At 34.1% G+C, this 101,268-nt stretch overlaps 3 protein-coding genes across 4 annotated transcripts; 1 reads left to right on the forward strand and 2 right to left on the reverse strand.

Moving 5' to 3' along the window:
- Positions 1-11,795: 11,795 nt before the first annotated feature.
- Positions 11,796-15,316, forward strand: LOC124365277. Its single transcript, XM_046821239.1, has 2 exons — positions 11,796-11,942; positions 14,897-15,316. The coding sequence occupies exons 1-2, from the start codon at positions 11,874-11,876 to the stop codon at positions 15,236-15,238; spliced, it is 411 nt and encodes a 136-aa protein (XP_046677195.1). The 5' UTR covers positions 11,796-11,873; the 3' UTR covers positions 15,239-15,316.
- Positions 15,317-32,690: 17,374 nt separating this feature from the next.
- Positions 32,691-46,389, reverse strand: LOC124364975. 2 transcript variants are annotated; one of them, XM_046820833.1, is made up of 4 exons: positions 46,181-46,389; positions 44,910-45,093; positions 43,886-44,063; positions 32,691-33,188 (listed from the first exon to the last, which is right to left on the reverse strand). In XM_046820833.1, the coding sequence occupies exons 3-4, from the start codon at positions 44,015-44,017 to the stop codon at positions 32,967-32,969; spliced, it is 354 nt and encodes a 117-aa protein (XP_046676789.1). In that variant the 5' UTR covers positions 44,018-44,063; positions 44,910-45,093; positions 46,181-46,389; the 3' UTR covers positions 32,691-32,966. The 2 variants fall into 2 exon arrangements, with proteins under 2 accessions (XP_046676789.1, XP_046676790.1); XM_046820834.1 differs by lacking the exons at positions 44,910-45,093; positions 46,181-46,389 and adding an exon at positions 36,583-36,775 and having other exon boundaries at positions 43,886-44,031.
- A 7,425-nt stretch (positions 46,390-53,814) lies between these two features.
- Positions 53,815-93,928, reverse strand: LOC124365585 (protein IWS1 homolog). The gene is made up of 12 exons (XM_046821577.1): positions 93,748-93,928; positions 71,540-72,841; positions 70,258-70,326; positions 69,356-69,588; positions 68,003-68,118; positions 65,284-65,499; positions 64,456-64,609; positions 60,617-60,829; positions 60,267-60,429; positions 57,486-57,615; positions 55,844-55,955; positions 53,815-54,179 (listed from the first exon to the last, which is right to left on the reverse strand). Exons 1-12 carry the CDS (start codon positions 93,761-93,763, stop codon positions 54,057-54,059), a joined length of 2,847 nt encoding a protein of 948 aa, XP_046677533.1. The 5' UTR covers positions 93,764-93,928; the 3' UTR covers positions 53,815-54,056.
- Between the last annotated feature and the right edge of the window lie 7,340 nt (positions 93,929-101,268).

The following is a 101,268-nucleotide window of genomic DNA, read 5'->3' on the forward strand; positions in this document are numbered from 1 at the left end:
CCTGCTTTTTTTTTCGTGTACAAAACTTCATTTTAGATATTGAGAATAAAAACATTCTTCCCCACTATGGTCGGAAAAATTGTTTTCTAGCTTAAGCAGATTTATAATTACAATGATATATGAAAAATATTGATTTGTATTTAGTTAACAATTAACCTGAAGTATCAATGTTTATAATTAGTTCACTTGTTTTTGTATATTTATATTAAATTTTAACTATTAATTATGTCCCTTGATGATAAAGATGTTAAATAAATGTGTCAGAAGAAAATTTTACATAATTGTTACATCAGGATTGTAAGTTTGTATTATAACAGTGTACATTACTCCCATGGAAAGATTGTTCTGTGTTTTGCATAATTCCACATAATTATAATACTTGGTTTGTAATGTGAGGAATTATAAGTAAACGGGATAATCCTTTTTAAAGAATGCTAAACATAATACCATTTTTGTTAAAAAAAATTCCTTTTGCGTTTTAGGGAACCATTACATTTATTATATTATTTTTACATTTTTATATTATTTATATAATATATATAAATATATATATATATATATATATATATATATATATATATATATATACAATTGTATTTTCATTATAAATCACAATTTTGTTATGTTTCACTTTGCTGGAGCTTCCAGTATTACCTCACAAAATAATAACATACATCGAGCGTGAAGCGAAAAAATGCATAATATGCTGATAAAAGTATATCTTTATGTACACAGTGTTTCAACCTGCATAATAAATTTGTAACTCAAGCTATTTTGAACATAAATTATTAATATGAATAACCTAACTCAATCTTGAATCCAAGTGAACACCTAGCAAATTTACTGATTCATTTTTAGATTGTACTGTATTATGTAGGGAGAAAATAATACTTTCTGTTTTGTTACTATTCACAACTAAAGGATTATGTGCAAACCATTTAGTAGATACTTCCATAGCTAAGGTTTGTTGACACTGCAAGGGAACCATATCAGTTTTTGAATTAGTAAGCATTGTGTCATTAGCATATAATACTGATTTACATGACATATTGGAAGTAAATTTGTTCATAGTAATTAAAAACAAAAAAGGTCCCAGCTCTGACTCCTGTGGGACACCTATTTTTGTAGTTTTTATTTTAGATTGGTCAGTCTTTTAACAATGATTTGCTTTCTATCTTTTAGATATGTTGCAATTTAACTAAAATCCTTCCCTTTCACACCAAAGAAAAAGTTTTCCAACAACAAACCATGCAAAATACAATCTGCATTGATAGCAAAGTAAAGTAAAGATGTCTTATTTTACCAGGCAAAGTTAGGGCTAAGAAGCCTTCTCTAACACTTAACCTGGGGACCAACGGCTTAAAAGTGACTTCCGAACCACCAACAATGGGCGGGGCAGGCGGGCTGCTTGCAAGGACAGGATCGCTCAGCGGTCACCCGTCCAAGCAGCAGCCATGCTCGACGTTGCTTGATCCGGTTATCTTGCGATAACCATTGTACCCGCTACACAGCGCCATTGGCAGCTCATAGCCTTTAGTAGCTCAATTAGCAAAGGAGATGTGAAGTTTTTGTCAAAATTTAAGAAGACATTTCAACCACACTTTCAACCGCCTTACTGTGTTAAGATTTGGTAGACAACCATACTGTTCATAACAAAAAAAGTGATTTTGTTGAAAGTATCCAAAAAGTTGTTCATTATACATGATCCAAAATTTTACTTAAAATAGAAACCAGTGCTATTGAACGGTAACTTGAAGGAAATTCTATGTTTCGTTTTCTTTAAATAGGTATTGTTTTTAGTTATTTTTAATGTTTGTGAAAAAATTCCAGTTTCAGTTGAAAAATTTATTATTGAGTTGAGAATTGGTATCGGTATTGAAATCAAATGTTTGTTGTATTGGCCCATCCCTAGATATTAGAATTGTAGCAAAATGCCATGGCTTTTACAGTATTGACATCCATATTTCCAAATTTCATGCCAAATTTCAACGCTTTTATATAAAATATAAAGTGATTTATCGTCTGGGAGCCGATAACCAATTTGCATTGTGTAAGCCTTTACTAGTTTTACATGAAATCAGTAAAATATCTTATAAAAAAAGGAATTGATTGTCAGCCAGGCTAATTCCAGTGTTGGGTGAAAGGAAATGCAGTAAAAATACCAAATGATAAATTTTTTCATTGGTAATATCTGGATATAAAACTGGATTGTGTAAAGTGCAAATTACCCCTTACATCCTGAATTATCAAAGAATTGAGCGTCTGAACCACATGGATGTCAGTGGTTTTAGTGAAAATCTTATATTCTTGTATAGTATGGAAATCGGTGGTAAAAATGATAATTTTTAATTAAGTTTTACTTTCAACTAATAAAAATTACTGTTATGGTATAATATTATTCTCTTTCAAAATCCAAATGGATGTGTAAAAATTGATTAAACTATTACATAATACTATTGATAGGATGTTTTGTTATGTTTTCCTTATCATTTCAGGTGTAATGTATTTTATAAAAGAATCCACAGTCCTGTTTACAACTCTCTTAATTTAAGGTGGTTTATTTGTTTCATTTTTCCACATTTTGTTTAGTACCAAACAACCGTAACGCCCAAACATCAATTTGAAAATTCAAGTACATGCAATTAATTGCATTAACCCCTTCATGGTTTTAGACTACCACAGCCGCCTTTCATGTTTAGAAACCCCTCTTGACTGAACATCTTAGATACATATGCAAAAAATGTTATATATTAGGTTAGGAAAATATTAATGTCTTAGAAAAGGAAGTTTTCAATTATTTTCTCTTATCTCTTATAAAAAGTTATGTAATAGTAAAATATTAAAAGTGTTATTTTAGGAAGTATGAAAGTACCTGTGATAAACTACGGTTAAAATAGTTAAGTAGTCATCTAAAGTTGTTTAAGTGGGTCGTTCCATAAAAAAATTCTTTTCTCGAATCATAAAGTTAACATTTTTAACTTGTTTAGGAGTACTGACGGTCAACCTATCTGAGGTCTGCTAGAGTAAGCAAAATTACTCTGTCACGAATGGACTTTAGGGAGTAAAGAACGCTTTTTAGTTGTATTTATTCAAAATGTTTTGAAACACCTCAGATCAAAATAATGCATTATTTGCACCTTCTAAGCGTTATAAAAAAACTAGGGGCCACGATTTTACCACGAATTTTGTAAGTGCCTTGCGTGCACTGCTTCCGAAGTGATAGGATATTATGGATGTGTAAAGTTGAAGATTGGGGTCACCTCCTAGTCAGATCCATGAGGAAGGATTTTGCCATTAATCTCAGCCATGTCTCCTTGGAAGGAGGGAAAGCCAGCTCTGTACTCTTTTGGACCCACTTTCAGCTACTCCTGAACAGACTAAAACGTTACCTCTATTACACCTATATGAAAAATGTGCAAAATAAAATGGAAATATTTAGTTTATAACAACTTATTAAAATGAGTAATTTACCAAAAAAGGTATTTGCTTGGTTAATATATAATAATACATAATTTAACAAAATATGTCCTCTTAGGAGAGTGGCATCACATCAAAAAAAGTAAGTTATATCAAGTTGTTAAATACGAACAAATAAATTTGTAGAATTTTTTATGTTGAAAACGGTTCTGGTAGACAAGGTAACCTTACCCTTTATCCAAGGTTGAGAGCAAATGTTTAAGCATTGAGAAACAGGCTTATTAGTACATTTAGTACTGAGAAATTACACTGTTTGACATTGCTTACTGCTTACAAGAGTTAAAGTTGGAATTTGAAAACTAAAAATACTCAAGTTTTAGCATTTTCTAGTTTTAGGTTTATATCAAATAAATATGTGTCTATAAAACATCAGTTTTTGTTATTATTTTATTGGCTTTCTGGTTCAGTTGGGGAAAGCACTGATATGTTGATTCCCTTCAAATGTTCCACACTCAAATACGAGATACATCACTGTGTTATATTTTGCAATATTTTTAACAGCTCTGATATTGATTTTGATTCATATAGCTATGAATATTCAAGAAACCTTGTTATGACTTCAAAAAAGTCAAGGTATACATCCTGATTTAATTAATAAAAACCATGAATCTTGGTACGTGTACAATTACACGTAACATCGCTATTGATTCAATGCGAATATTGAGTTAAGCTCCATTCATCTTCTGCTTTGTAGATGTACAATTGATAATACACAACGTGATGAGACAATGAGAATTTCTCTTCATCTAGACTACACCAGATAGCAACTGGGGAACCAGTCTGAGCTCCTTTGCTGTCCAGGTGTGTCTAATATCGAAACAATGCAAGGAGTTCATTTTGAACATCTTTGTCACCGACTTCTTATAGATCTCTTCAGACAGGCATGGAACAAAGATTCCAGGAGTCAATCTGTACCAGTATCAGATTTCAAACTCTGCTCTAAGCGGAAGTTGAAAGGTGCCTAACTCAATATTCTCTTTTAGTTTATTGATTTTTAGGTTTGGATTCTTATTCCTGTTTACTCTTAAAATCTTTAACATACCCTATTAAAACCATCTGATTCTTTCACTATAAATGTATAAAAAAAAAAAAAAAAACAACTGTCCATCATGAATGTAAAGGTGTTCTGGCTCTATGTAAGTAGTGTTTGATAAAAGAACAATATACTAACTCCTACGGTCTGAATGAACTTAAAATTAACTTCTGGCCCACCATTGTTTATATTTTAATCACATAATTTCTTGACTTTAAATTTTGCTTTTTATATTTATCATTAATAATTTCTACCAATTCAATCTATGCTTAAATAATGAATGTGATGGATGATTACAGGTAGTATAATACATAATATTTGTAAAAAAGAGCTTTTTTGGCAACACTTGTTTGAATTTTTGTACAAATTTCAAACATCACATAATAATTCCAAAATAAATTGAGTCATAGTATATCTTTTATTTAATTTAGTTTTGTTAAGGTCGCATTATTAAATGCATTGTGTACCATATTGAGGCACATTTCCTTTTAAAAAAGTAATACTTTTAAGAGTTTGCCATATGACTAATATTTAGTTTGAAATTCATGTAAATATATTTTTATAAGTTTTTTAATGTGTAATAAAGTAGTTAAATGTGTTTAATTGTATTTTTCGATTCCTAATCGACTCTTGAATATTTTTTTAGATCTTTCGCATAACTTTGCCATAAGTTAAAAGCAACTCCTTAATATGAATTTTTTTAAATATAGAGTGAGTTAAATATTTTACACTCAGCAAGCCATAAAATGTGGCCCATACTTTTCATTCGCTCAGCTCAAGTGGAATAACAGGTAGTTGGCCTCTCAGCTCGGCGGACCACAGCTTGTCACTTTGACTCGTATTTAAATGGCAGTATTTGACCTTCGGCTCTTTAAATGACTGATATTTAAATGCAACTTTCAAACAATTCACAAAGTTTAATACCTTTAAGCTTAAAACTTTTTTGATTTGTTATTTATTATTTGATCTTAAACGTTTCAGATAGCATACAATTTACATTATAGGTTGACATATTTTTAAAGTTTTTTATTTACAAAATAAAAATACATTTAGACTTAAGTAGGCCTGTAATATTAAAAGAATATAAATTCGTTTCCATATTTAGAGATTTGGCTCCCCCAAAAGCACTAGTATTGCAATAAATTACAATACAATACAGTACAATATAGCAGGTACCGTGTCACTTACACTAGGATAAAAAATGACTCTAAATGATGTTTACTATGGCATGTGCTGCAAATAGAGAAATATTAGTTTAGTTACTTATTTGGCCAAGAGATTGCATCACTTTTCAGCCACAACTGGATAAGAATTAAATTTTATAACTACGCAATGCAGTGGGCCACATTTAGTGGCCTGACAAGCTGAACGATAAAAACAGTGAGGGCCACTAGGTGTGGCCTGCCGAGCTGAGGGACGGGGGCTTGGTCATAAATTAATGACCTGACAGAAAACAGCAAGTGATACCCATAGTGTCACAACAACTGATAGGACAATCACCTAAGTTCAAAAAGTTAAACAAAACTCAATATTTTCAGAAGCACTGTGTAGTCCCGCTAATACGGATCAATTAAGACTTAATCCTGGATCAAGGTTTGTTTATTTGGGACAAGAAGATGAGGAAACCTGTCAATGAACTTAGTTCTAAAAGGACATTTACACTGCTTCTGGAGTGGTATTCAGGATAGGTGGTTGGAGATAGTGGGAGTTTGTTGAGATTCTATAAGGAGGGATAATGGGAAACTACCAGGGCTCAGCGACAATTATGACGGGCCCTCAACCGTTCTGCGGTGTTCCAAGGTGTGAATCCTTTAGGGTTGTCTCGAAATGGATTCGCGCGGAGCATGGGAGAAGGTGGAGGTTGCATCCATGTTTGAGAGTGAGTAGAATGGTATTACAGTCACCTTCCTCCAAGGTGGCTTCGGACCTTCTCTCATTAAACAGATCAATGTCTTCTAAGGTCATTGGTCTCATTACGGGGCATGGTCACCTGAGGAAGCATCTTCACAGAGTTGGCATCCTTCAGGAGGATCCGCTCTGTGGAAGGTGTAATGAGCAGGAGGAGACTGCTGAGCACCTGCTATTTGATTGCCCTGCAATAGCAAGAGAGCGGTATGCCATCTTTGGTAGTTTGGACAGGGGTGGTGAATTTTCCCAGGAGGACTTGATAGGTTGTTTTCAACGGTTTTTGAACTGCTGAAGTTGTAGACTGGTGGGCCTGATGGTGTGTTTCCGGGGTGCGCAAAAAGCCCTTGAGGCAAAAAAAAAAAAAAAAAAAAAAAAAAATGGGATCTATCTGTCATATACAATAAAATAGAATACAATTTGGGGATATATATATATATATATATATATATATATATATATATATATATATATAGAGTATATATAAACATGCAAAAATATTCCTACACACACACACACACACACGCACGGCTAGCTCTATTCCAGCCTCTTCCAGTCAAAACAGGCAGGCAAACATTCCTATATTTTATGTTTTAAAAAGTCTATAACGCTAAGAAAGCCACACCCACTCAAACAGTGACTGGACCTGTCAACCACCCCTTGTAAAATAATATTTCAGCATTTGTGATTAATAATATGTAACTACTAGACTTCAGATATGTTGCCCAGATTAAGTGAGAAGTCAGTTGTTGCTGTACCCAGTTATTATTTTAAGTAAGGACCATTGTGCATTGAAGAAGAAAGTCTAAAACCATGTAATCATTTACTATGATTAATCACCATAAATGATAGATGGATCATCAAGGAGAGTGGTACAGAACTGGAGGTCTGGCCTGGAAGGTTAAAAGTATTTTTATGTTTCTACAACTGTCATCCAAAGAGCAGAGAGAATATTTTGTCCAATTTTCAGTGTTACAAATGAAAAGATACCTACAATGCGTATCAGATATTGGTTTAAATTATTCCTTCTGGATTAGTCTATAAAAAAGTAACATAAAAAACAGTAGCAGTCGTGGGACTGCCGATAGAAGTGAAAACGGAACTATTAAGTTGAGAGTAATTAACAATACTTTATAGTAGCAGTACATCTGTAATTGTAAATGTGACGCGTTTTTAATTTTCCAATTTTAAAATCCACGAAGAAATATTATCAAATAACTAGAAATCTATTTTACCACGCTAGTAAGATAAATCTTATACCGTAATAATACTCATTTCATGATGAAGAGGTTAAATATTAAAAACATAATTAAAATGAATAATGCTAAATTTTAAATACAAATATTCGTACAAATATTAAAAATGTTTAAAAATATATTCGTTGTTTTCATTATTCATTTATCTGTATAAAAATATTAATATGTTTCATACTCACTTTTGAACTTCCCACGTGGTCAATTTAACTTTACTTACGGATAAAGTATATAATTGCAATAACAATTAAACCCACAATATTTTTAAAACTAATAAATTAGTTAAATTAACTTTGTTCTTTCGTAAAGGTATTTTTATTGCACAATAAACTAATTTATTGAGTTAATACGGTATCAGTGAGCCAATGCGCCAACTACAGTTCCGGCAGAAACGTTCACTCATCACTTCATACGCTACTACAGGCTAAACTAAACTTCCAATAAAAAAATGATAAATTACAAAAAAAATATTCATCTATTTTCACACAACTTTCTCGCTGACAAATTTTGTCTGACCAAAAAATAAAAAAAATCCTCGCTTACTACTTTTTTTCTTGTCATTGTAAACGCTATGTAAAATGTAAACAATAATCTAAATTATTTCGAAATTTTTTTAATATTTAAAAATGTAACCAATAGATTGCCAATATTAAGAGCTTTAATTTGACGCATCTTACAGAATTGTACGACATTGGCTTCACTTTTAAATCGCGAGAGGAAGCCGTAAAGGTCACTGATTTTCGCAGTCTGTTTTCATACTCCGCCGGGACAGTTTTAACACGGCGAGACTGACTTTTTCATGCAGGTTAGTAAGTCCGCGGCCAAGTCTACGGTTAAAAAACACAGAGAGACTGACTTTTTCATGCAGGTTAGTATCATTAGCATGTCGGTGACGCGAACCGAGGATTTTACCCTCTACCAAAACGCTCAACGCGCCTAAAGAAGTTTTCACTTCAAAAAATAAATAAAGAGAGTACTCCACAATTGGTGGGACTATCGATTAGCATGGCAACAAAGAAGTATACCAACACAATACAGGCAGACACATGAAATTTAAAAGTGGCATAGTAGGTACTGGACAGGAGTAGGCATTCAATCAGTTCTTACTTTAAAAATTACCTTGTATATGCTTTATGTTTAAAACATACTTAAACATTTTACGTCTGTTATTGTTCAGGTCAAAATATATCAGTTGAAAACCAATGTATGCTATGAGCTCATGAAGGAAATTCCATTTACAACAACTGGTAACAGCAGGTGTTGTCATCACTTTGAGGTACATGTTTAATTAAATGGTATGGCATGAAGGTGGTATTAGTGAGGTCAGAGAGCTAATGGACTATTAACTGATGAGTGCCTTAGTCACTAGTCAAGCTTGTAAGCAGACTAACCTACCAGCAATCCAGGTGTTTTTTCAATGCCCTTCATACTTGGCTTTAGTAGAACGACCTTGAGTTTTACCCTATAAGAAAATGTAAAACCTGTTTACACCCTTAGTTTTGGTTGGAGAGTTATGGAAGATAAATCATTTAAAAATTTAATTAACACACACCCAATCACTTTTGGATTTTTCTGGTAAAGCTTATACTTTTTAATTAACTATGAAATAAAAAGTATTTTAGTTTTTTCTGAACCATAAATAAAAAATATTAAAAAGTGTTTTGATGTGTGTTAATAATATGTTGAAAATGTGATATTTCCTGTGATTCTTCAATTACAAATAAGGGAATTTGTGTTATGGGGTTACAGTCAAGGAAGCCACCAAGTAATTTAAGACCTTTCAAAAGCATATTTCAATTCCGTAGCACAAGTCAATTTGTCAAAAGCTTCTCTGCCAGTTGTAATGAGCCATTCCTGATAAAGCGACTTTGACTTGAGAGAGCCCGCTGGGTATCCCCAGTCAACCGATGCAATAAAGCAAATCCAACAGATTATACTAAAGTATTCAAGTACAACAAGGCTGTAGAGAAACCAGCCTTAAATCCTTGAAGTTCTAACTCTTGGTGGTTACAAAGCTACCTAGCTCAGAGTTATACCAACAAAATTTATAATGGAAACAGATCTGTTAAAATTTAAAAAAGAAGTAAAGGATTATTTAACTAATTTGTTTATATTCTTTTAAAAACCGATTAGTTCATTTAAAGAAGAATTGTAGATAAATTGTTAAGATGTTACCATTTTTTTATTTATATTTTAAAATTAATATTAGTATTTAGTTTTATTGTATTGACGCTATTCTTTGTACCTTGTACATATTACAGAATAAAGTAGTTTGACTATTGATTATATTCGTTTTTATTATACACATTGAAAAACTAAACAGGATTCTACAGACAATTGTATTATTTTGAAACGGCACAATCAGTTCTATCACATTTTTCTTATTTATCACATCATTGTTTGTTTTTATTTGAGTTTAAAATACCAAAGTACATGAAAAATCAAATTGTATTTAATGTTAGTTACTTATAACAGCATGCTCTTGGTGATAGTATTTTATTTTCAATGTTTTTTACTTTAGAAACTTTAATGATGTTTTGGTTAATGTTTATATGGGTTTGTTTCATGATAAAGTAGAATGGGATCCATTTGACCTTAACTTTGAACGTCCTATATGTGAAACATTTTACTACAGGAGAATAATAATTAGGACAATTATTGTCCTAACAAAAATAGTCAACAGCAATATAAAATTGAAGATTTTGTTCTGGTTATGAGAAAAGATCCATAAGTATCTAGCTTAGGAAATAAGGAAACATGATAAAAATGTAATATATATTCACCTCTGAATTCTATATACTTCAGGTAATACTCAAGTAACATTTCCATATCTTAAAAAAATAGTTTTCCTCCTATCCTGCAAAATGTTCTACAGCTGCTTGGATCTCTTTATCTTTAAGAATCTCTACCCATGAAGTTCAGATTTATACTTGGAAAATAGGTAGAACTTGTTGCGGCAGCCTAGGTTGTAAGGGTGGATGAGTCATTTCTTGGAACCCACAGTCCCTCATAGTAACGTTGGTGATCAATGCTGTATAGGCTGGTGCATTGTTGTGTAGAATCTGGCTGCCTCACTCAACTTTCCTTCCCTTTGCTCTGTGACTACACTCAAATGGTGAAGTAAGGGTGCATAACGCTTTGATATCACTGTGGTTTTCCTTTTTTGAAATTAATCATCAGTACCCTCCACAATCCACACAAAATTATTTGCTGACTTCGTGAGTTTTGCCTTCTGCAGGGAGTTCTTCTCCTGGTCTTCATCCCATGGACTCCCTCTTACTGAGAGTGCTATAGGGGCATTCAAAAGTCAGTGGCCACCCCTGTCATTTCTGTACAGTTTGACCAAATGAAATAAAAATGTATGGACTTTGTTGGTTAATATGTACAATAAGAGGGAGAGGACTGCCCTTAGACACCATCAAAGTGCTCTCAATTTACAAAGGAGTAAGGATCTCTAATCTTGAACACCGGGAGACAGCAGTATTTATTGGATGTCAAAACAACAACTGATAGTACTAAAGGGATTCAGGCAAGTGATAATAAGTGTACAGGAATGAACATGCTTAGTGGAACCGGCCCTAACCAACTTGAATCAGAGGAAATAGGGCAGGTCGGAAACTTGCAGACCCGATCTCTTATGTATATATGTAAAATACATAATTATATTTCAAGTAATAAAGCTGAAGTGATATTTATTTGTATAGTGTAGTGTAATAGAAATAACTACATTTTACGAGTGGGCTTTCAAACTTTTTCAAAATAATTTGTTGTGCTTTTCTTTTTCTATGGATTTTAATCAATATTCCTACTTTTAGAATATAATTTGTAACAGTTGTTGAATTCATTGTGTTGATAAATAAAACAGTCTTTTCTTCTCTGACAATACAGATTTTGTCCAGGTACTAAATATTGTACTAATTTTAATTGTCATGACAAATTACATTATTGTGATGAACAATGTGCCTTAGAATATGATAACTAAATATACCTTTAGTTTTTGAATAGATAAGTGAGCACTTCAAATGATAAATAATATTGTATTATTGTATCTCAGCCACCATAAAAAATTGCAGACAACACTTAATGATAATTCATACAAATAATCCAATTATTCACAGGTTTCCGTGAAATCAACCTTGAATATAAGGTGTTTATAAAAACTGGTACACCAGTTTTAAATTTAGCAGGACTGGTTAAGAATCACAATGGAGGTTAACAGAATATTAGGTCTTTCATCAGCTTTAGTTGCACTTTTCGTGTTCCTACCTAATCATGTAAGTCAGATAATTTAGTTTACAGAATAGTTTACATCTTTTTTTAGGATTTTTCATAAACATTATAAATTTCCACATGCGTAGCTAACTATTATGTAGAAAATTAACATAAAACATTAACCCTGAAATGTGTAAGGACAATAAGATTGATTTATGAATTACAATACAAGTTATTATTAATACACATTTTATTAAGAATAAGTCATTGTGGCAATGTTAATTTAATATAAGTAGTTTATAGAATAATAAATATAACCAAACCAAAATAATAACAGCAATCCTAATTTAGAGATATAAAAATTTGATAATACCTAACTTTTGACTTGGTGGCTATTTTGAGGTGTGACATATAATTATTAATAACCAACAGTGAGTTGTGAATTTTGTTACGATTGATCTGTAGAATTAAGCTCGAGTCGAAAGGGAGCTGCACATTAACATTGATACAGATTTATTTGTGAGTGAATTTTCTGGCAGTTTATGTATTTATGATACTGACAATGCTCCTCTATATTGGTCCTTCAATATCTAAAAGAGGATCATAAGAAGACAACGTACCGCAATATAATTTACTACTCCAGGCAATGATCCCTTTGAAGGTGACAAAGCCAGGCCAGCTCTGAGCTCCAAGAGCTTATAAGCCCTAAAACACTGTTTTCATAAAAACTTGATAATACTTTGTATTTTTTCACCTGTAAATGGGATAAAATCGATTCCCACACATACACTAATTGGTATTTTTATCTCAAAAATGTTCAAAATAATAGATTTTTAAAGTAACTATAAATTCAAAAACTAATTTTAATACTCTATATTTTTTTATAAACTAAATTTATGTCTTCAGATTTTGTTTAAAAAAACTTAATATTATGACAAATAGTTCTAGAGTTATGAATATTTTCCTGAAAGACGAAAAAAACAGTATTTTTAAATATGCAGTCTTTATGACATACAATACAATACAATTTTTCTGTACTGTATAAAATAAAGTCGAAAGTTCTTGTCCTCAAGGTCCAGCTAATTAAAAACGAGGCAGGTCTACCTAGCATTTTTTCTGTACTAGTATCTGAAGAAAAGACCAAAACACTTTGGCTCAGTCACCTTATTTACCAAGCCTGCTGTTCATATGTTTTTTTTTTTAATTGAAAATTATAAAAATTTACTCATTATTCTAATAAGAAAAATGTGATGGATTCTGGTATTTACTTGTAAAGATCATGTTAACAGTTTTAGCTTTGGCAATGATATATCTCTTTCACTCTGGAAAGCAATGCAATTGAAGATGCATTTGATTCCTGGTAACGAGTAAATTATTCAATATACTGTGCATTTAATTAGCAATTATGGATTATTCAACAGAAACTTAAACTATTTATATATACTATACACTTAAATTAAAAATACAGGAAGTATCTGCTGTGTCAAAGATAGTTTATGAGTATAATTAGTGGCATAAGTATATATCCTAAAATACTGTATATAAAATTATTTAGTATCTTTTTATTTATTGACGGGTAGGTGAACTATTGTAACACATTCCTGCATATTGATAATGAAATGAAATAATGATTAATCCAGCATTGTTTTACAATAAAAAGAACAAAAACTGCTTCTATGGAATAAGAACTGGCCACATTTACAAGTATTGTGGCCAGATTGACAAAAAAATAACAACAAAGTGATAAATAATAAATAGACCAATAAAGTAGTAATCTGGTACAGTTACAAAATTTCTAATTTAATATTTTATAATGCGTCAATTCTGCAAAGAAATTTCATGGACTTTGAAAATTTGAAATTGACAAGTAATTAAATTAAATTTTAAATATGGAAGTATTTATACTCAGTCAAATTGTTTCTAAGAAATCCAAAATCTTGGGTTTTTTGTAAGTAAATGTAAGGTACAGGTCATTGACAATCTTCAAAATTATGTGATATCAACATAAGGAAACCATGATCAGACCTCTATTACTCAAAATTTCCAAAACCATTGTTGACAAAGCGCAGTTGTTCTATAATTGTGTCTGCTGGTTTACTCTTGTTACAAGATAACAGAAAACATATTACAGTTATTTATTCAGGTTTTGATAATATACTTATTCAATTCTCATGTATATGTATTCATTTTTGGCATTTAATAGAATGTATATTAATTGTTATGACTTGGATATTAAATTTATTTTCCATTTTAATGGTCTTCCCGCTTCACATCCTTATAAGTGCCATACCAAACATTCAGTGCGTCTATTCTGAGAATTTGTTAAAGTGCATTGCTGATGTATACTGTGTAGTTACATTCAGTGGCGTAGTTACCTTGGGTGGCACCCGGTGCAGAAGTTGGAGGTGTCACCCCATCGAAAGTAAAAAGCAATAAATTTTATATGATTATCATGGATAAATTATTATTTATAATATTGCAGAAATAGCAAAACAATAATAACTAACACAGAAAAGGGATTATTATACAATTAAAATTTCTTCTTTCTAGCTTTGACAGCTGCAAACTCAGCAATAACTTCATTGAAATTTATATTTTGTATTGCCTCGTGTTCGTTGGCTCATATAAAATAATAGACGTTTAAAAATTCATACCAACCAAACACAACATACTTCACGAAACAAATTAGAAATGTTGCAAGTGAAACGTCGCGAGTATGGGACGGGGAATCCCCCACAACAGCGTCAGGCTCTTTTGCGAGAATCCCCGAATTATAAATAGAGCTGAGCTAGTGCTACTGGAGGAATTCCCAAAAAAGAAATTTTTGTGCTAGAGATTTATTTTTTGTTTGTTTGTACATTGTTCTTAAAGTTGAGAGACCGGGTGGGTGTCACCCCAAAAAAAGATGAGTTCATTTTTGAGTTTAAAGAGTCTGTATTAATGTTTTATAATTGTTTTCGTTTAATACAAATTAGGTTTTGTAAAGCTTTAGAATGAATTAACTTTCTTGTCCCAGGTTATTAGTGGAGATCCTCCTCGCCGCTCCTCCGATGACAAATTTGATCATCATCAGTATCCACAGCAACCCATCTACCATGCTGATCTTGAAGATGGCTTAGAGGTCGGCCATCATTATAGTGCCTCGCACGATTCCACTTTTGGTCATGATAACGTCGATAGTACTGCCAGTTTATTTCATTCCGACCACTCCAAGTACCATTCACATGATCCAGAAGATGATTCAGATGATTCTGGTCATCACCATGGGTCCTTCAACAAATTTGTTCTTCGTCTCCCAAATAAGCCATCTCATATTTTAACCATTGGAAATATTGAAATCAAAGAAGTGGAGGATTAAAGTGAATTACAGATGAAGATTTGTATGTGAATAGAAATGGTGTCAGTAATTATTGTTAATAAATTGATTGAATGGATAGTCAGTCTTAAAATAAAATGAATTGCCTTTAATTTTATTATGCGTCACTTAGTTATGAAATAAAGCAATAAAAAAATTTTCTTCATTATAAATAACAACAAATACATGATGTGAATGTTGAATTTAGCTCCAGTTTACTTTCCTCTTAGTGGAGCTTCTTGAATCTGATGCTGTAACAGACTTGACTCCTGGAATCTGGAGTCATGTGCGACTGAAGTGATCCAAAAAAGGTCTAGAATGAAGAAGCTAACATGGACTCTATAGAGTTTCGACCTCAGAGAAACCTAGACTACAAAATATAGTGTAATCTGGGTGAAGATGTACTCTCATTGTCTCATCAGGGGCATAATTGGGTGCACTACGGTGTTTTAGACACAATCTCTAAGCATGAGTTTCCTACACAGACACAATCTCTAAGCATGAGTTTCCTACACGTAATGTAGTTACAGTGGGAGGGCTTGATTCCACACAATCTGTGACAGTCAGGACTTCCTATCATTGCTACATTATGTGTAGACATAACATGGTTTTTGTTGTTTGTCACTGTGTATTTGTGTATTTTGTCATATGCTTGGATTCTATTGACATTCAGTCAGCCGATTTTTTATTATTATATTATATTATTGTATTTATTATTATCTTTGTTACAAGATATTTAATATAAACATAAACTATACATACTTGGGAATTCATGATACAACAGTAGAAAGTTTTTTTTAATGAAATTCAATTAACTAGATAATTATTATATATTGAATGTACTATTCTCAGTTTAAAAGCATATATCTTTACCAGGAATCAGGGCCGGAGGACGGTTGATGGTGCTGACCAAAACGACCAAGAAGAAGCAATTAAAACTACTATCCATATCAGCGCAATTAAACTAAACAAATTTAATTTTATAGAAATTAGGTTTACAAGGAGTATTAAAGTTCATATTCTTTGATATCGTAACCAAAAAAAGTAATTTTTGAAAAATTGAGGTTGATTTAATGAAGTGGGTTAGACTGCCACTAATAGCTTATTCAGAGTTTAGATAGTTTGTAATAAAGTAAGTAATAACAGAATATTATTATTGAAAAGTTAATGCAACTTTGTATAATGAAAATGTATTCAACTCTTGATCAAAGCCGCTAATTAAGTTTAGATTAGATTCCACCAAAATGGATGTCTTCACTACAGGAATCAGCTAAGCCAGCAAAATAAAAGGAGTATTTATTCACATTCTGTGACAATGAAAAACAAGTTTTCGGCTCTTGTCCTGTCAAAATACTCATTTGTGTGGGATAAAAAAGTACAATTTAGTCTATAGCCAATTCTGCACTTTTAAATAGACCTACCAGTGGAGAAGCAGTAGAAAAAGCAAGAGCTGTGTCTAACAATGTAGTGTGGTATATAGTTCCAGCAGGGAGAGATATGATAAATAGGTGGATTTGATAATCTGCCGCCAGTGGGGTTGTTTCGATAGCATCTCCTCCTCCCCAACAACTGTTGACCTCCGTATCACTCTCCTAAAGCTACCACCTTTAATTATGTATTACTAAGATGCTATTTTCTTATTAATCATTTCATATTATGGCAAAAGCTAAATCTTAAACGTTTCAATTGCACGCTATAGCACAGTGACGTCATTTTGCCAGAAATAACTCAGGTCAAAAGTCAAAAAAGTTCACTATAATTTATGGCTTAATAATAGTAATTTATAGGTAAATATTTTCGGTATTGTCAAAAACAAAGTCGAATATTATGAATATTTCACTGAAAGCCTTCAACACAGCCTTTGTGAAAGGTGCTGTGTTTATCACATATATCTTTGTTTGTTGCAATACAAATTTTTGGTACTTTAAAAAATAAAGTTGAAAATTCTTCTCCTCAAGTGCCAGCTAATTTAAAAAGAGGTAGGCCTACTTAGCATCCTCTGTATGGTACTCAACTAGTGTCTGAAAAAAGAGGAAATTAGTTTGGCACAGTCACCTTATTGACCGGGCTTGCTGTGCATATCTGTGTGTCTTTTTCAAAGTGAAAATATAAAGATTCATTAATTTTTTAATAAGAAAATTGTGATGCATTGTGTCATTTACCTGTCAAGATCATGTTACAATGTTTAGCTTTAGCTATCTTATATATATATTTTATTCTTGTTATTTATAGGTAACAATTTCTTAAGTAAATAGTCATAACCTACTACCAAATGACCCTAAAAAAGTTGGGGCTAATCAATTAGAATTTTATTTATATTATCGTTGGTCCAATGCTATTATTATAAATTGCAATGCTACCACACAAACCCCTTTTGTATTGTGTTCGATAGTGCATTTGTGACTTACTATTGCCTTTTGTAATTCTAAGTACTGTAGTAAAATAAATGTTGCTACCCAAAACGTAAGATAGAAATAACATTTTTCGTATCCAACAAAATAAATAGTGGAAATTAAGAATAATTTCCACTATTTCGTAGGTTTTGGTTTTACAATTTGTCTTAACAAGCAATTGCTAATGACACCCCCGTTGCATGTTTTATCCTACTACTGTAGATAAGCTAATTCATGGTTGTATTTATGTCACCACGGTAAAAAATGCAGTAAATAATACTAAAGGAGGATAGCCCTTCTAGCATCGTTCAAACTGAACCTCTTCTTCTTGCATACAATGTGTTTTACTCCATTGATAAAAGAATTCGTGATGAGACGCTGCGATATATGAAAGTGCTGGATATGTGATTGTGCCATAATGAACATAATATATCAACTACTAACGAAAAAAAACAGGTTTATTTTTTGTATAATTGCTTAAAAGAATATAAATATTTCGAATTTTTAGTGTAGACTGAATGTGTCATAATGTAAGTTGCATGACAATACATATTTTTGCAATTTTACTTTTTAATGTTGGTGGTCGGGCAGGCCATGAATACAAGTCATGCAATGGGTGCTGGGACAGGAATTCAACAAACAGACGGAATAAAGTACATGTTTGCGAATAATCTCAAAGAAATTCACATACTGGCTTAGAACGATTACCACCTTCCAGAAACCACTGGAAAATTAGTTAATTGTTTTTAATAATTTAGTTCCTTTGAACAACATTTGCAGATAACAACTTGAATTTCATTTTGCACAAGAGGTCACAAATTGAGATTTTAACCCAAACTGTTATAACGCCCATGAGAATCAGAAATAGAGGAAAAATAAGAAATCAGAATTATGGACTAATTATTAATATGCCACTATTAAAATTAAACGACAATCTAAAACAATAATTTTTACGGTTCGAATTTGATAAAAAATATAAAACAAACAAAAATGCAATGGCTTTCCGCCACTTTTTGCTACAGAGATAGAGATAGTAAATGGATCTTATTAGTTCAAGTACAATTTCAAGAACAAGAACCTTAGAGTTCAAGTATAAGTTAATCGGTTCATTTTCTAAATAGCAAGTTACTGTCAAATGACCAGTTATATTTCATTAACAGATCAGCTGCAAATAGGACTACGGAATGGAGTTTTCTGTTTCCTCATGGAGAATCTTTGTAGAACCCAAAACGACTCACAATTATCAAAGAAGGCAAAGGAAAGGAGAATGGCTAACAACGTTATAATTTGCGTGCTATACATTATCGATGGTTAGTATTTCTAATGTATTCGTCACCCAAGAAACTATTTCAGCAGTTTATTGTAAACTTATACATTTGAATCGAAGGGAAGCATTTAAACAACATATAAACCAAGAGGGCATCAGTTAGTGCAAGAATTACAACGGACTACACGACTTTGTGTCGCAAAAGCTTAACTTATAACATTTCGGCAGGCAAAGTTGTCGTGTACCACCTTCAGGTAGCCTACGGAATTAAATTAAAAAAAAAAAAATCAAAGTCTCATGGCAATCGTCCCAAAAATGTATTTGCCAATAACATGTAACCTAAACTAACGAGAAATGCTTCGATTTCTTACTGGAAACGAAGTCCACGTCATTGTTTCTAGGGTGAGCAAAGGTAAACTTATTAAAGTAAAAATAGACACATTAAATGTATGTTTTGGTGTGGTTTAGCCTATATAATGTAACAGAATTTCAAAAAGTGTGGCCTACCACATTGTTGTATTATATTTATTATTGCTGAGGAGTCAATTTGGATTGGTTCATATTGATCAATTGCGTATGTTTATCGACGTTTTCCGTATTATGTGGTAACAGTACTGAATAAATTCGAATTATTCAATTCTAAAACGAATGGACAGGGTGTTATTGTAAACCCGATGTGGTGCGGCGCCCGCTAGTGGATGACCAACGGATGACTCGTATGTGGTTTGTCTGTTGATCGCACGTATAGGTGGTAATGTTGGATGATAGTGGCAAAACAAATCTACCTCTCATTAATCACGATTTTTGGTTTATTTGAGTTTTGAAGACTGGACAAGCGGGACGTGTAATTTAAAGCTAAAGTCACCAGTAATAGTACACAGTTGAGGATTCATTATTTTTCTCAAAAGATTGTGAAAGCGCCAGGCGTTGGGTACTAAGTTAAACATTAAAAAGGTAGTGCGGCGAATGCTTCCAATAAAATTTGAGTGTATTACATTTAAAATACGTCTCTCATTTGGGTATAGTGTTAGATGGTTCCTTAAGTTGTACGGCAGGCTAAGGAGAGTCTGAAAAATGTGATGACTTGCTTTTCAGGTACACATGGTTTCAGTTACAATGATGAATTGCATCATTAGGTAATGAAGAAGGCATAATATAGGAACATGTTTTTTCTGGCACCTCCAATGGACCGATATCGAAAAGTATTTGAGCTGATGAATTCAACAATTTTTTAAATATAAACGAAATTGTAAATTTATAACTGGGAAGCACTTAAAGTTGTTTGGAATAATTCGGATATTTTTATTTGTTCTGTGACTGTAAACCCACAATAATTACTGATATCTGCCTTGTAAAACAAATTTTTACAGATTTTCATTGTGCTAGCAGTAAACGTAATCTCTCTTTATAAACTGTTTTATTACCATATAATTGCCATTGTATTTCCCATGAGAAGGTCTCATTATTGGAATTGAATCACAATGCCGTGATAGACAAAGAGCCACAGAATATGATGAATACACTTTTAAATAATAACTGATAGCAAAGGACCTAAACAAATTTTCTATTCTTGTTACAAAGTTACCATACAAATTACTTGTAATACTTAAAGTATTTGTTCAAAGAATATAATTTACGTGTATCCGTGAAATCAAACTATCCATTATGTATTACAAGAAATTATGAACAATTTGAATATAGCATCTTGGGTGATGATAATTATTAAAAATAGCTCTACACACTAGGTTGTCTGCCGCAGTCGATGTGTCACTACTTACAATAATTGACTAGTACATATAGATAAGGATCAGGATGGGCCAGTCCTCTCTGATTGTAGGACTGTAGGTCCACGCCTAGTGTGACGAGGGTGGCTGACGTCACTTTTCTGCAGGGTAGGACAGTTAGTCCACGCCGACACCTGTGGACTAACTGTCCTACTTTTCAAAACTGACCTGGCCGTGCATTAGTTTTTCTACCTGCACTTATGCTTTATTTTGGTTAGTGATGCTTCCACTACATTCGCACAGCGTATTGCTAAAGCAGCAAATATTAACAACAGTTTACTCAAGCTATGAAGCATATGAAGTGGATTACTAATAGGGATTATATCTTAACGAATTCCATATAGCATTATATTACTATCTGATTAATTTGGTTGGCATTGTCCTAATGAATCATAAACATCTACAGTAAGTTTGTATTAGTTATTCCTTATATTGGACCATCGTCTGTATAATACTGTATATACCAGTAGACACTATAATCGTTACAGACATTCTTAAGTTAGAAATGGCGTAACTAACCTGACTTTATTTTATGTATATAATTTCGTTTCATTCTTTTTGCAGCTGTCTTATGTAGTGTACTGAAAATTATTTAGCAGATATAGAGTTTAGATCTCGAAACATCCATTCAAGTGCTGCAGTGTGAGTACGACGATCCCTTATCAACCCCTCGTCAAAAGAAACCCGTGAGTCGGACAGTGGGTCCCAGGCCGGGACCGTGGACCTACTGTCCACCCCTTAAGAAGTAGGTAAGAAATGCTTCCGGCAGTTTTATGACGTGGACCTACAGTTCGTTTACCGTCCTCTCTATTTGCCCTTTCTTTCACTTTATTTCTAATTCTCGTTTTGCTACCTAATTCTGTAAGTTTCAAAGTATTAAAATGGCCGAATAAAAACAGGAATAACGTTCATCCCAGCAATTGTTATGCGTAACATTTTTACAATGAAATGCTATGTCATGTAACAGACTTCGACTAGGTTCAAAGCAAAATTTCAAGTCTATAACTCCTTACATTATTCAAAGATAGAACAACAAACAACCAAATTACAAAGAAATGTTACATCCCTCGTCAAACAAAAGAAGAATTATGTCAGCCTATTGAGTGATAGGTTTGAATGACGCTAATCAAAATTCCATGGTTGAGCTTATTCCATTGGCTTGTAACTTTTTCTTCACTACGTTGAAATGAAGTTTCATGCATTTTCGAAATATCGTGCGGACAGCCAGACAGATAGACAGAAATTAAAATTTTCGAGCCTCTCGGATGATAGGCTTCGCTGACGCTCAGCCAACAACGGTAAGGAATAAAACTATAAATCGTAGCAATACTGGAGAGCCTAATGGGCAATCTTCCCGTGTGTAGGCATTTCTCAATATATCCGCAAAAGAAAATAATGGGCACATTAAAGATAAAATAGGAAAATATTTTACATAAAAAGAAATATGTTTTAATAATTACCTATGTATTCAATATAATTTTACCACGCAAGTGGTGGTTTTGTTCAAAGCACTGACATAAACGACTGAAATTGTACAAATATTACAATTGTTATTTGCAGTTATTGCAAAATACAAACTAAATGATAACATGCATTTTATGAGTAGTTACGATGTAGAGACATACATATGAGTGCAACTGTAAAAATCTGAAGACTGGTAAAACATTACTACTAATCAGCACGCCATCTGCTGCCATATCTGGTGAAATATAGTTTGGTCGCAATAATACAGTCAATTAATTAAGACATAGAGGATTCATGCAGTTCTGTTGCTAAAAGTAATAGAATTGTGGCAATGGCGGTTGAGGAATTTACTAGATGAACAGGCACAGAAATTATGCTATATGCACCCAATCTGGTTCTGGCACACTGATATACAAGAAACAATGGATACAATTTTTTGACGAATGCCTTGATCTCATATCGATTCCGATAAAACCACATTTTTCCCGGTTTGTCGCTGGCTCGTGGTCTAATGAACGGCCTTGGATGCAACAATATTAAAGCTTGATTATTCGTCCAAGACTATTATTGATTTTAGAAATGCTTGGACGTGTATACATAATCCCCAACACATGTTGGGAGTCCTTGATTACAATCTTGTTGGAGGCCTTAGGGTACTAGTTCGCTAGAAGCCAAACAGGATTAGGAGTGCAAGTTTCAATACTAATGTTTGACCACCAGCTCAAGAATGATTCATCCACCAGATTTATCTGGCGGATGAAACAACCTCGAGCTTATTCTTAAATAAGTGCCAAAGGAATCCTACATTAATCCTACAACTGGAACATTAGGCGAGGGTGTTCTGTTAGAGTAGCAAATGAAACACTCGGTCGGGTAATTCCGTAATGCCACAAATGGGACACTAGATTATGGAATTTCGTTAATTCCAAAACTGGAACACTTGGCGTAGGTGTTCTTTTGACCCCACAACTGGAAGACTTGTGAGGGAGTTCTGTTAAATTTAAAAATGGGGCACTTGGAAAGGAAATTTTGTTAATCCCACTACTGGCACCCTTGATGAGGGAGTTCTTTTGACTCTACTACTGAATCACTCGGTGAAGGTGAGTCATAAGTCCTACAACTGGAACACTTGGTAAGGGAGTTCTTTTAAGCCTAACATTGTAACACTAGGTGTGGGAGTTCCGTTAGACCCACAAATGGTACACTTGGTGGAAGAATTACATTAATGTCACAAATACAAAAATGGGACACTCGATGGTTAAGTTAGGTTAATCCCACACGGGACACTCGATGAGGAAGTTTCTATAGTATCTCAATTGGGATATTCGTTGAGCTAATTCCGTTGATCCCACATCTGGGACACTCATTGGGTTAGTTACGTTAATCCCACAACGGGGCACTCGATGAGGAAGGTTCTATAGTATCTCAATTGGGATATTCGTTGAGCTAATTCCGTTAATCCCACATCTGGGACACTCATTGGGTTAGTTACATTAATCCCACAACGGGGCACTCGATGAGGGAGTTTCTATAGTATCTCAATTGGGACATTCATTGAGCTAATTCCGTTAATCCCACAACGGGGCACTCGATGAGGAAGTTTCTAGAGTACCTTAATTGGGATATTCTTTGAGCTAATTCCGTCAATCCCACATCTGGGACACTCATTGAGTTAGTTACGTTAATCCCACAACGGGGCACTCGATGAGGAAGTTTCTATAGTATCTCAATTGGGATATTCGTTGAGCTAATTCCGTTAATCCCACATCTGGGACACCCATTGGGTTAGTTACATTAATCCCACAACGGGGCACTCGATGAGGGAGTTTCTATAGTATCTCAATTGGGACATTCATTGAGCTAATTCCGTTAGTCCCACAACGGGGCACTCGATGAGGAAGTTTCTATAGTATCTCAATTGGGATATTCGTTGAGCTAATTCCGTTAATCCCACATCTGGGACACTCATTGGGTTAGTTACATTAATCCCACAACGGGGCACTCGATGAGGGAGTTTCTATAGTATCTCAATTGGGATATTCGTTGAGCTAATTCCGTTAACCCCACATCTGGGACACTCATTGGGTTAGTTACATTAATCCCACAACGGGGCACTCGATGAGGGAGTTTCTATAGTATCTCAATTGGGATATTCGTTTGAGCTAATTCCGTTAACCCCACATCTGGGACACTCATTGGGTTAGTTACATTAATCCCACAACGGGGCACTCGATGAGGGAGTTTCTATAGTATCTCAATTGGGATATTCGTTGAGCTAATTCCGTTAATCCCACAACGGGGCACTCGATGAGGAAGTTTCTATAGTATCTCAATTGGAATATTCGTTGAGCTAATTCCGTTAATCCCACATCTGGGACACTCATTGGGTTAGTTACATTAATCCCACAACGGGGCACTCGATGAGGGAGTTTCTATAGTATCTCAATTGGGATATTCGTTGAGCTAATTCCGTTAATCCCACAACGGGGCACTCGATGAGGAAGTTTCTATAGTATCTCAATTGGGACATTCATTGAGCTAATTCCGTTAATCCCACATCGGGGCACTCGATGAGGAAGGTTCTATAGTATCTCAATTGGGATATTCGTTGAGCTAATTCCGTTAATCCCACATCTGGGACACTCATTGGGTTAGTTACGTAAATCCCACAACGGGGCACTCGATGAGGAAGTTTCTATAGTATCTCAATTGGGATATTCGTTGAGCTAATTCCGTTAATCCCACATCTGGGACACTCATTGGGTTAGTTACATTAATCCCACAACGAGGCACTCGATGAGGGAGTTTCTATAGTATCTCAATTGGGATATTCGTTGAGCTAATTCCGTTAACCCCACATCTGGGACACTCATTGGGTTAGTTACATTAATCCCACAACGGGGCACTCGATGAGGGAGTTTCTATAGTATCTCAATTGGGATATTCGTTGAGCTAATTCCGTTAATCCCACAACGGGGCACTCGATGAGGAAGTTTCTATAGTATCTCAATTGGGACATTCATTGAGCTAATTCCGTTAATCCCACAACGGGGGCACTCGATGAGGAAGTTTCTATAGTATCTCAATTGGGATATTCGTTGAGCTAATTCCGTTAATCCCACATCTGGGACACTCATTGGTTTAGTTACATTAATCCCACAACGGGGCACTCGATGAGGGAGTTTCTATAGTATCTCAATTGGGATATTCGTTGAGCTAATTCCGTTAACCCCACATCTGGGACACTCATTGGGTTAGTTACATTAATCCCACAACGGGGCACTCGATGAGGGAGTTTCTATAGTATCTCAATTGGGATATTCGTTGAGCTAATTCCGTTAATCCCACAACGGGGCACTCGATGAGGAAGTTTCTATAGTATCTCAATTGGGACATTCATTGAGCTAATTCCGTTAATCCCACAACGGGGCACTCGATGAGGAAGTTTCTATAGTATCTCAATTGGGATATTCGTTGAGCTAATTCCGTTAATCCCACATCTGGGACACTCATTGGGTTAGTTACGTAAATCCCACAACGGGGCACTCGATGAGGAAGTGGCACTCGATGAGGAAGTTTCTATAGTATCTCAATTGGGATATTCGTTGAGCTAATTCCGTTAATCCCACATCTGGGACACTCATTGGGTTAGTTACATTAATCCCACAACGAGGCACTCGATGAGGAAGTTTCTATAGTATCTCAATTGGGATATTCGTTGAGCTAATTCCGTTAACCCCACATCTGGGACACTCATTGGGTTAGTTACATTAATCCCACAACGGGGCACTCGATGAGGGAGTTTCTATAGTATCTCAATTGGGATATTCGTTGAGCTAATTCCGTTAATCCCACAACGGGGCACTCGATGAGGAAGTTTCTATAGTATCTCAATTGGGATATTCGTTGAGCTAATTCCGTTAATCCCACATCTGGGACACCCATTGGGTTAGTTACATTAATCCCACAACGGGGCACTCGATGAGGGAGTTTCTATAGTATCTCAATTGGGACATTCATTGAGCTAATTCCGTTAATCCCACAACGGGGCACTCGATGAGGAAGTTTCTATAGTATCTCAATTGGGATATTCGTTGAGCTAATTCCGTTAATCCCACATCTGGGACACTCATTGGTTTAGTTACATTAATCCCACAACGGGGCACTCGATGAGGGAGTTTCTATAGTATCTCAATTGGGATATTCGTTGAGCTAATTCCGTTAACCCCACATCTGGGACACTCATTGGGTTAGTTACATTAATCCCACAACGGGGCACTCGATGAGGGAGTTTCTATAGTATCTCAATTGGGATATTCGTTGAGCTAATTCCGTTAACCCCCACATCTGGGACACTCATTGGGTTAGTTACATTAATCCCACAACGGGGCACTCGATGAGGGAGTTTCTATAGTATCTCAATTGGGATATTCGTTGAGCTAATTCCGTTAATCCCACAACGGGGCACTCGATGAGGAAGTTTCTATAGTATCTCAATTGGAATATTCGTTGAGCTAATTCCGTTAATCCCACATCTGGGACACTCATTGGGTTAGTTACATTAATCCCACAACGGGGCACTCGATGAGGGAGTTTCTATAGTATCTCAATTGGGATATTCGTTGAGCTAATTCCGTTAATCCCACAACGGGGCACTCGATGAGGAAGTTTCTATAGTATCTCAATTGGGACATTCATTGAGCTAATTCCGTTAATCCCACAACGGGGCACTCGATGAGGAAGTTTCTATAGTATCTCAATTGGGATATTCGTTGAGCTAATTCCGTTAATCCCACATCTGGGACACTCATTGGGTTAGTTACGTAAATCCCACAAACGGGGCACTCGATGAGGAAGTTTCTATAGTATCTCAATTGGGATATTTCGTTGAGCTAATTCCGTTAATCCCACATCTGGGACACTCATTGGGTTTAGTTACATTAATCCCACAACGAGGCACTCGATGAGGGAGTTTCTATACGTATCTCAATTTGGGATATTCGTTGAGCTAATTCCGTTAAACCCCACATCTGGGGACACTCATTGGGTTAGTTACATTAATCCCACAACGGGGCACTCGATGAGGGACTTTCTCTATAGTATCTCAATTGGGATATTCGTTGAGCTAAATTCCGTTAATCCCACAACGGGGCACTCGATGAGGAAGTTTCTATAGTATCTCAATTGGGACATTCATTGAGCTAATTCCGTTAATCCCACAACGGGGCACTCGATGAGGAAGTTTCTATAGTATCTCAATTGGGATATTCGTTGAGCTAATTCCGTTAATCCCACATCTGGGACACTCATTGGGTTAGTTACATTAATCCCACAACGGGGCACTCGATGAGGAAGTTTCTATAGTATCTCAATTGGGATATTCGTTGAGCTAATTCCGTTAATCCCACATCTGGGACACTCATTGGGTTAGTTACATTAATCCCACAACGGGGCACTCGATGAGGGAGTTTCTATAGTATCTCAATTGGGATATTCGTTGAGCTAATTCCGTTAATCCCACAACGGGGCACTCGATGAGGAAGTTTCTATAGTATCTCAATTGGGACATTCATTGAGCTAATTCCGTTAATCCCACAACGGGGCACTCGATGAGGAAGTTTCTATAGTATCTCAATTGGGATATTCGTTGAGCTAATTCCGTTAATCCCACATCTGGGACACTCATTGGGTTAGTTACGTAAATCCCACAACGGGGCACTCGATGAGGAAGTTTCTATAGTATCTCAATTGGGACATTCATTGAGCTAATTCCGTTAATCCCACAACGGGGCACTCGATGAGGAAGTTTCTATAGTATCTCAATTGGGATATTCGTTGAGCTAATTCCGTTAATCCCACATCTGGGACACTCATTGGGTTAGTTACATTAATCCCACAACGGGGCACTCGATGAGGAAGTTTCTATAGTATCTCAATTGGGATATTCGTTGAGCTAATTCCGTTAATCCCACATCTGGGACACTCATTGGGTTAGTTACATTAATCCCACAACGGGGCACTCGATGAGGGAGTTTCTATAGTATCTCAATTGGGATATTCGTTGAGCTAATTCCGTTAATCCCACATCTGGGACACTCATTGGGTTAGTTACGTAAATCCCACAACGGGGCACTCGATGAGGAAGTTTCTATAGTATCTCAATTGGGATATTCGTTGAGCTAATTCCGTTAATCCCACATCTAGGACACTCATTGGGTTAGTTACGTTAATCCCACAACGGGGCACTCGATGAGGAAGTTTCTATAGTATCTCAATTGGGATATTCGTTGAGCAAATTCCGCTAATCCCACAACTAGGACGGTGACCAAACCCGATCTGGATCAGACTGGGGTATGCTAACCGCACCAGTGTGTTAGTGAATGTCTGACCCTGTATGTCTCAACGGTGAATTAATGGTATTATTGCTAAGTCGTATTGATGCATTGTATACAACAATTGCTGCTTCACACCTTAAAGAAGTATGAATAATAGATCATATATTAAGACTTTCCTCAGTATTTTAGCATGCAGTCTTTCTGAAATTCTCCACCGTATTGACCAGATTTTATCACGACTTCAATGATTTCTACCTATAAAATCTCTTAATCTCTTAAATTAGTGTACACAATCGTTTCTGAGTATACATGGGTGACCTGAATCGTTTCAAATGTATGGAGGCTTTGTTTCTGAAAGTTTTAATAGTTTCTGTGAAAACCTTAATACTAAGTAATAATTACAGACACTATTTTATTAAGTTTATTATTATACAATTATGGAAAAAAATCTTGAATTACAGTAGTTATTACGAAAGGAAATGTTATTTCTCAGATTTTAAAGAAATCGGATGAATTTTAATATTAATTCATTTTATGTATTGAGCCACGAAACTAATTGAGTATATTGATTAAACAATAAATTTACGAATTATAGCCTCTATAAATATTTTAAGTTGCTTGTTACTTTACATTAAACAAGCAACAATTGTTTTTGTTAGATAGTAAAAACTCTGGTGTAATCACTATATTACTTTTTAACTGCTTGACAAATTTTTATTTACTTAATTTACATAAAATATTAATGTATGTCATGAGAATAAATCAAGAGGCAATGTTTTTAACTACGCAATTATGTGCTAACATTGTTTTGCATGCGATAATACAAGTTCCACCCATTGTCATTAACAGAAAACCAATAATTTAACATAAAAGATGATTTGGCACAATCATCATGACTGAAACGATAACAAATGGATTTTTTTAACAAACGATCACTGTTTCGGGCAAGTCCTGCAATTGGAAACTACTTTCTACTTAAAAGCATTTTTTAAACCAACTCATAAAGGATCAAACATGAAGGACGTATTAAAAGTTTTAATTTTATGTGTAATTATATCAACTGTGAATGATACGATAAGTAAAAACGATAGAGTATTGATTCTTCGGCACTCAGATCGACTGAAAGACGGACGGACGACGCTCTCAGAGTGGACGGTGAGGCAACAATATAATATCAACCATAAATCCTTGAGTTAGTGTATGGACTCTGGAAAGAACTAAAAATATTCTGATGGTTATAGTAGTTACATAAATTATACATAGTGACATCTTTGAAGAGTAGTAATATTTATAAACTGCAGTATACAAACGTACATTAAATAACTTCCGATGAAGCAAATTTAAAATATTTAATTTGATGATTGGGATAGGCATACTAAAAATGGCCCTCCCTTGACTCCTAAAAGTTTTCAAAAGTACAGATGTTTTTGCTTGTACGTGTTTAAATAATAAAGCGGGACGCACGTGTTTTCGGACGCTTGGACAATTGATACAGGATATTTCTGAAACCATATAAAATCCTCCACGCAGCAGCGTACCTTGGCTATTCGCTTCTTCTTACACACCCCTTCAAATTATAAATCGTGCTATACCCCCCCCCCCCCCCACCCCCCCCCCCCCCCACCCCCCCCCCCCCCCACCCCCCCCCCCCCCCACCCCCCCCCCCCCCCACCCCCCCCCCCCCCCACCAAGAAATAAGTAAACATCTGAAAGAATGGACCTCAGGTGTTCTGTTACATTAGTTTTGTTTGTAAACAATTGCGGTCTTGGTCGTGTGTTTCATTCACTTCAGACCTTCGAAATAAAGTGAATGCAATATTTCTGTTTCTTATTTATTAGTCCCAGATTCATTTGTCTAAGAGATTTCTGTATTAAAGAACTGCCACAAGTAAACTTGGATTGCTTGTCCCAACACGGATAATCAGATTGTAAACATATAACCTGGTCTGTCATTCGTTCAACGCTGCATTTTGCATATGCCCTCAGTGATGACCAGGAGCGCAACAGTAGATGGTGGTGGACCAACTCACACATGGTACGAACCCACAGTGCCGTGTTTAGGCATGGACATGTGTCGCTTATAGGGGCTGATACTGAGTACCATTACATTAAAAATTATTTAGGGCAGCTGGTCAATATAATGTAAAGTGATGATTGTGAAGAGGGATGATATATGGTAAAAACAGTAATTTAAGACTTTTCTGAAAAGAAGTTAACATGTCAAATAGACGGTTTAAAAAATACCGAATTTCAATTACAGCCGAAACAATTTATTAACGTAAATCGGCTTTGATTAAAGTACGAGGGCCATCCGGAAAAGTAGTACCCATTTGTGAAATAAAAGGAACACAGAAGAAAATATTAACAAATATTAAACATTTTTATTGAAAAGAGCAGACCTTAAACAACTTCCTCCACAAAATCACCAAGCAAACTTAAGCAATTGTCATAACGTGTGACGAGTTTTTGTGTATTCCAGGCGTCATAGTTCCTCCGCCAGCCAGCCGAATTGAAATACGTATTAACGCCTTCTTTAAGTACTTCATCTCGCTGTCAAATCTTTTTCCCACCCAAAAACTCTTAAGTTTTGTAAAGAGATGGAAATCTGAAGGGGCCAAGTCCGGGCTATACAGTGGGATGGTCGAAAATTTCCCAATTGAATTGCTGCAGAAGTTGTTGTGTTTATCCGCCGCTGCATGAGGCCCTGGCATTGTCTTGGAGGAGAATGACGCCATCAGGACAATAGACCGCTCCGTCGATTTGTTTATAGCCCGCCGTAATTTCTTTAATGTTTCACAATACGCATTAGCGTTAATAGTGTCTCCCCGGGCCCATAAAATCGATAAGCAGAGTACACCACGTCGATCCCAGAAAATGGTTGCCATAAGTTTCCTGGTGGACAGAACAGTCTTGAATTTTTTTGGTCTTCTTTCGTGAATGAGTATGATGCCACTCCATTGACTGTCGTTTACTCTCAGGTGAAGCATAACAAACCCACGTTTCATCACCAGTAACTATGCGATTCAAGAACGTGTCTGCTTCATCAGAATAACGTTCCAAAAATGTGAATGCAGCAGCCATACGCTTGGTTTTGTGCTCATCTGTAAGCGTGCGAGGGACCCACCTTGCACAAATTTTTGAATAATGCAGATGGTCTTTGACAATTTCATGAACAATTGTTCGAGAAACATTAGGGAAATGTTCACAGATGTCATCAATTGTGACGTGCCGATCGTTCCTCACGAATTCGTCTACTGACCTCAGCAGTTGATCTGTAATGACAGATGGTCTCCCTGAACGCTCATCGTCGTGTGTTCCCCCTCCCCAAGTTGAAATTACGACACCAGCGCCGAACAGATGACTCTTCCATCACATTGTCTCCATTCACTTCCTTTAATTGACGATGAATATCACAAGGTCGAACGTTTCTTGCGTTGAGAAATTTTATTACAGCCCTCACTTCACAACTGGCGGCGTTTTCAATTTTTTTAAACATTATGAACTGCCACAGAAACAACACAAGCAATACTAGCGTCACGAACTTGTAACAGAGAAGGCAGACTGAAGCGATCTGACCTTGACCGGCGGCTACCACGTCGTCAGCGCCTCATGCGGCGGAAACGGGTAGCTAATTTCCAGATGGCCCTTGTATGTTTACTAACTGTGTCCGCATGGAAACAAATTAATATAATTTAACTAATCTGTACAGATTAACCCATTATTAAAGCTGACAGTGTTAGGAAGAGGCCACTCAGATACTTAAGACAGTTGTCACCTTTACTGTAGTTCCAAAGTTATTTTGCGGAGTTCAGGGATTGGCCGCTGCGAACTGCCTCGTGCACCTCCAGTCACTGGGTGTCAAGTGCTGAGATTTCTTGCTGTCCGCAATGGGTTGATATTGTCATTTACACGTACCAGTTTGTAAACTATGTTCAAACAGTTATTGTTTATACAAAAATTTGAAATTTTAAAGTAAGGATGATCCACCACTAACTTTTTATAGCATTTACTTATTTATCCCCCTATTGGAATTTATTTATTTTCTAAAACCTCATTTTCACTTTCCCATTAAACTAGAGCTCTGAGTGCTTCCAGAGTCAACAGAAGAGCCTATCAGACAATACCTGCCTGTGTGAAGAACAACAACATCTAAAATAGGATTCAACTGTTTTTAAGAAAAATGAAAACAGGAAAATAAAAATGCAACATACAGCCAAGTAAAATTCTTTTTAATATAAAGTTTAATCTTAAATGCTAGCACAGGTAACACTAATGCAATCACTAAATTACATACAATACTCTAGATAACTCAAACGTCCATTTATTTAACATAGTGATCTATTATTAACAAACAAAATAAAGAAGCCAATCTGTAAAAATAATATATACAACATTGAGAAGAAAGCAATTATTACATTGTCAATGTGATTACACAATGATAAAATCACCAAATTATTACATTGTCAATGTGATTAAACGATGATAAAATCACCAAGGATTGGGCTTGCCACTGCTCTTTCTCTCCTTAGAACCTTCCTTCTTGTCCATGTCGGGACTGCTGGAGCCTCTGGGCATATTGGATGAGCGATCACGGTCATAATCCTTCCGGTCAATATAATCATCATCCCTCTCTTCTCCTTCACTCAGAGGCCCCGTATGTCTCTTGTCCTCTCCCAGCATCCTGTCTATCCTCTCTTTTACTGCGTCCACCTGAAATTTGGTTTTAATTTGTACTCCAAATGATAATATTAAAACATTCTTTAAAATTGGTGGAAGGAGGGGGGGGGGAGTAACAGTAGATAAAAGTAATAGAAGATTCAAGGATCTGTTTTTGTAAGGGGTTAAGAGATTTTAAATAACGTTTTCAGTATTAAAATAAAATAAATGGTCCCTTATTATAACACACACTTTTATTAAACATAATATTGTCTTTATTTTAATTGTGCTTTCAGCCTCTGTCTCCAGCCATCCTCTTGAATACAAGCATGTTTTTGTTAAAAAAAAAAAAATACTAAATTGTTGTAAACATAACACAAATTTCATAATTTTACTAAGTGATGAGTAGTTTAAAAATTTGACTTATAATTAATTTTAAGATAACTTAGTTAACAGTTTTTAACCCTTTGACCGCCAAAGTAATTTTGCCAATTCGTGTCGGGAACCGCCACGCACATTTTGTAGTGCATCACTCAAAACTGCCACCGCCCTTACGTCTGCTAGTCCTCATAACCGCCAAGGCCAAAATTGACAAACTTGCAAAGGTTTAGTAAAATGTCAATTATTCCACTAATAATTGCAATAGCTGCATAATTTCTTTTTGTACTGAAGACAATTAAATTCTGCACTAAATTACATATTATTTTATCAATAATAAATTTAAAAATTAAATTTTTGTATTTCTTATAAAATTTTTATAATTAGAAATTTTTTTTAAATATTTATTACCTAACAGCTTATGCATTTTGTTGAAGAGTACCATCTAAACAACTTTTCTTGATAAATTCAGTCTAACAAAATTTAAAATAATTTGTTTACAACACATTTATTTAAATAATAATTTTTTCACAAAATATGCTATAAAAGAAAATCTGTCCTTTGACACCGGTTACATATATTGTAGTTCTATTTACTCTTTATAAAAGTTTAAAATATTAAATAGTACGACAAAATTCAAATTAAAAACATAAAAATTTATTTTAATACCCATAGTAACCGAAAAAATAATTATAATAAGCCGATCATCATCAGCCCTTGGCGGTTATGAGTCAATATACGCGGGCCGACCACATCGGCTCTCAGCGGTTTTACAATCGAACTGCAGAGCCGATCTAATCAGCTCTTGGCGGTGTAAGGGTTAATTCACTACAGAAACAATAAATACATCAATAGGGAAATATTAATTTAGTTTCAAATTATACTTACTTTTAAGAAAAATATAACAAATAAATTCACTAACCACAAATTTTAGGTAATTGAAGACAAAAGTATATTGTGGTAATATGAAAAATCAAATGTATTCACTTTTTCAGCTTTCTTAAAGTAAATTTATAATATTGTCCTAGCGGAGCAAGTAATTTTTGCGATTTCAATGGAGCAAGTACTTTTTATGATTCAATGTTTATTGAAATTATATATATATATATATACACCTAGATTTATCATTACCATATTTCCACACATTACCATTTCTATCTTGGTATATTGCGCAACCTTTTTTTATAGGTGAGAATTACACACAACCTCGGTTATCCACATCCCCAAGTTATTCGCATCAGTTTTTTAGAGAATAATCAATATTTGTTGGATTTAAAGCGTAATTTTTGTTGTTGTTGACATCTACAATATAATAATAAATTAACAATTTAGACTTTGTGAGAGGTTGATAATTATGAATTTGGAAGATGTATTTGCTTGAGACCAACAATAGCATCAATACAATGACATTAGAAATGGTGAAAGTGAAAACAATTCTATTCAAGAAGAACTGCAAGATGGCACAATTCATTTTGATTCCAACGACGCAGCTTGACAAACTGATGGTCTATTTTGTGTGACAATCTAACACTTTGGTTTTGAAAATGATAGCCTTGTCAGTTATTGTAATTCCCGGAAATAATGTATCCCAAGTTTACGTAAAAGAGAGTGAATGTTTTTATTTTACATATCTGCAAACAAAATTTATTTTTAATTTGTCCATAACTAGTCTCTGTAAAAAAAAAAAAAAATAATAACAACATGGCTTATAATGATTCTTTTAATATATTTTTTGCTTGAGTTTATTTATCTGGATCACTTTCTATCCCGAGTACTCTGGATAGACGAGGTTGTACTGTACCTCTATTTCATTTAGATGAATTACACAGTTTTAATTCCCATAACTATTTTTTTTCTTCTGGAATCATTTTGTTTGGTTACATAATAATTTGGAATATACAAAATCAATCTTGTGTGAATTTTAATTTATATAAATAATATGATAACATACAGATACATAGACTACACAAGTATCTAAATAATCTAGCTTACCCATATGCATGAACAACAAACATTAAATACGTATGACTGCTGCTTATTTTTTAGGAAGTTTTAATGTAATTTACTACAAATTTCAAACTATTACAAATATACTGTGATCTCACTTCTCATAATTTATTATAATATCCTGTTCACTTTTAGTTGGCTGTTATCTACTCTACTTCTATGAAACCTTTTCTACAGAAACAAAACGGTAAGTGGATCCAAAACAGAGTTATAATATTAATAATAAAATATAATGACAGGTATGTACGTTTAAACAAAATAAACCATTTTGTTTCCTAAACTTTCCTTAGATTCAAGCACACTATATTAAATGTGGGAACATATTGTAAAATCATAGACTCATCACTGTGAGTAAACACCAGTCATCTTGTTGAGACTCGCTCGCTCATAAAACCAAGCCTCCCTTGCGTGTTTGGATGTGACATATCTGTGACTGGTTCAACCTCAAAGTGTCAACAAGTCAATAAAAATAAGTTATTTTTCAGTAATTTCCACTGCATAAAAACCTCATTTATTGCTCTTTGGGACATTTTATATTCAATATTTATGAAATTAGAAAAATTAAATTATGATTCAATAATGTGATGGTAAAAGGTTTACATAGTTCATTGACACAATGTTCTGACATGTTTTTTTTTTTATTCAACTCTCTCAAAATTGTTACATATTAATTTCGTACACTGAAGAATCACTGAACATCATTTTTCTAGCATTTATATTCATTATTTCAATACTCTTAAATGTTGATGCAAATGAAAAAGGATATTTTTAATACCAATAGTGACAAATTTATTATTGGGAGGGCGGATTTCAAAAAGTTTCTGTTGTGATACCAATTCCAAATGTTCTGTTTTGGTTCCTGATTCTGAGTTACACTTATTATATTAGACTTTCAATTATATATAAGTGTAAACCAATACTCTAAATACAAACAATAATGTAGAATAAAAAGAGCAATTTGTGATATGTTTTATTATTACCAGTTGTAATTTAAAATTTATTTCATGTAATAGCATTATTTATAAATAACATCAAGTACATTTTTTATTTATGAGGTACTTACCTGAGACGTAGTGAACTGGGGAAAATCAATACCAAGTCTTTGAATAATAGTGCACATTTTTAAATTATCTTCCAAATATTATTTACAAGTTTTTGTCTTGATGGCAAACTTTAACTTTGGCCTTTTGCTGGGTAAGACGATTTCAATGTCTGTCGTATTGCAAAACCTGAATTTCTTCTCTTTGAAAATACCACTTGAAAGAAGTAAAAGTGCATTGTTGATAAAACTTATTGTACAAGCAAGTTTATATCTAGGCCTACTAATAAAAATACACCTTCTTTAAATATTTTTATTTTTTTAGTAATACAAAGATTCTTAAATAAAAAAATGTAAAGTATATTAGACACGTTATGAGCAAAATTTGGAATCAAATTGAGCAGTGTGCATTTAAGGCAAATATCAAAATAGTGTATTTCAAATGTGTGAATAGAAAACCTACAAATCTATCCATCACAAAACACTATGGCACACAGTATGTTGAAACAAGATACTGTGACTTATGTTTATAAAAATCTTTTGCAACCAATGATATTTCAGCAATAAGATACACAATTCAAAAATACCTCAAGTAAAATATTATAGAGATGAACTGACTTCAATTGAAAAACAGTATTGTATTTTTTTTTCCAAACTGATTTTGTGAAATACAGTACCCATAACAAACTGATAACAAATAAAGTACAAATTATAATTTAATACAAAAATGATACATCGGCTAATTGGGCACTATACCAATCCAAGATTCTGGAATAAAAACTACCAGCAGCTGTAACTGATATCCATTTGATCAACGATAAATTAAATAAGGAGGACGAGTCAAGCTTTTAATAATACCAGCCTAACTTGCATACAATAGATCAAAATTGACAAAAATAAATCAGAAAACCAACTTACCTACAATTGAACCATGCAGTTTGGAGGAAACCTGGTGACCTTGAACTATCCACTTAACATCTATACTATTATACCACTAACTTTACGAGAAATCAATATTCCAATTACCTACTAACAATAAGTGCCATGAAATTCACTTTATGACGTTACTAGCGTTTGATTTGAGTCAAATTCAGTTCTGTGTATCAAATTTCAAAGAATCCTTGGCATAAATAATCTGTCACACATCATCGAGTTTATGAATGCAATTTATGATTGGATGGCAATATGTAAACTTAGAATATTGTTCACTGGAATAGCAATTATATAATAGTTGGATAACAATGAGATTGTAAAGCAATATTATAAGGAAACAAATATCAATTATCAATATGATATCAAGGGATAGTATTTAATTTTAATATAAACATCAGATATTTTATCAATTAAGTTGCTTTTCTTGCTCTTCCAAAATATTAATACTTAATTTGGTGTATTTATTTACAGTAAAACTGGTGTGACATGGCAAGTGCAAACAAATGATGCAGATGATGTAACATGAGTGAATGCATTGTAACATGAAAAAAATGCATTGTACACATAAACAATGGATGTGACTCAAATTAATGGACTCAGTCCTGCTGAAAATCTGGAAAATATTACGGGCCAAAAAGGAAAAATTCTCTCTTTCTGTTTATAGGCTCATAGAAATTACTTATTCAATAATTTTATAAATATCACTTCAAGTTTCTGATGCAAACTTTGTGATATACACAGAATGAAAATTATGAACTAAGTTTTACTAAGCAATAAATCACATATTCTTGTTAATTCCATGTTTCTAAAAATAGAAATAACAAAAAATTGTTTAAACTGCAAAAAATTGAACATTTTTGTTTATTTAACGTTTTCCTAGAGGTTCTCTTTAAACCGGTTTTTTAAATACCTAAAAATAAACCTAAAGCAAATAAATTAAGATGTTTTGGAATTTAAATTAGACTCCTTTACAAAGATAATAAATGTTTATTGTTGCTTGTCTACATAATGTGCAATGAATGAGTATCAATCAGATTGATTGACTGAATCTAAATACTGCAACTGAAACAAAGAAAATATTTTAAATTAATATATTGAATTAATTTGGAACTTTAGATGAATAATGTAGTCCAATTAGAAACTAAGATAAGTATTGAATGATGCTATGGTAGTAATGTTTGAGATGGAAAACTTATTAAGGTTTTTAAAATTTCATCTTAATCCTGCTTGCTGTTAAAACTCAATTTATATATATTATTTAATTTAAAATTAAGATACTCATAATTCAATAAAAATGATAAAGAAATAATGTTTTAATAAACAGTTATGGGTAAGACAGTCATATTTAAAAAATAAAAAATTTAGAAATATTTTATAAACTATTAGATTGGTATACATATACATTGGATTTGTATGTTGTATGAAATTTATGAAATGAACAGATAATAATACCCAACTAATTGTCCTACTTATGTCTCTTACCAAAACAAATTTTAAAATTCTGTGTTTCTAGCACTTATCCAAATGCGTTTAACAGCCTAAAACCCAAACTTTATTACATTAAATATACAAGAAGCTGTCCGAAAAGTATTCTATATTTGACTATTACTCCTTATCTAACGCAGCTACTGACATCAGATTTACTATCTTTGTAGTCTCCTGCTTGCACAGAGAATAGCTCCCATTTGAACCTTTAATAAGTTAGATGTCAGTCAGTGTTCAGTGCACGTGTTTACTCAAGCCTTCATCAGATATTTCTCTCAAAACTAACTGAAGATCGGCAAATTTGTACAGTTTTGTTTTACACTCAGAAAAACAATACTGTAAGCAAGTGAGCCAACTCAAATAATTCAGTGACTTTCAGGAGGAGCCATGGTCCAGACTTCCATGAATTTGTAGTTCAAACCGTTTCAAAAATGACGATGATTCAGTTAAAAATTATCCACATTTTGGTCAGACTTCATCAACCCGAATTCCTGAAGACATTGAACGTCTTTCGTAACTAAAGCGGACAAACGCTTCGAAAATTATGTACAAGGATTTGGGTTTAAAACAAGTGGTTGTAAAATTTGTACAAAGATTGCTCACCAAAAATCAAAAGCAATGAAGTTACGTAAGACTTGTATGAGAAACCATGACCACCAACCCTGACTTTTGGCTGTTCCCGAAATTAAAACCCGTGTTCAAGGGGGCCAAATCTCTAATCGTTGAAGAAGTCAAACTGAATGCAATAGTATAGATAATGGCAATCCTACGGCGGACCATTTACGATTTGTTTCTCGAAGTAGGACAATCATTTGAGCAAAGTTCGGTTACAATGAGTAAGCTAGTTTTTCAGTAATATCAAAATATTGGACACTTTCCGGATAGTTTCTGTATATTACAAATCCTTCAGAACCACTAATTATTATAACCTAACTGCTACAGACACAGTTAAATTCCTTCAAAAAATCATGCATGTAATCTGATCTGAAATATTTAATAGACAAAAATCTGCAAACACTTTTCATATTTCACGGTTTTTAAGAATAAATAAATAATCACAAATATCTACAATATATCACAGTTGTATTAATCCAAACATACCAAAATAATAGTAAAGAGAACCATTCAAGAAAATCATGTAATAAAGATTTTATTCCAATAAAATTACAAAATCAGTCTCGCATTCAACGGTGGTTACAGTTAAAAATATCTACAGAAAGATGTCCATTGCTATGTTCCAATAATATGCTACAGTAAAACACAATTTGAATGAAAAAACTTTGTTTGATTTAACTAACATAAAAAAATCATATTTTGAATAGTTTTTCATTCCAAGGAACTAAGCTCTGGCACATTCCGGCTTCCCCTGCCGCAACACTTTCAATGCAGTATTACCTTTGGACATAATAGAGAGATAATAAATTGGTATAAAATCAAATTTTCAGGGCATTTACACCTTGCTTAGTACATTTTTTACAAGTGAAAAAATTATTAAACAAACCACAAACATTACTCTTGGTAAAAAAGTCATTCAGTAATTTCAGTTCAGTGGAGCCATAAATAAATTTTGGTATGAATTATGATAAAACTGTAAGGTTAAAACAAATAGAAGGAAACAGCAAGGTTCACCTAAATGGACTGTAGGTGTCAGTTACAGTAAATACAATTGTGATTCACAAGTCTTTCTTTTAATTGTGGCTGACACCCAACTATCCATTTAGATATCCGATTTTCTTTCAATTTGTATCAACCTTTCTAGCCTTGAGCCCTCCTCCAACCTGCAATAGAATAATAAACAACAGTTAAAACAATGTGCATGGCTCATAATGAAATTATTAGGATGTATTTGTTACATATAGTCGTCACAGGTAGATAGATAGATCGTAGTTGTTACGATATGTGTTCAAAGTGAAACAAAAGATAAATTCTTAGGCTTAACCCCCATTGCGGATTGGTTTGTTTGGCCGGACATTTCCCAGGGAGCATGAATTCAGTTGTGTATCGGCAGCAGAACATTGGACGTATTATCGTCAATTTATAAATAACATACAGTGTCTATCAAAAGTATAAGGACACCAGCAAAATACTAACACATAGGCTCTAGTCCTTAAACATTTACTAAATTTAATTATGTTATGCTATTGTCACATAGCCCATGAAAAACAAAATTTTTTGACACAAATTAGACCTTTCTCTTTATTACAGCACATTCTACATAATATTTTCTGTTTGAAAAAAAAAACTGCCTAAAAACAAAGAATTTAGTATAAAAAAAATATAAATATTTTTAATATATATTTTTATATCTCTAGAACGGATAAAAACTAGACCAATGGATTTAGGCCATATAACTAAGTTATTAGTTAAGAAATGTTTAGCCAGTAATAGTAAATAAGTCATTATAGTGTATAAAAACTTCACAGTCATGTAAATCTGGATTTCACAAGTTAGTACAACTGCTTTAAAAACAGCTTCTATCACGATTTTTTCAATGAAAAACCTGTCAAATCTTAGTTTACAACTGTTTTCAGGTTATGTGAATTTTGCATTAACAACAGCACACAAAAACAATACACGCAACTGATACCATAAAAATCTAAACACGTTGCTGTTGTAAAGAGCTGAAGATGAACGAGTAAATTCAGCTGATTCTTTAATCTGTACATTATATTTTTTAATTTGTATAAAGTATTTTGTTTAAGTTTAAGAAAACTAAAAAACATTCAGTAGACTAGTAATGACATTCACACAATCTACAAGACATTGTCTGAACTATTGAGGTAAAATTAAAAGCAGATCGCTTTTGCGACAAATAAATATTTATTTTAAATCAATTTGATAAATATTTAATCAAATCAAATATTATTTATTTCAATTTGAATTAAATAAATTTGTACATTGGGCTTGGTACAATTTATGGCTTGGTATATTAATCTATTCATTCGCTTTACTAAATGGAAGAATTCAAATGCTCATCTGTAATGTAGTCATCTAGACTATTTCCCAACATATATATTGCTTAAGGTAATTCATTGTATTGCTGAATCTTTTCTAAAAATTTGCATATAACGTCAATTTTGAGATTACTATATTCGTTTAGAAAGATGATTTTGATCCAATATTTGCAAGAGAGTGTGCAGATAAATTAACTATAAAAACTATTTGTATTAACAATACTGGTCTTTAGAGATGTTTCCTACCAATATAGTATAACTGTCATTGTTGACCAGTTGATTAGGAATATGCTGTACATTTGGCAAACATTTCACCATTCAGAAACGATTGTCATGATGGTCTCAGTCGGCAAACTTGCCGCACTTGTTCAATTTTATTAATACTAGTTCCATAAAAAGATATTTGGTTTCAGCCTCTTGTCATCACTAACAACTTGTGAAACCAAGTATCAGCTAGCACATATGTACTTGATAATGACTATTTCAAGGGTTATAAATAATTTGTATTATAAATATTGATATTAAAATTTTAAAATATAGGTAAACCAATTCAAGATGTAGCTTGTAAAGACTATTACATATATGTCTATAACATTTAATCAGTAGCTTTTGTTTTAGAAATGCACAAATTAAAATGACCCACAAGTTTTAATAAATATGGAAAAAATTAATTTATGTAACTTCAGACTTGCTTTTTTTAGTTGCCTTTTTATTGTCTTTTTATCAAATAAAATATTACTATTGCTTTTTACAAAAAGTCTCAGTCACATAATAGCATTAAGTATAAAATTATAAAAACAATAAATATTTACTTAGCTTTATATACATATATTTTCACTAATTATATTGTTATAAATGCCTAAAAAATTAAATTAATATGTGTTGCAATAAAATGGGCATCATAATATTTTTGCCGTTGATAAAAAATATACACTAGGAGCCTACTTATCGTGTATATATGATGTTGCCAATAAACACAAAGAGAGAATTTTTTATCAATTGCCATTACAAGATATACATTATTTCTAGCCAATATATAAATTAAACTTCAGAGCTATTTAAAAGTTAGCCTAAATCTCATTTGAAAAATAAAAATTATTGAAGGGCCAGTTATAAAAAAAGTCAACCTTTCAGTATTGATTTTAAATGTGATTACAATTATTTCTATTACTAAGTTACTAAACTATTAACTAGGGATACACATATGTATACAGTTTTTGGTTATATAAAATTTTTAACAAGATTCCTGCTTATGAAATTGATATAAATCCTTTGTTAGTTGGCAATAGTTATTAACTATAATTTTGCTATTTTACATCAACTCCAGAATATTGGTGAACTATTGAATCCTTAAGTATATATTTGATTACATTGAATTTTAGAAAAAAGTAATAATAACTAAAACTGATGCAAAATTTACTCCCTTGTAGTTTATGTTTCTAAGGAAATTGCATCTTTATTAGTTCTGCAAAGATAATGCCTTTATAAATTTGGGTGTACAGTATGTGTAAGAAGATAAGTTGTGGTTTTTATTTTTCCGCGAGCTGTGGTTTTTATTTTTCCGCAATAGTTTATGTGCCATACTTTCGCCAGGTTATTTATTAGCATCAAGAACCATGGTACGCTTTTTAGCCATCCATTCGGCGTCTAGCCCCTTTCATTCCATATTAAAGCACTAATTATTACAATTTTTATGAAAATGATGTTATTTCTAAATCTTTTCTTCAGATATGGAAGAATGACAGATATCAAGATTTAAATCGAAAATTTTGCTAACTTTAAAAATATAAAATTATTCTTTTGGTTTAAAATTTGAAACCAAGATCAAGATGCTACACTGTACTGGGTATTTAATGAGTTGAGTTGCTTTTATTATTAATTGACTGATTGAAAAAATTAAGGAATAAAACCTTAATACACCAACAAAAGTGAAAAAATACATCTCATGTACAAACCTTTCGCATTGTTGGGGCTTTCCTCGTCATCATCAGATCTTGACACATCTCTCTCGTAACGTTCGGTAACGATCGATCATCACGGGGCTTGTTGTTGTAATGGAAAAACCTAGGACGACCACGGCCACGCATGCGTGGGATGAACGGTCGACCACCAGGCCTCCATGGACCACCTCTGCTAAAAACATGGCAAACTCATTTAAAACTAATCATGGACTCTAGAAAGACCTCCTAAACTTAAAAGAAATTACTGAAAAGACTGTTTTCAATATGGTAGGGTTTTTTTGTCAACAGAGTGCCCAGTTGTGTCCAATTTAATGTTTGTATGTCAAGAAGAAGAGGAATAACACTCCCAATTTGGCTAAGTCTCCATATCCAAACTCTACAGTGAAAACCTCGCTTTTTTCACTCTTTACTCAACAATTTAAAAAGGAATGTTTTTCATAATGTGCTACGTTTAATATTTAATTATGCCATAATACACTGATCAGGAAACAAACTCTTAATTAATAAAAAATACTATAGAGAAAAATGTGTAACATAAACATAAATTAAGTACGTGCACAGCTAGATATAAAGAAATCTATTAAACTGAGTTTCTAAAGTTAATAGATATGTCACAGTATTAAAGTGAACCAGTTATAGAAAAATATATTTCAATGTTGACATATTATTTTTGAGAATTCTAGGTCAGTAATATGATACATTGGATATAAGAATTTTAAATTAACCATAAAAAACGCTAAACAATTAAATTTTCAACAATATACATAACAGATATGTTGTCTAGTGCTTGGAGAAGATTTTTAGCTATCCACAATTTTTAATTAAAGCATTAAATTTTTTATTTTTACTATATATAATTCTAGCTTTACACAACATTGAGGCCTAACTGGAAACTAAACTTAAAATATATACAAAATTGTTGCAAAAATAAGCTACAGATAACAGTATCATAATTCTGAGATATTTTATTAATATGCAAAAGATCACAAATTATACCCAGGGAAAGACACTGACCTGCCCACGTGGAAAGTAACCACCAGGTCTTGTTTTGAAGCCAGTGGGAAAACGAGGCCTGTAGTAAGTACCTCGGTTTCGTGGGTTTAGCGACCAGGGTACTTGCGGTAGTGGTGGACGATCATCTGATCAGACTACGAGAACGGCGATGATAGTCCATTGAGCGTGATCGGCTGCGGGACCTCGATCTAGACATAACAAGTTCATTTAATTCCTTAATTACAATATTCTAGTACAAAAGGCACAGTGGTTTTTTTACCCCACAGAGAAGCATTTTATCTTATTAAATGCAATGTGTTCCTCTTAAATAGAAAATATAATATTTGTTCATATAAATATAATAAAATATAATTATTTGTTCATAGGAAATATAAAATATAATTATTTGTTCATAGAAATACGAAATATAATTATTTGTTTCATATAAATATAAAATATAATTATATATTAAATAATTATTTGTTACATGAATTGTTTACATATTTTTTGAAGGATGACAAATAATGTTAAAACATGAGTTTGCTAGATGCAATAACACTTTACAATCTGTAAAGTAGCAAAAATCGTACAGAAGCTGAAAAAAATCTTTTAGTTCTGTTTAAAAAATGGTAACATCTAGCTCTGAAGAAGTCTTATAGGCAAATTCTGAATCTTAAATACCTAAATTACTGCACCACATGTCACACTTTTCGATTAAAGCAGTTCAATTAAAAAAAAATGTATTGTCTTACGGATGAACAAGTAAACAAGCAATCCACCTGGAATGTTTGAACTGAAGGAACACCTACTACAGTAGTGATGTAGCAATAGACTGGTTCACACACATGCTCTCTGCAGTGTGAGCATGCTCACCTCACAATCATGAGTTTTATAGTGAAGTCACCAGGTAGTTTTAAAGTTTGGCGATTTCAGTGCTAAAATGGGATCGTTTTAAGCAGAAACTGTCAATGACATTTACTTTTCCTATTCATAGGCTACTATTTTGGAAATCTGAAAGATTAAACCGTATAAATTCATATCCAATTAAAACTTTATTAGGGAAGCTCATTTATTTAAGATAGTAAAAAAATCTACTTGCAATATTAGTCTGGTTTTTTATTCCTTCTAGATAACAGAATATTAATTATTTAATCCAGTTGCCATATACTACAGATATGATAACCGGGTTCTGAAACAAAATTTTTACTACAAATTAACATCTAAACATTGGTTGTACCCAACTACTATCAAACATAGAAATGCCACTGATGCAAACAGTTCAGACGAATCACTGACCTGCTCCTGTACGAGCCACTCTCGGAGCTACGATAGCGGCGGTTGGAACGGCTACCGGTAGGATCCGGACTTGCTGCGGCTGCGGTCCTTGCGGTATGATGGGCTGCGTGATGAGCTACTTGAGTACTTCTTGGGTGGTGGTGACTCACTGGAATATTTCTTGTGTGACCTGGAACGGGCTACGTGACCTGCAACGTAAATATTATGTATATATGATATATTGTTTAACATATTTATTATGATCCCCCCCCCCCCACCCCCCCCCCCCCCCACCCCCCCCCCCCCCCACCCCCCCCCCCCCCCACCCCCCCCCCCCCCCACCCCCCCCCCCCCCCACCCCCCAACAATAACTGACAAGGCTATCATTTTCAAAACCAAAGTGTTAGATTGTCACACAAAATAGACCATCAGTTTGTCAAGCTGCGTCGTTGGAATCAAAATGAATTGTGCCATCTTGCAGTTCTTCTTGAATAGAATTGTTTTCACTTTCACCATTTCTAATGTCATTGTATTGATGCTATTGTTGGTCTCAAGCAAATACATCTTCCAAAATTCACAAATTATCAAACCTCTCACAAAGTCTAAATTGTTAATTTATTATTATATTGTATAGATGTCAACAACAACAAAAATTACGCTTTAAATCCAACAAATATTGATTATTCTCTAAAAACTGATGCTAATAACTTGGGGATGTGGATAACCGAGGTTGTGTGTAATTCTCACCTATAAAAAAAGGTTGCGCAATTATACCAAGATAGAAATTGGTATAATGTGTGGAAATATGGTAATGATAAATCTAGGTGTATATATATTATATTAATATATATACACCTATATATATATATTGGTGGCCCGATGTGGTCGGCCCGCGTATATTGACTCATATAACCGCCAAGGGGCTTGATGATGATCGGCTTATTATAAATTATTTTATAATTATATATATTTAATTTCAATAAACATTGAATCATAAAAAGTACTTGCTCCATTGAATCACAAAAATTACTTGCTCCGCTAGGACAATATTATAAATTTACTTTAAGAAAGCTGAAAAAGTGAATACATTTGATTTTTCATATTACCACAATATACTTTTGTCTTCAATTACCTAAAATTTGTGGTTAGTGAATTTATTTGTTATATTTTCTTAAAAGTAAGTATAATTTGAAAACTAAATTAATATTTCCCTATTGATGTATTTATTCTTTCTGTAGTGAATTAACCCTTACACCGCAAAGAGCTGATTAGATCGGCTCTGCAGTTCGATTGTAAAACCGCTGAGAGCCGATGTGGTCGGCCCGCGTATATTGACTCATAACCGCCAAGGGCTGATGATGATCGGCTTATTATAATTATTTTTTCGGTTACTATGGGTATTAAAATAAATTTTTATGTTTTAATTTGAATTTTGTCGTACTATTTAATATTTTAAACTTTTATAAAGAGTAAATAGAATTACAATATATGTAACCGGTGTCAAAGGACAGATTTTCTTTTATAGCATATTTTGTGAAAAAATTATTATTTAAATAAATTGTGTTGTAAACAAATTATTTTTAATTTTGTTAGACTGAATTTATCAAGAAAAGTTTTTTAGATGGTACTCTTCAACAAAATGCATAAGCTGTTAGGTAATAAATATTTTTAAAAAAATTTATAATTATAAAAATTTTATAAGAAATACAAAAATTTAATTTTTTAAATTTATTATTGATAAAATAATATGTAATTTAGTGCAGAATTTAATTGTCTTTGGTACAAAAAAGAAATTATGCAGCTATTGCAATTATTAGTGGAATAATTGACATTTTACTAAACCTTTGCAAGTTGTCAATTTTGGCCTTGGCGGTTATGAGGGACTAGCAGACGTAAGGGCGGCGGTGGCAGTTTTGAGTGATGCACTACAAAATGTGCGTGGCGGTTCCCGACACGAATTGGCAAAATTACTTTGGCGGTCAAAGGGTTAAAAACTGTTAACTAAGTTATCTTAAAATTAATTATAAGTCAAATTTTTAAACTACTCATCACTGAAATTTGTGTTATGTTTACAACAATTTTAGTATTTTTTTTTTTTTTTTAACAAAAAACATGCTTGTATTCAAGAGGATGGCTGGAGACAGAGGCTGAAAGCACAATTAAAATAAAGACAATTATGTTTGATAAAAGTGTGTGTTATAATAAGGGACCATTTATTTTATTTTAATACTGAAAATGTTATTTAAAATCTCTTAACCCCTTACAAAAACAGATCCTTGAATTTTCTATTACTTTTATCTACTGTTACATTCTCCCCCCCCTCCTTCCACCAATTTTAAAGAATGTTTTAATATTATCATTTGGAGTACAAATTAAAACCAAATTTCAGGTGGACGCAGTAAAAGAGAGGATAGACAGGATGCTGGGAGAGGACAAGAGACATACGGGGCCTCTGAGTGAAGGAGAAAGAGAGGGATGATGATTATATTGACCGGAAGGATTATGACCGTGATCGCTCATCCAATATGCCCAGAGGCTCCAGCAGTCCCGACATGGACAAGAAGGAAGGTTCTAAGGAGAGAAAGAGCAGTGGCAAGCCCAATCCTTGGTGATTTTATCATCGTTTAATCACATTGACAATGTAATAATTTGGTGATTTTATCATTGTGTAATCACATTGACAATGTAATAATTACTTTCTTCTCAATGTTGTATATATTATTTTTACAGATTGGCTTCTTTATTTTTGTTTGTTAATAATAGATCACTATGTTAAATAAATGGACGTTTGAGTTATCTAGAGTATTGTATGTAATTTAGTGATTGCATTAGTGTTACCTGTGCTAGCATTTAAGATTAAACTTTTATATTAAAAAGAATTTTACTTGGCTGTATGTTGCATTTTTATTTTCCTGTTTTCGTGTTTCTTAAAAACAGTTGAATCCTATTTTAGATGTTGTTGTTCTTCACACAGGCAGGTATTGTCTGATAGGTTCTTCTGTTGATTCTGGAAGCACTCAGAGCTCTAGTTTAATGGGAAAGTGAAAATGAGGTTTTAGAAAATAAATAAATTCCAATAGGGGGATAAATAAGTAAATGTTATAAAAAGTTAGTGGTGGATCATCCTTACTTTAAAATTTCAAATTGTGTATAAACAATAACTGTTTGAACATAGTTTACAAACTGGTACGTGTAAATGACAACTTCAATCAATCCATTGCGGACAGCAAGAAATCTCAGCACTTGACACCCAGTGACTGGAGGTGCACTAGGCAGTCCGCAGTGGCCAATCCCTGAACTCCGGCAAAATAACTTTGGAACACAGTAAAGGTGACAACTGTCTAAGTATCTGAGTGGCCTCTCCCTAACACAGTCAGCTTTAATGATTGGTTAATCTTTACAACAGGGATGCTACAGGTTCAGGGAAGTCAGGGAAAAAACAGGACTGGAAATCAGGGAAAAAGTCAGGGAATCCGGTCCCAAGTCAGGGAATTTCGACGTTGGTCAGGGAAAAAATATAAAATCCCTTTACACAAATAAACTTACTGCCGCCGCGCTAAGTCCAAGCCTAGCCTGCAGACAACGCACTTTATTTTTTGCTTTTTTATATTTTCCACCCTGTTAGTAGCCTCAACACCGCTTTTTTCCACCCATTAATTGCCAAAAACCCTGGGGATTGCATCAAAAAAAGTCAGGAAAAAATGAAAAATTTGGTCTGGAAATCAGGAAAAGTCAGGGAATTTCATTATTGGACTCCTGTAGCAACCCTGTACAAATTATATTTGTTAATATTTACTTCTGTGTCATTTCACAAAGAGGTTACTACTTTACACTCGTACAATCAAAGCCGATTACGTTACACATTGTTAGACTGAATTAATGTGCATTTTTGAAACCGTTATTTAACATGTTTACTTCTTTTCAGAAAACTTACATTATTGTCTTACCATATATCATCCCTCATCACAATGGCCAGCCCCAACACCTCTTCTGCTCACCCCAGTAATAATTTATATGATACTAATATTGATCAGCTGCCCTATAATTTTAATGTAATGGTACTAATTGTATCAGTCCGAAAGTGACACAAGTCCTGCCTAAACACTGCACTGTGGTTCGTACCGTGTGTGAGTTGGTCACCACCACCTACTGTTGCGCTCCTGGTCATCACTGAGGCCATATGCAAAATGCAGCGTTTGAAAGAATGACAGACCGCAGTAATATGTTACAATCTGATTATCCGAGTTGGACAAGCGATGCAAGTTTACTCGTGGCAGTTCTTTACTACAGAAATCTCTTAGACAAATGAATCTGGACTAATAAATAAGAAACAGAAGTATTTCACTCACTTTATTTCGAAGGTCTGTAGTGAATGAAACACACGATCAACCGCAATTTACAAACAAAAACTAATGTAACAGAACACTTGAGTCCATTCTATCAGATGTTTACTGTATTACTCTGAAAACTACAAACTAACTGAGAGCATCCAAATGCATTCTAGTGGGTATGTCAGGAAATTCAATGATTATTGTAAAATCCAAAGTTGTGAGTGTGTGCACGCCTGCCTCTCGGGTTCTGGTGTGCTAGAATATGAACATTTTATCTTTTGCCCGGAATGGGTTAATACGATTCTGTTTGATTAGGCATATATGTGCTCTACACTTGCAGCTCTTCTGTTCACACTGGAAGCGCTCAGACCTGGTAGTTTAATAGGATAGCAGAAATAAGGTTTTACAAAATAACTGAATTCCAATAGGTAAATATGATAATCCAATATATTTATGGAAAATCTTGTTTCACTGGCACATGTAAACGACAGTGCCAAGCCTTAACCCTAGAACTGGCAATGGTGTCACTCTGTACTGGCGGCTCTATTTTAACAGCCTCGCAGACGTTTCTTATAATGTATCACATTTCATAACTGTTAGTCCAAATATAAACTATTATATGTCAATGTATTAACAACTATATGGAGAGCATTATAATAACAATATCTTATTGTTTCCATGGAAACATATTTTTATTTTTTTTACAAAATGTAAGAAAAATGTTTTTTGGAAATTTTTTTTGTAAATATTTTGTTGTGTAACTGCTTAGCAATAAACTTTACATCAAAACCGTAAATGTATAACTTATTCGAAATTTTGTCCTGATTCCAAAAATATATAATTATTGTATCTTTTACCTCAAAACGTATGTGTTACAGGGCTTTGTATGAAAAAGCACCCATATTTACTTATTTTCAAAAATGCGTACATTTATAAATAAATATTATTGTTCGTGGGTAAACATAATCTCTTGACTGCATTTATACTTATATAAGTATGACAGTTAAAACAAAAATAAAATAAAATAATAAATTTTAATCTTACCTTATTTACGTATGTATAATATATACAAAGTTTCATTTTTCACTCGGCGTCACTAGATTCCGCCCTGCGAGCTCTCTAAGATCATTTGATCGGTCTCTAAAGTTTTCACCCCATACTGAACAACTAAAACTATAACCTAAGAAAGCTAAAAAAACAATAATAACAACACCAAATACTATTGGATTCGTAACCTCAAACACAAAACCCGGCACTTGTTTACAGTTTCACAACAATGTGGTTGACCCGTACTACGTTCACGTCAGCTGTCCAAAAAAGTATGTTTTACTGTAAACAAAGAAGACAATAATCGAAGTAAGAACAGTAAATCGGTACTATAGTTATTGCTCTTCCAGAATATATCAAATAAAAATCATTTATATGACCTTAATTGCCTACAATTTCAATAACTGTACATGTCTACTTTGGCGACGAATATTCATCGTTGCCAAATCGGACGGGCCTTTGGCGACGAAAATTCGTTTCATAGCAGCTCTAGGGTTAACGAGTTAAGGACAAGGATAGATGCAAATTATAAATAATGGTGCATACTTACACTTTTTACTGTATAATTAATAACTGTATTTAATACAAGATTGTATAAAAGTGGATAATAGTAATATCACCACATATTACAGGTGGTCTAATCATTTTGGCTAAGTAGTCATATGAAAAATCTTGAAGCGTTGGAAAAAGGTTTAATTTACTATCACTGATTAGTTTTGGTAATAAATACAAATTTTTCCAATATTTGTGAAGTGTCCGATTATGGAATCATTGATTCCGAAAGGCTTAGCAATAGTAAAGTACCAGTGATAGTAAAGTAAGTAGTTGTAGTTATTTTGTTATAAAACAATCAAAAAGGTGTATAAACAAGTACTTTTTTTTGTTGAATTTAAACTAATTTTTAATTAAACTATTGTACACATTACTGATAACAAAACTTTTATTCCAAACTTTCTGTTCATTAAATTCATCTGAAAAGTATGCTTTTAGTTTATATTTTCATTGTTTGCAAAAGAAATATACGATATCATGCAACATACCTATTAGTATACATGGTTTTGGTATTAATAACCTTTGGTGGTTGTCTCAAGCATACTGTGCTCTAAGGACAGGTTGGAAACTGTATTTTCAGATAGCAAAAAATATGCCATGAATTGTAATGTAAAAATGTGCACAATCGAATAGGATTAGATTAACTGTGACCACCACTAGCTCAGTAATTTCAGGAGCCACTCTGTAGGCTGGGCTGGTCGCAATGTGCACGTCTTCTATTGAGTGAAAAAATTTTGTATGTCTAAAGGTGGTAGCCGAGAGAAAGAATAGAAAACGACTATGTAGTATCATTATTAAAGCTCCATTTAACAATACACCTTTAAAAATTGGATGTTTTTCAAGTAAATGACATTAAGTTCATTATGTCAGATTAACCCTTTCCGGGCCAGGCGGCAATATATTGCTGCCATAGATCGCGTCTGAAAAGTGCCAGGCGGCAATATATAGTCTCCTTGATATACGTTGTTTTACATCTTTATAAATTGGATGTTTTTCAAGTAAATTACATGATCAAGTTCATTATGTCAGGCTAATCGACTAAAGGGGGTGAGCACCTGGGCCAATAGCGTTTTCTACACATCTACTATAGATTTTGTGGTTGGATAGATTTTAACTGAAACTGACATGAAGTTCTATAGAATAAAGAAGTCGGAATTTCCACTTGTTGAAAGCACCTAACCACTCAGTTTTTGCAATGAAGTCAAAATATTTATGACTATTGAAGAAAAGCGATGACCGCGCTAATGTTTCTTCAGATTAAAGAATAGCCAGAAGTCACACATAGCAAGAGTGGATGTGTTCCATCGTTTTGATGAAATTTTCTGCCAAACACTTCAATTTTTACAGCAATGTGAGATTCAAAAGGCCCCTTCAAAATTCCAAATACCACCTAAAACAGTAGTACTGAGTGGTGCTTCAGAACCAAAGCCATTTTGAGATTTTTGATGCACTCCTATTGTGAAAAACTTGACTTTACAAAAATAAAAAATAATCAAAAAAGCTCTCCATTCATGAAATTATTCCGAGCAGACAATAAAAGTGAACCCAAGTCCCTGCCAGGTTCTGATGTTGGCACTCAAATAATCAGATAATAATAATGATAACATGAATGCACTATGCACTGTCTGCTGGTATCTCAAAACTTGTAGTGACCCTCGTATATGAAGATCATTCAAATGTACTGTATATAGATTCTGCTTGGTTAAATTAAAAATACAGACAGAATTTATTTACAACATTTATTTAAACGATATTACTATCGGTACAATCTACGTCAGTACAATACAAAGTCTACAAATAATTTCAAATATTACCGTATAATACAGTAGCCATATGGCAATATAGCCTATAATATAAACCAAACGCAGAAAAAAATATAATTTTTGTCTTACACTGTAAACAAAGTGAAAAATAGTCGAGTCAACATAATCTATCACAGACGAGCCAGTTTCAAGTAGAGTTTTACACTAAAGGGCCATTTTTCGGCCCTCTATAGATATCTCAACTGCTCGTCTAGCTTGTTTCAACCTCTTGCTGTCAATGAAGTTCTTCATATGTTTCTCGAATCTATTCATCTGCTTTTTAGTAGTCTGAAACAACAACAAAAATTGATAGTAAAATGAATGGGCACAGACAAGATGTCAAAGTAGGCTACGAAGACAAACCAGTCTCCCAACATGTTGTAAGCCTCAATGGTATCCACTATGATAAAATCATTACCAAAAGACTGCAATCCCTCACAGCTAAGAAGATGAGCACTAGCTTACCAATGGGTAACAAAATTAAGAAATCCTCCAAACCTTAACCCTCTCCCGCTCGCAAGGCATGAATCGGCACGGCCACCACATAGCCACTGCAGCTTAAACGGCACAGATCGGCACGCACTGCTTTACCCTCTAGAGCCGATAAGTGCTGCTCTCGAGTAGCAATATTTTGTACTACTACGGGTTGTTTGCTATCAGGAGACCATTTACTTTACTTTTACAGTAGATTTATTCCATTATTTTGCTATTTATATTAGTTGTGCGGAAACGATGGCGGGTTGTAGTCGTACACTTCGTGACAGTGAAATCGATCTCGTTATTAGTAGTGATTGCGACGATTCAAGTGAGTGTAGTGATGTACCAGAGCCTTGTGAAATAGCCTCGTTGCATTGAGGATGTAGTTCGGAGTGATCACAGTGGCAGTGGCAGTGACGGTGAGCCAGACAATGACCTTCACCAAGTAACTGCGCAACAACCCCACGCCACTGGCTCCCAGCTGTCCGTGTGCCCCCTCCCTGGTCTCGTACAATCAACTTCATTGAACTAATATATAGTAAAATAATTAATATATATAATTATAGTTAATTACAATGACAGAACGTGTGTAAGTTGAGGCGCCGCGTATTTTGACCGAGTGCGACCGGCAGCGAATTAATTGAGGTTAGAAGCACCGTGAGCACCTGGAAACAATGCGAGCGGGAGAGGGTTAAGATAAGTCCCCTCCCTCCACTCTCTTCAGCAAACTGAAAGTTGCCAAAGATACATAATACAGTACCCATACATTGGCAACCCTGCTTCCCAGAGTGACTGCTACTAAGCAACATGGTGTAGGTTTTAATTCTTTTAAATTAAGGTATGTTGTTTACATCAGTATAAGAATTTAAATCTTACCATACATCAATATTATGATCATTTGAAATTGAGGCATGTGAAGCCGAGTTGGAGTTGCCCGGAAAAATAAATCTGATCCCTCGGGGTTATGTGGCAGCAGAGAATTCAACTGGCTGGGAGAACATGTAACCAGCCTATAGCGTGGACTTCGGAGCACTAAGAGTTAAATTTAGAAAAGTATTATTTAGGCTACTATGTGCTGAATTTAATGTGTATTTAAATTCAGATGATAGTAAATAGGCCTAAATATTTTTTTTATTTTCTGTTATCCACGTAAAAACATTGTAATATAAATCTACTATTAAAATTCCAGTAATTATTCAAGACTATGATGTTCACCATAAATGTTTTACTGTTAAAGTAACACAAATTTTGGGTTTGAACTTGTTTTCAATAAAATCTTAACTAAAAATAAATACAAAAATCAACCAAAATTTATATGTATTACAACAGACTGCATCATTAGGTCAGTGTTCCTGATCTACCATCAATCTGCCAACGTTGTGTGTACTTGAATACAAAATACTCTCTCATTTTCTAGCTGCATTCATTGAAGTGCATACATTATTGTTGTAGTCTATACTATACATTACACTCACCCTACTCATGTCCACATCAGTCTTCCATTTGGGTCTAACTACATAATCCTTGTTGGAAGGAATCGGCACCCTAGCTCTGCCCACCCATCCTTTGTCTCCAGGCCTCAGGACACTGCAAAGTAATATTAGATTTTCAGTAATGCATTGGACAAAAGGCCAGATTTGAATAGGCCCTTAGACTTACGGTTACTAGAATAGAACACAAAGTCAGATTTCAGTCTCTGAATCTATACAAAAATCATACAGAAATCATAGAAAATAATACTTCTGTCTGAATAAGAAAATAAATTGGTTTTGTTGTACTATTTACTATTGTTGTTTTTGTATTACTAATTTGATATGTTAAAATGTTTATGAATAGACAGTTGTGTTCTTCATAATATGTTATAATTACTACATAATATAATTTTGGTTTCATATAATTTAATTTAGAATATTTTCATCTATTCCTTATACAATTTACAATTTATTCCTAACAAGTTAAAAAAAACTGTTTAACTAAACCAACTAAATCCATACAGATTTTCCAATAGGCATATTTTCCTGCAGCCTTTAAGGCATATACCAGCTTTGCTAAAAGTTCTTATCTTGCATAAGCGGTGGAAATTCACCAGGTCACCATTGCTGCTGTCTTTTGATGGTCTGGATGTGTACTGCGATTGCTCATATGTCTATAGTATTAGTCTTTCAAGAACCAGGAGTTCTTCAACTACATCTCTTTAAGAGTTGGTAGTAGTCAGCTCAAATTCAACATGTTATTGTGTTTATAGTCAGAAATCATAGTTAGGAGCATTGCATAGTGAATTTTAATTCCCCTTTTGGAGTGCAGCATTTGTTTCACTGATAAGCAGATTTGGTACTGAAAAAGTTACCAGCCCTAAAAGGCACAATTTTTGTAGCATTGTAATTAAAACACTAATTATTGCATTTAGCTAAAAATACATACAAATATATTTAAAAGTAACACATTTTTTCCCATTTTGTCATATTAACTAAAAAACACATCAAATAATTTATCTGTGTGGGGACCTATCATTTGAATTTACAAATAATTTTCTACAATACAACATATCACAAGATTTGATTCAAGATTTATCAAAATATAAAGAGGAATGTATAATAGTGCAAGAAGCAAAATTATAAAATTAAACCAGGCAAACTTACAAAAATATCTTTTCAAACATTGTACTCTTATTATTGAGTTGGATACTGAGTTAATTTGTCACTGGGTTAAGATTGTCTAAAAACTGTTATTCATACATATTTTATATATATATATATATATATATATATATATATATATATATATACATACATACAAAGCACTACTTAGGCAGATACTAGGTTACCCCTGTGTTATTTTCATACATGTTCGAGCATGTAATATATCGCCCACTGGTCTAAAGAAAAGTTAAATTACCTGATATTTTAACAGTTTTTTTAATATTTTATAGTATTAAATTAAAGTTAAACGTAGCTTCTCTAATAATATTCATAACTTAACTAATTGGCTTCCACCTGGTTATTAGCTTGTTTGTATTTATGAAAGCAATTAATAACTAATGACTAACAATATTGTATTATTCATTCAAATAACTGATCACTATCACAAATCCCGCCAATAAATAGGTATGAAACTTACGCTCCCTCTCCCTGGATGGCCTTTGTAATATCTTGTTTCTTGACCGGGGAAGGCTCTTTGTCTGCGGAACTGCGTCTTCTCTGAGGTTTCTGTTCCAGGTCTCTCTGATGCCTCTCTTCCCTGCTCATGGCTGCAATATTCACAGTTGGTATCATTTGTTTGTTTTAAAACTTTATTCTTACAAGAAACAAACTATCTCCAGGTTTCAAAGGAAATTTTAATATTTAAAACTATCAGTACAAAAATTCTATTTTTTAAGAACATGCGTACAGTACACTTCAAGTTAGTTATAGTACAAAAATTGGAATCAACTGTATTTATATATTTAACTTCTGTACAATACTTGTTTTGGATAAATATTGTTTTGTCAATTTTTATATACTTTTTTAAAGCTTCATAAAATTATAATACAATTAAATATTCTGTCTTATATTACTTATAATTATACATTGACATAAATGTTAAATTATTATGTAAAATGTGTCAATATTTTGAGCATTGGTTTTAGTTGAAAAAAGCTTAATAAAAAAACCATTGGCCTAACAATATGGCACTACAAAGAAGTTTGTGTGCCTATTTAAGGGTTAAGTGTTTGGCGTACAACAGTTTAAACTACATGGAATTCTAACTCTTCTACTCTCAAGAGTACTGACAAAGTATCACTGTATACTGTAACTTTATCAGTGCTTTATTTAGGTGAGTCTTACTATTTCCTTATCAATACCCCATGAGCACATTACAGTGCTGGGTCATTTTCAAGAACAAGACATTAAGTTTGATTAAAATGTATTTTTTTTATCAGGTAAACGTTTTATGAAGTAAAAACAACCAGAACACTTAATATTTTGCATTTAGAAAGATGGCCTTGTTAAGTAGCAGAGAACATTTTTAATATGTTTTCTTTTTGCTAAGGTACACATGTATTTCAAGAAGTTGTAATACAAATTCCAAAATATTCAAACTTTTACTCTAAATAAGATAAATGGTGCACCAAGGTATTTTGAACAAAGATTTCACAGTCTGCTAAAATTAACAAACATATTAGGCACATCAATTAGGTACTTGGATAATTGATACTCAAAATAAACAGCAACATTGATTATACACATACGCACAAAACTGCCTTTCTATATATACGAGGGGTATCCAAAAAGTAAGTTTCCATTAATTATGAAAAAGTTAAAAAAAACCAAAAAAATAACTGAAACACATTTATTCAACTTTTTACATCATACCTTATTTTTCTACATAGTTACCATCCCTTTCTAAGCACTCTTGGTATCTAGGAAGTAGTTTTTTTTATTCCAGCATCACAAAATTCACCCGCCAAATTTTTAAGCCAAGTATCCACCTCATTTTGAAGGTCATCGCTGTTGGCAAATCGCCGACCGCCAAGGTGTCTTTTCAGCTCCGGAAACAGATGAAAATCGCTAGGCGTAAGATCTGGTGAGTATGGAGGATGACCAAAAACATCCCACTTAAATTTCCTCAAAAGTTCCATTGTTGCACGAGCAGCGTGTGGTCGGGCGTTATCTTGAATAAGCAGAACCGTGCGCGACAAAAGTCGCGCCTTTTATTCTGTATTGCCCGCCAAAGTCTGGTGAGAACTTCACAATACCTTTCTGCATTTATGGTTTCGCCACGAGGAAGATAGTCAATCAATAACACTCCACGGCAGTCCCAAAAAACTGTAGCCATTACCTTTCCTGCCGACTCAAAAACTTTGGCTTGTTGAGGAGCTGCCTCTACTTTTTTTTTGCCACACCATACTCTGGCGTTTGGTCTCTGGAGTTGAGTGGTGAATCCATGTTTCATCACCAGTGACTATTCTACTGAAAAGATTTTCATCTTCATCGTCAAACAATCGCAAGAAAGACTGGGCAGCAGCCATTCGTTGTTGTTTATGGGCATTGCTCAATAAGCGAGGCACCCATCTTGCACACACTTTTGCAAGCTGAAGATCTTCTGTCATGATATTGTGCACAGATGACCGGCTAACTTCAACACTAGACGGCAGTTTATCCATAATTTCATCGAGAGTCACTCGCTTATCATTGTCAATAACTGCTCGTACAGCATTAATGACGTCAGGTTGCCGAGAATTGGCCGGTCGGCCACTATGCTCATCGTCATGAACATTTTCTCTTCCTTCCAAAAACATTGCACGCCAACGACGGACCATCTGAATGGACATAACATGTTCACCAAACACTTAACACAACTGACGATGAATTTCAACAGCAGTTTCGTTTTTTGGCGGTCAAGAAACGAATAACACTACGGACTTCGCAACTGGCGGCAGAACGCAGTGGAGTCTCCATGATGTTTGGGCAGCAACTGACTGAGAAGCGTGGCAATGGGCCAGTGACCGGCGCACCTGTTGCCAACCGAAATGCGCTACATATCCCCGCCCACAGCTGCACGCTGTGTTACGTACGCGTCTTTTTACAGAACAGGGAAACTTACTTTTTGGATACCCCTTGTGTATATATATATATAAAACAACAACTGACTTCTCTTTCTCATACTTCTCACAATTTTCCGAATTAGTTCTTTCAGTTTCATCTGTGCATAGAGGAATCTTTCTTACGGTTTACCTTACAAAGAATGCAAGTATTGTATAAACCATTTATCTGTAACGTAACGAATGAAAACATTGCACAGTGCTACGATAGCACTGTGTCGGTTAATCTTAAATAAAAATTAAAAATGCACTGTAATCAATCTCTTGTAAGTTATAATAAATTGAGATTTGAGATTACAGATAGCAGAAAGTGTTACCTTTAAAGTCAGTCGAAAGATTGAAGATGGGTCGAACCCATTCATTTATTAGTCTCCCGGCCAGCTCTTTATTCTCCTTAGTTTCCTTAGGGTGTTTATACAAGTACATGACAGCTTTTCCTATGCCAGATTGCTTCAGTGTAGACTGGTCTACTCGGGGAAACTGGAACATTCCACTGCATGTTTAGTATGTGTACATATGTAACTAGTTTTTCAATGCATTTTTACATTACAATAACAATGCAATACATCTATAAACAATTTATTACTTTTCAATTAGAACAGATGGACTTATTTTTAAGTGCATGAAGAATTAGATTATTTTGAATTCACTGCAGATGCTTGATTACCTCTTTGAGCAGCCGCAACACACTGTCTCGGATACGGAGTGAGGGTAGACTGCGGTCGGGCATGGGTGCCAGCCAGTCTGTCAGTACAGCCAAAACGTTCTGTTCAATGAATGTGAGCTGCAAATCGTACTTCTTTAGCTGACTCATCACTTTTGGCAACATTGCAATCTTGTTGGTGGCCGGTTTACTCATCTGGTTTAACTTCCTGTCTTCCTAAACATACAATATAATCAATAGTAAAATTAAGTTCAATTAAGTTGATGTTACATAAAAAAAAAAAAAAAAATCAATAAGTAACTAACAAATGATTAACACATTCGATCCCAGTGCTGTCAGGCACTTACACTGCTAGTACTGACAGCGCCATGATGGTGTTGCATATGTTCATTTTTTGTCACTGAATTTTTACTTTTTAATGATAAGAGTATATCTTACTTATTGCTATGCTATAGAAGATGTTTATTTAGATATTTGATGATACTAAAATTACTTTCTAGAAATGGTTTCTAGAAATTATTCAAATTATTGTAGTATTTTAGTTGTTTAACATGAATTGAGCTGCTATAAACGAGCTGTTCTGATAAGGTGACTCAGATAGTCCTTTTATGTAAGCGTAAGCGCATTATTAAGCACAAGAAGTGCTTTAATCGGTAACTTCGAGAATGTCCAGTGTTCTTTAACTCTTGGAAAGAATTGAGTTACGAACCACTCTTTGAACACATATGAGTCTATCCAGGCAGACTTTTGAGCTCTGTAGTGTACTTGAAAAGAAGTATATTTAAGTTCTTAGATGCTTTGGGTTTGGCCGCCTTCCCAGGGAGGGGAAATCCAGTTTGGCACAAACGGAGTCAACTAGTGTGAACCAGTTGCATTTGAGCATAACGTGACAGTGATTCTCTCTTTATTTACCTTAAATCCTGACGCTAGTTTCTTGAGTTATAGTAAAGGTTTTCAGAGGCAAAAAGTAGTAGTTTAAACCCGTCTTGTCAATATTGTCAACAGTTTTTCAACTAAATGTTTCAGCTTTTCTGAAAATTCACTAGCAGACTATTGATATGCAGAGAGCTTCTCCCCACACACTCTTAGGAAATGTACGCGATGGTGTTTTTTCCTTCATGTCAACCAACCGTCACTAGCCGAAAATATTATGCAACGTATTAGACACATACAAACAAAATCGATCCTCATCTGAACTGAGATGATTTGTTTTGTCTGAAAACGTAATAAACAAGTTAAATCCTGTCAATATTGTACCACGGGGGTTTTATCATTGCCAAGACGACCGGTTTATCCGTGATTTATCATATACCGGATTTATCCGGTATCCGGTGGCCAAACCAGAGGGAGTCTACTCTAATTAGATTTTAATCTATATCTATAGCCTACTTTAAGTATTTGAATGTAGTTTAGTCTTTTAGGTTTCATGACAAATCACCTGTCATAAGATGATAATATAATGTGATGATATAGAATAATAGACACACACACACACACACACAATGTCACTTTTTTAAACTAAAACTACGATAATAGAAATTTGTCTCAATATATACATGATAATAGTTTCAACTATAATATTTAGTCATCACTTTTTATTAAAAAACATAATTTATTTATCAAATTGATATTTGTAATTAAAATGCTATATAATACACACTTAGGTAAAAAATGAAGTTTGGGATTATGGTTTTATTTATGGATGATATACTGCTATTTCAGGCTTGAATGTTTTAAATAATACGTTAAGTGTTAAGTAACAATAGATAAAAAAAGTATAAGAAGAATATTAATTCTAAATATCTCTAAAATGTTTCAAATTACATTTTCTAAGATGAGATTATATGGCAGAGATTTTATGTCCTATGATTGGTAGAGATATGCCCAATGCTAAAGAGGGATAGGAATATGCTCCTCAACCAAAGGTTACATGAACTGAAGCATTGTGAGAAGTAATCAAAATTAGGTTGATGATAATTACATGCTCATTGAGTGTTTTATTTAGTTGAACTTGATCATATAAAATAATCATAGCAGTCATATTAAAAATGATTTGCGTAGCATGGCATATAGATGCTGAAGAGGACCCCAGTTTATAATCCAACAGATTGCAATCGCTAAGAAAACTGAATAATGAAAAATAATTCAATACCGAGATTTCACCCAACGCATTTAAAAGCCCAATATAAGAACTGGATACTTGCACAGGTGGGACACATGCTCCTCCCATCACAGCTTTTTTTTAGAGACAGATCAGAGACGAACACTGTCTCAGATTGAGTGGAAAACTAGACAGTCCACTTACAGACAGCCACACTGGTCTTGGTACTGGATGAGATGGGTTTAAGCTAATAACCTTCGCTGTGAAAGAATCAGCTAAATTTTAATCAATGACTACGTTAAAATACTGTTGATATTCATTACAACCTAAATAAGACAGTTTAAGAAAAGGACACTAAATCCATTTTATTATCGGTGTGTGTGTATAGGTAAACTTTAAAAATACAAGGCCATGTCATGACTTAAAATAGATAATTAAAAAACCATATTGTGACGTAGAATTGATTGACACCATCACAAAACAATAACATGAAATAGGCAATTATATTTTCACTGGAGACATAAAATATAGCAAAACCGAGACTAAATTTGAGAAATGAAGTATTTTGCTTGAAACTCCTATTAGGTAATGTATGATCGCAGATTATTTTACGTTATAATTTGTGTTGTATAAATATTATGTCTTCTATAAGAATACATATATGCACATAACATAAAACATTTTTATCACGGTTAATGGTGGTTTGAAATATTTGACTGGCCACTCCTACTGGCCAAATTTAATAATAATAATCATCAATCAAGAACAAACATACTAAAAAGTGTATGAAGAAAAACAAAATGAACAAATAAGTAGCCTTAACCCATTGCGGTTCACTGACGAGCTGTGTTCGTCACGCAGCGGCCGGGCCTAACGATGACGAGCTCAGGTTGCAAAAGCGGTCTGTTTTTAAGTTTCCCTCAAAATAGTTCTATTAATGTCTGATAGATTGGGCGATCATCTTCACTTGTCAAATAAAAGTGTTTAACAACGGTCTACGTTCAAAGTTTTCAAACGTTTTATAAATACCCTACAGATCGCAGTTGTATGTCGAAGTTGAAAAAACATTCATATGAGTTTACTCTCTGCTTTTTAGCGCTTCTAATTGGTTGTTTTCCTCAGCTGTTATTATACTAGTAAACACTAGTATCACATTTTATAGTATAATTTGCGTGTCATAATATGAGCTGATCGAAATGGAAAACTTATGATCGTCTGAACTTGATCGATATTTATTAGATATATTTATTACAATAGTTCATAAACTATATATTGTATTTAATTATTTTGTTTTTAAGAATATAGATGGAGATATTTTTATAAACCAGAATCCAGTTCAATGTAGATATGAGGTGAGTATACAATAGCGAGCGATACATTGTGGCGCACCATTGATGTTCGTTTGGCCGCTGACCGTAAATTAATTCGTGCCCGCGCACCTAAACAATACGATCCGCAATGGGTTAAAATATAGAATAATGGTTATACAAATTAAGTATTTAAAAACAGTGACATACCGTATATGATATTGAATTAAAATTGTTGACAGGAATATCCATATTCAAAAGAGTGCTTGCTTTGTAAGAAGCTAAAGTGTTAGTCATAATGGCACCCCTGACAAACAGATGTGCCTGTCATTGTGCCTGAAAACATTGTTACTGTGCTTGAATTTTTTTTTATTTTTTAAGCCAGAAATATAATTCTTACAAGAAGAAACACTAAAAATACTATATTTATTTACCTCAGCTGCATGTTTCATATCAGACAGTAATTGTGCAATAATGTCTTCATTATCATTGATAATATCTATGTCTTTTCTCTTTCTCCTTTTCGTGTTTTCTTCTTTCTTCTTTAACAACATCAGCTCAAAGTCAGAGGCAAAACCGCCATCATTCCTTAAATCAAAATTATTTTGGTTCTATAATAATTGAATAATCCTATGATTACATTGTTTTAATCTTATCTTTCATTCACTAAAAATACAATATTTATCTATATTCAAAAGAATATTAAACTATAAAACTACTCAAACTAGTTACACACAACATAACAAGAATGGTTAACAAAAAAAATTTGTTTATGTAAATTTCAACTCTTATTACATAACCAGACAACTTGTGAGTTTCTGTTTGTGATGAGAGTGTTATTATTTTAAAGAGTAACTCCTAAAAAAACCGGAGGAGTTTTAGTAATCAAGGTAGACAAGTTTTTAACACTTAGTCGAAATCTGACCAAAAAACAACCTGTTTTTTTTTAGTGAAACAACCAAACGATTTAAATAAAGGGGGCTCTGGGGTGATTCACTCTTCCTTTTAATTACATTTTAGATTTAGGTCCCATAATGAGTACAATGTCCAAAATTTCAGATGTTCAAAGTCCTTACTGAGGAAACCATTTAGGTTAAACAACATACAAATTAAAACATATTTAAAAACACATGGAAGCCAAAATGTTTTTCTGTACACAATTTTTAAGATCTACCTTAGTTTGTGTATTAAATCCCCTTCACAATAAAATTGCACTGTTTTTGTGTATAGTAAAAGTTAACTGTCTGTTCAATGAAAGTTACCTATTGGGTCTATCATCGTCTGAATCTTCATCCGAAATGCTGGGAAGCACTGCCCCCTCCTCAGGTGCAGCTCCATCTTCCCCTTCTGCACCCCTCTGGAACACCCTCACCTCCTTCCTCTGCCTTCTCTCCCTCCAGGTCTTCCTTATCACTTCCATTATCTCCTTCAACTCCATCTTCATCCTCTGAGCCTGACCCAATCTTGCGTCTCGTTTTCTATAACAGTTATAACATTTCCAATCACAAATTTTTTAAACTATATAAAAGACTACACTTTTGCATCATATAAATCATCTAATATAAAAAAACCCAATATTAGTAATTTATGTTTTATGTTTTAAAATTTCCAATTTTGAAATAAAGTTCCTATGATGTAACTTTTATATTATACTAGCCGTTACTCACGGCTTCGTAAACACATTTCGCACCTTTATGAGCACCTAAGTTTCGAATGAATTTTATTTTTGACGCCAATATTGAGTTTGCCTTCTTCCCATGATCATGAAAATATGTTAAAGTGTATATTTTTTATGGTGATTGTAATTTACTCAAATCTTAGTATTTTTGTTCTATAGCTGATTTTGCCTCTAACTGGATCAAGAAAATATATATACATACACAGCTCTGAGAAGCCTAGTTTTGCCAAAAGACTAATTTAGGTTTCTAAGCAGTCTTGAAATGTAAAGTAAAATTTAGACTATATTGCCTCATATCTGCACTGAAAGCAGTTACCCACTGCTTTCCATACAATTTAGTCGGCGTTGCACGTGTATGACCACATTCAAATGAATTATATTTTCAACGCCAATGTTGAGTTTGCCTTGTTGCCAAAATCAAGAAAATATGTCAAAAAGTTTATAGATATGCCCACTGTAATTTATTTGTTCATAGTGTGATTTTTTCTATACTTGATTTTGATGTTAATACCATTGATAGTTTCAGTTTATTTAAATAAACATTAGAATGTATCATTACTATTATTATTATTCTATATTATAAAGGACATAAAATAATATACAAAATACAATCACAACTAAACAATTTACAGTTTTAAAACACCAAAAAGGAAATTTCTTGTCAAGACTTGGGCATAAATTTGTGCTAATAAATATCCAAAATGTTAAAAAAATAGCCTTGAAACTTCTCACTTTGTTTGGGTCAACATAATATGTTTGTGAAGCAGCATTTTCTAAGATGATCTTCATTAAAAGTCAATTCTGGAGCAGACTTACCGACGAACACCTCCAAGGTTTAATGAGAATAGCCTGCACAAACTTTAGTCCAAAATTCAGACAGATAGTTCAAGGCAAAAGTGTCATTTTTATCATTAATATTGTACAAAACTCATGGTGCTTCCTTTTGTTTCTAACGTTTTGTTTATTATTATTTAATTATTAAATAATGCTCTGAAACCCATTTGCTTGATTTATTCTTTATATAATATCTACACATATTTAAATAGTACAGTTTATTCTTTCAATTGTTAAGCCCATACAGGGTATTTTTTCCGGACCGCGATGGCCATGTTATTTATAAAAAAAGGAGCACTAATGAAAGTAATTGGTGACCCCTGCTCTACCTTTTAAATCATAGAAAGGCTTAACAAATGAGCTTTCAGAATATATTCCATTTACTATATATGTAAAGTTATATATTTAAAGAGAATCTATTTATATACAACTATACAAAAAAACACTATAGATAAAATAAAAATGTGCGATAGTCTGTCAACTACCGAGCAACTGATGGCTCAGATAGAACCAGCAGACATGATGGCATTGACAAATAAAGACATAGAAAATACGAACTTCAATTAAAATATTATTTACACATCACATCATTATTTTGTTACTGTATGTATGTTTCTAAATAGTTTTATACACAAAGAACTACAAAAAGATTTCTAGCAATCAATAAAATGTGTACTGCCGATCACTTGTCTACGAATAGATGTAGCAGATTCGCAAAATAAATATATAAAATACAAACTATAATTAAAATATTATTTGTTAAACTACAGTAATTTGTTAATTTGGTTGTCTATCTAGACTTTTTCATACAGAAAGTAAAAAATGTGTTGGTAAACAGTGATTTGTGTATTTCCAATCAGCTGTCGTCCACGAATATCTAATTTGATTCAAGATTCAGCTTCCACACATCACTAGTAATCAAGTAAAAAAAAGCCGCGGTATTGAGCATCGGAATCAATCCATCCCTAGTAAGAATTCAGGCATAATCCACGCATGTTTTCCCGGAGCCCGAAATTTATGCACAATTCAAGTTTATTTTCAAATAATCATTTTTGGTGGCAGCCCTGGTACAGTCCAAGGAAAGTATCAGGTTCAATGTGTATCTCAATGAATGAAGAATGCATCAGAAAGTTATCTGCTACAGAAATTACCGAAGTGCATTTAATTCACGATCTGTAGAATAAGTAAACACCAGTACAGAACTAAACCTTCCATAGTTGCCCTCAGAATACGAGTAGAATTAATGTTATCAATTACTGGCTCTTAAATATTTGTGTTTCCCCTTTAAGATAATTAAAAAATAGAACCACCTCATCATCACAACACAACTACAAAGTAAATAAATACAAGAAAGGCTGTGGTTTAAGTCACAACGTGTTCATTAGATTATACTCATGGACTACGAAACAACATGACGTAAGGCTCCTCATACACATTGGGCTATTTGGTTTGAACAGTTTCTGTCTGACCGAATGTCACGTGTGCGGAGAAGTTGTTCAGATGAATAGTTGGTCGGAGAAATGATGGGATTTCTCCATTGTGACGACAAAAACCGATAAGCGTGGTAGATTTGGCCATCTGCAGACTGGCAACAATATTAAGCTGCATTAGACTGGCAAGTAAATTCGTAAAAGAATTTGTGCAACTACTGTCACAAAATGTGAACCAGATAAGCAATTTTACTCGTGAGACCTGTCGCAAGTACTTGCTATGGGTGTATCGCAGGAGTCTATTCACTAAGAGCAGTGATGACTCTGTAATATTTATAATTGAAATTTAAACGGCCAACACTGCCGTCTAGTTCTTGCAAACAACTGTCCGACACTGGTTGCAGCAGTGGTCACAAGAACTCTTGCACCCGTTTAGACTAGCAATTATTAATGTTGGAAACAAAACTTACAAAATGTTTTGCCAGTGTAAACACTGCTAGTTCAGTTGTGGTTTGAATGCTACTTCAAAACACAACATCACTTTCCCACTGATCCGCCACCAATTTTTCCGTTGCTCAGCCCTCAGCTCATTCTGTCCTAAACAATACCTTCTCGGCTGTACTTGTTACTAAAAACCCTATTTTCTTCTCCAAAAGGTTTCTTATCACGTTTGGTAAAAATCCAACTGACATTCTGGTGTACTTAACAAAGCGGGTTGTATCTCTTATCAAACCATCAAACGGACGGTAATATTAACCAAACCGAACTCTAAACCTGTTAATAGGATGAACACTGTATGTTTTAGGCCTGCATAATCTATCTAACTAACATCTCTTCAAATGCTATTGGTGACTGAATACAACTGAAACACAAAAACACTACCCACTACCGCTTTACTGCTTACTGCTACCACTCGTGTAGTGGCTGAGGCTCGATACGATCAGTCGGTTGGCTTTAACAGTCCAATGAATTGTTGTGTTTGGGGCCGTTCCACAGGGGTAGAGCTAACCAAGATAAATTCTACTACACTAGTGGAGACAACCAGAGTCAGTTGTTGCTTGTGAACATATGTTGATCTTCATTCATTGTTTCACAGGCCACGTCATATAAAAAATTATGTTTTGAGATTAATAGATCCTGATTCAAGAAGATGTCAAACTATATCTTGATTTCATACGTTCTTAGAAACAGAAAAATTGTCCCGAGATTTTCACGGTTGTACAGGAAAATTCTCAGCTTATTCCCGATTGGGTGGTGGCCATCCTATAAATAAACTTAAACAAGATGTAATAATATTTTACATTTTCATTGTGAATAATTACATAATCTGAATTTAATAACACCAATCACATAAGACTGAAACAGATGAAACAACATTTAATAGGTTTTTACCTTAGGACTTTTTTCTTCATCTTCTGAATCTGACATGACAGCTCGCTTCCGTTTTTCACCACCATCTTCCTCATCTTCTGATTCAGACAAAACAGCAGACTTCTTCTTCTTCTTGGCCTTGGATGCAGGTTGATCTTCATCGTCAGATTCGTCAACTGGACGCTTCTTCTTTGGTTTGACAACGCTTTCATCTTCACTGCCACTTCCATCTCTACTCCTAGGTTTCTTCTTGTCTAAACAGAAATGAAACCAAACTAACCGAAAATGTCCAATGATTTATTGATCAAATTATCAGTGAAGTATTTATAAAATATTGTACTTGTACTCTGCCACAATTAATATGGGGGTTAAATATAACATTGATTTAATGAGAATAATTTATTTTCAAGAAGCTTAAAAACTGCACTTAGTCCTAAAAGAATCATAGCACTGCTTCCGGAGTGACAGGATATTCTGGATGGGCATTGTTGGGAGCCGCCTCCTGTCGAGATCCATGAGGAAGGATTTTGTGCATAATTTCAATCATGTCTGAGAAGAAGGGCAGGCCAGCTCTGTATCAGCCTCTCCAGTAAAATCAGGCAGTGAGATAGCACTCCTTATGTTTAGGCTAGCAATTGTCCTAACACTTAGGGATCCCCACAAACTCCAACAGTTATCCTCTGCAGTAAACTAGACCACTTGATCTACCCTTGCACCCCAATACTCAACATTTTCAATTAGAGACGTGCCACTCCAGGACATCCACAGGGTTGCCCTGATTTAAGTGACACGTCGGTTTTTGCTGTACCTAATGTTCAACTGGGAGGTATAAACCAGCCAGAAGTGAACCCTATTGAAGAATAATAAGAACAATTAATCATATCTAAAAATTCATTTGTTTAATAATAGTATTTATTGTTTACCTTTGGTTTCATTTTTGTTCTCGTCTTCCGATTCACTGTCCACAACTGATCTGCGTTCTTCAATCACTTCTGTAATCATAGTCAAAACTAATTAGTACTAATTAGTTTGGAAATCATTTAAAAAAAGACAACTTATTATGAGGGACTTGCGTGTATATTTATTGAATATTGGTTTTCAAACAGTATACACAGCGTTATTCAAATGTTCTAGAATAATAATGTGTTACTTTAAATTTTTTTAACACGAGTTTGTGAATTTTTATGCACTATTTAGTATTCTGGTGAATTATATTTGTCAAAGTTGTTTAAATCATCCATCTTAAATCAATATCTTTCGGTAATCCTCTTAATTAGTGTAAGAAAGAGAAATCACTAGATTAGAGGACATAAAAGTGTACTGTATTTTCATAAATTACAAACTGATGGAAGTCTAGAACAATAGTTTTCATAAACTTAGTTACAATTTTCTTCTAAAAAAAACTTAGATGTAAATCTGGAGTTTTCTAAGAACAAACAGCGTTGTAAGGTTGTTCAAATCTTTACAACACTTACTGTGAAAGTTTTTAAATGAATATTTTGACATTTTTTTAAGACTGTTCATCATAAAGATACAGGCCATGTTTACTTGTCTTTTGACACATAACATAATGTTAAATTATTGAATATTCAAAGATTAAATTAGTGTCAACTAAGAACATATTGGACCTGCACTCACCGATGAGTTAGTCAGCTGTTATGTTGAAACTTAATTTAACAGTGAGTTTGTTTATTTCCAGCTGGTTTGTAGTCAATATTATAAAAATTGTGCTTCTTTTTATTATTATATACCACTAAAGATTATTTTTTAATAAAAACAAAATGAGGAATTTTGTTGGTGAAGATAATGTCGATGACAATGAAGTTTCCATTGTTGACAATATTAATTATGAAGTGACAGTAGCTTCAGCCCATTGTTTGAAATGACATTTTAGGTATTGCCAAGTGTTTTCTGTGTGATTTAATTTCATGTTTAGAATGTACAATATTTAAAAAGTACTTGGTGTGCTTGCTTCTGACTGAGCTTGAAACCCCATTAAAAGGTCATGTTTCTGAAAAAGCTATTGTACATAAAACAAATTTATGGCTCTCAAATGTATATAAATTTTTGTCATTGATATCTTAGTTACCAACACAAATAACTTATTATTAAGTAAATTACCAAGAACTATCAATATGACTGGATTGCACACTTATCCACTCTATACTGTAACAAAAATTAATTTTTAGTAAATAAATCATTTACCTTCATCACTCCTTCCTCCTGATCCAGAGCGTGATCTAGAGCGTGATTTTGATCGTGACCTAGATCTGGCTCTTGATCCAGACCTTGAGCGTGATCCAGATTTTGCTCTTGAACCTGATCTTGAACGAGACCTAGATTTTGCACGAGATCCTGACCGTGATCTTGACCCTGATTTAGCCCTGGAATTTGATCTTGACCTTGCTCTTGATCCTGACCTTGAACGTGAACCAGATTTTGCTCTTGAAACAGATCTTGAGCGTGAGCGGGATTTAGCTGGTGAACCTGAACGTGATCTAGATTTAGCTCTAGATCCAGATCTAGATCGAGATCCAGATTTGGCTCTTGAACCAGACCGTGATCTTGATCCTGACTTAGCCCTTGAACCTGACCGTGATCTTGATCCTGACTTAGCTCTTGAACCTGATCGTGATCTTGATCCTGACTTAGCTCTTGAACCTGACCGTGATCGTGAACCTGATTTGGCCCTTGAACCTGATCTGGATCTTGACCCAGACCTTGATCGAGATCTAGATTTTACTCTTGAACCTGATCTAGAACGTGACCTTGATTTTGCTTGAGAAACTGATCTTGAACGAGAGCGTGACCTGGATTTAGCCCTTGAGCCTGATCTTGACCGTGATCCAGATTTAGCTCTTGAAGGAGATCTTGATCGTGATGCTGATTTAGCTCTTGAGTGTGACCTTGACCGTGACCCAGATTTAGCTCTTGATGGTGATCTCGATCGCGATCCAGATTTAGCTCTAGAACCTGATCTGGAACGAGAACCAGATTTAGCTCTAGATCTAGACCTTGATCTAGAATGTGATTTTCCCCTTGAAACTGATGGTGAACGTGATTTTGATTTTTCCTTTACTGGTGATGATGATTTTGAACGTGAACGAGACCTTGAAGCAACTGATTCCTCCCTTGATTTTGGCTGTGATATTGATCTAGATCTTGACTGCCTAGACCCAGTACTTGATTTTGAGGAATGTCTGGATCTAGGGGATCCAACATTTGAGGGGGATCTGGGAGGAGAAATAGAACTTGGTCTTGAATTGGGATTAGAATTAATAGGGGACTGAAGTCTAGACCCTGAACGAGATCGGGACCGAGACTTGGAAGCTCTTGATCCATGGTTAGATGCTGAATTTGATCTTGATCTGTTCTGAATCGGAGAAGTTGATCCTGATCTTCGAGATGCCCTGGATTTGCGTGAGTATGAAGAAATATCAGAGTTTCTATCTTCATCATCACTTGCCCCACCCTGGTCTTCTTGCATTGGACTCATTGGTGTATTGTCTGTAATTAAAACATATAAACATAAATATTATATACATGTTATATTTTATTATTCACATGGTAATAAAGAAATAAAAAGGTATGAATACAGTACAAATTTTTAAAGTATACCACTACATTATATCAAGTTTGTTACTTAAATTCATATTTACACAAATAGAAAGATACAATTCTTGAGCCAAAAAGCTACAAAGAGATTTATTACTTAATACAATAATAAAATGGTTGACGGAGTATTGAAGGACCTAACGTAACAAAAGAGTTATCACACAGATGGACAGAAAGAGACAGATGAAATGCCCTTTTACCCCAAATTCTATATGACTCCTCTTTGGACCAAGAGTAGCCTATGTACAAAAATGTAAGTGTCTAGGATCTTTCTATCAAGAGTTATCTGATAGAAGGACAAATTGCCCTGTGTCCTTTTGACCCTACTATGAACCAAGAAGAACCTATGCTTCAAGTTTCAAGTCTCTACAACCTCTCTATTAAGAATTATTAAACAGTCAGACAGACTGACGGACTGCCTTTGACCCTAATCTAGAAAAAATAGTATGCAGTGTGGAAGATGTAACACATGTTTTTCCAACAAAGTCTTTGACATGCTGGGAAGAAATTCTCTAAATGTTTCCTTGAATAGTGTATTTTAAGCTGTGTAAAGAATTCTTACAGATTGCGGTTGAGTAGGTCAGAAGTTCTGGTCATCTGGTGGGGGCAGTGCGATGGGTCGATAAAAGTGATTTAATCCACCTAGCCTTGTCATAAAAACCTAGGATTTATTCCTTATAATTCTATTAATCTTCAAGAATAAAATTTAACTTGGAATAGTCTATCAGAAAGTCTTAAGTGTGTGCACTGAGTTTTGAAGCTTTTACAGGGTCCCCCATAGTAAATTTCGTAAAATATCTTCTATGTAATATATGTATGAAGTGTTACATATAATTTTTCTTATTAAGAACCAGAGAATAAATTTACATAATTTTGAAGTAAAATTAAAAAATATATTACTTAAAAGAATCTACTTAAAAAAAATTTACATTATAATAAAATAAAAGATGTTTTATAAGTCTGAAATAGGCAAATTGTAAGAAATTTATTTGTGAACACAAAAATATATAGTATTAATGGGATCCAGAAATAAAAATTGAAATAATTTTTATGTTTACATTGAAAAGAGCAAAGTGGCAAAGTTTTTACTCATTTCCAATTGTTAATCATCAACACAATGAAATAACCATAAAAAATTTACATGCAAATTAAAGTGTTTTTCTACCCTTATGTGGAGTTAGCTCATTTAATACAGTGTTAATGTCAGTTTTTTTACTTCAAAATTTAAAAAAAAATGAAAACAAGATGCAAAGCTTCTATTTTAGATTCAACAGATTCGGTCATGTTAGATTCCATTAGAATGTTACGAATGGAATCCTTCCTTGATCTACAAGGGTCACCCATTATGAAGTATTATAATCAACAGTGTACGATAAAACTTTGTTAGATTCAAATAACGAAACTTTCAAACAAAGAACAAAACCATAGAGATTGTCAACTAAAAACATGATAAAGAAAATCATTAAAAACAACTTATAGGCTTTCGATCAATGTATAATTTGAAGGTCATTGACCGTTAATAATGCTTTTATTGTTAAAATACGAATTAACACTTTCAGTGTTGATCACACTTTGGAAGTTACGCAATCAACACCAAATGGGTCGTTATGACGTTTCCAGGAGTAAAGTTAATTTTTTTTTCTCTAAAAATATATTAAAAAATTAACAACTGCGATCTATTGACGAAATATAGTTAAATCTTTACAAAAATATATGTAAATGAATAGAATAAAGCCTTTTTACTTTATGCTTAAATCAGTACTTCAAGGTATTATTTGGAGGTCACTATTTTTGGAACCATTTTTTCTAGCCAGTTATACGAGATGTGTCCAAAAAATATCCGATGAACTGACGTTACTCAGCGGCAACGGCATTCTGGTCCCCTTCAAAATACTCCCCTCCACAAGCCACTACTTTATTCCAACGCTCCTCCCACTTCCGGAAACACTCCTTAAATTCATTTTGGGGAATGGCTAACAGGTCCTTCGTCGTATTTAGTTTTATTTGTTCAACATCGTCAAATCTTTGTCCTTTCAAAGGAATTTTTAATTTCGGAAATAGCCAGAAGTCACAAGGAGCTATGTCAGGAGTGTAGGGAGGCTGTGTAGTTGGTTGATATCGTGTTTGACCAAAAAACGCTGAATAAGATTTGAGGAATGAGCTGGCGTGTTGTTGTGGTGCAGGATCCAGTCACAGCTTGTCCACAGTTCAGGTCGTTTCCTTCGCACTGCACCTCGTAGCCGCCTTAGGACCTCAAGATAATACTCTTATTCACTGTCTGGCCTCTTGGAGCATATTCGTGATGAAAAAACGCCGTCCTGGTAAAAAAAAACTGTCAGCATTGTCTTGACATTGCTTTAACTTTGTCTTGCTTTTTTCGGCCGTTGCTCTTCACGAGTTTTCCACTGTGAAGATTGAGCCTTTGTTTCAGGGTCGTAGCCATAAACCCATGACTCATCACCAGTAATAACTTTTTTAAGTAGCCCTGGGTCACTTTTTATCAAATCCAGATTGTCCTGTGCGACAGTTCTTCTGGTCTTCTGTCAGCAGCCAAAGAACAAATTTTGCCGAAACATGGTTCATTTTCAAATCTTCATGTAAAATGTTACAAACTGACGATTTTGGTATTCCTAAATCATCTTCCAGCTCTCGGACAGTCAATAGACGGTTTTCATTAATTGCTGCACGAACACGTTCAACATTTTCAGCGTTTCTGGCCGTTGAAGACCTGCCAGATGTCATCACTCTCCACTGATATGCGGCCATTTTTAAACCGCCTAAACCACTCTTTTATTTGTGTATCGCCCATAGACACGTCACCATAAGCTTTTCGTATCATAGTAATCGTATCTGATGCTGAATGGCCAAGTTTTTGGCAAAATTTAATGTAAATACACTGCTCAACACGTTCAGTCATATTGAAATGCGACGCACACACACGGCAGTACTGTACGGAACAGAGCGCTGTGACTCACTGAGTGACCGGATTGTATTCAATGCCTAATATGGGAAGGAGTAGGCTCGCCCCTCCTCTCCAATACCGGTTCGAGTCGGTCGGTTACGCCGCGGCCGCCTACTGGTCGGCAGTCGGATACTTTTTGGACAGACCTTGTATTCATATATGTAGGTAAATACATAAATATGTATTATAAATATAACCATTAACAAGTGCTCATGTGATATCAGCTTGAATTTTGATACTATTTCACAGGATGTTTTTCTTTCTTAACCAGAGGTGTGGGAAGGCACCATCAAAGCCTGGACTGATGACCAGGGTCATTTCCGATCGGTACTTTCCGTCCTCAGATCGTTCCAACATGATCAGACATTGGAAAATTTGGATGATCTGGAATGTGATCTGAGGTCAGAAAAATACCTATCGAAATGTCCCTGGCCATCAGTGCGGGCTTCATTGATACTTAGCAGCACTTCTGGCCAAAAAAAGGGAACATAGTACTCAAATTCAAGCTCAGATGATGTGAGCGCTCGTAAAGGTTACCTTCAAATTTGGTATTTCTAGTAACATATGTACGACAATTTAATCTAAACCTACTTATATTTTGTAATAAAAGTAGTAGATACGGACAAAGTAGTCTCCTCGCCAACATCCTTCTTTTAGGGAGGCAGAAACAAGAACCAATTTTCACAATGACATGTAATTTTCATAGTAAATTAAATAAAGTCTGTTTCTTCTAATAATATAGTTTTTTGGGTCCGGTTAGACAAAATCTTTAAAAAAATAGTGGCCTTCAGATAATACTAAAAGTTGTCACAGACATCCCAGCATTTACACTAAATGGACATAAGCAATTTAGTTAAAATGACTAGGCCTAGTTAAAGTTTTACTGAATTTTGACTATAGGGCACTGTACAAGGAATTGGCTGTATTAGAGTTAAAATGTTTACTATAAAATAAAGATTTAGATTTCATAACTTGGCTGATAAAGAGCTATAGCCCACAAAAGGGCTGTTTGCTCATGTTAGGCAATTGGTAAATACTAAATATATTGACTATTACTCCTTCTTAAAACCCACTAAGCATCTAACATAATGTTTTTAATTCACACCTGTTTTTATGGTTTTTTTCACTCTTTTTTACAAAATTCATAAGCAATTGAGTTTATAATTTGAATTCTATTTGAATAATAATATGAATATCCTACAATATTTTTGTGGAGGATCAATATAATTAGACAGATTCTCAACACTGTAGAATCTGCTACATAGGCAATTTAAAATTTATTTGTTAATATTTATGGGAGAAAATATACGAGAAAATATAGAGTTTAATTAATTAGTGAATTACACATAAATTAAATAATGTAATTTCTCAAGAAAGGGTCTGAGGATGTAGATACAGTGAGATAGCAGGTTTTTTGGGTAGCCTAGTTTGTTAATGTGATGACATTTGGGCTAGTTTGAAGATTACTTTGTTCTCTCTGACCTTGTGATTGGATAGTTGGAGGCCAAAGGCTTGGTTTTTAGTTCACTGGTTTACTGGAAGGGGAGGTATTTAAATAGCTACGACACACGATTTTCAGCATCTTTTTGGAGTGTTATTTTGCGGTTAATTTAGTTTGTGGTTTTCATCTTATTAGTACCGTTACCCATCTGCAAGGGATTTTGAGAGTATTGTATAAATTAAAAAAAAGGAGGTACTTTGGGATTATACCGACCACACAGTATGAAGAACACAAAAATATAAATTTATAGAAACAAAAATGATAGAACGAAAAAACCACTCTTTAATTACAAAATTACAAACTTACAACGATTATCAATTGTTAATGGGGTCAGATTCCGTTATATACCCCCAACGCTTTAACTTTTTTCAATGAACTTAGAACGTTATAAAACGATGTAGTTGAGTAACAGAACTAACATTCCATCAATCAATAAGCATTTCCAGGTATTGTGATCGGTATTGTTGTCACTGTTATCTTATATTTCTCGAGAATCCCGATTACGGCAGGCCGCGCGGCATCACATGATTATTTAAGTTTTTTGCACTGTACATAATTGTCTTTCCTTTACAATTCAGTTTATATTTCTGATCAGCCCCTCTAGAATTTGATATTTTACTGATAGGTACTATCTCGAGGAATGTTTTTCTTTCGTTGACATCAGCGCGGGCTTCGGCAGCTGAAGCCCGCACTGATGGCAGGAGGCACTCGCATTTTGGGTGGCGGAGTGTGATCAAGAATAAAAACAAGTTTTTTTCAATAAAGAGTTTAGTTTTTGTTTGGTAATGTTTGTTTTTGTTGAATTTTTGTGTTTGGAGCAATGTAGGGGTAAAACACGGAAGTACAACAAAGCGACGCACCAGCTGAACGGGCGGCGAGACTCTGCAATCACGTTATCTACTAGACCGCTCGACTTTGACCTCTGTCTGAGGATGGAGAGGGGTTTGCGATAAGACAATTCCTGTTTTATATTGATGAAATATTGTTCTACGCTAATCTAGTAATCAGTAGAAGCAAAATGTCAAATAACGATTCATGTCTGGGTGTGGTCGGTATAATCTCAAAGTACCAAAAAGGAAATAAGAAGATTCGAATTCACTAAATAATTAACGGAAGTTTCCAAGAGAGCACATATGTCGTTGCAAGTATAGTTCAGAGTATATTCTTCAATTTTAATATTATTTTAAAGTTACTGGTAGTAACTATTTATTAGTCAACAGTCAGAATAATTATTATACATCAAGATATAAAGCTTTTAACAAATATTTTGGGGTGAAACATAGTTAGATTACAGTTTGAACTTTGTGTCTATACCAACAGTAACCAGTTGCAACATAAGTGGTGCAAAGAAGTTTTCCGGAAGTTTTTAGTTCAGTTTTATTTAGCCTCATTTATAATACAGAAAAATATATTTTATTTTGAATTAAATTATAAATTTTATTTCATTTGAGTTTTATAAGAAAGCAAAATTGTTAGTTCGATTTTATTTCTGAAGCAAGAAGTTAACTATAATTTAGTTTATTTTAACTGAAGGAAGAAAACATTTTAAAACAAAAGTGGTTGTGTAAGCTTTTGGGAATTAAAATTTTAATATATAACAAGTACAAGGATTGTTATTTAAGTCCAAATTAATGAATTGCCAGTTAAAAAACAGGTTTTAAAGTGATTTGAGAAAGTATTCTCCTATCTATATACCCTAACGAATATAATTAATTAATTTTGAAATTAAATAATTAAGTGCAGTTAAACTAATCAATATATTAAATAAAGGGATTTTGTAAAACTTGCGGATCTCTTTACAAACACCAAATATAAATATTAAAAAAATATAAAAATTGCAATTGCTTTTCAAAATGATACTACACGAATCAGACTAAGAATAGTACATGTAAATACTGAAAAGGTATATGTAACTGAAATATTGCATCCATTTGAATTTAGAGTAGCCAAATTATGCCAAATTTTATTAATAAATACTAAAATATAAATGTTAAAAAGTTATGTAATAGCTTAACATATAATGTCTTTATTTTTATACAAGATTAGAAATGTTTGTCTGATTGCAGGTAATGAACATTACAACAATACAATATAATTTTCATGTATAAGACACATTTTTTTTTAGGCTAAATATTAAAGGTGACCTACAAATGAACAGTTTCAAGTTATGTAAATATTTACTGAAGAGATCTGGTCCATCGTGCTAATTGGTAACAGAAAAAAGCACTTGTTTTAGACATTGTTGCATGTAGTTCAAAGTACGAAGTTCACCTGATATATCAGTTTGTGAAAACAATGTAAACCAACATAAGTAGGATTCCAGATTGACATTAAATAAAAGACAACTAAACATGAAGAACGAGTCACAAGCTATCAATCCAAGATACAAATAAGGCTGATAGCCCAGTCAAATCAGCCATGATTAAAACTCCTGACTATATTATTCTATGTAACAGAGCAATGGCAGACATTAGCCACAACACTAGAATTACATAGAATTTAAACATCCATTACGAAAAAATAGAAAACAATACATCTATTTCTATCCATTCTGACACAATAATAGTGACCCAGTCTATTTTAACATGTACTCAAGACACTTAACTTTTACATTGAATATGAAGAAAGACACCACTTACTAGGGCTGCAGTATAATAAGCAGCCACCACTACAATTGAATCATCGATACTCATGATTATCTAAACAATCGAATTCTAAATGTCGAGCCAAATAACATTATAGGTATTTCATATTATAGTACAGGTCAGCTGTTTTTATATCTAAAAAAATATAAAATTTATATTATCAATATAATAATTTATTGATGAATATAAAGCTATCAAGACTATGTGTATTTATAAAATGCAACAAACCAAACCGTGTAACATTTAGCTACTTTATATTACTTTGAAGAATAAATATGTATGACAACTGGTGACATATAAAACACATATATATCACCATTATATTGTGGCCGTTGCTCAGATACCATACAAATTATTTTTACTTTGAATAAATTTTGAACAAGATTGTTTATAATTACATAGTTTTTGTATTCGATAGTTTAGTTATTTCTAATCGATAATGGTATCCTGATTCAATTATGATGGTGGTTGCTTACTACACTGCAGCTAAAAAACAATGCAAGTACAAAATTAGATCCTAAAGCATTTTTTACATAAGTATGCTGTATTAGGTTAGCCTGTACGTAGAATACTTTTTTAATGTTTTCTTTAGCCAAATTACCTAAAACAATCTTAAACCACTTTCAACAATTTTTAAAATAGTGTATTTTTAAAGTACCTAGGATAACAAACTAAGGTGGGGTAGGTATGAGAAGTTATCCTCTCCACATAAGGCTGTGCAATATAATAAGCACATGATAATCAAACCAGCAAACCAAATTTTAATTAAAAATAGCCCTAAACTGAACTAACTTTTAAATGAATACATACACATGTCATTTATTCTATTTACAATATTAATTACTTCCATTTTTTAAATGTATTAAATAACAATATTGTTTAAAATTAAATCACAAAAAATATAATTATTCTTGTTGTCATTTGAGCAATTAATGGCTACAAGTACAATAGCAACGAATTTCCGTTATTTGTGCCACAAGCTGAAAGAAACATCCTTTAAAATGGTAAGAAGTAACTAAATGTTACATAGCTAGCTTTGTTTGTTACAGTTAATAAATACACATAGCCTAAATAGTCTTTGTTCATTATTAAATTATTACATACAAAACCAGCTGAACTTTACTGTAATTTGAAATAACCGTAACGTAATTCAGTTCAACATTTTGGTTTTAGTACTTTAGATAATTATAAACATAAAGTGTGGTGTAGCCGCTTATTATACTGCAGCCTGTGTTTACATGGTAATACAATAATTCTCTACAAAAGCCCGGACTTTTTTTTTTGCCAAATAATAATGGCAAAAGACCTTTAATCAGGTTTTCTATGTTAATTATTTCAATGTGTTTATTCAATTTTGCTCCGTGTACCCCTAGTGGTACCTAACAAATTAATTTACATTAGAAACTAAGCAATCTTGCGTCCGACGGGGTACACGTTAGTCTGAGGTATTTATTAAAGTGCAGGATCAAATTTAACAAACCACCAAGACAGGCAAACAATAAAAACGCAGTAAGGAAATGCAACGTGTACCCCATCGGGCGCACAATGCACTTTATGAAAGGTCCAGTGTATATCCGATCGGGTACACGACGGAAGTTGTGAAAAATCACTTGTCCCTTTTGACGACTAGAATGATAAGGTGTCCTATGAGCAACATGGTAGACGTAGAAGATAGATGGAACCTGACAGGCCACTTGCGCTGCATACCAAGTGACACCTTCACCAGAAGCTGCCAGACAAGTTCAACCAGTCCCTAACATCGCAGGCCTAATGACTAGCCCACAGCACCACTACCAAGCTCAGGAGTTTGGGTGTATGAGGAGGAACCTGTTTAAATGTGGAATCAAAATTCACAGTTAAACAGCTAGGTCCCAGAGATTGTCCTGTTAAAACCTCAGATTATTTCCACTTGTTTCTGACTGAAAGACAGTTTAGTGTAATCACCCGGGAAACTAATTTGTATGCCATGAGGAAACTAAGAGAAAAACAAAGTGCTGGTGGTCTGAAGCAAAAATCACGGCTTCACTTATGGCCTAATACCACTGTACAACTGCATGGGCCTTACCAAATGCAAAACTTTTGACATACTGATTGGTCTACAAATCCCCTTGTTCACAGCTTCATATGGTGAGCCTGCGCAGGTTTCAGATGTTGAACACAATGCTGTAACTCACATCCAGGGAGGAGATCTAAAGGTCAACCAGGTCATGACCCTTGGGTAAAAATCGGACCTTTCCAGGATGGAGTGAACTATGTGTTGAAGCAGCACTATGTTCAACATCAAAACCTAAGCTTGAACAAAAGTTTGGTTGTTATGAAGAATCGTTGTGCTTTCATTCAGTACATGCCAAATAAACGGCACACAAGGTTTGGAGTCAAAAGGTTTGAACTTGTAAACTCTAAAACACTGTATATTGTTCAAGTTGAGCTGTCGTCGGGCAAGGACTACTTGGCAGAGAGACAAGATCCATTCACCCAAAAAATTGAACTGAATCTGTTAGAGAAGGGTGGTGGGCTATTAAGCCATTACTGACAACCTCTACACGAAGTTGCCCCAGGCTATGCAACTGCTGGATAACAGCACCTATTTGACAAGGACTATAAACAAGAACTCTAAGGACCTGTCAAAGTCTGTGTTTACTGTTCTTGGTAAAGAACAGTCTTTGTACTTCAGGAGAGGCCCGGTTCTTCTTGTAGGTTACAAGCAGAAACCTACAAGGAAACCAGTCTACTTGATTTTGACTGTTTACCATGCTCAGGATCAACTCCATGCAGTTGTGGGAGTGGCACAGAAGCCATCAAATCTTATGTGATAGACCAGTACAATAATACTGATGGGTGGTGTGGACTGCAAAGACAAGTCCCTGTAACATTGTTCCTACTCCAGGCACACACTGAAGTATTGGAAAAAGATCTTTTTCAACTTGCTGGACTTGTATGTACGCATATCAGAGCATCCCTAACACACCCATGTCCAGGAAGAAATTCATCCTGGAGTTGATTAGGGACCTGTCATCTCTTTCTAAACTCACACCAGCTGTTGAACCTGGAGGAGACGTAGGCACCCACCACTTCATGAAAAGATGCCAGACAAGAAAATGAGAGTCTACGATATGTGCACCGCAAAGAAAAGGACTTCATTGTGGAGTCCAGGGTGCAATGTGGAGTCCACAAGAATGTTTTCATCAGGCTTAATCAGGCTTATCAAGAAAAACTGGAAAATATACTAATTGGGGCCTAAACCATCAAAACCCCTAGAAACCACACCACACTACAGAGAAAAATCTGACAATACCAAAAGTGACACAGTCCGTCAAGTCCGTAACAAGACTAGCAGGCCCGCCCACAAAAACTAACAAACACTTATTCCAGGCAGCTGGCAATAAGCAAATAAATAAGTTCAGTGTGTCACTTCAAGTAAAAAAATCAACTGAAAAACCAAAGGTCTCAGCTATTAAGCTCTCAACTCATTCGACAGAAAAAGAAAGCACTAAGTGGCTGTCCCTACACAAGAACACAAAGATCACAAGAAAACCAGCAGATGAAAATCAGTGATGGACCTCCACTGAATGCAAGAAGAAGGAGTAAAGATGAAAGCTACAACGACTTCTTTGTTAAAAACATTGACTTCTATATAACGCTCAAGAAGAAAGAAATGGACTCAGAAATCATGTGGAAAAAACAGGATCCAGTGAGGACCCTGACCCAACACCACACCTAGAGTCTAATCTAACGGCCTCCTCATCAAAAGAAGATCATAGACAACAACAAATAATCTGACCCAGGATGAAACCTACCAACAACACTTTTTTTTAGACAACCGCAAACTGAGAAATAAAAATCCCTGACAAAACCTAAAACAATGACATTATCAGAAAGCATGCAAGACCAATATAAACAAAACACTAAACGAGCCCCTTCAAGAATAAAAAAACTTTCCATACTACACCAAAATGTAGATAGAATCTCTAATAAAATAGAACGACTTAATGCTCTCCTAAACAACCCTTGATCCTGATGTCCTAATTGTCACAGAGCATGGACTAAAGAAAGAAATACTGGAACACACAAGATTGACTGGGTATAAATTGACGGCCAATTTCTGCAGGGAGTGCCACCTGAAGGGAGGAGTCGCAATCTACACTAAAGCGACACTACAGGGAAGTGTTGAAATTATAGAAACTCAAGAATTGAGCATTGAAATGACCTGTGAAGTAGTAGCCTTAAAGGTAAGCCTAGGTAAAACTACATCCTATCTCATTGGCACATACAGGACAAAACACAACTTATCACTTGGACTTGAGGTAATATCTGACTTGCTTGAAAGAACCCCAACAGCTAACCATCCAGTGATACTTATGGGTGACTTAAACATAGACTGTCTGGACAAGAAAAGTGACTATTTTCAACTGCAAGACATGCTGACAAGCTTTAATATGCACAGACTTGACCTCCCCCCCACCAGAATTACTCCAACCTCCAGGTCATCCATAGATAGTGTCTGCACAAATCTTCAAAACGAAGAACTTGAAGTCCAAATCATTGAAGGGCTATCTGATCACACAGGTCAGCTCTGCAATATAACTTGGTGAAGAGCGATGGCCCAACCAAAATCCCCACCATTGAATGCAGAAATCTTAATAAAAAGAACCTTCTTCACCTTAAAACAGAAACTGGGTGGAAGTATACACTGCTGGAGAAGTAAACACAGCCTATAATAACTTCAACTACATCCTGACAAACGCATTGAATAATACCTGTCCTTTGATTAAATTTAAGAAAAGAAATCTAAGACCCAAAATAAAAGACCTTCAGGCGATTCATCTAAAAACCAGAATTTTTGGAAGCTCAGGACAGGTACAATATAATCGGGAAAGAAGAAGATAAAAGGAATGCAAGTCAACTGAAAAAGGAATATGATTTATACCTGAGGACACTAAGACGACAAGCCACAGCCAAGATCATATCTGAAGCCAACGACAAAGCAAAAGCAGTGTGGAAGATAATAAACACAGAAAGAAAAAGTAGAAATGAAGCCACATCACCTACAGAACTCGACATCAGTGGCAAACGCACATCAGACCCAACAATGATGGCAGATCATTTTAATAACTTTTTTATAAGTGGTTGCAGATGAGACGTTACAAAGAAGTAAACAGCCTTGCAACCAACAACTGTCTGTAGAGACAGAGAACCTGAACACTCCTTCACTAGTTCTCTACCCCACAAATTGTGAAGAGGTTTATAAGACTATAAGCTCTCTAAAACCTAAAACCTCATCTGGGTATGACGGGATATCAGCTAAATTAATTAAGACCTGCAAGGAAGAACTAGTTAACCCACTGGTTGAGATTATAAATAAATCATATTCCTCAGGGACCTTTCCCAAACGCCTTAAAACTGTCAAAAGTATATCCTAAGTTTAAACAGGGATCTACTACTCAAACATCAAACTACAGGCCGATTTCTCTAATATCGACCTTTTTCTAAACTGAATAGAAAAACTGACCCTGACTAGACTCTTTCACCACCTATCTAATAATGGACTTCTCCCAACCCAACAACATGGATTTCTCCCTGGCAGATCAACCACCTCAGCTTTAATCAACTTAACAGAATACATAATTGACCAACTTGAAGTCGGTAACACCACCACTGCCATTTTCCTGGACTATAGCAAGGCTTTCGACTCCCTTAATCATGACCATCTTATGAAGAAATTGGCCACGCTAGGAATTCGAGGACAAGCTCATGACTGGTTCAAAAGCTACCTCACAGGAAGAAATCAAATAGTTGAGATGAGCTATGTCACCAACAAAAACCATTCAACAGGTCAAGTCCAAGCCAAAGAGTATTCATCCGAGGAGTTCCACAAGGGTCCGTACTGGGGGCCAGTTCTCTTTATCCTATACACCAGTGACTTCACAAGATATCTGAATAGCTATAGCCAATGCATTATGTAATGCAGACGACACTGTCCTACTTCTTAGTGATGAAAACCCTAATCAGCTGGAAGTAGCATCACACATAGCTTTTTAACATGGCAGTCCAATACTGTCAAATCAAAATGACCTTGTTATTAATGAGAAAAAGACTCAACAGTTAATCCTGGGAAGGCACAAAGACAACACATGTCGACTACCCGAATCAGAAGATAACAACGTGACAAAATATTTAGGTATACTAATTGACGACTCTCTTTCCTGGACACCTCATATAGGACCACCTCTGTAACAAGCTGAGTACAGGCCTCTTTGTAGTGCGAAGAATAAAGTGGATAGCCAATGCAGACACTGCAAAGACTGCATACCACTCACTATTTGAGAGTCATCTGCGCTATGGAGCTTCAGTTTGGGGTGCTACAACAAAGCACAATCTGGATCGACTATTGATCATACAAAAACGTGCCATAAGAATACTGGCCGAGCTTCAGCCCAGAGAAAGCTGTAGAGAATCGTTCAAAACCCTAAACATTCTCACAGTAGTAAAGGCAAACCTCTACATTATGGAAACAATAAATACACCATCATCTAAAGTCACTACAGCCTTTGAAAACAGCAGGCCAGATGCATCACTACAATACCCGGCATAGAGCAAACTACTGTCTCCCTATCCACCACCGCTCACTGACAGAAAGAAAAAACCAAGCTACGCTGGAGGAAAAATGTGGAACGCCCTACCCTTGCAGCTGAAGACAATTGGAGGACAACGTTTCCATGAAGAGCTCAAAAAATTGGCTACTGGCCAACCCCATTTCTACACGATATCAGAATTCATGAACCGGGGATAACAGCAAAACATTTACATTACAATCAACCTAATGTATAAGCATATCACAATTTTTTATTTTTATAACCTCGTAAAACTTGTATTTATGACGCTAACACTGTTCTTGAAGAACATGTAAATAAAGAAGTATTGTCTATTGTCTAATTGTCTATTGTCAACTGGAACATTATTGAAGGCAACCATGCAGGGGGTAAAAGCAGGTTGCAGAGGAGAACAGTGACTCAGATTAGTAATCTTGTGAAAGCCTAGTGTATATGTTTTATGTTTTTTATTTTTCAAAGCTCTGTATATATTTCCAATTACATAAACAATTTGAATTTTTTGTACATCTGGACATACAACTGACATAACATGATATCCTGTACAAGATTGAAACAAGAAAATTGTTTGTAGAAAGTGTAATTTTTTCATTTTTTTTTTGTTTTTTTGACTCTCCATACTCTGCAATTTTGTTTTGAAATGTGTAGTTATCTTTATTTAAGTTGATTTACATGAATTGCTCGTTTTTGCTTTTATTACACGTTTTCACATTTTTACACATATTTTCAGTTTTTTTGTATTATTCCTAAAAACCTATATACGGTATATACAGTTCAACTCCCGATTATCCGCGGAATAGGGTGGCTTGGCGGCCGCGGATAACGTGATTCGCGGATAATCCGCAAAAACGTAAAGAAAGGCAAAGAAAAACTCGAAATAAGCAAAGTAGGACATTTAATGACTTATAAAACTAAGTTTTTATTACATTTAAAAGGCTGGAATAAGTTCAAAGTTAACATTACGTACCGGTATTGTATACGTAAGTCTACAGTTAATACAGTATCGAGTACAAACAATTTAAAAGTTAGTAGTACTGTACTGTACATCATAGCTAACTAAAAATATACATAGACGGGAATGAAAATACAGTACTGTTCTGTAAATACCCTACTCTAAATAATAAAACTATTTTATATTACATTAACTGCAAATTAATTTGCTTTAAAAAAATCAGTAAGTTTCTTCTGTTTTGTTTTGTTTATGGCACTTAACCCTAATTTGTGATCTAAGTTTACGTAATGTAAGATCGTCTGCAACTGTCCCGAAGTCTTCGCCCTCTAAATATTCAATAAGTCGTTCAACGTGTTGTAGAGCTGATTCATGTGAAACACGCGATTGAGGAGGCATCTCTCTTCTTCTTCATTGTTGTAAATTTTTTCTTCCTCGACTCCCTGAGCTTTGTTAATGATGTCTTCATCACTCAGGAGTTCGTACCCGGGAATCATCAGCATCACAGTTCATCCATTCATTGATGTTTTCGTCATTAACTTGCTCACCCCCCTTCGACGGTTTCTTGCCAATTGTGCTAAAGCTAATGCACAATCTACATCAGATTGATCTTGAAGGGCTTCTTCTTCTAAACTAATATTGCTGTTTTTCTTCACTCGCCATTAGTTTCTTCCATGATTTTTGCAAGGTTGACGATTTTACTGACTTCCAAGCTGCTGCAATGTCGTAAATGCTGTCAAGAATAGAAAAATCTTTCCAGAACGATTTCAGGTCATAACCTTCATTTTATTCTTCTTTCTAGTAAATGGGACCTATAATTCTTTTTGTGGCTGCAATAAACTCCTTGATCCATTGGTTGGATCAAAGGAGTTACATTTGGCGGTAAAAACTTTAAAACAATGTTCCCCATCAACAGATTTCATCACATTTTCAGCGTGATGTGAAGGGGCGTTATCTACTAATAAAACTGCTTTCAGGGGCAAGTTTTTGGACATAAGATGGTTTTCAACTTGTGGGACAAAGTGTTTTTCAAACCATTCTTTGAAGAATTCCTTTGGTCCATCCATCCTTTTTTTTTTTTTGAGAAAAGTACTGAACAGGGAGGGTTTACAGCTCTAGAACCTTTAAAGGACCGTTGTTTTTTGGACTTACCAATAACAACTAAATCTAAATTTATGCTCCCCTGAAGCATTGCCACAACAAAGAATTGTGTATCTTTCCTTACTAGATTTGTGCCCTGGAAACTTGACGTTCTCTTTCAAAAGCAAGTGTACGTGTCGGCAAACATTTCCAAAACAAACCAGATTCGTCTGCATTATAAATCTGGTCTGGAGTCAGATTTTCAGCAGCAACATACTCCTCAAACTCTGCTTTAAAATAGTTCAGCAGCTTCAGTGTCACTGCTGAGTTTTGTCACCTTGCAGTGAAATTTCCCTGATGCCATGGCGTTGCTTAAACTTAGTTAACCAACCAGAAGAAGCATTAAACATACCTTCGAGTCCAAGCAGTTTGTGAAAATGTTCAGCTTTTGCTGCTAGGATCGGACCTGAGATTGGCGTACCTTCACTCCTTAACTGAGCAATCCACTCAAGTAGTACAGCGTCTAGGTGTTCATAGGTAGAAAAGCTTCATTGCCTTTCTCTTTTTCATTGCAGACGACGTTTCAGCACTAGCAGCAAACGACAATAACTTATCTTTTTGTTTAAAGATGTCACGTACGGTCGTTTTCTCCAATGCCATATTCTGCACACAGGTGTTTTTTTTTTTTTTTCAAAACACCGTTTTGTAGTTTTTTTATTATTTCAAGTTTTTGGTTGATTGTTAAAAACAACTCTCTCTTTCGTTTTTCTGACATAGCGAATTAATATAGGGCCTACAGTATACTGATAAAACAAAGTAAAGGCACACCTAGATAAACAGTCAATAAACACACAAGAAAAGACAGTCAATAAGAAATGGCAGAATAGTCAATAACACACGAAAGACACTTCAAAAAGACACAGCAGAACAGTTGACACACGGAAGGCCAGTCACTAAGAAAAGGTGAACAGTCAATACACTAACTAATCAACAAAAATACAGATGTTTTAGAATAACGCAACAAATGTAAAGTAAAACAGTGTAGTGTAGACAATAGGCAGTGACAGACTGATGAGTCATGGCAGATGAGTGACAGTAATGGCTGATGCGCGACAACAGTGCGCAGTGACACAAGGGAGTGGAGGTGGCAGTGGTGGAAATGCTTGGGAAGTGAGACGGGAGGCAAATAAGTGGAGGGGAGCAGACTGAGAGCTGGGTGCCTGCCCGCCTGCCAGACGAGTCACACCGCCACTCTCACTGCTACACATCACGCGTCGCCAACACAACTTACGTCTTCAAATAACTGTCTATACAGTACATTATGTAGTTAATATTCTACCATATTACTTATTACTTAGTTATTAATTCATTTATCACTAATATGCATACAGTAAGTACAGTACATAGGCTATCGTTCGCGGATCGCGGATAATGCGCAAAGCGGATAACCCGCCCGCGGATTAATCGGGAGTTGACTGTATATATATATATTTTTTTTTTTTTTTTTTTTTTTTTTTTTCAAACACTATATAATATTTTACAACTTTTGGCTATCTTGAAGTTTCAAAGTTCTAGGAATAAAATTATTGACAAATAATGGTCTCACGCAATTCATGTAAAACAACAATAAAATAAATTATGGGGAGACTTTAATAAGAACCCTTTAATTGTTATTCGGTTGTTATTATCGAACTATTCATATATTATCCAAATTCAGTATTATATACTAATCATAGGAAATAAATTATAATAAACTAACAGCAAGAATAATACATTACAATTTTTAATAACACAAATTCATAAAATAACAAATCCAACGATGGCCAAGACCTACACATCAGAAATACGTTAAAATATTGATAAATGCGGATAGCAGTGAATAACCGCTTTTGTGAAGGCAGTCACCAAACACAGAATTATAGCTAGAAATGTATTACATCATTTCCTTATATTTATCGTAATTTTCAAATTCTCAACAGGTTAATTACTTCTTGCTGTTTATTGTTTAATGACAAATCACTAATAAGTAGGAATCATATGTTTTATTAAATAAATTGTAATTAAATTATTCATTCGGATAATGAAATGGAATAAAGAGTATAGGTCGCTTATTAAAGTCTACCCTAAATTATATATAGGCTATATCTGTGCCAGCTGCGTAAAGAGTGTTAAGTCAAAAAACATAGTTTTGAGATATTCACGTTTGAAGTTTTCAGTAAAATCTGAAACCTACACTTTTTAATAGTATGTGGACATTTTACTCCTACAGACCTCCTATTTTTCATTAAAATATTAGTTTGTGTATTACCTTAAAAGGTACTATACTTCAAAATAACGTAACAATATTTTTCTTTTATTAGAAAAAAAAATGTAAAACTTTTTTTTGACTTGGACTTAACACGGTTTTACACTAATTGCATGGACTTAACTTATTTTATACTAGAAGAAAGCTGCGATTTGAAACAGTAAACTTTTATTACACTGTCTTTAAATATTTAAATTGTTTGTAGGGTTAAAAAAACAAACTTTAAGTAGTATATTGTTTAATTAAGTCAAAGGCTAGATTAAATATTTATACAAACACAAAAGTTTTACTCTGGCAAACATATTGGTAAATTGACAAAATTTAATTTTTTGTGTTTCGGAATAGCTGTTTAAAAAAAGTTAACAAATCTCTAATCTTACAGAGCAGTGAATTATTAATATTCAAACAATTAATTATTTTTTGAAAATGTCTATTAACCCTTTCCTTTGGCGGTTTGTTTTTATATTTATTTCTTTTCGTTTTATTACATGTTTTTCTTCTTTTTTGGATTTAGTGCGTTCCTCCTTTTTACAACTAATGGTAACTGCCTCTTCAGTTTCTTCATTTGGAATGTCATCTGGTGATAGGTATCCTTTGCTTCCTGTAAAGTCTTCAGGTCTTTATAAAATTGGTGAAAACACAGGTGAAATAAAAGGTAATAGGTCAAGGAGGTTTTTATTTTTGTTTTCAGGGATAGGGTTTTGGCCCTTGTAACGTAGACTAGGGGTCATTGCAAAAGTGGGTTTCATTACATCTCCTTTTAAAACTTATACATTGAAATGACTGATTGGGGGTCCAAGGAAGTTTTGTAGAAAATGATTCCAGGTTCACTTTTTAGGTACTTCAACCACTGCACATTCCTCCAATTGAAACTGTTTCCTACAACATCTTGCTTGCGCTGCTGGAGATCACTTTTGAAAAGCTTAGCAAAGTAAAAAAGTCTTCAAGTTCTTCATTACAATAAAAGGATGCTTTTATCCAGTACTTCGTATAAGCTGGCTCCAATCGTGGGGGTGGTTAATGTTTCTGTGAAAGGTTTTTTTTACGTTTTTCAATTAAGAGCGTGAGATGTATCACACTTCTTGTGCGTATGCCCAGGTATCAAACATTTATGGTTGATTTCATTTAGTCCTGGCGAATTCTGTAGGGTCACCATACACATAGCAGCTATGTATGTGTTTTTGTTCTGGCCCCCACATGTATCTGTTGTACATTGTCAAAACATGTCACATCAGGTTTTGTAGCTTCCGAAATGAACGAAATAGATAAATGAACCCACTTCATTGGCACCTCTACCAGCTATACCTTCATGCCAAAAGGTAGCAGTAAGTTAAGCCTTCAGTGCAGTCGTAGACTGTTAGGTTGAAAGTCCAAAGTTGGCGTTTATAGAAAGCCACAGAACTGTGAACTAGAGGAGTTGGCAGGCATTGCTGCAAATCAAATGTCACTGTTTTAGTGGTATGGTCAACTTTTGATTTTTTCTTTATCTAACTTTTTTAGATTCATATGCAAACTCTGCATCTTCAAGAATTTTTTCTTTTAAATACGCCCCTTTTTCATCTTCCGAAGAAAAAATCTGTGCTTTTACCTGCACCACACATTTCCAAAATCCGCTTAGATCTTGATGACATGATGGTAAACTAACTTGTACACTACATTTCACATTAACCAACAAACTATCAGGTTATGATGATTATTATGTGCTTGTTTTCCAGAGTATGGTCAATACAACTACTGAAAACTAAAGTAGTCAAATCAGGCTTTAAACAGTGTAAAGTGTGTTAACTTAATAAATAAATTAGTGAATAGTGCGATAAGTCACAAATTGCTTGACTTAACACACTAAACACAAATAGACCTTAAGCAGTATAGTTTGAGTAAAATGTGACCATGGACTAAACACACTTTACACAATCAATATTGTTCACTTTTTACTTTATACCATTGGCGCACAAGTGAATAACCTGCTTATTATGTGAAATTGGACTTATCACCTATACACAAACGTAGATATCATTGTTCTGCATGCGGGTGTAGCAATAACTCATTTTGACCAATTTGGACTTAACACTCTTTACGCAGCTGGCACAGATATAACAAAAGTACACCTATTATAAATTCAAGTTAGGATATCTGAAAAGAATGTTATTCTTTACTCTTTTTTTGAAAAACACAATGCATAATACATCAGAATTGCTGTTATATATGTATTTTTAAGATTACAGAAAAATATCTTACGCAACATATAACAATGGCTTGCCATTAACAAGTGAAATGACTCCCACTACTAGGGTTAATGGTCTTGTCTCAGTAAGGCAGGAAACCTTGATTATAACATTGGTTTTGATAATTTGGGTCAATAAAACACACTGTTCCAAAATAATAATGCACAATAAAATATAAAAGAATAATTATCTTAAATTCCAATGTGGAAACTGTCTGTCCAAATGCAAATAAATGTAAGGAATAAGCATGGGGTATTGTATATTTTGGTTTTATAGAAAGAACCCTACTGTAGATGTATTTCCAAACCAAATATGAAATCCTATAAATCTTGCCATTTATATTGATCCTATGTCGAGCAAAGAGGTCATAATGGAGCCAATATTCGAAAACTGAGGAACATAATACAGACTATTGATGGAGAATTTTAAAGAATTAATTTAAACCAAGCAGCTGTCTAGTAACCATTGCAGTCAAAATAGTAAAATAAATTTGTACGAGGATAAAAATAGATTGTCCGCTTACCTTCAATAGAATTCATGTCTTGACTGTTGGTAGAGTGATTTAATAAAGAAATGGTTTCAAATAAAACCTAAGTCTTCAGCAGTTGATCACAAACAAAACGTCAAAATCTACAAACAGACGTCCATTGCCCCAGACAGCTCACGTTCTCATCATGGACAGGACAGGAGTCAGGAGGAATACAGTTTGCCAAAATTACGGTTGTGACTGTCCCAACGTTTTCGTATCTCTAGTCACATTATGATCATAGAGGAACAAATTCTTTTCCAACAAAACAATGTTGAATTTTATATGAGTCAGTTGTTTTATGGTACAGAAATCAAAATACTGTATTATCTAAAGCTTTATTCAAGTTTCAAAGATAATAATATATCATCGGTACTTTGGGATTATACCGACCACACCCAGACATGAATCGTTATTTCACATTTCGTTTCTACTGATTACTAGATTAGCGTAGAACAATATTTCGTCAATATAAAACAGGAATTGTCTTATCGCAAACCCCTCCCCATCCTCAGACAGAGGTCAAAGTCGAGCGTCTAGTAGATAACGTGATTGCAGTCTCGCCGCCCGTTCAGCTGGTGCATCGCTTTGTTGTACTTCCGTGTTTTACCTCTACATTTCTCCAAACACAAAAATTCAACAAAAACAATCATTTACCAAACTAAACTCTTTATTAAAAAAACACTAAAAACTTGTTTTTATTCTTGATCACATTCCGCCACCCAAAATGCGAGTGCCTCCGGCCATCAGCGCGGGCATTGACAGCACCTTCGGTGCTGCCCCGCGCTGATGTCGACGAAAGAAAAACATCCCTCGAGATAGTACCTATCAGTAAAATATCAAATTCTAGAGGGGCTAATCAGAAATATAAATTGAATTGTAATGGAAAGGCAATTATGTACCGTGCAAATCACGTGATGCCGCGCGGCCTGCCGTAATCAGGATTCTCGAGAAAGATAAGATAACAGCGATCACAATACCTGGAAATGCTTGTAAGTTTGTAATTTTGTAATTGAAGAGTTGTTTTTTCGTTCTATCATGTTTGTTTCTATAAATTTCTATTTTTGTGTTCTTCATACTAGTGTGGTCGGTATAATCCCAAAGTACCATATCATCATATCAAACAGGTTATGTAAAAGTATACTGCTCTCATTTCGGTACTATGATGGGCACGCTAATTTCTTGTAAGTATTAAAGTTATCTATTGCAGTTCAATTTCAAAAATTCTTAGTAGTTTTTATTGATAAATGTGTTTATTATTTTCAGCAAAATGTATTTTTCAATGTCTTTGTAATATAAATATGAGAATAATAACCGTCCAAATAAAGGAAAAATGAACGTCCCTATACGGAAACCCTTTTCAGAACTTACATTACAGTTCTCAAGGTCTCACTTGTTAACTATTCAATTATGTCTGTGTATAAAAAAATTTGCCTGGTAGTTCTGGAGATTGAAAAAAAATCGAGATAATACCCTTTAAGCATTTCGGGGGATCCAATCGCGAATGCCCCAGGTCATCAGTACTGCGAAAGCTGGTCTTGCAAGTGACAAACGTAATTCTCATTCAAGATAGTATCTAAGATAATGACATGTATCAAAATTACAGAGGTCTTATAACACACAATTAAGGCATTGTGAACAGCAGAAAATTTTTATTTCAAATACATAATTGGAAGTCCTCATCCTCCCGTAAATAGATGATAACTTTTCAAAATAAAACAATGAAAATTACGGTACGTTTCCACTGAAAACATAATTTATTTATTTATCTTCGGTAAACACCACTTTATAACAGATAATAATATACAAGATGGCAACACATAAAGAGCTCTTATAAAATTTAAGGTAAAAGTTCAATTGAAACAAATAACAATTATAATCATAAATCAAACGATGATAAATTAACAAATTTTAACTTTTAAAATACATGCTTAAGGAATTTTGCATTGTCGAGAAAGAAATCATGTGATGTAGTTGATTCACTTACGGTTCTATGGAGCATTGACATGCAACTATTATACAAATATGAAGTTCAACTGCAGACATGAACGAAGATGTCGTTTGAGCTGGTGATGTTGACACTCTGAATTCAACTTTAGCCATAAGGTCGGGTGGTCAACAACGCCAGTTATAATTTTCATGAGGAAGACCGCATCCGCCTGTTGTCTCCTAGAATCCATGGTCCAAGACGAAGATAATTAGCCAGCAGATCCACGGGGACAGTAGAGTAGCCATATCCCAATTTGAAGGGTACGTAGGAAACGTTTCTGGATTTTCTCAAGCTGATCGATATGGTTAGACTGAAAGGACTCCAAATCACACTACACTATTGCACTCCGTGATACTTCTAACAAGAGAAATGTAGAGGATCTTCATATCTTCAACACTTATACCACGATGACGGCACGGACAATTAACCCCAGTGCTCTTGAAGCTCTATTACATACATGATTTATTTTAAGAACTCCTCTTAAGTCCGACGACATCAATACTCTAAGATCCCCAACACAGTTCTACCAAGTGTAAAGTGGTGCTACCAAGAGTATCATAAAATAATAGGGTTTTATTCCGAAGAAGGTAATGCTGACACACTTTTTCTCATTAGTCCTCATACAATTTGCATCACACCATGGCTCAATTTTCCGCATGTTTGGTTGAAGGTAGTGGCAATCCTCCAAGCTATTTATGACACACATAGCATCCGCAAATAACAAAAACTTTGTCTCAATGGAATCAGCAATATTCTTCAGGAAGATTTTAAACCAAAGGGGGCCATGTGGGAACTCTGAGGCACCCCAGATTTTGCATTAAAAAGTTTAGATACAGGATTGGCAAACTTGACTGCTATTTTGCTGCCAAAAACTAATGAAGAGAATCATTAGAGGAGACATTTTTATTAATGACTTAATACCGCAATTTTTGAAGTAGTTGACGGTTGATACTGCCAAAGGCCTTTGCGATATCTATGTAGACGCTGTCAACTTGATAGTTCTTCGTAGAAGTAGAAGATATTTATCTTCCATAGAGCATGAGGATTGATGTAGTGGACCTTCTGGGGAGAAACCTACGCTGTTTCTTAGTTAAACTCCTCTTGAAGGAGAAAGATAACTGATCCGAAAATTTTCCCTAGTGCTGGCTGAATGGTGATGGGTCTATACTTCTTTAAGTCATTGAGACAACTAGATTTGTGAATGGATACAAGTAAACTGTTTGTATTTTAGGAAAAATTCCAAGTTCGAAAAACCCATTGAATATCATTGTTAGCTGGGGAGAAAATTAGCATGCTAGTGTTCAATTACAGAATGAGGAATTTCAATCGAATCGGTCCCTTTGTTGGGATCAAGATCAGTGAATTTAGCATCAAAATCGTATTGTTTTAACGCACACTTAGAAATGTTTAGTAAAGTCTGGTATACTCTTGTAATATGGAGACTTGTAATTCGTTTAAAGATGAATATACGGATGAAAAGTATTCAGCGAAAAGATATGATATCGCAGGGAGCGCAACGAGTCTTCTTGCCGTCAGATAAAAACTCATCTACAGGAACACCACTTTTATTAAATATTCTGATAAATCCCCAAAACGCTCTAATTTTAAAAGGTATAGCGTTTTGTCATAGTCGACATAAACAGAGTAACATTTTTTGCTTAAAAACTTGCCGGAATTTCTTATGATCTCGTTGCAGTAGCATAACCTTGAATCTCTTATGGAGGCTTTTCTTGAGGAACACCAGCTGCTTTAAATCGTAAGAAACCCATTTTGAAAACCACGGGACGCCAACTAACTTCATAGGGGTAGATTCAATAATAGGTTTGTGGATTTTGTCGAGATACATATACAAAAGCTCAGCAGCGTCAGGAATGTCAATTCCCAAATAATACGAGAACAACTGTTTGCATTTTAAAATGATAATTATTACTATTTAAATAATAAATCACAGGTCTACCTTGATTTAATCTTTACTGAGATAAAGTAAAGGTAAAACATAATAACAATGATGAAATATAAATGTACGATTACAGTTACAACTGTAATATATTATTTATACAAGTTATATCTGGACATACATTTCAATGAACATTTCATTAATCATTCTTTTAGTTTTAAGAATTTATCATTGAATTAAGAAGTGTAACCACATTTGATAATTGTTTAATGTGTATACAATTTTTATCGCCTAAAACAGCTCAACAATGTCTTAAAATATTTAATCTTTTACCCCTCATTATACAACATATTTAATTTAATTGCTCCTTTTGTCATCAATTGTTACCGAAGACATAACTATCACTGCCAAGCATAAGGACAGCAAAGTTTATAGGCATATGTCTTTATAAAACTAAACCGTCTGACTCAGATTTTCACACTAAATTATCTCACATTGAATCTTGAGATATAATCATTGTCTACATCGAAACAAATGAAAACGTGTCACATCATTCACATGAACGCTTGATTTCTTTATCCATGAAACACAACCTAATGTTGTGCTTGATTGACTGTATGTGTTGGAGTGACAGAGTTTGGACTCAGGTGAGATTGGTGAGAAGTTGGTTAAGATTTAATCTAGATTAGCGAAAGAAATGTTTGTCCTGCGCAACCTAAAGTAAGCGTAAAATATGTCACTGCTGAAGCCGGTATATCACTGCTTACTTGAGTCGTACAGCTCATACTACGTGATGCTGTTGAATGCAACAGAATCAAATCTGAACCATTTTTATTCATCTGCAAAAAAAAAAAACAGTAGCAGTCGTGGGACTGCCGATAGAAGTGAAAACGGAACTATTAAGTTGAGAGTAATTAACAATACGTTATAGTAGCAGTACATCTGTAATTGTAAATGTGACGCGTTTTTAATTTTCCAATTTTAAAATCCACGAAAAATATTATCAAATAACTAGAAATCTGTTTTACCACGCTAGTAAGATAAATCTTATACCGTAATAATACTCATTTCATGATGAAGAGGTTAAATATTAAAAACATAATTAAAATGAATAATGCTAAATTTTAAATACAAATATTCGTACAAATATTAAAAATGTTGAAAAATATATTCGTTGTTTTCATTATTCATTTATCTGTATAAAAATATGTTGTAATTGCTCAATATTAATAGTTAGTTAAACAGAATACAAGTGAGTAAACACCGAGTGAACAACAGTGAGTTGAACACCGTTGTAAATAATACAGTTATTGCTACGGATAAAGTATATAATTGCAATAACAATTAAACCCACAATATTTTTAAAACTAATAAATTAGTTAAATTAACTTGGTTCTTTCGTAAAGGTATTTTTATTTCACAATAAACTAATTTATTGAGTTAATACGGTATCAGTGAGCCAATGCGCCAACTACAGTTCCGGCAGAAACGTTCACTCATCACTTCATACGCTACTACAGGCTCAACTAAACTTCCAATAAAAAAATGATAAATTACAAAAAAAATATTCATCTATTTTCACACAACTTTCTCGCTGACAAATTTTGTCTGACCAAAAAATAAAAAAAAATCCTCGCTTACTACTTTTTTCTTGTCATTGTAAACGATATGTAAAATGTAAACAATAATCAAAATTATTTCGAAATTCTTTTAATATTTAAAAATGTAACCAATAGATTGCCAATATTAAGAGCTTTAATTTGACGCATCTTACAGAATTGTACGACATTGGCTTCACTTTTAAATCGCGAGAGGAAGCCGTAAAGGTCACTGATTTTCGCAGTCTGTTTTCATACTCCGCCGGGACAGTTTTAACACAGCGAGACTGACTTTTTCATGCAGGTTAGTAGTCCGCGGCCAAGTCTACGGTTAAAAAACACAGCGAGACTGACTTTTTCATGCAGGTTAGTATCATTAGCATGTCGGTGACGCGAACCGAGGATTTTACCCTCTACCAAAACGCTCAACGCGCCTAAAGAAGTTTTCACTTAAAAAAAAAAAAAAAAACAAAAAAAAAACAGTCCGGATTATTTTCAGACTTGTCTCCTCAAATACATTGCAAAGAACTTTCGCTAGGAAATCTAAAATGTGCCAAGTCTCTACTTTTAAGGTTACAATCTATATAAAACTGCAATCGCCAGAGTATTTTAACAGTTCTCACATCATAATACTAGATAGAAACAAAACTTAGATTGCAGAATAACGTCAATTACAGTAGTAATTTTTCTAACTAAATATAGTCTGAATTGAAACTTTTTGAGCATTGAGTATTGCAATAAAGACGATAAAACCCAACTAAATTAACTGAACTCTTTTACAGTAAAAGTTGTAAACAATAGTATTATCGTAGTCACATTTAAGTTCAGAAACCGTATAATAAAATAAAACAAAGAATAGGCTAATAATAAAAAAACGGGGAATTAACATAAATGTGTCATAAAAATAATATGGATCTGAAATATAAAAATATTTGGAATGTAATTAAAGATTATTAAAAGGGAAAGTAAAAAAAAGGAATTGAATCTAGTGTATGGTGAGAAAGAAATTGTTATAAATCCTGTTTCTACAGCACATCCTCTTCCCAAAATGTTAAACTCATTCGTAAGAGGCGCATTATGGAACATTATATCAGCATTCGGTTTTCGCTGTCCCTATCTGATGTTATAAAAAACGAACTGAGTCGCTTCTCAGTTTACATAAAAGATCTTTGAACAATCCATTCTATCTTGTCAACTGTAATGAATTGACATTTTTGTAGTAGTTGTAACTTGTCTGTTTCGACCCATTCAAAAATCCTTTTACAAATCTTACCTTTTCCACATGCAATAAAACTACTTTACAGCATAGTTTGAATATGGTGTGGGATCCCACATTTTATTGATGGATCCTTCCATGGATACAGTAATGTGCCCATTAGTAAGTAGTATTACTTGATGTAGTTGTACGTAAAGTTGTTTTATGTTGTTATACATGTTTACGTGGCTAATACATGTTAGTTGTGATTAATTAAACAATCTATTGATTTAAAAAATAACAACCGTAACAAACTTGATACTGACCCAAGTTCGCCATCTTGCTCTAAACTGTGGGAAAACTAGTTAAAAATATTTGAGACTTGTGAATAAAATCTCATCAAGAGACAAAGTATTGCATCCGAGGATGAATTGAATTTCCTCATCAATTATGTTGCACATCAATTCTTTGAATTTATGTCTGAGGTCACAATATACGATGGTTTTGTATTTCATTACACTTACCTTATATTTTAATTGTATATTTTGAGTTGTATTGCCTACTACGATGTTATCAATGTCAGTCCTTGTAATTATGATTTACTAGCGTTTGTTTTGCAACGATACACTAAATAGTTAAAGTAATTCCTATTTAAAAAAAGGAGATCCAAATGATCTTCACTGTTATAGGCCAGTGACCGATCTTCCTATCAGTGTTATAAAAAGTATATGGAAAAGTCATTTACAAGAGGTTTTTAAATTATCTAGAATTCAACAATTTCTTTAATAGTAGGTTTTACAAACTTATCCATGTCACTTAGAATTGGAATAAAACAGGA

Source organism: Homalodisca vitripennis, chromosome 6, assembly GCF_021130785.1.
Source record: "Homalodisca vitripennis isolate AUS2020 chromosome 6, UT_GWSS_2.1, whole genome shotgun sequence".
NCBI classification, from domain to species: domain Eukaryota; kingdom Metazoa; phylum Arthropoda; class Insecta; order Hemiptera; family Cicadellidae; genus Homalodisca; species Homalodisca vitripennis.

What these genes read in the sequence shown, in the direction of transcription:
- LOC124365585 (XM_046821577.1), bottom strand. An exon ending in AGGAGGAAGGAGTGATGAAG is followed by an intron (nt 70,327 to 71,539) that starts GTAAATGATTTA and finishes CTATGATTACAG; the next exon opens with AAGTGATTGAAGAACGCAGA. An exon ending in TCTTTCGACTGACTTTAAAG is followed by an intron (nt 57,616 to 60,266) that starts GTAACACTTTCT and finishes TGAATATTGCAG; the next exon opens with CCATGAGCAGGGAAGAGAGG.
- LOC124364975 (XM_046820833.1), bottom strand. Translation starts at nt 44,017, where the DNA reads ATGCGTGGCCGTGGTCGTCCTAGGTTTTTCCATTACAACAACAAGCCC. An exon ending in AAGCCCCAACAATGCGAAAG is followed by an intron (nt 33,189 to 43,885) that starts GTTTGTACATGA and finishes ACCAAATTTCAG; the next exon opens with GTGGACGCAGTAAAAGAGAG.
- LOC124365277 (XM_046821239.1), top strand. Translation starts at nt 11,874, where the DNA reads ATGGAGGTTAACAGAATATTAGGTCTTTCATCAGCTTTAGTTGCACTT. An exon ending in TCGTGTTCCTACCTAATCAT is followed by an intron (nt 11,943 to 14,896) that starts GTAAGTCAGATA and finishes TTCTTGTCCCAG; the next exon opens with GTTATTAGTGGAGATCCTCC.